This window comes from Oratosquilla oratoria, chromosome 5 (genome assembly GCF_046742065.1).
Source record: "Oratosquilla oratoria isolate Oo_2021 chromosome 5, ASM4674206v1, whole genome shotgun sequence".
Taxonomy (NCBI): domain Eukaryota; kingdom Metazoa; phylum Arthropoda; class Malacostraca; order Stomatopoda; family Squillidae; genus Oratosquilla; species Oratosquilla oratoria.
This window is the reverse complement of record NC_134781.1, coordinates 23,738,627-23,882,805: the sequence shown is the minus strand read 5'-3', so window position 1 is coordinate 23,882,805 and position 144,179 is coordinate 23,738,627. Positions and strand designations below refer to the sequence as shown.

Below are 144,179 nucleotides of genomic sequence, written 5' to 3'. Positions count from 1 at the left end.
AATGGGCAGCCTTGCTGTTCATCTTTCAGTTCCATCACAAGCCATACATACATATATACATGCAAAGCAAAGTAGACCCCTTGGAAAAAGAAACTAACAAAGCAGAGCGCTTTCATATATTACATCTTCAGTGCAAAATGTTCTTTTTGCACTGAAGATGTAATATACGAAAGTGCTCTGCTTTGTTAGTTTCTTTTTCCATGTAGTCTACTTTGCATAAGTGAACACATGTACCAGTGTTCTTATTAGCATACATATATACATAGGTACAGCTCGACAGTGCAGTGGTAGTGTTCGCAACTGTTACTCTAGCATTTCAAGTTTGAATCCTGCCCAGGGCTGAAATAATTTCAGCATCACTGTGCTGCCAGCTGTTACTCTTGCAATGCAGCAAGGAGGAAGTTTGAGGAAAGTTTGAGCAAACATGTATTTGGAAACAACTGTTTATTATACATCTATAAATAAGAAGGCAATGACTTCATGCCATTTGTAATCTAGCCTTCTCTGTTTGTCTTCAACTCATTACAATATTGTGTTAACAGTGAACCTTACATATTGTCTTTTACTCAGCAATAGAGAAAAAATGCTAAAATTGAAAACCTTGGGTACTTAATGGTGTGAATTAATCACTTTAATCAAATATAAACATTTTCTTATGAAGTTCACATTGCAAATAAATGAGAAAAAAATCCCAATAGACATCAGTTAAAAAATAATATAAATTGGCACACAATAGCCTTCTTTAACACCCTGAGGATAGTGAATGTAAATAATTAGTCTTTGAGACTCAGCCAAGCTACGGCTCATGCTGTACTACCTTGTGCAGGCCTTTGGAATTCAAAGAACTACTAGATATGTTGGTTCTTTTCTCCTGTTCAGCAATAAAGACTGAAGCAAGTAGGGGAGGGGGAAGGAATCCGGATTCTGTCTGTAGGAAATACTGCTGCATAACCCAAACAGAGTGGGAGCTGTCTGTGTAGACGTTCAATGTAGAGAAATAATAATTGTTGCCCCAAAGTTTCATTGACAAGAAACCCACAGCCCCATGCTGCCTGGCAACAGTCCTTGGGCCCTTCCTCTCTGGAACAAAACTTTGGACAGTTTCTGTGTCACCTGCTTGCAGTAGAAGGGAGGGAGGGAGCAGTTGCCTCTTGTCTACTCTCGGTATGTGAAAAGGTGGAAGAATTGCATCTCAATCTGATAGAGAGAACTTGGTTCCAGTCAACACCCTCAGCCTCCATGATCCTAATGAGAAAAATGAGGGAACAATGGGAGAGAGTCCTGTTGAATGATCTTAGTTTGTATTTGTTTTTTTGATATGATGGAGTAACCTGGGGGCAAGGGTATGTGTTGTGAGTGGAATGACACTCGTATACATAGCAAGTCAGCCATTCTCATGCCAATGCATGGGCAGACATCTGTTAAATCCCAGAAGGGCTGGAGAGTATGAAAAACTGGAGTAGAGGGGAGCTCTTGATGCACAAGAGATATTTTAGTGATATCAAAGAACAGTGAAGTCTAAAGGCAGGGAGGGTATCCACTTTCTGCATATAAACTTTACATGGATGGAATGGGTGGAAATGATTTTATGCCTTTCCTTTTTTGGCTACCTCCCTTGTAAGGGGGAAAAAGCCTTGGTATATGTATGTATATGTATGTACAGGAAGGCACATGTAAACCAAGAAAATGTATTGTATTTAATATTCAAAGGGATGTGGGTGAGGCAGTGGAATAAGTTTGGCATCCTTAATAAATTTTGTTTTGTGCCCTTCATCTATGACAGGCAATAATGGCTCTCGATGGGTGAATGTAAGCTTTGACTTGACCATTCCTCTTTACATGGGGTAAAAAACACTTTGATGTATGTGGGTTTAGTAGACTCCAAAGGGATGGTCTGTTGGCTTTCCAATTTGTGTAGAATAGACAACACAATACTTTTTCTTTAAATGGACTCCTCCTTCCATCACCAAGGAAGGTGATGGAAGGAGAAGTAGGGGGCAGACAACCATTAGGGAGGCCCAGGTACACATGGATGGATGGAGTAAGGAGGTACTTGGAGAGGGTGGCACCAAGAGAGGACTGGAAAGAATTGGCAGAAGATAGAACCATCTGGAGAGGCATAGTGATTGTGGTGAAGGGCCGTCTGGCCTGACAACCAACAGAGTTACTCTAAGAGAGAGAGAAGAATATAGCCTTGCCTGGTGACCATTACTGATTAATTATTTGGGAGCCATGGGTCTCCTGTAAGACACTTGGGGCAATGGATTAATTGTATGATAGTGCTTTTAATAGATCACAGATGTGAAGGCAGGGAATCTCCTGATGTTTAAGTTGAAGGATCCAAGAGAGGCAACAGCTAGGATTCAAACCTATGAACAGTCTATCCAACAACTGGAAGGAGGGTATTGATGGAGTGTCTGCAGCAGCAGTAGCAGCATCTACAGAAAGGCATGGTAACGGATTTTGAGATGGAGAAACAGAATCCATGGTCTTTGACCCACTGGATTTTAAGGGATACTTCTCCTCAGAGAAGGTAGTTAGAAAGGACAGGGTGGGTTCCGACACAGAATGCAAGACAGTAATGTGCCTGGAATCTTTTATATTATATATTGCCACATGACACGGTATGAGAATCATGTGCATTCAGCCATTCTAAAACAAACGTGATAAACATTTTACTGGTAATCAAGTTAAATTATATATAAAACAGATACAGTACATATTTCTATAAAGTTAAATCAACAAGACTTAAACAATTCTAAAATATAATAGTTCACATATCTCTCTAGGTATAGAAACATGAGATAATGCTTTCCAGTTGAACTACAATCATAAATGACCATGTCGTTGACCATTTATACAAAATCTTTATCATCAGTATGCTGCCAAGAAAGCATTACTATGTTAAAATGATATGCATTTCAACATATATACATATACATATGTGTATATATATATATATATATACACATATATATATGTATGTATATATATATATATAAAGGCCTTCATTTCCCTTACAAAGGGGCAGAGTCAAAGCATGTTCATTTGCAGACTTTACATGGGAGAAAAATATAAATTAAAGGAGGTCCCTACTCCCCTCATTCAGCCTCATTTTGTTACTTTTTATAACATACAGGAAACATAGTGATGATATTCTTGTCTCTTATCACAGGGTGCCAAGAAAAAATGAAGAGCTGTACAAATTAGGAAAGCATTCAAAACCCATTTCATATAATTACAACTATTAATGTTTCTATAACAACAGCTAGCCTATGCAGGCAATGCCCTACTGCATTCAAGCATATGACCACTTTCATCAGGCCCTTTGTTGATTACCTTTGTCTTCTTGTTACATTATTTATCTAAGACACAGGGTGAAAGGTTCAGGTTTGCAAGCTTGCAGAAGCAAACTCCACGAACCTAATCAACACTATGATACAACAGACTATACTTGTAACTAGTATAATGTGTACACTAACAGCAGTACATTACCGTAATTCTGAAGTGGTTTGGAAGCCCTGAAAATGAGAAGTTATATTAAGAGGGGACCCCTGACTCTTCCCCAGGAACTGTGCCACTATTATATAGTGGCTTTAAACCCTGTTGAAACTAACCATGAGGAAAGCCTGGTATCGTTATAGTATGAAATGACACCAGTCACGTCTCCAAAAAATACTTTGACCACCACGTCATATCTGCCTATGGGACCAATGACGGGTATTTGCAAGTTGTGGTCCTACAAGATGGACATCAAAGAGAATCGCCTCCCTACTGCCCATCTTCTAAACCCCAAAGGGTCTGACACTTGGCTTCAGGCTCAATATCTTTCTCTTATCAACTTCAACTGTGTGGAGATGAATTTTGTAAGTAAATATATATATATATAACAGGTCATTTCCCACTTGTGAGGGGAGTGGCCGAGTCAACCCCCCCCCCACTTCATACATATACCAAAAGGCCCCCTCTTCCATATAAGGGAAATGGGTAAACTAGCTTCAACTGTCAGGCCTTCCCATGGAGGTACTGTGTCTTGCTGTGTTGCTTCTAGCCCAAGCCATGGGTGGGGGACAGGGTTGGTGTTTTATCCACAAGGAACTAAGATAAGAAAGACATCAAATGGGTGTGGATGCATATCTTGGCTGGGAATCCCTGAACACCCGCATCAAACACAAATAAAACCCATTGCACCACCCCTCCTATCTTAGCACCTCAGGGACAAAGGGTTACTCCGTTCTCCGTCACAGTGCTGAGGTCAGAGGCAATACAACAGAGCATAGTTCTTCCACAGCAGGATCTGACAGCAACAGTTGGTTTACTCCCAATGCTTCGTCATGTGGCCACCCCCTCCTCATCCTCTCAGAATAATTTATGAAGCAGATCAGAAGAACATCCCTTTGAGCTGTGTCATCCTTTTATCCATTCGCAATCCATTTATTCCTCTCATCTTTATTCTCTTAAGTAATGCATAATGTACCAATTTCTTACAAACCATCATAATTGAATACACAATTATCTGTTTATGATGACAATAAAAAACAAAAAAGAATCCTAACATGTCTTCATATATTTCATGCCAATGGAAATAACTTCAAATAATAAAAAAAATTGCCAATGTATTTCCCATTCAAGCAACTATCTTAGCACCATCTTGCTGCTTGATATGTATCTAAGCTACAAATATTATGCATTATACTGTCATCCAGATTATTTCCTTCTCTTTTGTTTAAAGTTATGTTGACAGATCCCTCCTCATTCAGACAAATTAACGTCTTCTCAAAGCAGAAAATAATTTGTCCTTTCCTATATCTGACCCAACAATGTAACCTGAGCACTGAGATCATATTTTTGGGGGTTCAGTGAATCAAACCATCAGAACAAAACAAGAACAATGCATCTTACAATTTTCTGACATCTTGAATGAAAACATTTAAGTTGAAAACAATACAAGACCAAAAAGAAGTTTCTATATCCTCAAATTTCATAATGTGACTATTGATTTGTCAAGTCCCACATCCTAGCACTTAAGAACCATTTCATCTGATGATGAACAGTCAGAAAAACATGTGTACCCTGGCATTTTATATGATGCAAGGAGAGGCATGAAATTTAAACTTAAGTGCATTATAGGAATACCTCAGTATACGACTGAGTGCTATAAAGTAGGTAAAACAAATGTTGGGTGTATGTGAAAGCCCCAGGAGGCAAAGATTGAGGGGGAGGGAGTTGACAGGGTCCATGAACACAACCCCCCTATTTACGTACAGTACCTATAAACCCACCTCAATATACAAATTTTTACATTGCGACCAGTCAGCTGGGAACACAACTCGGTTGTATAGGGAGGTATTCCTGTAACGTTATTAGTGCTTACATGTTGATGAAAGCCCTCTATGTAGTTGCATACATCATTAGTAACAGCCATGCAATGATTATAATATTTGACAATTTCTTCTCCAGTCTGGTATCCATGTTTCCAGTATTACCATATCCCATATTATTGCACCTCTAATAATTTAAACTTATCCAATAGCAGTACTAGATCAGAACTGTGTTTTATCAGCTGCATAGTATTTAGTCTTTAAGTACAGCAGATGGCGTAACTGATTACGAATTATGTGCAAAATAACGTAACATGGCTAAAATTGCACAAATGTTAATGCAGCCAAAACAGCTACACAAAGACATGTACTAAATGATTGTACTTCCTTATAGTGGAAAAAAATAACAACAATAATAATAATAACAAACACAACTATATCAACAACTTACAATTAAATGTATGCTTGCACTTATTGGGTTAAGACATTAACGACTACATGCACCAGCCACATCATCCAGCACCTAATGTGAACATACTCCCTTTCAGCTTTAATTTGCTAACTTTGATCATACGCATGTTGCCAAGAGATAATCTTCGTGTGTGGAGGGAAATGATGTGACAAAGTACCATAATGACACCTGGAATCATAAATTTTCTTTTCTTAAATACAATAAAAGACAAAATAAAATTACTTGTGTGGAACACAATAATTACATAATTAAATTATACATATATCTATGTATACTAAAAGCCCTTCCCACCTTACAAGGTGGGTGGTTATGTTGAAACACATGCCCACATTATATACAAATAAAACTTTCTCAACCACATCTCCCAGTTCAGTACCTCGGAGATGAAGAGCTCTCCTATCCCCTTCACACTGTTTGGGTTAAAATCAAGACAGCGAGGCAAAGCTCTCCCCACAGCAAGGCCAAAAATATGGAGCTGGTTTTCTCTCACTAATCTTTTGTATGGGGAGCCTCCTCCTTATACACTCAAAAATTGTTAGCGCTGATGAGATGAACATCCCTTCCAGGCATGCCACCCCCCTCATCTATTCACAACCTCAACCCATTTGTTTCTATATTTTGCACTCAGTCACCATCTGCTTCAGTCTATTCTCAGAATCAGCCACAAAAGCAGTCTCATCCTCAAATATTAGATGAAACTACACATACATACATACATATACCAAAGGCTTTTTTCCCCCTTACACGGGGGGTAGCCAAAAAGAAAAAGGCATAGAAATCCCTCCCACCCATTTCATATCCCATATACTCCACTCCACACCAAAGCTCCTTTCTCCCTTACAAGGTGGGTGGTCAAGCTAAAATATACATGAATTCATGATTTAACAACCTTAGCCACAATTTTCCCTATTAACTGATCAATTTTAATTTTCCATAAAGCATGCCTCCTCATTTGCAAGGGTTTGGAGGTTAGCCTCATCGTAAAGATACATTTTGCTCGATGCGATTATTAGCTTACCACAGCCAATAGCAGGTGACACACATCATACCTGGCACCATATTTGGGTAAAAATGTTGGAAGGTTAGGTTAAAATGATCAGCCTCATACTATGCAGCCCCAAAAACAATGAATCGGTGCTCTAGATAATCATTTGACATTCATCATTGAGATCACTGTTGGGTAATAATTACACCAAGCAAAACATACTTTAAATTACAAATTTTTTAGTAACTTGGTACCCCATCTTCCACAACAAGAACCCAACACATAATGCTCTTCTGCATTTATATAACACTACACACATGATTGTATACATTTCGCTGTATCTCACCACAGAAACCCTTTTTCTATGATGTCAATCTTGTAGGACACAGCCCATCAAAGGCAACATAAAAACCCCATCAATATTCTCAGACAACTACAATGTCCTACTTCCAGTACTCCACAATACATCCACAAAAATATGTACACATTCATATCACAAAACAAGTACTCCACAATAGACTGCCAGATTCTATATTTCATCATACACACAGAAATCGGCCAATTAGGAGAAAAACAAAAAAATTAAAACGAGCAAGAATAGGACTGGTGTGCCTAAATTTAGATCACCACCTTACATTAAAACAATACCAACACAGAATCAGTTTGGCAATAGACTAATTGCCTAAGATACAATCACCACACACAGAAGACACAGAACACCTTACATTACACTGTTCTACATTCAAGTTTTCCACAGTTACACAAAATCTTTTAGCCACATGACATGGGTTAGACCAGTAGCCATAGAAGGTTTCCTCGGAGAAATGTGTCCCCTGCAAGAGAGAACCAGGACAATGGACTGATTGATGGATATCGGTGTTATCTTTATAATTTTAATTAATATTTTTTCTCAAATGTAAAAGCTTTAGACCCACTGGGCACTCAGTACCCCACCTCCCATACCCCTCCCCTTCCGCTATTTGTACATCATCTGTCACTTAGTATCACTATTACTACCAGTGGGCAGAGATAGTAATTGTCATTATTTAGCTTCAAAATTTGCACCAATTACTCTATATATATTTTAATTTATTTTTACTCTGGTAACTTGCAAACCAGCAAATTTATAAACCATAAATTCATCAATAAGGAGGAGCCAATTGTACTACCTGTAGCAGGCTCATTATAATGTAACCCATTGATGAAACATAACAATCTCTTTATCATTCCAAGGTCTAAATAAAGATAACTAAATTCACCACATACAGTTGACTCTTATACAATGTGACTTTAATTAACATGTCTGTATTTTAACATGGGGTAATATTTAAGGAGATATGTTTACTAACATAATTTTCTCAAGTTAGCATAATGACATGTAAACATTGTTTTCAAATCAGCCATGTGCTGGAGTCCCAAGACCATCCTGAACAGTGTCCATAAAGTGATGTCAGAAACATATACCAATTATACTAAGTGTCAATTTAAGTGAGACCATGCTGTGATCAGAGCATCCATAATAATTCCCATGTGCTCTTTAACAAATTTCTACAATAAAGTACATACATCACCAAACTACAGCAATGGCAGCCGTGCATCTTTCTTATTTGAAGAAAGTGTTACCAAGATCAGGAAGACTCTTGCAACTGAAAAGACACAAGTTTTGGAGTGCTACTTCAAGGGAGAGAAGACTTCAGTCACTGTTCACGTCATATCTCCCTTTGGACTTCGTCAGTATACATAATTCACTTTAACATCACAAAACTCCCCCTCTCAGGAAGGGATAGGGTAGTGCTTTCTTGTGGAGGACTTTTTGAAATATAGGGATTTAATATAGTATATCTTTACTATGTACTCGCCCACTGGTATGCAGCCTCAAATCATCACCACTCTAGGCCTCTTGCCTGAATAGTGATGCTTTAAGCTGCTCAACCAGTGAGCATCCCATCTGTATACACAGTGTATATAAAATAAGGATTAATATCTCCCGATAGGGGGTAGTTCGCGATGTTAAACCAAATTATCGTCAAATATCTTTATTGTTTCCATGTTTTGAGAAGTAGTACAACTCTAAGAATAGGTAGACTTTCCTAGAGTCCAACAGTATAACTCCCCAGTACCCTAGTTTCTTATGGGAAAATCATGTTTCAACTTATGCAATTTTGAATAATCTAGATTCTCGTGGAACAACTCCTCACATTATTCAAGAGTCAACTGTACATGCTTGCCAATGAATCACTTAACAAAAGCTTTAACATTATAGGACAACAGCTTTGACAATAGGCACTGGGTTACGGATGTCATCCAGACTCTGAATGAGGCGTAATTCTTTGTGTACAGCAGTTATTGGTTTATCACTAGCAAGACTCCTTGCATGGTCCAATGTTCGGTGCAGCACTTTCTGCATGGTTGCAACAGTGTTTTCAACAGATTCCTGTGAAAGAAAAAGTTGAAGAGAATTATGGGAGACAAAAGTATAATTCTATGCATAATAGTTTATTACTATAATTATCTGAGAACAGGTGAGGCACCTGGGTTAGATGGATGTCATGTGGAATGTCTGAAAAAGGGAGGTACAGTAATTGTGGACTGGCTAGTGAGGTTGTTTAATGTGTGTCTAACAGAGGGTTGAGTGGTGAGGGAGTGCTTGTATAGTTCTGCTTTACAAAGGAAAAGGGGACAAACATAAGTGTAGTAGTTTCAGAGGGATCAGTTTGTTGAGTGTAGTTGGAAAGGCTTATGGGAGGGTTTTGAATGACAGGAAGGGTGAAAGCAGAAGATAGGGGTGAGTGGAGAATGGCTGTGTATAGATGATAATACTGTGATGAAAGGGAGCTAGTGGGAAGGTGGTGTTAGGGAGCAGTTATGTGTGAAAGATATTTGATGGAGCCCGAAGGGATTTCTCCCTGTCTTCAATGTTTCTGCATGAGGGGACAGATAGGGGGAGGGTCACCGATTAAATGAAGCAACTTTGCTGTAGATGTACTGTGTCTTGCTACATTGTTTCTGAGCCAGGGCAATGAGCAAGATGCAGGGATGACCCGTCATTCATGAGGAGCCAAGATGAGAGGGAGGGATGGTGGATGGAAGTGGAATGGGTGGGAGTGGAATTATGCCTTCTGACTTTGACTACTTTCCTGGAAAGGGGGAAAGATCCCTTGGTATAGGTATGTATGTAAACATTCCTATGTTGCTAGCTTATAGTGACAAGAGAGAAGCAATTGCCAGGTGTTAGCTTTCTTTATGGGAAAAGGTGGAAGAAATATCTTGGATCTTGGATCCTGTCTGATTCTCTCTGATGTCCATTTTGCATGACCACCAAAGAAGAGGGTTGTTAAGATAAACTAGAGCCCTTTGCTACCATGAAGGTGCCACACATATGTACAGATAGCAACCAAAATCAAAGAAAAAGTGTATGGAAGCAATTGCAGTTCCATATAATCTATGTTTCACATTAAAGTAGAACAAAACAGAAAACTCATGGAATATAGGAAAATATTGCTTTCTACACTACAATATTAATTACCGGTAGATTGTTGTCTGTTTTGTACATCCACCCAAGCAGTAATGCAGCAAAGAGGTCACCCGTGCCTGTAAAGGTGGCTGAAAAACGCGGAATATCAATCTCCAATCGGATCTTGTCACCTGAAAGGAAAAAGAGAAATTAATCATTCTTGTCTCAAATTCCACTGACTGCAAAGACAGTCTTACAGTAACAAAGAGCAATCCCCAGGCCCACCCATCGATCTGTCTGAGAAGAAATGCTGGACTGCTGTCTCTATTGTATAGTAAATACATACATATACCAAGGCTTTTTCCCCCTTACAAGGGAGGTAGCCAAAAAGGGAAAGGCATAAAATAATTTCCACCCATTCCATCCCTGAATACACTCCACACCCCTCCACCCTCCCTCTTATCTGAGCACCTCCTGGATGACGGGTCATCCCTGCACCTTGTCCACTGCCTATGTCAGCAAGTGACATAGAAATTTAGACCTATACTATACAATATTTCTATTGTATAGTATAGGTCTAAATTTCTATGTCACTTGCTGGTAGAAGGATAAGGAGGAGGAGAGCATTTACTAGTTGTAGGTTCTCATGGTATGTGAATAAATAAAAGATGATCCAAGGTGATTGAGAAAGATCTTGGGCCTGGTTCAAAGACTGTGTATCAGCCTCTTAGATCTGCACTTCCAGATGGAGATACATGTGCGGACAGAAAGTGAAGATACGGGTAAATGGCGAGGAGATAATTCTCTTCAATGTCTGTCTTCCAGGATCACCATTAAGCAAGTACCCACTCAAGAATAATGACCAGATAACTGGAAATACCCTATATCCTTCTTTGATTTAATAGCCTTTTTTCGAACAATGAGAAGGCTACACATAGAAAAGGAACATCCTCAACCTTTTCAGTCCCATCAAACCATACAAAGCTACATCCTTAAAATGAGAACATGGGCCTGCAGCCTTAAAAATAATAAATTATTAGATAATAAATATTATGCTAAGTAAGGTCACAAACCTTTAACTGATGATGCCATTCCCAACAAAGTAGTGTCTGATCCAAGATCAGTACTGGAAAGGACAACAGTCTGAACACTCTTGGAATGGAACCAGTCCATCACTTCAATAACATCTGCTTTGCTGCTGATTTTCCTCTCACTCAGTAGCCTGTTCAAAAGAGAGAATTTTTTCAATGTAAATTTGGGTATAAGCCTTGCTAATTAGTGTTGCAATTAAGACAAGTAAAGTTTGGAAGAACCATGCAACCAGACATACTTATGATTTTTACTTCATTTGTAATTGATAAATGAAAGCAACAGATCTATGCAGGTGTATCAGCAGCTTTTGCTAAACTGCACATCATTCACCATATTTGGTAATGTACACCTGATTTCTTTTTGGCTACCCCCCCATGTAAGGGGGAAAAAGTCTTTGGTATATGTATGTATGTACACCTGATCTATGTGTATACATGCATATATACCAAAAGGCCTTTTCCCTCATATAAGGGGTGGCCAAGCTGAAGCATACACCCATCCAAACCCATTTGTCATTCTTCCCAGTTTTGCACCTTGCAAATGATGGGTCATCCCTGTTCCTTACTACACCATTCATGTTTAAGGCAATGTATAGATTTTTTTTTCTGATGCACACCATTTTCCCCCTAAAGCAAAGGTTGCTACCTCCACCCTATCTGAAATCAAGGTTCAAGGAGGAGGATGCCTCTCATCCTAAACAAGCAACATAAAAACACACACACAAAACTATAAAGTTGACAAAACAAACAACATCAGACCAAATCTCGTCAATATAACTACATTTTTCTCTCCCTCCACATACTCCCATCTCACATTCCTCCTTAACATACATACATATATATATATATATATATATTCATTTTTTTTTAGGTCCTCCCCATATCTAATTCAAAATTGAAAATTATTTTGGAGTCCCTCATTTCTTGAAGCTATGACCACTATTCCTGATTAAGTGAGAGGGAAAGATAACCACAAACAGCTTTCAATTAAATAATCATACAAGTATTATTGAATTTTTATGAATATTAAACATACATATTAGGCCATATCCCTTGTGATATATAATATATACTCACTCTGCCTCAAACTGATTGGGTGTGACAATGTCTGCCAATGGAATAATCTTCTCCCGGTAAATGGGTAACAGACTCTTTGGGACGTACATTTTCCCTTCATCACCCATGACAGGATCACAGACTGAAACCAATACAACCGTAAAAATCTTTTGCCTGCACAGGGTAAATATCAGTACGAAAAGCAATCTACTTTAATTGAAAGTATTCATTTTTGAAAGAAAGTGGTTAAATCCTGTTGTAATAGAGTAGTGGTTCTTAATCAGAGATGCTAAACACGACAACTTGGAGGTGTTATGACTGACTGGCAGATTTAGCTGTTTCAGTATTGTTTTATCATCAAATTTTTAACTTAAAAATAAAAACTATATTTAGTCAGAAAGCCTGGGGTTGAGACTTGTTTTGGTATTAGGCATAAGGAAACACATTGTATACATATATTTGTTTTTTTTGGGGGGGGGAGAGGGGAGCACCGGAAAAGGATCAAAACTACTTTGACTGAGCAAAAAGGTAACTCACCATATATAAGCTTTGGGTTAACTTCTTTGAGGTGCTTCACAACCTCTTGCACAACTTCAAGGAAAGAATCCGAGCCAATGTATCCAGTGAGGAGGTGAGTGTAGCGATCCAGTCCATTCAACTTCAAACCGCTGATTAAGTCCCCTGCAAGCCACACCACATTGCATGGTTTGAAGAGGGAAGGATGGGAAAGGGAGAGGATTGAAAGATATGTATGAGATGGCAAAACAGAGAGAGAGAGAGAGAGAGAGAGAGAGAGAGAGAGAGAGAGAGAGAGAGAGAGAGGAGAGAGAGAGGAGAGAGAGAGGAGAGAGAGAGGAGAGAGAGAGAGAGAGGAGAGAGAGAGGAGAGAGAGAGAGAGAGAGAGAGAGAGAGAGAGAGAGAGAGAGAGAGAGAGATGGGGAAAAGGGGGGAAAGGAGATATGGGAGAGGAGGAAGGAAAGAAAACAGAAAAGAGAAAATATGGGAGAAATGAAGAGATAAAAAGTGGATCAACAGAGGGAGAAAAAAAGAAAGTAATGTCATATTCTATTCCAAAATCATCCTGAACTATTGTAAATTACGAAAATATAATTTGCCAATCAATAAACACATATACAAGATTTTATGGTGATACATAAACTGATGACAATTATAACTGTGGCATGTTACATCATGGACAAAGATGATGAAAAAACCCATAAGAACCTGATCTGACCCAAATTGGAACATGCAGCAACATTGAGGTCTTTCCACAAAAAGGATATAAATAAGATTAAGGGAATGCAAGTAATAACAATCAAAATAGAGATAGTCCCTGGCCTGGCAGATACTGTACAAGGAAAAGTTAGAAAAACTGGGTTCTTCCTCATTACATAAAAGTAGAGAGGTTGCATAACATGTTCAGCATAATGAAAGGTGTGGACAAATTTGATAGACAGACAGACAGACAGAGAGAGATAGAAACATAAGAGTGTGTGTGATTCACCGTGGTCTTGGATCATGTGTTGGACTCATGATCGGCAGCTATTACCCTCCCGGATGAGAGCTCAGAGCTCATATATGAACAATCTATGGGTAAAGCTGTGACCTTACATGCACACACACACCCAAGCTCAAACAATACATGAGTTCAAATCTAAATATGATAATTGGAAATCAAGGATATGGATTAAGTTGGAACTGTAGATGAATTTGAATCTAGGCATGTTAGAAAATTAGAGAATAGAAGATGGAACCCAACGAGCAATGTTCCTTTCCTTTATAATTAGGTAAATACCCAAATAACCAAACAAGCCCTTCCAGAAAGACCACCAAACTCAATATTCCAATAACAATCACCAGATATAAGTCCCACAGAGAAAACACCAGACAAGAACTAGACTAGGATGCCTACGCTCAGAACACCATCCACCATTTAAACAGTATCAACAAAGAATAGGCCTGTCCACATATTCAAACAGCCCCAGATGAAACCATCACCACAGAAGACATACAACACTTCATGCCCTACACTAACAATCCCCAGACAACAACACAATATATCCACTCTAGGTGACTTATTCTCCAAGTGACTTGTGGACCTGGAGGCTGTTGCCAGTTTTCTGAAGGCCACAGGGCTTCTGGAAGAGAGATCAGGGGCAGCGGATTGTTCGACTGCAATCTGTCAATCCTTTGCCCCAGTTCTCTCTGGCAGAAGACCAAGAGTCCCAAGGAGACTGATCACGGCCACTGATTCAGCTCGTAAGTTACTCATTGAAGAGATTTTGTGGTGCCGTCTGGGGAGGGTAAATGTGGGGGAATGTGGTACAACGTGCTGTGTCTTATGTGTGGAGGTTACGTCTGGGGTAAATGAAGTCCGTTGCCAGGCTAATTCTTAGTTGGTATTGCTTTAATTGATACATTCATTATACATACAGAGAGCAAGGGCTCCTTCCCCCTTATCAGTGAGGTACCCAAGTCAAAAAGCATAATTCCACTCTCATCCATCACCCCTCCCTCCCTCTCATCTTGGCTCCTCCTGGATGATGGGTCATCCTTGCATCAAGCCCAACCCCCTGAGTCAGAAGCAACGTAGCAAGACACAGCAAGGCCGCTTCATTTATTCCATGACCCCCCCCACCCTCTGTCCCCTCATGGAGAAACACTGAAGACAGGGAGAAATCCTAATACATACATATGTATACCAAAAGGCTCAATCTCCCTTATATGGGGGTGGTTCATATATTACATCTTCATATATATATATATATATATATATATATATATATATATATATATATATATATATATATATATATATATATATATATAAAGAGAGAGAGTATTATAATTTAATTTAAAAAAATTATCTATTTATATACTACGAGCTTTTCCCCCCTTATATGGGAGGTAGCCAAATCAAAGGCTTGTACCTACTCCCACCCATTCCACTCCCATCCACCAACACCCTTTCCTCCTTCTCATCTTAGCTCTTTGTGGATGACGGGTCATCCCCGTATCCCACCCACTGCCTTGGGTCAGAAGCAATGCAGCAAGACACAGCACATCCACAGCATAACCATTTCACTTAATTGGTGACACCCTCTCTGTTCCCTCATGTAGAAAGAGAGAGGATGGGGAGAAATCCCTTCAGGCTGTGTCAAAATATCATTCACATATAAGCACTCCCTAATCCCCATTCCCTGCCCATCCCTTCCTTGCATAATATTATCATCCAAACACAGCCACTCTCCACTCATCCCTATCTCCTGCCCTCTCCCTTCCTTGCTCAACAGACATTCCCCTCTTGTTCAATGCCCCCTTCACCCCAACCATCCATCTCATCCTCAGTCATCCCCTCAAGTTCACTCCCTCCACTTCTGTCTTCCACACCTCTTTTACTAATTTTTTATCACTTATTCTTTCCGTGTGTCCAAACCATACCATCTGAGGTATTGGCTGCATGTTATTGTACAGTAGCATGTAATCGATACTTTGGGGACTACATGGGGTGCCCCTACAGATCAGAGCCTCACATCATTTTGTCTGTGGTAGAGGAAATCTCTAATCACAGAGAATTGGTGCAACTTCATTGTACTGTGACTGTCCTTCTGTTATGCTGTCACACCTCCTCTTAATATTTTCTTGTATATATTTACATTTTCGCCTTTCCCCTGTGGTAGTGGGAAGAAAGAATATTGCCGCTGAGTCTTCCCCCCTTGGATTGTAAAGGCAGCTAAAATGGGATGAAGTGTAGGATGGGACTAGGCATCCTGCTCACTGTAATCCTATGGGTACATTCCTGTGAGAACAATAATGATAGTGGAAAAAATGGATGTCTAGGCCAGTTTTGGTTAAGAAAGAAGATCTTACTATCCAAAATGCTCAACAACAATTAACCTGTAAAACACACACACATGCACACATGACAGTAAACTGATACACACTTAATAACTCACGTAACTCTGTAGCATTGAGAACTTGACCCTTGAAGTGAGAGTAACCAGTATGGTTTGAGAACTGGACAGAATTGATAGTGTCCACTTCAAAACCAAGAACCTGTAGAAGAAACAATTTTAATTAATAGTTTCTTTACAAAAATTAAAAGTTGTCTACTGTCTAAAAAATGCACTAGCACTGAAGATGTATACAAAAGCACTCTACTTCATTAGTTTATTTTTCCTGGTGGTTACTCTAGCATACTATATATATATATATATATATATATTCTCTCTTCTTTTCTTTTGAGTTCCTTCAATACTGTACCATGGTACACTTGATAGACTTTGATAAATATTGAATGCTTTTACTAAACCAAGAGGTGGGCTCCAACATGAAACAGGTTTTAACTGACCAAAGCCCAATTCCAGACAAAGTCCATTTACTAAATAAAAAACCTAGACACTGAACACAATTAACTCTAGGCAGTGCACCATGGTATTGATGGAGTTCAAATAAAGAACTGAGGATGTGGAGCTATTTTCAAACACAACATCAACCGGCCATGAATCCATTGATATGTGTGGCCTTACTGCAATGAGGAAATAGCAATCATATCTGTGATACTGTCCCAGTTTGGTTAAGTCATTTACAAATGAGAATGTTTTAATGTCATGTTCTGGGTTTGGATTAGTTAGTTCATGCATCAAGAATGTGAACACTGTGGCAACTGAAGGCACCTGTCAACTGCTGTGTGAGAAGTGCAAAGTGTACCTGATATCTCCCAGAAGACAAAGCTTCTACCTTCACCCAAACTTGTGTGTCATGAATACAATTTCTATATGTTACATAAATAAGTAAATTAATTAAATGCATGAATAAAAGAGGAACTTATCACTTATGATATAATTTTTACATAAGACTAAAATGTGAAGTACAAATGTTTCAACAGATTATGGTACCTGGAGAGGGAAACAAGCACTTTTGTTTCCAACATAGCCGCTCACCACATGACTTTGAATGGATAGCACACGGACAGTGTTGCTTGCCATTTTAAGGCTGAAATTTTGAGAGAGAAAAAAATTATTGGAAAGAGTAAAAAGTTGGATAATTCAATGAATCTCATCAAAATAAATACCCATACTACATTCCATTTTTGTCTTCTAAACCCATCCCCATGAATGTATTCACTTCTAAGGTGCAACCCCATAGGGCTGGTGCTTGGTCTATAGACTGGACGCAAGATCTCTGTCAACTATGGCTCTTTCTCTTCCACCTTTTCAGAGATTGGTTGTCAGTTGTCAGCTCTCCATATGTGAAAGTGTAGGAAATACAGTTAAGTTGATAAAGAGATATCCTGGGCCCAATCCAGTGACCAAATGCTAGCCTCTTAAGGCTTCACTTCCTAATGGATGTGAGGAGGTTGGCAAGTTTTGAAAATGGGTAGATTTGTTGTCCATCTTGCAGGACCACCACATGTAACTACCCATATTTGGTCCCTTAACCAGTAATTTTTCTCTTACTCCTCCTATTAGTTAGAGACACACTAATACCACACATACTATTGTTTCTCCTCTGAGAGATCTATGGAAGAACCCAGTGAGTAAAGCTACCAATTGTAAGGTCATAGATTTCTATTCCATGAAACTCAAGACAATATTATATCTTTATGAACTTTCATTATCTTATCACAGTACTTATTTAACCCCACCAATATAAACATACTTTACATGTTCTACTTCTATTGAGGATAAAATCAGATGAATTTATTATATGGAGCATCAGTAATGATGTGTTTTGTAGACCTTGGGAGCTGTGGGTTTCCTGCAAGAGTCCAGGGGGCAAGAGACTGATTGAATGAAGGGTCACAACCATGCCAAACTATTCCATTCAGCTGAGGATCATTCCCATAATTGGAGGGATTAAGACTATCTCAATTAATCAATTCACTACAATGTTGTCTTTGATTTTATCCAATCTAACACTAAGCAAGTATATTCAATTTAAAAAATAACCCTAATGTAAAGGAGTCACAATCAAGCTATGGAAAGTGCCAACAACAGAAAGCTTAGTAGACTTTATTCTGGGTGAAACTAAATGTTAATAAGGTAAGTGAAAAGTCTAGGACTGAGTGATATAATTTGTATATAAACCTATATACTAGGAGCTAATATAGTATATACTCTTATTCAGTACCTGGGCCTTTTCCAATATAACTAACACTACATATTATCTGATTGAAAATAAACAGGCCACTTGGAAACTAACAGGCTGATTACCTGTTATTTATTTCATTAATCTCCCATGTGGCAGTGTTGGAAGTTTATCTAAATCAATAGAACAGCAAGTGGGATCACAGGTACAGGTACACATTCTCTACAGTAATGATGACATTACACTTTTGTCTAGAGTTGCTTAGTCATGATGCTACAGCATGACACCCAGACTCTTACTTCCCCATAGGAAGTTGAGTCATGACTTCTTCACCAGAATTCAAACCACAGCCAAAACCTTAGACAATAATATAACTACAGTCTTGGCTCTGAATGCACCTATACAAGCAAAAGATCAACATATGAGGTGTATTAATGTATTGCTATATACACCAAAGCTAGGCACAAGAATAATATAATTCTGAAATAGTTTAAATCATTCTGACTTTTCCTTTACCAAAATTGAAGCAAATGTGTTATTCATGAGATAGGGTATGTGGAGGAGGTGTCTGTAGGCATAATCTCAAGCCAGGATCTCCAGGTTGGACAATGTGGGATCAAATAATCTGGTGATAGCTATGATGTCAGAGCAAATCCTGGTATGAAAAGGTATAGCCAAAATTGGTTTAACTCCTGTATTAGTGATGGGATCATATACAGCTTGTTGGCAATTATAATTGAAGGGTATGTGTCATTTTTTCCATCCAGTTATGTTCTATTTTATGCTATGATAAAAAGAATATGGGAGATAAGTGGGAGTGGGATTTGATTTGATTTGACTTTTTATTACTGTATAAAATAATTTTGCAAGCATTGCAAGCCAATACCAAAACAAATGCCTTGGCTGAATATCTTCCTCATAAGGGGAAGATAGGTAGATAGACTGATACAAATTCTATTCAGTTTGTACTATTTTCTCAGGGTGTCTAGTTAAATAGAAAATCCCAGTGGAAAATAAGATCTCACAAATAATGCATCTGTCCTTATTTTCATGAAGGCATCAGAATAATCTCAAACTACTCAAAAATGACAATGTTAATTTCAGATTCAAATTGTGTGTAGATACACAACTTTGCTTAATCATAAAAACAGGCTCTTATCTTAATCTCCTCATATGACTTTTGCTAAAGATAGCCTACTTAAATGAAAGAAAACTTTAAGCATAGCAAATAATCAATACCCTGTCTAAAAATACAGTTGCTTATTATGTAAAAGTACCATAATATAACTATAATATCATAAATACTGAGACTTATTGCATTAGGGAATCCTTCATGATCATGGTTAAAAAATGAGTACCCTTGTAAATTCAGTCCACAAATTTGATTAATCAATATTCTGATTTACATATTTATCAGATGGTAGTAATAAGAAAAGAAGACACTATCATCACAACAGAAAGTGTAGAACATACTTGTTTACCTAGCTTGAGTGGATGTTTAATGTGCAACAATTGAGAGAAGAAAAATTAAAAAAAAAAAAAAAATAGACAAAGACACATGTAATGAAAGCATGCTATAATCTATCCTTGGGGAAAAACTAATACCCTAAAAATCTAATCTATGGCTTGGAATGTTGGGCAATAAACTTCAATTAAATATATTTATGACATTTATTTATGTGCTACACCTGATAAAAAAAATTACTAAGAGGGATAAACTAAGAAACAGTGACATAATTAGATGTCCTTCCTATACTATCATACATGGAAAGAAATCAACAGCGATGGGATGAGACTTGAGCTGTAGTGAATAACAGAAGTATCCCCCATAAATACTGCACCTGGATGCCACAAATTAAAAAGAGCAGCAAATACCAAGGAAGAGATGGAGGGATGTAGTTTGAAGTATCTTAGAAAAAAATAATAATCCTGAGCCAAGAATCAGAGCAAAAACACTGTGACTATGTTCGTAAAGCCTGGAAGCTGCACTTCTTCGATTACATGCTCTATCGAGCAGGAAAAATGGCACTAAATTCAGAAGATACTTATCAGAGCCAATGTTATCTCTTGTCAGATCTACATGTACACCTTTGGGGTACTGCAGCTTATAAGCCACATCCCCTATTTAGCACAGAATAAAAAACTGAAAATAATAAATGTATTTCATCTTGTAAATTATATTACAATCCGTATGACTGAACCCGCTTACTCAGATATTATTCAACTTTGCAAAATATCTAAATTCCGTTTACCATGCAGATGCAAAGCATGTAATTATACAGCATTGAATAGGGTCTTTACTGTGTTTTTTTCTGCGTGAGTAATATAAATTAATCACAGAGACTTACAATATTAATTCAAAGAAATGTCTAAAAGAGTAACAGATATTCGGTCTTAGCTCTAACAGGTAACTCTTACGGAATGAAAGATCGTCTGCTGCAGTTTGCATCAAATGTCGACAACAATATTTTTACCTTTATGTAAATAAGTATATATATTAGGCTTTTGCTAAATATATTATTTCTACTCAATTGATGTAACTATCTAATCTTTCTGTTGTCTTATATCTTGTAACATTTTCTCCTGAATCAGCTGTGTTGCCACGGGCGACCGCAAAATCAACAAACATTCATTGCAACACTAGGGCAATTATTAAAGTAACAGGTACAGTAGGATGACCATTGTATGTATATCCCATCAGTATATAGTTTTGCCTAATATACGCGATCAGCATTCATTTACCAGTGAAAAAATAAATCAAGTTTATTTTTTCCATTACGTCTGTAAGAGTTAGACTCGCAATAACTTGACGCTTGTTCTATATAATATTATACTTAGATTAATTTAATGGGTCAGAGTTGCCCTTGTACTTTGTGCCCCTTCGATCGCAAGGAAGCAGTTCGTTATGAAATTTGATATGAATAAGATGGGTTTGTATTTTATATTTCTTCATTGAGTTCCTATTCCGGATCCATTCATCAGCTGAGCCTGAGGTTAATCATCCCATTTTGACCAACTGAGTGAGAAAGGGAACAAAAATTACTTACTTAGTTTATTTAGTGAAGTTCCGAGGTCGATCCTCACAGCCATAGTGGACTACCGCTGCTGCCAGTCCTGTTGTCCCTCCTTGGCCTTGCAATGGCCAGTTGGTCTGGTATTGAGTTTGGAGAAAACCTACCGATGGCAGTGTAGCCTGGCACTGGAGGCTCGTCTGGCACCTTCCGCAGAAACCTGTCCAGTGCATGTTTGAAGCTGTCCACCGAGCATTTGGTTTTCTCTCTCACCTCTTTTGGGAGGGCGTTGAAGATTTTTGGACCCTCATGGCCTAGGCTGGTTGCTAGTAGGGTCTTAATCCTTTCCGGGGCTCTTGGTGGGAGAGTTTGTCTCTCACACTTACGCCCATGCCTTACACTGTGGTATGGCTTGATTGTTGAGGGTGTGGGGTCCGGAACAAGTCCCTCTAGGATTTTCCATGTGTAAATGGCCCTATATCTTTCTCTCCTCCTTTGTTGGGAGTAGAGACCTAGTGCTCCCAGGCGATCCCAATAGTTGAGATCTTGCATCCCTCTGATATGCCTGGTGTAATTCCTTTGGACAGCTTCAAGCATCTGGATGTCTCCGCGTTTGTGTGGCGACCAGAGTTGGCTACAGTAGTCCAGGATCGGTTGGGTAAGCGCCTTCCAGAGGGTAAGCATCACTTGAACCTCTCTTGAGGAGAAAGTCCTTAGTACCCAGCTGGCCATCCCTCTTGCTCTTTTCACTGACTGCATGATGTGGTGCTGGAAAGTGGCATCATCACTTAAGTGAATGCCCAGGCTTTTTACATGGGCTTTGGGTGTGATTTTCATACCTCTTTCCATGTGCAGTTCAGTGTTGTCTTTAATGCCTTGGTTTGTGCCATATCTCAAGACCTCAAACTTCTCTTCGTTGAATTGCATGTTGCTGTCCTTGGCCCATGCATAAACTGAGTTGAGATTGTCTTGTAGATGTTGCACGTCCCCACTTTCCCGCACTGCATGGCTGATGTGGGTATTGTTGGCAAAAGACAGGAGGGTTGAGTCCACACTCCTATTTATGTCATTCATATGAATTAGGAATAGGAGGGGGCCGAGTACAGATCCTTGTGGTACTCTGCTTATTACCTTGGATTCAATGGACTTCACACCATCAATGACGACTGTTTGTGTACGGTCTGTCAGGAAGTTGTGAAGCCAGACTCCTAGCTTCCCTGAGATTCCTAGATCCCTTGCCTTGTGGAGGAGGACACCGTGGTCCACCTTGTCTAGGGCTTTGGCAAAGTCTAGGACTACTACGTCAACATTTCTCCCTTCTGACAGGTTCCGTAGTAGCCAGTCGTAGTGTGCCAGTAGCTTTGAGAGGCATGACCGACCTTTCCTGAAACCATGCTGGTTCTCTTTTATGAGTTTATTCACTTCAAGGTGTGTGAACAGCTTGTCCCTTACACATTTCTCAATTACTTTGACAATGTGGGACGTGAGGGCGACAGGTCGGTAGTTCTTTGGCAAGGTCCGATCTCCTCTTTTGTATATTGGGCTTATGATGGCTTGTTTTAGTAGTGCCGGGATCTCTCCTTTGTCTAGGGAGGCTAGCCACAACATATGGATTGGGACTGCCAAGACCTCGCTGCATTGTAGGAATAGGATTGCTGGAACGCCATCTAGTCCAGTGGCCGAGTTAATCCTGAGCTCCTTTATTGCCATTTTGATGTCCCCTACTGTCACTTGAATGTTGGTAAGCTGGTTCAGGTTCGTAGTCACCTGGTTGAAAAAGGTTGTGGGATCGAGGATTTCCATCTGTGTCTTTGGTATGCTGAACACACTGTTGTATTGGTGTGCCAACATCTGGCAGGTTTCCTGCGTGTCATCTGTTATGGTTCCTTGTTCAGTCACTAGGGGCCCAATCTGTGACTTGGTTTTCAGGAATTTCTTACAGTAGCTGTAGAAGAATTTCGGATTGTGCCTTATATTTTCTATAGCTTGGTATTCCTACGAGTTTCTCTGCTCCTCATGTGAGTGTTTGATTTTCTGCTCTATGTCCTCTATTTTTGTGGAGATTGAGAGCCTTTGGGTCTCATTGCTACTTTTGATTTTCTATGTTAGATTTTTTGAAGTGTACACCATGACAAAGCATTAGAAAATTAAATGTTAATTTTGTGAATTATACATTTTTCTTGGTGGAAATCAATTCAACAACAGAAAAAGTGGTAAATTTTTAGAAGTGTACACATATGCAATATATCAATAGAAAATTATTTGTTTTGTAAATTATAATACATCAATCAAATACAGTATGTGATTTTCTTGGCAGAAACCAATAAAAAAAAAGTTGCTAAAACCGATTTATTAACTAAAAAGTCATGGCAGTTGAATGATATACCATGTTTGTTTTGATAGATGCTGAGGTCAAAAAAATGAAAGGATGATAAATTCGTCTATTCTAACCTAACCTAACTAATCTGCGTAACCTAACCTATATTTAGTAATTCAGTACCTCAAATTCTAAAGATCATCTAGGTCATTGTTGTCATGGATACTGATGACCTGATTATTATTGTACCTGGGGCAATTAACAGATGACGGCAGAACCCCATGTTCTCTCATTAAGTCCAAGAAAGCCCTATTGTCTTTGTAACAGTGCCTATTAACACCACCTGGAGTTGGAGAACACCCAGTCCACAATGTGAAAGCCATTGTCTAACTGATAGTGACTGTATTGGACAGACGACAACATGGCGTCTGGACCATATCCTATAAGCTTTGTTTGTTAGTAAATTTGCTTTTAGCAAGATTTTTTGTTATATACTTCCTCTAAGAAAATTGCATATTATGTTTATGTATTATAATTTACAAAATTAATATTTAATTTTCTAATGTTATATTGTATAGTATGTACAACTAAAAAATACCAAAAAAATTGCTAAAAGCAACATACAGTACTAACAAATGGAGCCATGGCAACTGCTTGAGATGCCATCTTTGAAAGATGCAGAGGTCAAAGAAATTAAAGTATAAATTTATCTATTGTAACCTAACCTAACTTGCATTTAGTTATCAAGGTCATTTTCTATGAAAACAAAGATGGCATCTCAAGCAGTCACCATGGCTTCATTCAAGGAAAGCATATGTATAATAGAAGAAGTTGCTAAAAGTAATACACATGAATGAAGCTGCCACAACTGCTTGAGATGCCATCTTTGTTTTAATAGATACAGAGGTTGAAGAAATCAAAATAAGACAAAGTTGTATATTCCAGCCTAATCTAACCTTTATATAGTAATGTGGTACCTGTAATTCTAGAAGTCATCAGGGTCATCTATCAAAACAAAGATGGTGTCTCAAGCAGTTGATACGGCCCCATTTGTTAGTGTATTGGTTTTAGCAGCTTTTTCTATAATTGATTTCCACCACAAAAAGCATATACAGTATTACTTTGATGTATTATAATTTACAAAATTAGTATTTAATTTTCTATTGCAATATTGTGTAGGTGTGCACTTCTAAAAAAATACCCTATATTTTTGCAATAGGAATACTAGAGCCATCAGATTAAAACAAAATCCAAAATATGATATTTTTGTAGCTCTGGACTGTAATGAGGTTCAGTATCATATTTATTATTATTGTTATCATTGTTATTGTTGTTGTTATTAATATTATTATTATTATTATTATTATTATTATTATTATTTCATCATGTCCTTATACATGCTATGAAATGCTATTCTCATGTTCATCAGCAAGCGTAATAATTGCTTCTTTCCTGTATACTGCAATTACATAAGTACTCTCTCTCTCTCTCTCTCTCTCTCTCTCTCTCTCTCTCTCTCTCTCTCTCTCTCTCTCTCTCTCTCTCTCTCTCTCTCTCTCTTTCTTTCATTATCTCTCTCTCTCTCACTCCCTCACTCTCTCACTCTCTCACTCACTCACTTTCATTAATAACAGTGTTAGTCTGTTACATTTTTTCTTAGATGCATGCAGTAGATTTTCCAAGGCCAAAAGTATCATGCTGATATTAGATTTTCTCTTCCAGAATGAACATTTGTAGAAAGGCAGGAATTCTTAGAACCTCCATCATTACACTAGCCAAGTATAATGCATCATCACTGAAATCTAGAACCATCCCAGTTGCTTATTATCCAAGTTCATCCAAGTGGCTGCAGAGATGTGAACCAAGATACTGCACTTCACTATCTAATGGGTAAAACATTCTTGCGTAACTGCGTTTCTATAGTAATCTGTGCTGAACAAAAGTACTGACTGCTAATCTTCAAACAAAAGTATTGATATTTAATACTCATTGATAAGTGTTTTCATGAGCTAGTATTTTGTGTATAACTGTGGACATAAATGATATATCTCTCAGCTCTTTTTTGACCTGGATGAACATTACATGTTTGTAAAATAACTTAACTGTTGCCGCAGTGTCCCTATCAAAAGGCAAGTCTTCACTACAACTTTATATCACAAAATTTCCAAATTTCACTTCAGTAATTTTCATCTAAATCTTAGTTTCAAGAAGAACCAGCACATGTGAGTGTTTCAACTGAAGTTTTAATGCCCTGAGAGCTATGTGGGACTAGATTGAAATTGACAAATTTAAATTATTTTGACCCCATCTCAATGTAACTGTGGCTGTCTTACATATTCTATAAGACTACATTGGTTTTATGATTTGTTCTGCTTGTATACGTGTACACATAGACTTTTTTTATCACTAGCGTGTACACTTAGATAAGTCATGCACTATACAGCACAAAATGGCACTGGGTGGGGTTGAAGACCATTTGCACGACACCTCTTTTTAATGTTTTTCTGAAGCACGTATACAGGTAAGGTCTATCACACTGGGCACACAGGCAAGCTAAAAGGCATATCTGGCAACCGCAAATATACAAATAAGCTAACAAAATGCTTGTGCTTCATAATTAGGTGATTTTCTTTTTTTTTATTATTATTATGAATACATGAATTCTGGAACATTACACTTGCATGGATGGTCCTCTCATGAAGCATATCACAATGTAGAGGTTAAATGTAAAAGAAGAATGAGAGATTGGGATGCAATGTAGGAAATGTGTATTTGTAAGATATCTATTATACTGTCTATATTAAAGAAGATGGGTGTGAATTTGCAAAATAAAAGAAAAATGCAAGGAAATAAATAGCATTACCTTTGACCCATGCAGTGTGATAGGGGACAAGGCTGATCCTTCATCTGTAGGGTCCTAAGATGCTTAACAACAAGATGGACAACAAATGGGTTTATGAATAGGTGTGTGATAGGTGTAGAGTGAGCATATGCTTTGACTTGGCCACCCTTCTTGTATGGGAGAAAGGTCAGGAGTTAAACCCTTCAATATGGGCCAAAATCTCGCGGGCAGCATTAGCTGCCAGACGTGCAATGTTGCGTCATAATACTCACATTATAAAAAATAAAGTTACCGCTGTATTGCTCGTTCTCTTTCACCTGTGAATTTTGATAACCATAGAAAATATGATGAAGCCAGTTTACAGAGTATGGGGGTCACGCAGGTACAACTACAATATATATAATGAAGATGCCGACATCGGCATCTTCGCGTACCCACTTGCTCCTCACGACGCCTACGTAGGTGTCATCGTATCGAAGGGGTTAAGATGAGAGGGAGGCAAGGGTGGTGGAGGGGAGTGGAATGGGTGGGAGTGGGTACATGCCTTTGATTTAGCTGCTTCCCTTATAAGGGGGAAAAAGCTCTTAGTGTATATATATATGTATGTGTATATATATGAGAGGTACAAAGAAAAGAAAAGAGAAGTAAAGCAAAAGGTAAAGGAGGCAAAGAGGAGAGCAGATGTGAAATGGGGTAGGAGTATGACAGAAAATTTTGAAAGTAATAAAAAGATGTTTTGGAAAGAAATTAAGAGAGGAAGAGGAGGCGAATCAAGTAGGGAAGAAAAGGTAAAAGGTACAGATGGAGAGTTGATAATGGAAGAGATGGCAGTGAGGGGAAGATGGGCAGAATATTTTAGGGAGTTGCTAAATGTGAAGGAGGATAGGGAAGGAAAGATAGCTGCAGTGGGAAATACGAAGAAAATGAGAGTGATGAGTGAGGAGAACGGAGGAGAAATAAGGAAGGATGAGGTGAAGGCAGTTGTAAAGATGATGAAAGCAGGTAAGGCACCTGGTCTGGATGGATGTCATGCAGAATGTCTGAAAAAGGGAGGTTCAGTGATGGTGGACTGGTTGGTGAGATTATTTAATGTTTGCTGGAGAGAGGGTAAAGTACCGGAGGACTGGAGTAGTGCCTGTATAGTTCCTCTTTACAAGGGAAAAGGGGACAAGTGTGAATGTAGTAATTTCAGAGGGATTAGCCTGTTGAGTGTAGTAGGGAAGGCTTATGGGAGAATCTTAATTGAGAGGATTAGGAGAGGAACAGAAGGAGTAATTGGTGAGGAACAGTGTGGATTTAGGACGGGTAGAGGTTGTGTAGATCAGATCTTTGTGGTAAGACAGATATGTGAGAAAGCTATAGGAAAGGGGAAGGATATTTTTTGGGCTTTTATGGATCTGGAAAAGGCTTATGATAGGGTAGACAGAAAGGCACTGTGGGAGGTTATGCAGATTTATGGGATAGGAGGAAAGCTTTTGGGAGCTGTCAAGAGTTTTTATGTGAGTAGTAGAGCATGTGTTAGGATTGGAAATGGAGAGAGTGAGTGGTTTGAAGTAAAGGTGGGACTTCGTCAAGGATGCGTTATGTCGCCCTGGCTGTTCAACTTATACATGGATGGGGTGGTGCGAGAGGTGAATGCTAGGGTAGTGAGTCAGGGATTGGAGATGGTTAAAGAAAATGGAGAAAAGTGGGAGGTGAGCCAGCTGTTGTTTGCGGACGACACTGCGCTTGTGGCAGGGTCAGAGGAGGGATTGAGGAAGCTGGTGGCAGAGTTTGGGAGAGTATGTGATAGAAGAAAGCTAAAGATAAATGTGGGTAAAAGTAAGGTGATGAGATGTACAAGGGGTGAAAGTGGCAGTAGACTGGAAGTGAACATTAAGGGAGAGCGACTGGAGGAAGTGGATAGTTTTAGATACTTGGGTGCAAGTGTAGCAGGAAAAGGTGGAGTGAAGGTGGAGGTAGAATGTAGATTGAGAGAAGCGAGTAAATGCCTTGGTGGTTTAAAGAGTGTAATGAGAAATAGACATTTGGGAATGGATGCGAAGAGGAGACTGTATGAAGGAGTGATTGTGCCAACAGCACTGTATGGGGCAGAAACGTGGAACATAAGAGAAGAAGAGAGAAGGAGTTTGAATGTGTTTGAGATGAGGTGTCTGAGAAGTATGGTGGGGGTTACTAGGCTAGATAGAGTGAGAAATGAGGAGGTGAGGAGGAGAACAGGGGTGAAAAAGGATTTGGGAGAGAGGGTTGATGAAAGAATATTAGGATGGTTTGGACACATGGAAAGAATGAGTGACGAAAGACTAGTAAAAGAGGTATGGAAGGCAGATGTGGAGGGAGTGAACATGAGGGGACATCCTAGGATGAGGTGGATGGATGGGGTGAAGGGGGCTTTGGGGAAGAGGGGAATGTCTGTTGAGGAAGGAAGGGAGAGGACGGAAGACAGAGGTGAGTGGAGAATGGTTGTATATGGATGATGTTGTGACGACATGAGGAGGAATAGGCGGGGGGGTGGGGTAGTATGTGTGAGTAAATTTTGACGCAGCCCGAAGGGATTTCTCCCCGTCCTCTCCTTATATGCAAAGGGGGACGGAGAGGGGGGGTCGCCGATTAAATGAAGCGGCCTTGCTGTGGATGTACTGTGTCTTGCGACACTGCTTCTGACCCAGGGCGGTGGGCAGGGTTCAGGGATGACCCGTCATCCAGGAGGTGCTCAGATGAGAGGAAGGGTGGGAGGGGTGTGGAGTGTATTTAGGGATGAAATGGGTGGGAGTGTTTTTATGCCTTTCCTTTTGTGGCTACCTCCCTTGGATGGGGGAAAAAGCCTTGGTATATGTATGTATGTATGTATATATATATATATATATATATATATATATATATATATATACATATATGTATATATATATATATATATATATATATAGATAAATATAGATATATATATATATATAAAATAATCACAATAACGCGTGACGAAAAGATATTGCAGAAACCACAGGGAAAATTAAAGTCGGAATACTGAACGTTTTCGTCTATTACGACATCCTCAGAGTAGGAAAACGTTCAGTATTCCGACTTTAATTTTCCCTGTGGTTTCTGCAATATATATATATATATATATATATATATATATATATATATATATATATATATATATATATATATATATATATATATATATATATATGTATATATATATATATATATATATATATATATATATATTTAATAGAGTCAAAGAGGAGAGCAGATGTGAAACGAGGTAAGAGTATGACAGAAAATCTTGAAAGTAATAGAAAGATGTTTTGGAAAGAAATTAAGAGAAAAAGAGGAGGCAAGTCAAGTAGAGAAGAAAAGGTTGTTGTTTTTGTTGTTGTCGTTCCCTAGACTGTCTGTCCGAGCAGTCCTGTCTCCCCAAGGAATGCTACTGCCAAAACTGGGTTTTCCCACAAATCCCTTATAGAGTGTATGTTGTGTTGTGTGCGTGCATGATTGTGTATAATGCAGTCTTTCATTATGTGTTGTATGGTATGGGGTGAAGTGTTACATCCTGGGCAGCTGTTCAGAATGCGGTCATCCAGCCTCTTTTGGTAGCTTAGAAGTGCTGGGTGGTGGCCACACCGCAGTCTGGCCAAGTGGACTCTGTCCTTTCGTGGGAGAGAGGATTCAGAAGGGTGGATATCAGGGGGTCTGGCATGCAGCAGTGTGTTGTCTTTCAGTGTGTTAATGGAGCAGTGTGTGATATGATTATGAATATGTTTCCGGAGAAGAAAAGGTAAAAGGTGCAGGTGGAGAGAGATGATAATGAAAGAGAAGGCAGTAAGAGGAAGATAGGCAGAATATTTTAGGGAGTTGCTAAATATGAAGAAGGATAGGAAGGGAAAGGTAGTTGAAACCAGGAGCTCCCTGTCAACCCTTGACCAGACGAAAACAACAACCAAACTGTATGACCTCTCCCACCATATTGGCACCATGCCCTGCCTCCAGCATTGCCACTCACCAAAAAATATCTTTATTCTATCTAAAATTCACCAAAAGTGCCCAACACCAATGAAACTGCACACCAAATTACACCACAGGGGATTTATGTGTTGAATTAATTTGTTTTTGTTTATCTTTTGATTTATTTTTCAGTGTAATGTTTTTATTCTTTCAGATTAGATGATCTTCAGTATGAAAAAATAAGTGAGGATACATTGGAATCTTTATGTGAGCATCTAGAAATATTATTAGAGGAAGATTTTGTACCTGCAGATGGAGATGTAACTTATGCCGTAAGTGACGTTTCTTACTTCTGTTCTTGGTTTCCTTTTCATGTATATTTTTTTTTCTATCTGATTTTCCCTTTTCTTTAAAGTTTATTTGCTCTCTCTTTCTCTTCCTGCTGCTTTCTTTCATGGGAGGGCCAAACAACTGAAGATGGTTTACCCCCACTGATTCATCATATGGTGACACCTCACCCTATCTTCATCTGCTCACAAAGATTTATGAAACAGATGGGAAAAACACTCCTTTGGGCCATATGTCATTCACTCCTTATCTCCCTCCACTTGCTCTTATCTTTTGAATTCTCTCATCCCTGCTCAACAGATACTCCATCCACCCCATCCATCCATCCATCCATCCATCTTAGTCTCAGTCTTCTCAAGCTTACTTCATCCACTTCTGTCTTCCACACTTTATAAGTCTTTCCTCATTCATTCTTTCCATTTGCCCAAACCCTTTCAGCACTCTGATCTACCTTATCCAACAGCTCCTTTCCCTTCCCCATTCTTTGCATCACTTTTACATTTCTTATCCACTCCATTCTTATACACCTAGGAGCTCTCTTGATCCAGTACTCACTAACTGCCACTTGTGTGGATGTTTGGGCCCAGGAGGTCATAAACCCACTTTGGGAACTGGCTCAGGAGGACATAAAACCCCACCAATTCCTGAAGTGGGTTTATATCCTCCTGGGCACAAACATCAGCACAAGTGGCGGTTGGCAAGTGTTGGAATAAGGACATCCTAGGTGTAACGTATTTCTCAAATACTTCATCTCAGAAACATTCAGTCTCTTCCTTTCTGCTCCCATATATCCCAAGCCTCTACTCCAGTGGTCCCCAAACTTTTGTAAACTGCAGGCCTCTTCCTTTGTTGTGAATACAATGGCAGGCACCAAAAATATGTCTGTGTACAGGACAGTACACATACTACACAACAGACCAAGCCAACCAACTCTCTTTCTCTAATGAACCCTTGTGGGTGCCATGATAGAGTCCTGAAGGTGCCATGATGCCCATAAGCTACACTTTGGAGGCCAATGCTCTACTTCATACAGAATTGTGGGTAATCGCTTCTTCATATGAACTTCTCTTTGCATTTGTCCCCATATACTTATTTCTCACAATTCCCTCTTTTCCACCCAGACGTTTACTTGCTTCCTTTACTCTATAATTCACCCACACATCCACTCCTTCATCCAACACCACGTATGACCCAAAACACTTGAAACTCTCCACTTCCTTAACCCCTTTCATTCTTCAACCTGCCATCATCATTCCTTATACAGAAATCAACAAAGGCATTTTTTATCTGTAGCAGGAATTGATAAAAAAGGGATGGAGGACTATTGAATATAAAAGAAATGGACATAGTAGTATATATCATGTGGATACTTACAATAGCTTTAACAGTTCCATAAACCAAAGCAATTATAATTCAAGATGACAAATAACATTGTTTTAAATTTCTTTTCAGTCAGGTGTCATAACTCTTCAATTAGGAGAGGTTGGGACATATGTAATCAACAAACAAACACCAAATAAACAAATTTGGCTGTCGTCACCCTTCAGTGGACCTAAGCGATATGACTTTGATACTGAAACTAATATTTGGGTGTATAAACATGATGGCATATCATTACATGAACTCTTAAGTCAAGAACTCTCTGAAGTCTTAAAATCTGAAATTAATTTAAAAGACTGTGAATATGGGAGAGCAAATTGAAAAGAATGTAAGATTTATGACTCACATTTATTGAAATATACATGGAAGCTGTGTTGTACATAATATGAAATACAAATGTCCTCAATAAATTTACAGCTTTGTTGATGTGTTATTATTCTGATAGTAGTGCATATAAATTACCATGTCCAAGCTATGTTAATTATATAAATAACCCATTAATCAGTAGTGAAATAGGTATACAAAAGTCATAATAGAAATGGCTTTGTAATAGGCTTGAAAGATGTAGGATTCATTATTTCGGTATTTGGTTTTATGTTGAAGAATGACTTACAGGAATTCCCTGACTTCATGTCAGTGATATACAGTTGAACAACAGATCTGCAGTTTAAATCTCAAGTGTTCTTGCACTGTCACATATATACCTCAACAATGGCAACTCTTGAGTCCTCTGAAATTATTGTGGCTTGCAAGAACCATCTACAAAGTGAATGGGAGGTCTACAAAAAGACCAATTCAGTTGGAAGCAAAGTCGTTTGTCCTTACGCAATTGGAGGGCAAACAGATGCTCCAGTGTCTGCATTGTGTGGAGTTGCTGGCGGAGTTTGTGAATGGGATAAGTATTTCAAGATTGCAGTTGATACCACAGTAGGGACCGACAGAACCCTTTTGGTGAGTGAGATGATGGTAGGTGGTGATGGCCACGTAACTTTTTTTCCTGAAAGAAAATCAAAACCAAAAACTAATGGCACTGCAGCTCTGCCTGGAGGCATTGGACCTCCTATGCCTGGAAACCAAATGCCTCCGTCACGGGCAGTTCCGCACCATTCGGCAGGACCTCAGACTTCAGCCAACCACGCAGCTCCTCGAGGAAAAGATGCCCACCAAGTGAGAGGGGGCGTCAATAAAGTACCCCAAACTAATGACATGGTATTTGTGACGGCTGTGGAGCAAATTGCCAACTATATGGTTGACCACATGAAGAGAGTGAGTCATAAGGCCATGCAGGATGGCAACATTAAGGCAGTGTACCACATCCTGGGGTCAGCCATCCTTGTCAGGAGTCGCTTGAACACCTACAGAGAAATCTTCAACCTGCATGACTCCAAGTAAGTTCTCTTCTTAGCTTATATTTGTTTTGATGATGACTGGGTTATTTTTATAGTGCCCGCACAAGAACATCTTTGAACTCTTGATATGTACTTCTGGTGATCATACAATTGATATCCAGGATAGGGACCATTGACAAGCACCTGTGTGGTGGTCTTATAAGATGGAGAGTGAAGCTGCCCATTTTCAAAAACTTGTCAACAGAGCCTTCACATGCTTAAATGCTGCCCCGAGGCAAAGTTCGCAGTGACCCTCCCACCTCCCCCATCACCACTTCCCATCAACACCATCTCATACAAAGGGAAAAATATTTCATATTCTGTTGATTCTAATGCAAAACTTGTATATTACGGTAAAATATTCATGGCTCATCTGACATTTTTTTATCATAATCATTTTGTCAGCCTTGTGGGTGGCATGTCAAGACTAGAATTGCTGCTCCCCTAAATGTGCTGCCCCAGGGCATATGCACTCCCCACCCCCATATTAGGGCCATCTTGTCAATCCCCTCACCTCCATCAAGAGATAGAGCCACAAGAGGCTGGTACTCCGTCACTGGACTGGGCCCAAAATCTCTCTTTATCAACTTCAAATGTATTTCTTACATTTTTTCACATATGGAGAGCTGACCACCAGCAACTGCTCTCCACTCCCTACAACTTTGAGGCAGTGACATGATTTTTTTTTTTTTTTTTTTTTTTTAAGTGACCTCTGGGCCAACCCATTAGCTGTAGTTGAATTCTTGATTGACCTATCCTGCAGGATCACCATGTAGATTCCTATCATTGGTCTTTAGTGGAGATTAGAAGGATTAAAGATGAAGTATAGTCACTACAGCCATTTTACAAGATATACATAAAAACTAATCAGGAGAAGGAAGTATCTTGTCAGCTAAGATTAAGAACACTGTTTGAGAATGGTGATGAAAAGAAGGTAGAGGTAGTATAAAATGATTGATCTTTTTCAGAAATATCACAGAAACACTTGGGAGGTGTGGCGAGGTTGTGGAGATCTGTACACAAAACATCTTGAGCTACCACTGTGACCTCCTCCACTCATGCCTTCTCCATGATGCCAACAGCAGTGACTGGAACAACCCCAAGTCCTATCAAGAAAATGAAAGGTTCTCATTGTCAATACAGATGTGGAGCTTCTACCTTCAATGTAAGGATATGTATAGTGCATAATCATGAATATCTTGTGTATATACTAAAGTCAGGGCCTTGTTTTGTTGACAAAAGCAAAGGTAGGAGGGAGACAGAATCTGAATGAAATTGATATGCATGTACCAGGGGTAATTTGCATCTGTGATTAGACCTACGTTGTGTTGGTATTGCTTTAAAGTTGAAAGTAAATGTGCTAGTATGGTGTGTGTGGTTTTTAGGACTGGAATGATATACATTTGTCTCCATATTGTCAATATGTTATTAATCAATTAAACATGAATCCAATTTTCCAGGCATTCGTAATGACCTCTGGAGGTATACTTCCCCAAGGGTTGCTGAGAGCATCATGGCAAGCATCTTCACAGACTCCCTAAGTCTCCTTGTTACACGCTATGCACACGTAAGTTTTTAGGGGTTTGTAGGGCTTGTAGTACTCATGCTTTGCTGTTGTAGCTGTACCCACTGTCATTAACAGTTTTTCATGCCACTAATAACTATCACTCCATTTGTCAGGGACAACTCTTCAGATGAATAAAAGCTTTTGGTATATTTACCTAATTTTATTTAACTAATTGTAGTATACAGGAAAGGAGCAATGCTCAGTGGGTTCCATCTACTCGGCAACTTATCACACCTAACCACAAATACATGTACAGTTCCAGCTTAATCTATATCCTTGATTTCCAATTATCGTATTAAGATTTGAATTCTTTGCGAGGGAGGGAGAGGAGGGGTGGTAAGTGGTAGTGGAGTATGTGGGGATGGAATGGATGGGAGTGGATTTATGCCTTTGACTTTTGGCTACCTCCCTTGGAAGGGGGAAAAAGCCATTGGTATATATATGTACGTAGATTTGAATTCATGTATTATTCAAGCATGGGTTATATCACTTTCTAATTTATTTCGTCACATTCTTTAGACACGTAGTCTTCCTTTACTTGTTCCCATGACGTCTTAAAATCGCTCCCATTATGAATCAAGGGATCTCTAGTGTGAACCAGAATATGTGTATGGCAGTGGCCATCCATCCCCTGAGTCAAAGCATACATCCACATCATGCACAATTAAAACACACTTTAACACTACTTCCATCTCAATGCCTTGTGGACAAAGGATCACCTATTTACCACAGATGCTTAATCCACGCATGCTTTTCGTCTCCCAAGCCCACACTGCTCTTCAGCAATCACTCCTGGTGTTCCTTTTCTAAACTTTTCAATTAATACACACCCGTATGTCATACCAACCACATTCAAAAGGTCTCTGTCTATATATCAAAGGCTTCTTCCCCCTCATAAGTGGGGTAGCCAAGTCAAAGGCAAAGGGATCTTTTTCAAAAGATTGATCTCTTTAAGACTGTTTATTTTTGCCTCACTTCCCTTTTTAAAGGTGAACTGAATGTTTCACTCCTCCAATACACCTTGAAGTAAATGGTAAATTGTTCCTCCAAATTGAGGATGAAGCCCCTTCATTCTGGGGGCTACTTCTCAGCTATATATGATTGTGGATACCATCTTTGTACATTTTAACACTTCCTCCTTGAAACTTACCAATTCTTCTCTTAGTTTCTCCTTTATCCTGTGCTACATTCCATACCTGTCTCAGTTTTGCCTGTTATTGTTTCTCTTTCTCCTTCTCATTAATTTTGTTCACCTTCAACACCCTTCTGATCTTCTCACTTTTCTTCCGTCTCTGCTTAACCACCACTCTCATTTTCTCTTTCACAAGATAACTCAGTGAAGAGATTTTTTTGTCACTATCTGAAGAGAGTGAGAGTAGGATAATTTAACATAAGGTACTTCTTTGTATTTACCTAGTATCTTATAGGAAGGGGAGCTATGCTCATGGTGTCCTGTCTTCTGTGTGGTGGTGGCATTTAGGGCAATTGATGTCTGTTGTCAGGCTGATTATGTGTTGGTACTGCTTTAGTATGGGATCAATAAATCAATGACTGTTAATCAATTAGTGTGGGATGGTGACCTTAACATGGGCATACTAATGCAGTTCTTCCTTGTCATGGGAATGATTTATCTGCAGAGTGGAATTCTAGAGGAGTTATTTAGGAATAGAACATTAATGAAAAAAGAATAATAACAAGTTCCAATTTAACATTATTCCACAAGAATTTTGCTAAGCTGAACAAACTTTCAGATTCAACCAAGTGAGTTCCGCTTAACCCAGTACCGAGCAGACATTGTGGCCATCCTGGGGATCGTTGCCTCCATGCTCCCATCGTTGATCACCTCCCCAAGTTTGCTGTTCAAGGTCAGGCTGCATGAATCTGTGGCTCTGCCCATCCACCATCGTGCAAACATACTGCTTAATGTGGCTGCCCTCAAAGCTGCACCAATTGAGTGTGTTGCCAAGGTACAGTATTGTATGAGTGTTGTACATTTTCCAGTTTTGCAAAATGTGGGTAAAAGTAAGGGGGATGAGATGTACAAGGGGAGAAGTGGCAGCAGACTGGAAGTGAGTATTAAGGGAGAGAGACTGGAAGAAGTGGATAGTTTTAGATACTTGTATGTGAATGTGGCGGGAAAGGGAGGAGTGGAGGTGGAGGTAGAATGTAGATTGAGAGAAGCAAGTAAATGCCTTGCGGGATTGAAAAGTGTAATGAGAAATAGACATTTGGGAATGGATACTAAGAGGAGATTATAGGAAGAAGTGATTGTGCCAACAGCACTGTGTGGGGCGGAAACATGGAACATAAGAGAGGAGTTTGAATGTGTTTGAGATGAGGTGCCTGAGAAGTATGATAGGGGCTAGGCTGGATAGAGTGAGAAATGAGGAGGAGGAGAATAGGGGTGGAAAGGAAGTTGGGAGATAGGGTTGATGAAAGACTATTGGGATGGTTTGGACACATGGAAAGAATGAGTGAAAAAAGATTAGCAAAAGAGGTGTTGGAAGCAGAGGTGGAAGGAGTAAACATGAGAGGGCAACCAAGGATGAGATGGATGGATGGAGTAAAATGGGCATTGGGAAAGAGGGAAATATCTGTTGAGGAAGGAAGGGAGAACACAGAAGATAGGGGAAGATGGAGATTAATTGTGTGTGGATGATGCTGTGATGCATGAAAGGAAGTGGATGAGGGGTGAGGACGTATGTGTGAAAAATAAATTGATGCAGCCCAAAGGGATTTCTTCCCATCTTCTCTATTTCTGCAGGAGGGGACAGAGAAGTGGGTTCACTGATTTAATGAAACAGCCTTGCTATGGATGTGCTGTGTCTTGCGACACTACTTCTGACCCAGGGCAGTGGGTGAGATGCAGGGATGACCTGTCATCCAGGAGGAGCATTAGAGGGAGGGAGGGGATGGATGGGAGTGGAGTATGTGGGGATGGAATGGGTGTGAGTGGATTTTATGCCTTTGTGTTTTGGCTACCTCCCTTGTAAGGGGGAAAAAGCCTTTGGTATATGTATTTATTTAGATATAATTAAATAGAGGATATGATTTTTATTTTATTTTATTGAGAATAAGGATGAAAGTGTTGAATTTTGAGTTAACATTTGCTCTGATTATTTGTCAACAAGTTAAGAAAGTGAAGATGAGTTATGTTGTTTGTGTGCAGATACTTCCTAAGTATTTATGATTCATAGTTCTGATAGGAAACAGCCTTCACTGTAAATGCAGATTTTGCATGTATAAATCTAGGATACTGTCATAAATATTGTCCTTTAAATGTTATTTTACTAGAAAGTACTAAAACTAATATATTTGTTTTTTCTTTAAGATGTTTCCAAAGAAGATAATTCTTTTTCTCTTAATCTTTGTAAAGGTATTTCAAAAGAATTTTACAAACCAAAGTCCCCAAAAAGGCCCCACAGAGATAGAAAGCACACCAGAGTGGCTGACCTTCCTGAACCCAACCATGTTCCCACCAAACACGTCCTCACTCACATCGCTGCCACCAGATGTGAATATCTACCTCACTCTGCTTACTGCTGCCAGCCGGCCTCAACCTACCTGGCACCTCATTATTAGGGTATGTCTGTTGGTGTGCAAAAAATTTATGAACTTTTATAAACAGTACTCCTTGACCCTCATATCCCTTTACTTTTTGGCTACCTCCCTTGTAAGGGGGAAAAGGCCTTTGGTGTGTATATATATATGTATATATATATATATATAAACACTGCAGTAGAAGATGAGAAGGGAGGGTTGCCATGTAAATCAATTGGTCCTGCTATGGATGTACTGTGTCTTGCTCCATTGCTTCTGACCCAGGCAGTGGGCAGGAGACAGGGATGACCCTTCATCCATGAGGAGCTAAGATGAGAGGGAGACAGTTGGTGGTGGATGGGAGTGGAATGGGTGGGTGTGGGTGCATCCCCTGACTGGCTACCTTGGTATATAGATAAACATCTTTGATTAACTGGGGGGAAAGTGGTCAGACTACTAAAATGAAACCGAGTAGGAACTTATTTAGTTATCGTAAGTCTTTCTCACATTCAAAACAGCTCCCTGGAAATGTCCTAAGAGAGGATATGCAGATAATGTATACCATATGCAATATCTAAATACATATATACACCAAGGGTTTTTTACCCCCTTACAAGGGAGGTAGCCAAAGTCAGAGGCAGAAATCCACTCACACCCAATTCATCCCCATATACTCCACTCCCATTCATCACCCCTCCCTCCCTTCCTCTTTTCTTGGCTCCTCCTGGATGACGGGTCATCCCTGCATCTCGCCCACTGCCCTGGGTCAGAAGCAATGCAGCAAGACACATCACATCCACAGAATGCTGCTTCATTTAATCAATGATCCCCCCCTTTCCACCCCCTCATGCTGAAATAGAGAAGATGAGGAGAAATCCCTTTGGGAAAAATGTATGTAAAAATATTTCTTAGTTCTTCAATTCTCTTAATCGTTGTAAATTATTGTAAACTCTTTTCTTGCAGGGTATGATGATGAGCAGGTTCAAAGTTTGCAAGATGCTGATGACACAGATGCAGGAGATGCCCGGTCATATGTCCAGAGGGGTGCCATGTGGTGGAGCTGTGTGTATGCCTCACCTCTGCTCTCCACCACTCTGTCCTCAAACTGTTTATGCAGCAATAGTGCAGGTGATTATTTAAAAAAAATTATATAAAATAGAAGAAAAAGTAATAAAAGAATATCTCTTTTAACATCATATGGAAGAGATTAGCATGTTGAATTTGTTGCTATTGTATTTGAAAAACATGCAATTAAACATGGATGTTATGATGCTGTGATAGCAATGTTGTGGTGGTGGACTAGTAAGTATACAGGTCTTGCATCTTCATAGTGGGTTCTGCACTTCTCTGGGATTCCCAGCAGTGACTGTTGATACTTGCCCCAACAGTCCTAGTGCATAGGGCAAAGGTGATGGTTGTTGGCCATAACCATGCACCTCCTGGTGTATGCTCCTCACCATCTTGCAGGACCACTACTTGTAGATTCCCATCATTTGGATATGGTTTAATATCCAGTGAAGTTCCTTATAAACCATGTGATTATAATTATAATGTTATTTCAGAATTTAGTGCGAGAGGGGTAAAGATTTTTTTATATGGGTAGTTTATATATTCTTATATATTTTGTATATGTATTATATTTATATTTGGTAAAAGGATGAGGAGTGAGGGTTGCCATGTAAATGAAGTGGTGGGAGTAAACTGACTTTGTTGGGTCCTGAAGTAGAGGTGCTGTGTCTTCTTGCATTGCTTCTGACCCAGGTATTGGGCAGGGGCCAGGGATGGTCCTTCATCCACAAGAAAATAAGAGATTTTTAAAAGAAATAAATGGATGTTAGATAGGTGAAGGGTGGGTGCATGCCTTGGATGGCTACCTCCCTTCTGAAAGATAAAGAAGCCTTTTGGTATGTAGATAGATCTTTTTTTTTTATGACATCAGTGATAAATGGCAACAGAAGAAAAAAATATATATATTAGTATATTTATTGATTCATAATTGTTGCTTACAGTTGATCATATGCTGTTCGGACTGTACTCCTCTTCTAAACCAGCTAGTCAGTGCCAATATACGGCAGACTAGTCAGTGGGACTCGCTGGACCGATCACAAGTAAGTAATTTTCTTATTTTTCTATATCTGTTTATTTTATTTTATACATACATACATATACCAAGGCTTTTTCCCCCTTCCAAGGGAGGTAGCCAAAAAGGGAAAGGCATAAAAACACTCCCACCCATTTCACCCCCAAATACACTCCACACCCCTCCCACCCTTCCTCTCATCTGAGCACCTCCTGGATGACGGGTCATCCCTGCACCCCGCCCACCGCCCTGGGTCAGAAGCAGTGTCGCAAGACACAGTACATCCACAGCAAGGCCGCTTCATTTAATCGGCGACCCCCCCTCTCCGTCCCCCTTTGCATATAAGGAGAGGACGGGGAGAAATCCCTTCGGGCTGCGTCAAAATTTACTCACACATACTACCCCACCCCCCACCCCCCCGCCCATTCCTCCTCATGCAATCACAACATCATCCATATACAACCATTCTCCACTCACCTCTGTCTTCCGTCCTCTCCCTTCCTTCCTCAACAGACATTCCCCTCTTCCCCAAAGCCCCCCTTCACCCCATCCATCCACCTCATCCTAGGACGTCCCCTCATGTTCACTCCCTCCACATCTGCCTTCCATACCTCTTTTACTAGTCTTTCTTCACTCATTCTTTCCATGTGTCCAAACCATCCTAATATTCTTTCATCAACCCTCTCTCCCAAATCCTTTTTCACCCCTGTTCTCCTCCTCACCTCCTCATTTCTCACTCTATCTAGCCTAGTAACCCCCGCCATACTTCTCAGACACCTCATCTCAAACACATTCAAACTCCTTCTCTCTTCTTCTCTTATGTTCCACGTTTCTGCCCCATATTTTATTTTATACATACATCAAACCCAGCAGAAAAAGAATGTCTAGGGGGAGAGGGAGTTCCAAAGAATTAGAAAAGTTGCATTACTAACATTTCAATCTGTAAGGGTAAAGAAGTAGGAGTAGGGGAGCAGTTGCTGTTTGTTAACTATGTGTTTAAAAAAGTAAAGAATGTACAGTAAAAGATGACAGACAGATATCTTGGGCCTGGAAAAGGATACACTTCATTGGTATCCCATTTACTCCTTTCTATTTAAGCTCAATCTCCTTTGGCCTGGAATCCTTTCCTCATCTGAAAGAAAATATTGATTATTATTTATATTTTTAATTATAAAATATCTACATATACCAATGGCTATTTACCCCTTACAAGGGAGGTAGCTAAAAAACAAAGGCATAAAATCCACTCCCACCTATTCCATCCCCACATACTCCAGTCCCAGTCATCACCTCTCCCTCCCTCTTTTCTTGACTCCTACTGGATGACAGGTCATTCCTGCATCTTGCTCATTGCCCTGGTCTAAAAAAGTTATATAAGACATGTAACATCAAATTCCTCTCCACAGGTATGGAACCATCAACGACCAGCATGGTTCCATGCTGTGGTGCAGCTTGTCACCCCAGCCATTGTGAGGGTTGTGAAGAAGGTGGTCGCCTCGTTGCCCGCCCAACAGAGCAACCAGCAGTCTTCTTTCTGCATGCCCCAGCAGGCCAATGCTTCCTTCAACCCCCACCATCTGGGGGCCTGGGCGATGCAGCTCTTGACAGGAGTTGAGGAGGTGATCTCCCTGGTTCCTGTGTGTGCGGTGCAGGTGGCACATTCTGTCAACTCGGTTGTGCCACCAACAATCAAGCCTGCTGGTGGACATGTAAGTCTATCCTTAACATTGACATTTGAATTGTCTCTCAATCTTGTTTACCCTGTCATCATGTTATTCTAATCCTCAGTGATTTGTTCCTGTTAACTAGGATTGATGGATTTTTGAGTGAGAGGAATTAAATTTTTGGGAAAGTGGACGAAAGAAGGAAGTTGAAGATAAATGTGGGTAAAAGTAAGGTGATGAGATGTACAAGGGGAGAGGATGGCAGCAAAGTGGAAGTGAGTGTTAAGGGAGAGAGACTGGAGGAAATGAATAGTTTTAGATACTTGGATGCAAATGTGGCGGGAAAGGGAGGAGTGGAGGTAGAATGTAGATTGTGAGAAGCAAGTAAATGCCTTGGGGGATTGGAAAGTGTAATGAGAAATAGACATTTAGTAATGGATGCTAAGAGGAGATTGTATGAAGGAGTGATTGTGCCAACACATTGTATAGGGCAGAAACATGGAATATAAGAGAAGAAGAGTTTAAATGTGTTTGAGATGAGGTGCCTGAGAAGTATGGTAGGGATTGCTAGGCTGGATAGAGTGAGAAATGAGGAGGTGAAGAGGAGGAGGAAGAGGGCAGGGGTAGAAAGGGAGTTGGGAGATAGGGTTGATGAAAGAGTGTTGGGATGGTCTAGACACATGGAAAGAATGAGTGGAGAAAGATTAGTAAAAGAGCTGTGGAAGGCAGAGGTGGAAGGAGTGAACATAAGAGAAACCAAGGATGAGATGGTTCACCAGGCCCATGAAGGAGTGTAGATCGGTCAAGTTGGTGGGTGTGTGGAAGTCCCATATGGCCCTGACCTTGTCCTCGTCAGCGGAGAGGTAGTAGCCACAGAAGCTGATGCTGGGGTTGGCGACTGTGAATTTTTCCTTGCCGAGTCGCAGGGAAGGTGCAGGGAGGGGGTGGGATTGCTGAGGCTGGGGTGCATGCGCCTGGCAGGGGTCACTGGGTCGCGAGGAAGGTGCTGGCAGCTGCTGAGGCAGGGGTGCATGCACCTGGCATTGAGTCCTTTTATATGTAGACACGGTGCACACATGTGGGTCATCCCAGACGTCCGAAACTGTCACCCTCACCGACTCGTGTGACAGTTGGTCACTACCTCCTGCAATGGATCTGCAGTGAGGGAGCTGATGCGTTGTACAAGTTCCTCATCCCTTACGCCCATGAGTATCACCATTTTCAACTGGGCCTCTGCACAAGTGACGGGGTTCTTGGTACACACATTTACCTCCCTGGTCTTGTCCTTTACACGGCCGTAGAAGTCATTGAAGAACTCACCCTGCACCTGTCTGCATCTGAACAGGTCGTGGCTGCGGAGGTGGGCTTGCAGTCGGTCAAGCACCTCATCAGCCGAGAGCGAGGTATTGTGAGGGATGTCCAGCCCAGTATAAGTATGAGATGGGGCCTTGTTGGTTGTATGAAAAGGCCTTTGTATGGGTCAGGGCATGCCACAACACTATGGTACCATACACCATGCCACAGCACACTATGCCACACCCTTGTACATCTCATCACCGTACTTTTACCCACATTCATCTTCAACTTTCATTTTCTAGCTATATGAAACTGTTGATGATTCATTTTGAGGAAAAGTGTGTTGGTTGGAGGGAAGCTTCACTCACAAAGTCGACTAAAGGAAGGTGCAGTGCCAGTGTCAAAGAGCTTGAGAACCATCTATCTAGAATGGGTGGGAATGGCCTGAGTGTGTTGCAGTTTTAAGTGATTTAGTCTTTGTTTCACTTTTTTTTTTTTTCAGATAATATCACAAGCAGTTGTGGGTGCTCTGTACTCCGTTGTCAACTCTCGCCAGTCCTTGGACCAGTTGGCAGATGCTCCCTTGTCAAATACACAGTGGGACATAATGATTGCCATTGGTGAGCGTCTTTGCTCCCTGCATGAGACTGGCTATCAAACACAACTTGAGAAAATTACTCAGCTACTTTTAAGTAGGTAAGTATAGGGAGCAAGGGGGAGGGGGAGGTGAGAAACCAAGGAGCAGCAAGCCAGACTCAGGTATAATGCTCCAAAGCGATCTGCTTGTGAGGGAGCAGGGGGGGGGGAGTTGAGAAAACAGGAGCAGCAAGCCAGGCTCACGTATGATGCTCCGAGGCAATCTGAATCTTCGGAGTTGGTCAATCTTTTATATACACAGGCAGGTCATGACCCGTGCTCCTAATTGGCATGAGGTCATGTGTGCTGCATGGGAAGTTTGAGGCAAAACGTTTGATGCTGGTGACTCATGAAGACAGAGGGTATGCATTCCTCAAGAAATCCAGTGTTCTTGTGTAACATGGCTGGCCGAGGTGCAGGCCAGCCATGACTGGCCAATGTTGGCATTGCACGTGTTTCCTCAAGGAGGTTTTGTTGTGTTTCACATGGTAGGGGACACAAGTGTGTCCCATGGGATCACTTGTGGGTCAGTAAGGTCATGGGACGGCCAAGAAGTGAGGACTACTCCTAACAATAGACAAATGATGTTTGGCTTTGTTTCCTAGGGTCACCCTCAGAACAATCCCTGAAGAAATGACTGCATGTCACCCTGCAGTTAATATCCAAGTACAGGTTAAATTTGAGTCAGAAGAGACTGAAGCAATTAGTGACAGAGTTCAGGAAAATGCCTGAGAGGAGGAAGCTGAAAGTAAATGTAGGTAAAAACAAGGTGATGAGATGTACAAGGGTGAGGGTGGCAGTGGGTTGGAGATGAATTCAAAGGACAAGAGGCTGGAGGAAATGGTGAGTTTTAGATATTTGGGATCACTGGGAAAGGAGGAGCAGAGGTGGAAGTGAATTTTAGTTTGATGAATATAATAAATTCAGTATATTTACTGTAATATTATATTAGACTTACCAGGTATTGTGAAGACGAGTTCTTGATATTCAGTGATTGTATAGTGGGGGACTCAAAAATTTATTCAAAGTTACTGAATTTTGTCTGTTGCCTTCAAAATCCATTAAATGGGGATGAGTGTATTTTATATAGATGATTATACATTCATAATTTGAAATCTTTTATTCCCTACAGGTTAAATGAGGAAGAAGGTGAGGATGAGGAAGAGGAAGACCTACTTGAGGACTACACAGATGAAGAGCTCATCCAGAGCATCTGCACCAGCTTAGCCAACAAGCTCCTCTCTAGTGTTCAAGGCCAGCATGCCCTACAGGTGGGAGAAGGAGGATAATACTTTTCATTCATCATTAATTTGAAAAACACTTTATTTTAGTTATTCACTATTGGCACTACCAACATGAAGGGCCAATGATGGGTACCTGAATCTGGTGGTCCTACAAGATGGATACTAAAACTGCATATTTTCATAACTTGTCAACCTCCATCACCTCCTCTGGAGATGCAACTCTGAGTGAATGATGGCTGTGAAAGGAGCGGTGGATGGATGGGCAATATCTGTCAAGTAAGGAAGATTACAAAAGATAGGAAGGAATTGAATATGACTGTAATGGGATAAGGAAAAATGCGACCCAAAGAGATATTTTTGTCTCTGTAAATTTCTTGAGTGGATAGGGGTTAGGGGAAGGGGCACCTTATAATGAATCAGTGGAGGTAAACCAGCTTCAGCTACCAGGGCCTACTGCAGAAGTGCTGTGTCTTACTGCATTGCCTTTGACATCAGCAGTGTGGAGAACTAGGAGGACTCCTCATCCTTGAGGTACTTGAATGGGAGGGGCATTGGATGGGTATGGAATGTGCAGGATGCTTTTAAGTGGCCATCCCCTTTACAAGGGGGGAATAGGCCTTTTAGTATGTATATTGCAGTCAGTGGGCAAGAGGCAGGGATAACCCTTCATCCATGAGGAGCTAAGATGAGAAGAAAACAAAGGGTAGTGGATGGGAGTGGAATGGGTGAGGGTGGTTGTGTGCCTTGACTGGCTACCTCGCTTATAAGGGGGATAATGATAACATTCCTGGACTGTCTGGCCGAGCAGTCCCATCTCCCTGAGGAACACCATGGCTAGAACGGGTTTTTCCCATAAATCCCTTTAGAGTATATGTTGTGTTGTTGGCTTGTGTAATTGTGTACAGTCTAGTCTTCCATAACATGTTGAACAGTATGGGGTGAAGTGTGAGAAATTCGCTAGTGGACAGCGACATCAATCAGATCATTTTTATGGCACCGTCTCAGTAGCCTCTTGGCCTCAGAGCAGTAGGTTCGAGTCCTATGCACAGTGGCCATAAAAATTATCTGACAGGGTGAAGTGTTACATCCAGGACAAATATCTGCGATGCATTCATCCATCTGCCCCTGGTAATTCAGAAAGGCTGGATGGTGGCTGGTGGATTCTGTCCTTTCAGGGGAGAGGAGATTCAGAGGGATGGATGTCAGGGGGTCTGGCATGCAGCAGTGTATATAGATAATCAATCATTACTCAAAATTAAATATGTTAATTATAATGCCATCTTGAAAGGGTTGAAGGGATGTTCAAGGCTCAGATGTAAAAGTAGGTTTTATAAATGCATAATCAATCAGTTAACCTCTTCTATATGATGATGCCTATGTAAGCATCATGAGGTACAAGCGGGTATATGAGGATGCCGGCATCAGCATCTTGATCATATTTATTTTGTAGTTATAACTGAGTAACCCTCAAATTCTGCTGGCTTGATCATGTTTTCTGTGGTTATTATTACTCAGAGTGAAAGAGAACAAGTAATAAAGCATTGACTTTATATTTTAATATTGGAGTATTGTGATGCGTCACACAAGAATTTGACTCATATTGAAGAGGTTAATCACATAACTGTTGCTTCAATTTTCACCTAGTGGAAGATGCACAGCCCCATAGTGGACTAACAATGGTCCTCAGGCCCTGCCAAGATCTCTTAGGAAGGAAATTTTGGACTGTTGTCTGTGTTGCATTAGTGTGGGACTATTTTTATGTCACTGGATGAAAGTGGTAGGGGAAGGGGAATGGTCACAGGTTGTTAGCTCACCATGTGTGAAAAGTGTAAGAAATAGAGTTCATAGAGGGAGGTCTTGGGCCCAGTCCAAAGACGGAGTGTCAGCCCCTCAAGGCTGGACATCACAGTGGAGATGAGGGAGTTGACAGATTTTGAAAATGGGCTGCTTCACTCTCCATCTTGCAGGATTACCAGATACAATTATCCATCATTGGTCCCATTTAAGCATAAAGATTTGATTAGTGTTTAAATGTTTGATAGCATTGTTGGTGCCTTTATTGCATTATTTGTATTTTTTTTTTTTTTTTACACTAACGTCTTGTGTTATTGTATCATACCTTTTCCCAGATTATCAACCCCTTTTTTCTTTGTTCCTTTTACTGATTATCTTGAATTGTGTCTTATGTCTTTATCTTTGCTGTTTGCAGGTGATATGGGAGTGTCTTAAACGCAATATGGAATGGATTCGGGAAAGCTTGGAAGTTCCTTCAATTTTCCCAACCCAAAGCCAACCTAACACTGACACTGACGGACAACACCTTACCCCTGTTCAGCCTTATATTCCACCTCCTTCACAAACCAAGCCTCGAGAATGGTTCTCTCTGCCTCCAGAACCACATCAAATGAATCCTCTGTATTTTTGGGATCGTATCTTTTACACAAAAATTGATCATGTAAGTATAGTAAAAATGTTTGTTTTGCCACTTAGATACTACTTCTGAGAAAACACAAAGCTTTAAGAAAAATAATGGGATGTACTAAACCCACACACTACCTGAATCCTCTTCATAGAACAGCACATGAAAATTATAGTCATGCAGGTGCAAGAGCCTTCAAAGACACCTATTCTTCTCACCACATTACTGAAGCATATACAACTGAACAGAAAAAATGTCAAACTACTCACACATCCTCAGCAACCTACCACTTGTACCTAACAACCCTTACAAAAACACATACACATTCAGATCACAAAACAAACACAGACTGACCCCCAAATGTCATTCTCCATTTGACTCCCCCAGATATCAAACCTTCTGAGAAATCTCTCCAAAGACAAGAACTACATCAGTATGACTGCATTCAGACCAACTGAAAATTGAAATGGTACCATCCCAATGTAGGCTTGGACACATACTTGGATTACCCCAGAAGTAATCACCACTTAAAGACACACAACACTTCATTCTACACCATCCCACTCTCACTCTACTGAGACAACTCACCATCCCATTCCCACACATTGGGAAGTGAGAAACCCTTGATAGAGGTAGCCATGTTAGTTGGGGTTAGCCAGTTGGTTTTTTGGGCCGACGTTGGGTCGCCTCCCTGCCTGGCCAGAGCTGTCAGGAACCAAAGCATCAAGCACACGGCAGGTCCTGGGAATCAATCTCATGACCACCTGCTCATGAGTTGGACATGGTATTCATTGGGCTACCTTGTGGCCTCACAACAACACCATATTCATTCCTTGAGTGGGTGGGGGACAGGTATGACCCTTCACCCAGAAGGAACTAAGATATAAAGGAAATTAAATGGGTGTTGGATGGTTGAAGGGTGATTGCATGCCTTGACTGGCCACCTCTCCATTCACCACCACATGTGACCCCAAATACTCAAAAACATTTTTTTTTTCTTTTTTTCTATTTTTACACCACCAATGGAATTTATTCTTTGTTTATTGATTTACTTTTTTCACTTACAGGCAAACTTAATGGAGTTCAAGGGAGACTGGGAAAGAGTGCTTAGAGGTGAACTGGGTCTACCAGAAGATTACATAACAAAGATCATGAAGACTCGACCAGAATTTGAACCTGAAGCGAAAATTCAGCCAGCGCAAACGAAGGCTGTTCAATCCCTGAAAGTGCTCATGAAATAGACAGCTATTTCTGTGTGGTAGGAATGCCCAGGAAACAACATGAGAATGACCCATTAGCCTCTTCTATATGAGTAAAATTCTCGCACTCAGCATCGGATGCGTGAGATATGATGATTGATGCATCACAATACTCGCATTATAAAATATAAAGTCACCGCTGTATTACTCATTCTCATTCACTGAGTAATGAGAAACACAGAAAATGTGATCAAGCCAGTTCACACAATTCAGGGGTCACTCAGCTACAACTACAAAATAAATGTAATCAAAATGCCGACACCAGCATAATCGTATACCCACTCGCACCTCATGATGCCTACAAAGAAGAGGCTAGACTCATTAGTCATTACTTTACAGTATTGAAGCTGATAAGTAAACTAGGTCATCATTAGCCCCTTCTGAACTCTTAAGAGCATGATAATACGTATTATGGCTAACACAAGGGGGTTTTATTCAGCTGTATGGTACCTATCAAAGTGTCTTCTGTGCCTAGTGGTACTTGCTATTTTATTTTGGGTTTGTTCTTATATACTAATTATGGGAAAGGTGGAGGGGGAAACACGGGTCTTTATCTGATTATCGAGTTTATTCCTGACCGGTTTCGCTTACAATAGCTTCTTCAGAGGAGTGTTACTCTGGGTCGAAGTTGGCGGTGTATATAGTGAGTCAGGCCCACGTTCCCTCCTTGTGGAGTGGTTGGTGGCTGGTTCCAGTACATGTCAAACAGCACCGGTACAATTTAATACAATAATAGTAATATAATACAACACAACACGATCTATGATACAATATACAATATAAATTATAATATACAATATAATATACCAAATCATATCATGGCATATCACATTATAATACAACATAATAATTAGCATCGATACATAATCAATAATAATAAGAATAAATATACGAGTTTTGAAAAATGGAAATACATATGAAAATAAATGTCACCGTGATATTTTGTCACCGTGTTATGTCTGAGTTGTCCTGGGCGTCTTTCATTCCGTCCACTCCATTTCTCCCATCTCCCGGCCCGTGCTGTGTCCGGCAGTCATGTGTGATGTTTCAACTGTTCCAGTATGACACCTCAAACAGCATCGGTATAACATATGATAATAATAATAATAGTACTAATAATAATAATAATAATAATAATAATAATACTGTAAAAATAATAACATACAATATAATATATAATAATGCAATATAATTATATTACAGTATAATAACATAACATAATACTAATAATTAGTATCGATACAGAATGCATAATAAAATAATGAGAATAAAACATGATTTTTGATCAACGAAATGTCACCGTGATGTTTTGTCCTTGTATATAATCCCCGCGTTACGTCGGAGCTGTCCTGGGGCATCTTTCTATATTTGCATATTTCGCCGTGTATTCTGTCCACTTAATACTTCCTACTTTTTGGTTTATGTTGGGTTTAGTGGCTATGTGTAATGCTTCAACCGTTTTTCTTCTTCTTTTTGTTAATCCTTTTTCCATCACTTCTGATTGTAGCCAATCGGGCATATGACCTTCTTGTTCTATATGACCCACCATCGCGTTGGAAAGCCTGTGGTATTTTAAGTCTGCTTTGTGCTCTTTGATTCTGGTCATAAGCCCTCTGTGGGTCTCGCCATAGTAAGATTTATCACATTTGCTGCATGGTATCCTATATACAACACTTAGGTCGTTAATTGTTTGTGTAGTTGTTGTTGTTACTAGATTTTTAAGTTTCTTTCCTGCCTCGCTGATTATTTCTAGACCTAATGGTCGTATTGCATCCCCCAGTGTTTGTGAAAAATCGGAGCCTGGTACGAGAAGGTATTTAGTTTCTTTCTTGACCACTTTCTCTTTTCGTTGCCTGATACTTTTTGCTTTTCTCAAAGATGTGGATATTAGCGCCTCTGGATATTGTAGCGCTCTGAAGGTATTCGTAATATGTAGAATTTCTTCGCTTAGAAATTCATTACTGCATATCCTTAGTGCTCTGAGAAAAAACCCAATTATTATTCCTATTTTGGTCCGTTCGTTGTGTGCGCTGTAGAAGTGTATTAAATCGTCTTTGTTTGTGGGTTTTCTGTAAACTTTGAAGAGTACTTTGTTTTCTTGTCTGTGTATTTCTGTGTCTAGAAATGGTAGGCGACCTAGAGACTCATTCTCCATGGTGAATTGAATATTATCGACTACCTCATTGAGTTTAGACAAAATATCACTGGTGTTATTTTCCGCTGGAAAAATGAGTAGGCAGTCATCCACGTATCGAAACCAATGTGCATCTTTAGGGATAATTTTGAGATAATGGTCTCTTTCTAGCATCTCTAAATATAGAGATGCAGCCACTGCACTTAATGGTGACCCCATAGGGAGGCCGTCCAAAAGGTGATATTCCTGGTCTTTGTATCTAAATGAACGGAACCTAATGCATTTTTCTACTAGCTGCATGTAATCCCTTTTGCAAATTGGTAATTTGTCATCATCAATGGTTTTTAAAGATTCTTTTATTGCGCTGATGGCGCCTGTTACGGATACATTAGTGAATAAGGATGTTATATCATAGCTTACTAACCTTTTTCCTGAGAAGTCTACGTTGTCAAGTTTATCAATTAGGTCTGCTGAATTACGGAGACCTAGTAACAACAACAACTACACAAACAATTAACGACCTAAGTGTTGTATATAGGATACCATGCAGCAAATGTGATAAATCTTACTATGGCGAGACCCACAGAGGGCTTATGACCAGAATCAAAGAGCACAAAGCAGACTTAAAATACCACAGGCTTTCCAACGCGATGGTGGGTCATATAGAACAAGAAGGTCATATGCCCGATTGGCTACAATCAGAAGTGATGGAAAAAGGATTAACAAAAAGAAGAAGAAAAACGGTTGAAGCATTACACATAGCCACTAAACCCAACATAAACCAAAAAGTAGGAAGTATTAAGTGGACAGAATACACGGCGAAATATGCAAATATAGAAAGACGCCCCAGGACAGCTCCGACGTAACGCGGGGATTATATACAAGGACAAAACATCACGGTGACATTTCGTTGATCAAAAATCATGTTTTATTCTCATTATTTTATTATGCATTCTGTATCGATACTAATTATTAGTATTATGTTATGTTATTATACTGTAATATAATTATATTGCATTATTATATATTATATTGTATGTTATTATTTTTACAGTATTATTATTATTATTATTATTATTATTATTATTATTATTAGTACTATTATTATTATTATCATATGTTATACCGATGCTGTTTGAGGTGTCATACTGGAACAGTTGAAACATCACACATGACTGCCGGACACAGCACGGGCCGGGAGATGGGAGAAATGGAGTGGACGGAATGAAAGACGCCCAGGACAACTCAGACATAACACGGTGACAAAATATCACGGTGACATTTATTTTCATATGTATTTCCATTTTTCAAAACTCGTATATTTATTCTTATTATTATTGATTATGTATCGATGCTAATTATTATGTTGTATTATAATGTGATATGCCATGATATGATTTGGTATATTATATTGTATATTATAATTTATATTGTATATTGTATCATAGATCGTGTTGTGTTGTATTATATTACTATTATTGTATTAAATTGTACCGGTGCTGTTTGACATGTACTGGAACCAGCCACCAACCACTCCACAAGGAGGGAACGTGGGCCTGACTCACTATATACACCGCCAACTTCGACCCAGAGTAACACTCCTCTGAAGAAGCTATTGTAAGCGAAACCGGTCAGGAATAAACTCGATAATCAGATAAAGACCCGTGTTTCCCCCTCCACCTTTCCCATAATTTGTCCCAATGTCTCTACATTTGTATCAAGGTGGAATGGGTGGACATGGCGTCTCTGAGGACGAGTTTAATCTCAGGAAGAAGTTGAAGAGTATACAGAACAGAGACAGGTTCCTAAAGGACTGCATCGAAGAACAAGTACTACCCCGATCAGCGCCAAAACACCTTCATCACCCACACAAACCTTTCAGCAACACAGCCAGGGAATATCTCAAAGAAGCCAGAGAGACCCTCCGAAACGAAGCAGAAGAAACCAGAAGCCTTATGAAGAACATTCACATGCCACACAGCCTTGTCCTTAGACTCACAGACGAAGACCAACTCCAGAAGATGAGGCTCCAAGAAGAACTGACACGCCTATGCAACAACAGTCGGTGGAAAGAAGTAGGGAGACGCGAGCTGATTACAAACCTCTCATCGTTCAGTTTAACACAGACACAGGAAGAGGCCCTCTCTCTCGGATTGAAATTCAGCACGGGCATCAACCACAAGTCCACAATTGATTATGTAGAAAAGAACTACAATTGGAAAGACAGCGAGTTAGAAAACGGGTTCAAACAGGGTATAATATTATGCTGCTCACTGGCCGCCCAAAAACGCGAGTCAACCATCCCTAGAAGATACACGCGGGCACTACGAGAACTTCAAGACAACGATGACATTCTGATCACATCGGCAGACAAAGGAGGGGGAATAGTCATCATGGATAAATCAGACTACACCCGGAAAATGGAAGAACTCTTGTCCGACACACACACATATAACAAGCAACGCGACGGCACAGCGAAGAAAGAAGCAGAATACTTCAATAAATCTACGAGAAATATTTTAAAGAGAACCGAAAAAGGCAAGAAACTATTTCACCTTTTAGAAGAAAACCCCAAGATACCATCTATGAAAGGTTTACCCAAGATCCATAAACCAGAAATTCCACTGAGGCCCATCACTTCAGGCATTGGAAGCGCCCCGCATAAGTTGGCGAAGATTCTAGCAAAACCACTATCATCTGCCCTTGGTAGCATAAGCAGTACAAACCTCCGTAATTCAGCAGACCTAATTGATAAACTTGACAACGTAGACTTCTCAGGAAAAAGGTTAGTAAGCTATGATATAACATCCTTATTCACTAATGTATCCGTAACAGGCGCCATCAGCGCAATAAAAGAATCTTTAAAAACCATTGATGATGACAAATTACCAATTTGCAAAAGGGATTACATGCAGCTAGTAGAAAAATGCATTAGGTTCCGTTCATTTAGATACAAAGACCAGGAATATCACCTTTTGGACGGCCTCCCTATGGGGTCACCATTAAGTGCAGTGGCTGCATCTCTATATTTAGAGATGCTAGAAAGAGACCATTATCTCAAAATTATCCCTAAAGATGCACATTGGTTTCGATACGTGGATGACTGCCTACTCATTTTTCCAGCGGAAAATAACACCAGTGATATTTTGTCTAAACTCAATGAGGTAGTCGATAATATTCAATTCACCATGGAGAATGAGTCTCTAGGTCGCCTACCATTTCTAGACACAGAAATACACAGACAAGAAAACAAAGTACTCTTCAAAGTTTACAGAAAACCCACAAAGACGATTTAATACACTTCTACAGCGCACACAACGAACGGACCAAAATAGGAATAATAATTGGGTTTTTTCTCAGAGCACTAAGGATATGCAGTAATGAATTTCTAAGCGAAGAAATTCTACATATTACGAATACCTTCAGAGCGCTACAATATCCAGAGGCGCTAATATCCACATCTTTGAGAAAAGCAAAAAGTATCAGGCAACGAAAAGAGAAAGTGGTCAAGAAAGAAACTAAATACCTTCTCGTACCAGGCTCCGATTTTTCACAAACACTGGGGGATGCAATACGACCATTAGGTCTAGAAATAATCAGCGAGGCAGGAAAGAAACTTAAAAATCTAGTAACAACAACAACTACACAAACAATTAACGACCTAAGTGTTGTATATAGGATACCATGCAGCAAATGTGATAAATCTTACTATGGCGAGACCCACAGAGGGCTTATGACCAGAATCAAAGAGCACAAAGCAGACTTAAAATACCACAGGCTTTCCAACGCGATGGTGGGTCATATAGAACAAGAAGGTCATATGCCCGATTGGCTACAATCAGAAGTGGTGGAAAAAGGATTAACAAAGAGAAGAAAAACGGTTGAAGCATTACACATAGCCACTAAACCCAACATAAACCAAAAAGTAGGAAGTATTAAGTGGACAGAATACACGGCGAAATATGCAACTATAGAAAGACGCCCCAGGACAGCTCCGACGTAACGCGGGGATTATATACAAGGACAAAACATCACGGTGACATTTCGTTGATCAAAAATCATGTTTTATTCTCATTATTTTATTATGCATTCTGTATCGATACTAATTATTAGTATTATGTTATGTTATTATACTGTAATATAATTATATTGCATTATTATATATTATATTGTATGTTATTATTTTTACAGTATTATTATTATTATTATTATTATTATTATTATTAGTACTATTATTATTATTATCATATGTTATACCGATGCTGTTTGAGGTGTCATACTGGAACAGTTGAAACATCACACATGACTGCCGGACACAGCACGGGCCGGGAGATGGGAGAAATGGAGTGGACGGAATGAAAGACGCCCAGGACAACTCAGACATAACACGGTGACAAAATATCACGGTGACATTTATTTTCATATGTATTTCCATTTTTCAAAACTCGTATATTTATTCTTATTATTATTGATTATGTATCGATGCTAATTATTATGTTGTATTATAATGTGATATACCATGATATGATTTGGTATATTATATTTTATATTATAATTTATATTGTATCATAGATCGTGTTGTGTTGTATTATATTACTATTATTGTATTAAATTGTACCGGTGCTGTTTGACATGTACTGGAACCAGCCACCAACCACTCCACAAGGAGGGAACGTGGGCCTGACTCACTATATACACCGCCAACTTCGACCCAGAGTAACACTCCTCTGAAGAAGCTATTGTAAGCGAAACCGGTCAGGAATAAACTCGATAATCAGATAAAGACCCGTGTTTCCCCCTCCACCTTTCCCATAATTTGTCCCAATGTCTCTACTTTATATACTAATGTTTAATGTTAAGCAGCCTAGTGTCAGTTAAATCAGGCAAGAGTGAGCAGTTGTGCAGAATGTGGACAATGTTTTGCAACCTTTCATTGCACTTTCAAGGAATTTGATGTAAGAATAAGGAGTTATGGCATGAAAATATAGAGAAAATAATTGGAGTAGACAACAGGAAATTTCCAATTCAGTATTTGAATGCAGACCTACACAAGTTCATTTGTAATCACAGTAGCAAAACACTTATGGTGTCTGTGTGATTATGGAAATGCTGTGTATGTACTCATAGTTCTTGACAGGCCGTTTTTAAAATTGTTTCTTATCAGTTTCATAAGCATTGGCTAATTACAAGGCTTGTGTTCAGATATGATTTTAGTCTTTATTGAAATGTTAGTAAAATTACATATACCGGTGACTATTTCCCCCTTACAAGGCAGGTAGCCCCAAAACAAAGGCATAAATTCCACTCCCACCCATTCCATCCCCACATACTCCACTCCCATTCACCCCCTCCCTCCCTCTTATCTTGGCTCCTCCTAGATAACAGGTCATCTCTGCATCTTGCCCACTACCCTGGATCAGAACCAATGTAGCAAGACAGCATATCCATAGCAAGGTCACTTCATTTAATCGGCGACCCCTCCCTCTCCTCTCCATCCCCTCATGCAGAAAAAGAGAAGACGGGGAGAAATCCATTTGGGCTGCGTCAAAATATCATTCACACATACTCCCTCCCCACCATCCCCCACCCACTCCCATGCATCACAGCATCATCCGTAAACAAACATTCTCCAATCACCCTTATCTTCTGTCTTCTCCCTTCCTCCCTCAACAGACATTCCCCTCTTTCCTAATGCCCCTTTTACCCCATCCATCCATCTTGTCCTTGGTTGCCCCCTGTTCACTCCTTCCACCTCTGTCCTCCACACTTCTTTTACTAATCTTTCTTACTCATTCTTTCCATGTGCCCAAACCATCCCAATACTTTTTCATCAACCCTATCTCCCAACACTCTTTCCACCACCACTGTCCTCCTCATCTCCTCATTTCTCACTCTATCCAGCTTAGTAACCCCTACCATACTTCTCAGGCATTTCATCTCAAACACATTTAAAAATCTTTCTTCCTCTCTTATGTTTCATGGAACAAAATGGGAGCTACTTAATGTATTATATTTATTAAATGTACACTTGAGTGCAGCTCATCAGTAATTTGTTCTGTCAGTCAGGAGGAAATTAAATCATCCTGACCCATAACTACATTTTTTATTTCCTTTTAACCTACTTTACTTTCACTGATAAAATAACCATATATAAAGACAAGCTCATGAAATACAGTGATTGTTTTACGTACCTCACTTCCTGTTACCTAAGAGAGAGAAATGTGTCAGAGGATTGGAGGAGTGCATGATAGTTCCATTGTACAAAGGAAGATGGGACAAGTATAAATTTAACTTTAGAAAGATCAGTATGTTATATGTAGTTGGAAAGGTATATGAGAGGCGTGTCATCAATGTGTTGCCCCAAGTCTCTCATGTGTTCTTTTTTTACTTGATTTGCTCAGTTAGTACCCATTCATCTCTTGTAGTTGTTGTTGTTGTGGATTGTAGTTTACAAGTGGTTCTCTCTTCATCTCTCATAGGAGAACCACAGCTCCCAAGTACCCAGCTATAGCCACCAGGCAAGCCCACACATCACCTAGAAAACAAATACTGTGTTGCTGCCTAGAGATAGTGTTAGGCATTTTGGGAGGATTAGGAAGGGAACAGGAAGTACTCTGGGGAAGAACAGTGTGGGTTTAGAAAAGGATGAGGATACATGAATCGAATTTTTGCAGTAAAGCAGATATGCAATTAATTTTTGGCAAAAGGTCTATCTACTGATATGTATACAGTTGGTGCCAAAGGTATTGGTATGGTGCCTTTCTCTCCTGCAACACAAAAAAAAAAATCATCAACAAAAATATTTGGGGGTACTTACCAAGCCTCTTATATTTTGTGGGGAGTCCTCTCCTTTTCAGACAGCTCTCCAGGCATTGAGGAATGGATTCAGAAAGTCTTTGGAACATGTGGGGTTCCAAGTTGTCCTAGATGTTCTGAATCTCCTTTACAAGTTTTGGAACAGTTGCAGTGTTATGTCCTTGTAGCCATCGCTTAATGAGTCCATTAGAATGGGTTTACATTGTGGCACCCAATGCTCATAACCAAGGTCATCCCTGAATTGGCATTGGATAGTCCTAACAGACATCTGTTTTGGGAGTTGTAGGTTCTTTTCTTTCAATACCTTTGCTATGATTCTATGTTCAGCTTCCACCTGTTGCTGAACCACCTTAGCCCATTCATGTTATATGGCATCTATTCTTACCATGGGAAATAGTGCCCTCTTAACATTTAGAATCTATTCTTGCCATGGGAAAGAGTACCCTGGGGACATTTGGCATGTATTCTTGCCATAGCATGCAGGAGCCCCCAGCAAGTTTGGTATGTCTTCTTGCCATGGCATATTATAACAGAATGACTGTTTTATTTCCCAATAAATGGCACTTGATACTTTCACTGTCCCCAACTCTCTCTATCTGGTGTTAAAGTTTGAAATAACTCAATGGAAGTTAGCACAAGGGACTGTACAAAATGCTTGTGTAAGTGCATGTGTTACTTTACAACGTCAGACTACTGAAACACTTTTTTTTAACATAATTTCATACTGCTTACTGTATAAATAATGACACAAAGTGATCATAAATGTGAGTGGTTGTAAATTGCATATACAAATGACCTGATGATAACAGGCCAACATAAGTACAAAATAACTGCTAAGTATTCCCAAGAAGACAAATTAAAACGATGGCTCATAAATAATAGAATGGAGCCCTGGTCTCACAAATCAAACATGACATTGCTCACTCCAGGCAACCATGAATCAGAGAAAAACCCAATTTCCATTTTCCATTGGAAAAGATTCTGGGCATCACTGAAAAAAAAAAAAAAAAAAAGGTAGCAAGCAAATACTTTGAACAGCAAAAGGGCATTAGTCACATCTTACAAATTACAAACACTTATGAAGAACTGTCTACAAAAACAAAAAAATCCTTCCCTCAGAACATCACATAAAAATGATAGACACCCAGGTCTATGGTACAAGACCCTAATTACCCATCATCCATTTCATCACATCACACAAGCACAATCGTGTGCATGTGAGAGACAAAAATAGAGAAAAAGAGAGATTAAGACCCATATCACAAAACACTCTTCAAGACAGACCACCAAACTCAATACTCCACAAACTTTCTCCCACCCCTTCATAATCAGCCTTACAGAAAAGATCCCTCTCAATAGAAGCAAGAGCTGTATTAGCATACTTGTGTTCAGGACACCATCCAGCTTGAGTACCAGCACAGAATAGGTTTGGCCAAAAAATCAAATTGGATGTAGCAACATCACACAATGGAAACTGAACACCTCATCCTAAACTGCCCTACACTATTCCTATACAATACTATACTTCTACCTTGCATGACCTATGGGCCCATATGGTGGCCATTGCTAGTTACTTGGAAACTGTAGGTCTTCTGAAAGAGAAACCTGGAACAATGGATGGACTGATTCCTGACCATTTGTTAAGCAGATTATGAAGTCCTTTAAGACCAAAAATCCCTCAAATCAAGGTTTAAATGTACTGAGGTAAAAAATCAGGGTAATATTTCTTCAATTTATTACATTTTTGTACCATTACATGAATAATATTGCATACAAATAAGTTGTATTCAATCTGTTCAATAAGTTAAGACATGTGTTGTACATAGTTTCTTCACTATAGAAGAAAGTAAATGCTGCACTCATCAATATAGGTTTATTCCTACATTTCAAACCCTGTCTGGGGTTCCAAATATTTAAACTTATATTGACGAGTCCAGCGTTTACTTCCTCAATGGTTCCTGGACTCCAGCTGTTCACAAATATAGTTTCTTTAATAAATAAGGCAGCACAATTTCAGTTTAGTCACCATTATTTTGAGTAGTCACCAAAAGTTTATCACAAGCAATGACTTTTGCACAACAACCCCAATGTAATGCTTTTCATATGGCAACCTCACACTATAGCCACCTTCCACTAACTTGGCATAAGTTTTCCTTTTTGATACTCTTGAAGAGTTGGTTTAATTTTCACACATTTCAATAACTGCTCCAAAATACCCTATTTTTCTTTTGTTGACACGCATATTTCACCCAGAATGTCAGTCATTTCAACTGATTTTCGAGTTTTAATAAATCTCTGCCAAGTTAATGTAATGTGGCTGTAACATTCATTCTATGCATAATAATTTCATTCATCTGTAGGGTTGACTCCAAATTGAAGGTCAGATTTGATTAGCACCCCTTTAGTATGAGATCCTACCAACAAATGAATAAAATCACTTGGTGATGACAAAATATAAATCATACATTACATCACTACTTCTCTGTACTGTGTAGTCTGGCATTATAATGGCATAAAAGAAAAATATACAGTTAAAAAATATATATTTCAAAAGATAAGTTAACAAAGTAAAATGATGGCTGGAACATTCTAAAAATCCTGGAATAATCACCTCTAAATAAATCCCAAATAATTTATTCTACATAGCTGAAGGTCAAATAATGAAAATAATTACAAGGCTATTAGGACCAGCAATTTACCAGCACTTCTATCATTGTGGGCAATACTCTGCTACCATTGTATGTTATCTTATATTTCACATATTAGTCTAATTGTGGCAACACGCCACAGCTGCTGCAGTGTCCCCTAATTGCACATATCTTAACTGTACATAAAATTGTTAATCTTTATCAAATCATTATATATGTCTATTATAAACAATACAGTATGTTCCAAATATTGTATCTCATATGAGATGACTGTTGTATTGTTAAATGTATTTGTATATAGTTTTATTTGCATACGTTTTACAAAGCGTTCATATATTTATTGTGTTTTATGTATATCATGGCAGATGGGCAAATGGAATATAAGTCCCAATCAGTATCAGACTTTGAGTTACTCCTTCCTACAAATAGGATGATAACCTTCTACTACCTTGATGAGGTAACCAATCTCATCATAATTATTTGAGGAGGAGATCATATGGAGATGAAATCTTCCTTGGTTGTGGGGGTGTTGTCATGTATCAGAGAAATTTATTCTGTGGAGTATTCATGTCACATTCATGTCACATTTCTTGTAGGAAGTTGTGGAGGATGATTAGGATATTGGTGCTGCATCACCCAAAATTTAGTGCAATGTGAGTGTTGATTCAGGGGGCAAATGAGAGTAGGTGATTGCTCCAGAGAATTGTGTAAATCAGGAAATCTAGTCGTATATGGCACTATAATGGGAGGCTCTGCAGATGAGAGGCTTGTTTCCTGTTAGGTGTGAGGCAAGAATGTCTTAATCTTAGGCAGATTAGTGTCATTAAAAAATATTGGTTGATGTGAGAACATTCACAGATGTATGTGATGATCAGCTGTCTTGATGTGGTTTGTTAGATGTTCTTCTCAAATGCCTTTGTTACATTTAATGAGATACTAGGTAAGGGATCTATTGGAAGAATGTTGTTTATATACAGAAATTAGTGTTCATGTTGTTAGAAGTAATGAATGTGTGCTTAGAATGAAATATGGCTACCAACCATGAAATCTTGCAGCAGTAGATCATGTCTTTGCCATGAGCTAACAACTTACAGCAGTAGGCTACTTCCAGGTATGCAGCTATAAGGATTTGAGTACTAAATATGATCAACTAGCAGCAACTAGAATATAAATATATATATATATATATATGATGAAGGTGGAAAAAGAAGTCACGGGTCTAGTTCCGAGTTCCTGAGTTTATTCCTGACCGGTTTCGCTCTATGCTTCTTCAGAGGAATGTGATGATCTGAAGAAGCATAGAGCGAAACCGGTCAGGAATAAACTCAGGCACTCGGAACTAGACCCGTGACTTCTTTTTCCACCTTCATCAACTTGTCACAATGTACCAACATATATATATATATATATATATGGCCTAAATTGCAGTGAACATGATCCAGGTACATTAGAGTTTAACTCAGCTGAATAAAATCAACTGGTAGCTGCCAGGATCAAATGTACGTGACACTAATGATACAAAAATAAATAATTTCTTATGAGTGCAGGCACCAAAATCATATCTAATATGGTCACAAAGTGTTGTCAAAGAATACTTAGGAAATGATATGAGCATTCAAATGGAAGGGAACTATTCATGAAAGGGAAAAAGTAAATGCATAAATAGAATAAGATAAAATAAAATAGAACTTGCAATTTTCTTGCAACAGGAAACTAGACGAAAATGCATATCAATCTGAATGTAATATAGTAACTGCAAGCAAAATAATTAAATGCAAGGAAATAATGTGAATGCAAAGAATAAATGCCATATTATCGAGTAAATAATATCAAACATTAATTTGAGAAAAACCGATATACACACATACATACCAATGGCCTTCTCCCCCTTACAAGGGAGGTAGCCAAAAAACAAAGGCACAACATCCACTCCATTCCATCCCCATTACATCCATTCCATCCCCACATACTTCACTCCCATTCACCATCCCTCCCTCCCTCTTATCTTGGTTCCTCCTGGATGATGGGTCATCCCTGCATCTCACCCACTGCCCTGGGTCAGAAGCAATGTAGCAAGACACAGCACATCCACAGCAAAGCCACTTCATTTAATCGGTGATCCTGCCTCTCCATCCCTTATGCAGAAAATGAGAAGACAGGGAGAAATCCTTTTGGGCTGCATCAAAATATCATTCACACATACTCCTTCACCCCCCCATGCCCCACCCACTCCTTTCCATGCATCACAGCATCATCCATACATAACCATTCTCCACTCACCCCTATCTTCTGTCTTCTACCTTTTACCCCATCACTCTATCTCATCCTTGGTCTCCCCCTCATGTTCACTCCTTCCACCTCTGCCTTTCACACCTCTTTTACTAATCTTTCTTTACTCATTCTTTCCACATGTCCAAAACATCCCAATAATCTTTTATCAACCCTATCTCCCAACTTCCTTTCCACCCCCGCTTTTTTCCTCACCTCGTTTCTCTCTCTATCCAGCCTAGTAACCCCTACCATACTTCTCAGGCATTTCATCTCAACCCCAATCAAACTCCTCCTCTCTTCCTCTTTTATGTTCCATGTTTCTGCCCTATACAATACTGTCGGCACAATCATGTGCTTTTGTATCTGTTGTGAGCTGCAGGTGGTACATTGTTGTACATATTTGAATAGTAAGCTGCCAGTATTTTTTTTTTTAAACATCCAGTTAGCTGTGCTTGTGTTATGTGATGGGATGAGGGTTGATGGCTCTTGCAATGCTGTGTGTGCCTCTAATGAGAGGATTTTAGTTTCAGTGTTTAGATGTTCTACTATGGGTGATTTTAGTGCATCCTATTATTGTTTTTAATACTTTATTTGCTTAGTATATAGGAAGTCTATGTTTTCTTGATTGTAGGGAATCATGCCAGCAAGGCATAGTCAAGTGTTGGTTTTATGAGCTGTTTGTAAACTGTAATTTCTTTCTACAGAAAATTATTTGACACCAGCATAAAAAATGTAAACAAATAAAAGTAACTGATTAATGATTTGGTTTTACATCAAAAACTCCTGTCAGGAGATTAGGATGGTGCTCCTTACAGGGGACTTTATAGTGGGAAATTCAAGGAACCATGATCTTGGTCCAACTCGCTAGCAGCAAGATTCGAGCTGCCATCCCCTTGACCACCCACCGCAGGTAGCAGTGCTCTAACCTGCAGGTTATTTAGTACATATACCAATGGCTTTTTCCCCCTTACAAGGGAGAAAAAGACATTGGTATACGTACTAAATAACCTGCAGGCCAAGCAGGTTTGAGCACTGCTACCTGCTATGGGGGGTCAAGGTGATGGCAGCTTGAATCCTGCTGCTAGCGAGTTGGACCAAGATCATGGTTCATTGAATTTCACGCTATTAAGTCCCCTGTAAGGAGCACCGTCCTAACCTCCTGATAGGAGGAGTTTTTTATGTAAAACCATATCATTAATCACTTACTTTTATCTATTTACTTTTTTATGCTGGTATCAAATACAGTCAAACCTCGGTTTTCGAACATAATCCGTTCCAGAAGGCTGTTCGAAAAGCGATTTGTTCGAAAACCGAAACAATTTTTCTCATTATAATCAATGTAAATAATTTTAATCCGTTCCAAGTCTAAAAAACAACTTTTTCTAATTTTTTTTTACTATTTTACACCATAAACTGCACTGTATACTGTTTACCATAAATAAGTGTATCCCGCTTCTTTTCTTAAACTTTTCAAACCACCCTCTGCTTGCTTATCAAACCCTTCCGGAATAATGCTAGGATCTTTTTTTATCAAATCTTCATACAATTGTCTTGCTTTGGCACAAATTGCATCTTCACTAAGAGTATCACCTGCTAACTGTTTCTCATTTACGAAAATCAGCAAAAGTTTTTCCACTTCCTCCAATACCTGTGGCCTTTGTTTGCTAAAAACACTTGATCTTTTAGCCACATCACTTGCTTTAACCTGGTCTTTATTTTTTAGGATGGTGCTTATCGTCGATTTCGCATTCCCAAACTCCTTAGCCAACGCAGACACACGAACGCCAGATTCATATTTCGCTATTAATTCTTTTTTAAATTCAATAGTTTTGCGCACTACTTTCCTCTTTTCTTCACCACTTGAACTTGCTTTCTTTGGACCCATGATTAGGGGCTAATACACGATGCAAAGATGAAAAAAAGTCAGATTTACGTAAATAAGAACGAACACGTCTGCTCGGAATGAACTTTGATCGCAAATGCGCTACAGAGGAAGCGTCCTTAGCGTTCGAGTTCTCTCGGCTCGCGAGTGAGCCGCGTTCGGGTACGCTCGGCTTCTTTCGGTTTGTTCGAGAGCCGAAATTTGGTCGAGTTCTGAGACGTAAAATTCTCGAAATTTTTGGTCGAAAACCGATTTGGTCGAGAACAGAAGCGTTCGATAACCGAGGTTTGACTGTAGTTTCTGTAGAAAGAAACTAATTACAGTTTACAAACAGCTCATAAAGCCAACACTTGACTATGCCTTGCTGGCATAGTTCCCTACAATCAAGAAAACATAAATTTCCTATATACTAAGCAAATAAAATAAATAAAATTTCTATCCAATCCGATAAGTAAAATTTGCACCTTGCTGAAGAGATTACTTATATGTTAAATAGTTTTTCAGTATCTACTTATAAGGCATCTGTTACTTACATATATTCTAATTTTCTACAAATATTGGTAATTTCTTGCTTAACACTTGTGCAACTGACATGACTCATTTCTAAGCAATTCAAAATTTCACTATACTATAAAAACATAAAAATATCAAATTACAAGAAATTGCATTATGCCACTTCATGCACTTCTAGCATTGTCTTAATTACCATTTTTCACTTAAAAAATAGATTTCTGGAATAATCCTACAGTATATATTTTCAGGATAGTATGCTGTTTGGAAGCACATTCCATTCATCTACGACTAATCTCAAACCAAACCTAAAACATACAAGAATTCAATCTAATCAAATAAAAATATGTATCTAAATTACTAATTGTTTATCTTATGAACACACTTTTGTAATTCCTATGTTTATCCAGTCAACAGGGACCAAGGACAAGAGTTTGCAGGTGATGGTCCTGTGAAATGAATACTAAAGAGAATCATCTCTTAACCACTCATTTTCATATCTCATTAACACCCTCGCCATTACCTGAAGGTGCAAGACACTTCTCTAGACCAGACTCTAGGTTTCTATCACTTCTGACTATCATTCCTCGTGCTACCCTCTGATGACACGAAGGAAGGGGGGTGAATGGGAGTGGAGTATGTGGGGACAGAATTGGGAGTGGATTTTATGCCTTTGTTTTTTGGCTACCTCCCTTGTAAGGGGGTAAAAAGCCATTGGTATATGTATGTACCGACTGATGACAATGACAGACCTATAGCAATGAAAAACAGGCAACTGTCCAGAGTTTCTTCCCAATGAAACCTACAGAAGGGCCTGAGGGCCATTGCAGACTACTGTAGGTTTGTGGGCTTCTGGCCTGTGAAACTTGAAACAACAACAATTATTATTAGTTATTCATTTTTAAGAATTATCATCATTATCCACTTAAGTGATATTAATTCCCACTGAAAATCCTCTTGAACCCCACAACCTATACAATATTTTTTCCAACCTACTTTTATATGGTTTCCACATTTTCATTACATTTGCTTTCTCATCCACATAATGATAATTGTTATTTCAAGGTTCAATGAATGGAAGCCTGTAGTCCCTGGTACCCACCAACAGTCTTTGGACCTTCAACCAGATCTCTGGAAAGGACTGGAATGTTGTCTGTGCCTTTTTAATGTGAACCAATTTCTGTCATTCATTAGTAGGAGTAGGAAGAGAAAAGAAGTTGACAGTTCTTAGTTCTCCTTATGAGAGAAAGTGGAAGAAGACAAAGAAAAATGAAAATTTTTTGCTAGAGATTCTGGACTCAATTTGGGGAACAAGTGCCAACCTATTGGGGCTACACCTCCTCATTGAGGCGAGGTTGTTCATGGGTTTTGAGGACAGGTGGTGGAAAGATGGCTACCAGTCTCACAGAGCCACAATATGCAGATATCTTTCACTGGCCCCTCTGTGAAGAATATTCTTTCAATAGTATTTAAAATCTATACACACAGAGTGAACAATAAATATCAAAATGCAACTGAATAAAAACTTAGATCAAAGATGACAATTAACATCTTCAACGCCATGAAATACTTCACAGATCTTGTTATGGATAATGTCAAACAATTCTATTAAGCTGGAGATATGAAATCTGGTCTTCGCTGGGGATTCTAATTGACTGAAATGCTATTCATGCCCATTCTCCATTCAATGCAACAGTATCATCCCCACTTAAATTGAATAAAATCTGTAAGGTTTATCAACGTGAAGAAAGGATTAATGCTGTATTATTTCTAACATACCTGTCTAAAGCTTCCTGAGCTGTACATACATATACCAAGGCTTTTTCCCCCTTACAAGGGAGGTAGCCAAAAAGGGAAAGGCATAAAAACACTCCCACCCATTTCATCCCTACATACACTCCACACCCCTCCCACCCTCCCTATCATCTGAGCACCTCCTGGATGACGGGTCATCCCTGCACCCTGCCCACCGCCCTGGGTCAGAAGCAGTGTCGCAAGACACAGCACATCCACAGCAAGGCCGCTTCATTTAATCGGCGACCCCCCCCTCTCCGTCCCCCCTTGCATATAAGGAGAGGACGGGGAGAAAATCCCTTCGGGCTGCGTCATAATTTACTCACACATACTACCCCACCCCCCTGCCCATTCCTCCTGAGCTGTGAACTTCATTAGTACTATGAATCTCCACTTTGCTGATTCGAAGAGCCTGACACTGTTTCTACACCAAAAAAGCATACATACATATACCAAAGGCTTTTTCCCCTTACAAGGGAGGTAGACAAAAAGCACTTTTACTAATTTGTACTATATGATATGACACTGGGAAATATTTGAGGGAAAAAAAAAAAATAATAATAACATATCAATGGATAGCATAAAATATAAAAGGAGCTTCATTATTATAAGCAAATGCATAATCATGCTCACCAACCTTACTGAAGTACCAAGTCAGTGTTAATTTTTATATACACTTGATAACTTTGAAGTTAATTTATGATGAAAATGTGCTTCAGCAAATGAGATCATATTATGGCCACTTTTTAGATACCTATTACTTCACTGGAAAACTCAAATGGTACTGCTACATAATTTTCTTCTTATCTAATACTACTGTATACTTTTGTTTATGCTTGAATGGCACCAACACAGCCTCAACCAATATGTGAAGCGATGTTTTCCTTGTACTAAAACTCATAAAAATTCATGTTCTACTTCTAAAAACAAATATTGCAATGACACAGCTATTTACAGTATTTTGACTCAAAGCTACACAAGAAGTCCATTTGCCTCTTCCTATTCCTTAGCAAAGATCGCACCAATGTGACTAGAACGATAAAAGAATATAAAAAACATGGCACTAAATCTACCCTTAATATATAAAATATCGTTGATGGCAAAATTAATCAAAATAATTCTAAACAGGACGGATGGAAATCTGGAAGCCTTTACAAAGCATTTCGATCAACCAATCTGGGGACTCAGTCCTTTCGCAATTTGACATATATTAAGCACCATACACTCTCCCACAGTGTGGTGGGTAACAGGGATGACCCTTCATCCATGGGGTGCTAAGATGGGAAGGGGGACTGAATACGTTTTGGATAGATATGAGATGGATGAATGCTTTGATGCACATACATATTACAATTCAGTTCAGTTTAATGTCGCAAAAGTCCCCCTATTATGAGGCTATGACGGTTCCCCTTTACAGAGGAATTTGTTGCATAGAATTTAATTGACCATGTCATTGGTCCAACTCGCTGGTGGTAGGGTTTGAACTGCCATCACCTCAACCTCTGCCATGAGTATCGACATTCTAACCCGCTCAGTCAGTGAGCATCCAATAATAATAGATAAATACATATCAAAGGGTCTTTCCTCCCTACAAGGGGAGTGAACGAGTCAAAGCATACACCCGCCCAAAACCCACTCATTCCCTCTTCCATCTTAGCACACCATGGATGAAAGGTTATCCCTATTCCTGTCACACCACTCAGGTCAAAGGCAATGTAACAAGATTTAGTAAACAAAATAAATAAAAATGTAACAAAAGAGAGAGAAAAAATAATAATCTATGCTATGTAGAAAAAAAAATAATAGAAAAAATTCAAATCAATTTCTAGCTGAAATAGTGTAGATGCTCCACAACCTTTTCTACAGCCAATTTTCACCATATTATATGAAAAGCATTTTTATCTCTTTGGAAGTGGGTGAAAGGACTATTTTCTCACCAAGACACAAGGTCTGGGGCAGGATTCAAACCCTCGTCACACTGACGACAGAAATTTGAATCCCAGCCTATAGCAACCATGATAACATTGCACTTTTTATAATAGAAATACTGTGTACAGTAATCCTTTAATATAATAAACTCTTTGGGAGGAAGGGTCTGACATTATATCCAAAAGTTTAGTACATCTGGTGGTGTCTTGCTGACACACCACTGTTGTACATATACATATATAGGAATAAAATATGATGTATTACAAGGTATTTTTATAGAGCTATACTGTATTATGACAGGAAGTGAAGCTTTAGTCACTCAAAGACTGCATCACTGTTTGTGATCTTCATCTTGTTTATTGAATTAAGTTCATTATATCAGTAGGTAATTCAGGAGTATGCCATTTGTTATATCCAAAATTTACTATAAAAGGGTTTCCTATATCAAAGGTTTACTGTGTATATTTCATCACAAATTATTGTTTTCATAACACGAGGTTTCTTGTAGAATCTCTATATATACTAGTGCACATCCACTTAAATGCAGAGAAAGGTAATTCAAAATCAACACAGACAGCTTATAAAGAAGATCATACATATGAACAAGCCTTTCTTCTCCCATCTTCAAATTCCATCAACACCATTTCCATCTGGGTGGCATTTAATCTCTAAATCAAAGTCCATGATATCTTTATCAGTTTAAACGATCTTTTCTCCACTTTTGTACACAAGAACTAACAACCAACACCTGCTCTCCTCTTTTGCTAGTCAGTGACAAAGAAACGGATAACAGTCCACCATCTTTCTATCACCTGCTAAGAGAGGAAGACAGGAGCAGTTGACAGCTGTCAATGTCAAAATGTGGAGGCAACTTATCAAATTGATATAGAGATCCTGGGCCTGAACCAAGTGCCAGTCCCCAAGGCTGCTTCCCTAGACAGGTTCTGAAGACAGTTTTACTCTAGATCACTTATTTCTAGATCATCTTCAGAGTCCCACGACGACACCAACTTGTTTCTCGATTTCTTCCCCGTGTATGTTCCTGCTTGCACTTTGCTCTCGGTTGACTCTGCAGTTTCTGCCGAGCCCCAGAGGCTTGTGCGAACCGAATCACTTACTGTTGATAATTGTTGCTGGCTACCATGAGGAGAGCCAATAACCTCATTGATGATGTCATCATTCTCTTCATATATTCTTGTGCTGCTTGCTATGGGTGAAGAACTCAGCCCCATCACGTCAACGGCTCCTGCCATTTTTGATGCATGCCTTCCTGAAAGCTGTTTTTCAATTGTTTTTGAGAGCGAGCTCACCATTTCGCCCACAGGTTTCTTAACTTTAATTGGCTTGTAATCACTGTCATCTGCTTGCCACCCATTCCTGACAACTTCAATGGGGCCGCTTCTACTTCCGTGGAGGTCCAAGCTATCTACCCGCATGGGTGGCTCTGTTTTCTTTACGTTAACATACTCATGGTCTGAATCTGAATCCCATTCAGAGTCCTCGTGTCTGCCATTCTCTTGTTCGTTCTGTCCATACATCTTGTTATCAAAGTAACTACCTCGCCGCAGAAACCCGCTACTACCAGGCACTGGTTTCACTGTGTCATCATCACCAAACAGGTTCCTTGCAACACTTTTCGCTGTCACATCTTTTATGTCTTCGTCAGAACTGTCATCTTCACTTTCGCTGGATTCCTCACTTGAAGATTTTGTGTGGATTTCGTCTGAAACATCTACTTTTGTCTTTTCCACAGAAATCACCTCGGCGTCCTGGGAAGACCTGGAACTCCTGCGGGAAGTGTGGAACATGCCCTTGAGACCCAAAGAGACCGTTTCCCCTTTGCGAGTGACGGATGATGACAGAGCCTTTGACCCTTCTTTTACCTTTGATCTTACATTCTTGACCATTTTGGAAAACATACCCCGATCTTTCCTTCCATATGAACTGTCATTGGTTGTGTCTAACTTCTCTATTCCAGAAATATCCATCTCTTTCAACTTCTTTTCACTAACTTTCAAGTCCAATTCACTAGAGATTCTCTTTCTAAGGTCCAAGAAGTTATCATACTTTCTCTGTAGCAATGACCTGTCTTTTCTCAACCTGGCCATGCAAGAACTATACACAACTTTCTTTATTCCTTTGGCTTCTGGTTCTATCCCCAGTCCATTCAGTCTTGTAGCCAAAACCTCACTTGTGGCTTTATGCATCTGCTTCCACAAATGTGGGTTCTCCTCAAGAAGAGTTTCTAAATCATATATTCCAGACGTTTCTTCGGGTGACGTATCATTAGTAGTGTCTTCCTCAGCTTCTGATAAGCTCTTTTCAACTTCTTCAACCTTATCGTTCTCTTGCCCAACAACTTTTGTGATTATGGTATTTTCGTAAGTCCCATTAGCGGGTTTCTCCTCCTCTTCACTTGAATCTGTATCGGTGTCTGAGGCACCATCATAGGTTCTGCTCACTGGTGTCTTCAAGACTGGAGATTTGCTAGAATCTGTGAGGGTCTTCGAGACTGGAGATTTGCCAGAGTCTGTGACTGACTCTACAGAATGAACCAGTTTGGGTTTAGTGAATTTGCTTGGTGTCTGAGGACTTGGCATAGCCTTCGGCGAAGGTGGAGGCTTCTTCTTAGTAAATGGTATTTGCGTATCATTATTACTAGCTAACTCTTTGATGCGCAACTCAAGCTTCTCCTTCTCATTGGCTAGAGCCTCTTCGTATTCTTTCCTCAATGCAGACTTCATTTGTTTTAGAGCATGTTTGTGACTTTTCTTTTCCTCACCGATCATTTCTTTTAAAGCTGCAATTTCCTGGGCTACAGTATCTTCATCTTTTGAACAGGGCTCTACAGGAGTTTGTTCTGGATTTTCAACTGTTTGACGTAGAAATTGAATTTCTTTGTCCTGCTGGGCAATCAACTGCAAGAGTTCCTCATTCTGATTTTGATGCTCCTCCTTTTCATTATTTTGAAAATTTTTCTTTAATTCCTCCAACTGATTATTAATGTCATCTATTTCATCTCTGTATTTTCTTTCAATCTCATTCTTTTCTACCCAAGCTTGCTTGACCTCTTCGGTCTTTTTCGTATTTTCCGCCTGAAGGGCCGATTTTTGCTCTTCCATCTCTTTCATCACTTTGGAGAAGTTCTCATTCATTGTGTCTAACTTCTCCTCCATCATCATGAGACGTTCAGACTTTTCATCTGGCTGAGGTGGATTCTCTCTCTCGGGTTTATCTGGCATGACCTCTTCATTGACATCAGCAGCACTAAAATATTTCTTACCTCCTGCGGGTTTGGGGATGGTGATAGCATCTGCCTGCTCAGGATGTTTTCGCCACAAGTGTGACCTCAAGAAATCTTCTCCTCGGAAAGTCTTCGGGCACAGAGGACACTTGTACTGCAAAACCAAGCCCTTTGCTGCTGCCACTGAATTGATATACTTCACAGTTTCTCTCATACTTCGGTTGCTTTCCTTCATCTTCTTTGCCTCTCCCACTTGCTGAATCAGTTTGTTCTTTACCTGAAAACAGAGTCCGACTGTAATCATCCACCCATAAGGGAATCTAATACTGTATGCTAATGCCATACACTCACTCTTTCCAAACAGCAATACAAATAATTTAAGCTCTACATATCTTCCATCCTCTCGTCCTTTAAATTTACGTTCAACCAACTACCACCCTCACCCCTTATACACCTTATCTTCTTATTTTTCTACACATTTACTTTCTTCCTCCTCTCACATACCTCCCAAACTCCATCACTAATTGTTTCATCCTACCCTGAAACTAAGCTATGAGTGCAGCGTATGCATGAACAACAACTGGCTCATTTCTTACCTTTCTCCTCTCACTTATTAGCTCCAAACCTCTGCCTAACACTCCTGTTTTTTTTTTGTGGATTGACCACTCTGTTCCTATATGTCTCTCTTTTTTTTTATAATAATAATAATAATAAATAAGAAAATAAATTTTGACTCCCTTTAATCAACTTTTTTTAGTTTAAACTTGTGATCTCTTTGACACACAGGAAACCCACAGTCAGAGAAAATAAACTTCGAATAAAGAAGAATCTTTATTTCGGCTATCAACTGTAGCCCTCTTCAGGAAAGTACATAAGACAGAGGACAGAGGGGACTTATAAGCTACAGAAAAGAGAAGGAATGTGGACAGATGGCATCATTCAGGCGCGGGACAAAAAAGGGTGGCGGAGGAGGGAGAGGGTGAGGTGAGGGGGGGTTGTAAGCTCCGTACCAGCCTGCTAACCGCCGCGCATGAAATAATGTCAGGAGTCCACTGCCCTTTAGATATATTAATATTGGGGCATTCCTCAATTAATGCTGATTCAACTATTTTTTCTCCTGAAACCGCAGTGGGACTTGAACAGTAATCTGGCCTTAACCCAGTCGAAAGAATGATTCTTATTTTTGACATGAAGAAATACAGCCGAATTTTCTTGCCCATACCTAATTGACCTTTTATGTTCTGCCAATCTAGTGTTCTCCGAATGTGGATTTCCTGTGTGTCATTTACAAATGTGCTACTACATTTCTGTTTAGAAATTGTGATCTCTTTGTTTATTTCCTGACCAATGACTTTAATTTTGAAAATATACACCCCCATCCTCTAACATCAATACCATACAACTTCCATTAAAACCCATTTATCATTCTGCCCATTTCAGCACTTCATGGATGAAGGGTTGTCCTTATCCCTACCACACTGAATCAAAGGCAATGAAATGACACAGCACCTCTGCAGCAAGGCCTAACAGCTGGAGCTGTTTTAACACCCATTGCTGCATCATATGATGACCCTCATCATTTCACTGTTCATGCAGTGCTGTAATTTCTTCTCTCTATCATTATCAATTCAACTTCATAGTACCCAATCATTCTTTATAGTGTATTACTGACTCAGGCAATTACATAGTGAAACATGTTTGAGTCATAAGTAACTTATGATTATACTGCAAACTAGTGTGTGAATAATTCAAAAGAAGTGAGCTCTCTTTTTTAACATTTTAGTTATCTATTCTGAGGTAGTCAAGCACTGATGCCTTTGTTAGAGCTTGGGGTCTAATACCATATGCCCTATCATTGCTAATTCTAGCAGATCTGAACCATCTAACATTGGGTTCTCATCTTCAAATGCTGGTGTTCCAGTCCATTCAGTACCACACTCAGCAAATGCATACAAAAAAATTACATGCCATAAACTCACCTCAGTGTACTTTTCCTTTGTCTGTTGCCATTCTTGATACACTTCTTGAAGTTGATTTTCAATGTATTCTTGAGACAAGAACAGGTACTGTATGATCAGCTGCCCTAACCTAAACATCTTCAGCAAATTCTTCTGACCAGAGACAGTGTCCAGATCGAATTCAGATGTGGCATCACAAAACGTCACGTGGGAGAGGTTCTCCTGAAGCACCTCCATGTCACAGGAAGACTGAAGATCATGCAGGTCAATGGAGGCCAACTTCTGCCAGTCCACTCTCTCTCTCCTATGTGCAGGGAACTCTGCCATGGAGGGCACCATAGCCCCTCCTGCTGGGGACACTGCCCCCAAGTGGGTCCTCATGGTTTTTGGCGTGTCCTCCCCGCACTCCTACAGGTCATCACATCATCTGTAATTAATTAAATAAGTAAATACATCAATAAATACTGAAGGAACATAGAAATTAAGCCCAACTCTTTTCATAGGAATGGGGGTCTGCAGAAATAATTATCACAAATTATTTGCTATGGAAAATAGTTAACAAATATCCTTAGAATTTATTTTAAAAAGGCAAGTTGTTGCCATCTCTAACCTTTTTCACTTGACCTTATACTTTTATTTTTTTCAGTTAATACCACTTTTACACAAATGTGCCAACAAGGGGTACTATTATATTTCAATAAGAGAGAGAGATGGTAGAGCATTTCAATATCTTATTAAATGCTGAGGTCAGGAAGGCTTTGACTGTAACAGAGAAAGATGCTACAAGAATGACTGATAGGCAAAGAGAACAATAAAGCTCCAGCAAATATGGAGGTACAAATTACAATAAAACAAATGAAAGTTGTAAAGGCACCTAGACTGGATGGATGCCATGTGGATTGTCTGACAATGGGAAGAGTAGTAATAGTGCCTGGCTACCTGATGAAACCACCATACAGAAGACACAGAACACAAATCAGTCATATATGAGATCTGAGGTCTCATCCAGTAGGGTAATAGATGTCGATCACGAGTTCAACACATGATCTAAGACCATGGTGAACCACATCCTACACTGCCACACCTTTATCCTATCTACAGTACACAATACATATTCCTTGAATGTGACTTTTTACACCAATTCATAGGCCATTACGGGTCCACCTGATACCCCATCTTCAAAGCAAAATTCAGGCCTGATTTTTTCCTCTCTCACAATATGTCCAAAAAGTTGGGAAATGCCTCTGTACAAAATACAAGAACTATAAGCAAATGCAAACTCAACTAATTCTGGATTGATTTTTACATTTAAAAAATCTTTGTTACTCAATGAAGGTCTATGGCCCGCAGGTTGCAGCATCGCAAAGAAACACAATTATTGTATGGAGCTAGCTTGGTTCAACCACTTCATCATGGTGACGTACTTAGAGGATTTTATTCAGGTTAAGGGCATGTGGATTTATACAACTGAGAGGTGGACTTCAACCACAATGGATACTGGTAGAGTGAGACTCTTTCAGGGTGGAATGTATCCCTTCAAAGCCACGACACCACAAAATAAATATCCCTAATCGCTCAGTGGCAGAAGCCCTCTTTTATACACAACTATATTTTCATTTTCATACAGACATCTCTTCCCCTCCTACAACTACCGATCCCATGCAAGCGGGTGGTCTATCCTAGCTAGTCCACTAGTCCACTATCCCTTCAATTCATGAAATCAAATGACCTTAACAGCAACAAATTCCAGAAAGATCTGGCCATGAGTTGAAGGAGTGTTTCATTGCAATACCATGGGCCATAGCATCACAAAGAAACATAACTTCCATGAGGAGCTTGCTCAGTTGAGATCTACAGCCAAACAAACAAACAAATGTGGTACGGACACAGATAGGTCAGGATTCAGTGGAGCACTGATCTTGCTATGGCTGCTGTACCCCAACAATCCATCATACCATCATATGTATCTGTTGTTTGTTGAGGGACAAGCATAGGTGGCCCTGGCCTGAAGTGTGAAGAAATAAATAAATCAATTGATAAAACAAAAATAAATATATAATAATAATAGCTTTTATCTAGTTTTCTATGACTAGAGCAACCTCCCTTGTCAGGGGGAAAAATCCCTTGGTATATGTATGTATGTTTATATACATACATATATTAATGACTTTTTCCCTTTACAAGGGGGGTACCCAAAGTCAAAGGCAGAAATCCACTTCCACCCATTTCATCCCAACATACTCCAGTCCCATTCACAATCCCTCTTCCCTCTTTTCATGGTTCCTCCTGGATGACAGGTTATCCCTGCATCATACATACATATATATATATATACATATATATATATATATACATATATATATATATATATATATATATACATATACCAAGGCTTTCTCCCCCATACCAGGGAGGTAGCCAAAAAGGACAAGGCATAAAATCATTCCCACCCATTCCATCCCCGAAAACACTCCACACCCCCCCATCTTAGCACCTCCTATATTATATATATACATACATACATATACCAAAGGCTCCCTCCCCCTTACACGGGGGGTAGCCAAAAAGAAAAAGGCATAGAAACCAGTCCCACCTATTCCATTCCCTATATATTCCACTCCCCTCCACCCTCATCCCTCCCTCTTATCTTGGCACCTCCTGGATGACAGGTCATCCCTGCATCCTGTCCACTGCCCTGGGTCAGGAGCAGTGTATTTGTATCTATGTTCTAAAGTCTGAGGCGAGGAGTATTTTGAACAATTCTATCAAGAGATGGGCTCTTTTTATGTCAGTATATGAACCTGTCATAGGTTATGTGAGCATTTGTCTGAGCACCTCTCATAACAGCTTTATGCCACGCCTATTAATGAAATGCTACATTGACTAACAATCCGCTCAACTTTAAGCATGTCAGGTCACATTATTCTAGCCTTTTACAGGGCTTACTTCTTCCATTAATTAAAGCATGTTCCAAATTACCTAATAGTTTATATCTAGATATTTCTATAATCAGCCTTGTTGCAAAAATATTGCTTGAAGAATATATTTCTATCATCAATATACTGAATAAAGTGTTCCTCTCATTATCTTTTATTTTCATCTTATATGTATGCCATTTTTTTTTAACTTAATAACAAAGTGAAAAATGTGTTTGTGTGATGCTGGAATAATACTGCCACCTTTGTCAGTGGAGGACAGAGTTTACTTGTCAGCAGAGAAAAGACAGAGGTAAAATTGCATTTCCGTACAATATAACTCACGGCCTCCAGAAATATTTTTCCTGTTGATTTTTACATGTTTCCAACAATTCTAGTATTCATTATTGCCAGAAATTACTCATTTTTATACAGCTCTTATCTTTTCTAAGATAATAAAAATGCACAAAAACAAGTAATTACTAACAACCACGCACATCTGAATTATTGAAAACACAGAATCAACCCATCAATCAGTGAAGTTGCTACAAAGTGGAAATTTGCTATTTTTTATAAAGTGCTATTAGCCTAACCTACTATTTTTGATAAAGTGCTATTAACTTAACCCAACCTAACCTAGTATTTGTTCAGTTGTGCACAACTACACAATATAGCATTAAAAAATTAAATATTAATTTTGTAAATTATAATATATCAACGTAATATGCAATTTTCTTGGTGGAAATAAAAATAAAAAATACCTTGGTACAAGCAAATATATTAACAAATGAAGTCATTAGCATAGGATCGGGACGCTATCTTGTCATTTGTCAAGTGTTTGTTTTCTACCTGATCCGGTTGAGGCCTGGTGTACGCCCTTAGTACTTCCAACAGTACCTTGCGAGGTATATATTCTTGAAGGAATGCTATGGAACTGAAATCTATGCATTCCTTCAAGCTATGAAAAACCTATATACCTCGCAATCAGAAAGAATGATTGAACAGGCCGCCAACATCCGTGATGATGATGACAATGACGATCCAGATGACCTTAAATTACAGGTACTGATTTACTAAATACAATCTAGGTTAGGTTAGGTTAGTGTTGGATGGTGTTGTTTATAACATATGGCAGCATTCGAGTGGAGCGGCTTCTCTGGAGGCATGGAAAACAAGCCTTGTTTCTTGTCTTTATTCGAGTGAATATCTCCCCCTCTCCGAAGAGGAATGGTTCATTATATACATCAATCCGGCAAGGTTGCCGACAAGGGAAAAATATTTACATGGTCACTGTTTCCAGTGTTTCAGGGGCAACAAGAAATGATGATACATCACTTTGTATCATTTATAGATATGTGTCCGAATGTGGACTGGTGAAACTAACAACCTTTTGGAAATTTATTGTCAAAATGGCAATATCTTCATTAGCAGGAACCAAGGGTTTGGTGACAGCTGTGTGCGTCCGAGGTCATGACCCCAATAATTTGGAGTCTCAGGACAATAGACTTGACTACGATGCTTGACCCTTGGTGTACGTCAGGTCTTGCCTACCATCTTACACCCGTGGTGATACAATGCATGTGCATGCATATGCATGTACTCGTCTTGTGGGTGAGAGCTGGTAGATGTAGGTAGAAAGGAGACTGCATCATTCTAGAAGTTCTCTAACATTAGGTTAGCATAGACAAATTTATCATCCTTTCATTTCTTTGACGTCGACATCTATCAAAATAAACATGGCGTACCATTACTTATGAAATGTTTTAGCAACTTTTTTGTTTTTCATTTCCGCCAAGAAAATTACATATTTGGTGACATTTTACAAAATTAATAATTAATTTTCTATTGCTATATTGCGTAGTTGTGCACAACTGAACATTTACCCCTTACCCCCTACTGGGAAGTTCCCCAGGCAGCCTCCACAGTTAGGGTGGTCAGCTGATATAGTTGAAAAGGGTCTCACTAATTGCTGAACAAACCGAACAAAACTGAGAAAAGCTGAACAAAACAACAAAACCCAAACAAGGATGGGTTTTGCTCAAATGTACACTTCTATATATATATGGTTGCATTATTTGAACTATTTTCTTTAAAATGTGTGATTTCCATGTAATATGATCAAAGAGAACTTACGTTTTTATCCTCTGTAATTTTACCGACCCCAGCTACGATTCGTCCAGCCCGCCGTCTACGATCACTGGTGGTATGGATCAAACTACACTCTTTTAAGTTTCTTACTGTTGTGTTATTAGTGTAATAGACTGCATATAGTTGAATTATTTAAACTCTTTTCTTTAAAATGTGTGATTTTCATGTAATTTAACACAACAGTAAGAAACTTAAAAGAGTGTAGTTTGATCCATACCACAAGTGATCATAGACGGCGGGCTGGACGAATCGTAGCTGTGTTCGGTAATTTAGCAGAGGATAAAAACGTAACTTCTTTTTGATCATATTACATGGAAATCACACATTTTAAAGAAAATAGTTCAAATAATGCAACCATATATATATAGAAGTATGCATTTGAGCAAAACCCGTCCTTGTTTGGGTTTTGTTGTTTTGTTCGGCTTTTCTCGGTTTTGTTCGGTTTGTTCGGCAATTAGTGAGACCGGTTGAAAACAGGGTTCAAAACATCCTATCGCATTGTACAGAAATGCAATCAAAGACAATTTAGGGCATAATAATCTGTAAATAAATAATTTAAGTGATGCATAATTGTTTGAAGAGGACTACAAAACATTTAAAAACATACAAAATAAGCATATATCACTGTTGTACTTCAGTGGTGCGGCTAAACAAAACAGGTTACCTATCTGCAGTTTGGGAGAGGGTTTACTAATTACTTGATGGCAGAAAAAAAAATTATTTCTTTGGTGAGTGCCAATAACTTTCATATACGATGTAGCAGAAATAACTGTCACCCTAAAAACAACCATCATGTCCTTTGAACCTTTCATATACTCAACCGGTCTCACTAATTGCCGAACAAACCGAACAAAACCGAGAAAAGCCGAACAAAACAACAAAACCCAAACAAGGACGGGTTTTGCTCAAATGCATACTTCTATATATATATGATTACATTATTTGAACTATTTTCTTTAAAATGTGTGATTTCCATGTAATATGATCAAAGAGAACTTACGTTTTTATCCTCTGCAAAAATACTGAACACAGCTACGATTCGTCCAGCCCGCCGTCTATGATCACTGGTGGTATGGATCAAACTACACTCTTAAGTTTCTTACTGTTGTGTTAAATTACATGAAAATCACACATTTAAAAAAGAAGTTTAAATAATTCAACTATATGCAGTCTATTGCACTAATAACACAACAGTAAGAAACTTAAAAGAGTGTAGTTTGATCCATAGACGGCGGGCTGGACGAATCGTAGCTGGGGTCAAAATTGCAGAGGATAAAAACGTAAGTTCTCTTTGATCATATTACATGGAAATCACACATTTTAAAGAAAATAGTTCAAATAATATAATGCAACCATATATATATAGAAGTGTGCATTTGAGCAAAACCCGTCCTTGTTTGGGTTTTGTTGTTTTGTTCGGCTTTTCTCGGTTTGTTCGGCAATTAGTGAGACCCTACTCAACTGCCTGTAGGTAATTTTTTTTAGTTACTTGTCTGTCCTTGTATTATTACCGACCTCAATGGCATCTACCTCGTCAAACATGCTACTTTAAAGACTTGCATGACAACCAAATGACATTTAAGTTTTAACAGACATTTCAACAAATATGTAACAAAATATTCTCTTGACAAAGAATTATCAACATGTAAAATAACATTAACGACGACAAAGATTTTCTATCGGTTGTACAAACTATCAAACTTCAAGATAAAATCATAAATTAAACAACCAATATGAAATATAAACAATTTAAACAAGTGGCATGAAATGTTCTGTTCGGAATACATTAAAATCAAAATACCACACGTTTGTATGTTATCTCAATCAAGCCTAGAAGTCAATTACTTTGCAGTTATTACCTTGCATCACGATTACATGGCAGCTGTGTTTACAAGCGTTGTTTTGAATTGAAGAATTCGATGAAGTGACGTTTCGATGACGACAGAAGCGATGATTTTATTCGGAGGGAATAGTAGCATTATTATTGGGAAAGTGTATCAGGCAGTTACTGTTGTCGGTAAAGTGTTGAAAATCTACTTTAGGGAAAGTAATGGAGACTATACTTGGCAGTTTGATAAATGAGTGGTAACTTGTTTAATTAAAAATTGGAGTGGGGGACAGAAATAAACACTGTACAAAAGGTGGATTGAAAAACATCCTGTTTTTCAGTTGGCACAAAAGAAGGTAGGCCAAAAAAACGACGTGTTTTCTACCTGTTCAACATGTGCTGGTATATAATATACTTCCACAAGTTTCAACATTTAACCTAGTGGTACAGGTGAGTCGGGAAATTGTTCCAATCAACCACATAGCTGGTCATTATATGATTATTATATACAGGTGATTTCAGTAGTTGACATGAGCAATTTTTATATTATATTATTCCAGTATCATACAAGCACAGTTTTCACTCGTTTTTGCATTTCAAACATCTATTTTTGCAATGGAATGGTTAGGTTAGGATATATATATTACATTAGGAGCTATTAATTGGTAAATTTCCTGTTGAATATTATATGTTTAATGTTATGTGTTTGCATGATTCTGGATTTTTATAGGGGGAATATAAATAATGTTAAGAATACAATTCTTTCAGTTCACTCCATTTTTTAGTAAGATTCCTAACACAAAAATTAAAACCTTCACTGGATTTCTGGTGCCCAAAGGTAATTTATAGTTCTTCATATTATGTCATCGTACTTTTTTAGTTATATTAGGAACTATTGGACAGTCACAATGTAAGGTTCATGTTAAGTATTCATGTTTGTGTGATTCTGGACTTTTAATTATCATTACAATTCAAAATTCCAGTATATAACATTTATCAGTAAATTTTTACAATTGCACACCATGGTATATCAATAGAAAATAAAATAATAATTTGATAAATTATAATACATCATTGTAATATATGTTATTCTTGGTAGAAATCAATAGCAGAAAAAGTGCAAAAGTTGCTAAAAGCTATACACAAACAAATGTAGCCGTGTCGACTGCTTGAGATGTCATCTTTGTTTTGGTAGATGCAGAGGTTGAAGAAATTGAATTATGGTAAATTGAAATTCACCTAATTTAACATAACCTACCTAACCTATCTACCTACCTACCAACCTACCTACCTACCTGCCTACCTACCTACCTGCCTACCTACCTACTTACCTAACCTAACCTACATTTAGTAATGCAGTACCTGTAATTTTAGAGGTCATCAGGGTTGTCATTGTTGTCTTTGACCTCCAAATCTATTGAAATAAAGTTGGCATGTAAAGGAGTCAACATGACTTTGTTTGTGTGTAGCTTTTAGCAATGTTTTCTGTTATCAATTTCTACCAAGAAAAATATTTATTATATTGATGTATTATAATTCACAAAATTTATATTTAATTTTGTAATGCTATATCGCATAGGTGTGCATTTCTAAAAAAATATACATTTATCAAATAGAAATGTCTTTTTGATTTCTTTTTCAAAGGTTGATGCACAGTTGTTCCTCTGATACTTCCAGTTTTGGTTGGTAAATGAAGACAACAATATCACCATCATTGCTGGAGCACCTAAGGTGTTTAGTCAAAATCCATAGAAGAAAAATTAATCAGCACATCAGATAATCTGAAAGCAGGTAATTATTTAGAATGTAACCACATTATATATTAAAAGGACACCAAAAGGTAGAGTGTGGGTGTTTTTTGGCCAAGTGAGGCAATGCTATTTTTTCTGGTAGATAGATAGCTTGGCATTAGCATCATCTAGTTAGGTTATGAAGCTAATTTTTTTCTTGAATTCCAAGTACTGTACTGGAAACCCACAGCTCCATAGTGGCTGTCAGTGGTCTTGGGGTCTTCCATAAACCTCCCTAGGAATAAACGTTGGAATGTTGTCTCTGTTGTATTGGTGTGGGACTGTTCATTATCAGCAAAAAGGAATGGAAGGAGGGGAACAGCTATCCATGGACATTAAAAGATCCATGAGGAGCTGAGGTGAGAGGGAGGAGGTGGTGGTGGATGGGAATGGAGTGGGTGTATGCCTTTTGACTTGGCTACCTTCCTGGTAAGGGGGAAAAATGGCCCTGGTATATAAATAGCTGTCCATGTATGAAGAGGTATAAGAAACAGTTGAAGTTGATAGAGACCTTGGGTCCATTCTGGAGGTGGGGCTGTACATCCTGATGGAGGATTCTCATTTATTATTAGTTATATGTCAGTTTATAATTATTTACTATTTACCTGTTTGTTTATTATTTAACTATACCTATGCATTTATTTATGTATTTTATTTATGATTTACATTATTATAGTTTTTATTAATTTATTTATTTATTTATTTATCATTATAATGATTTTTTTTTCTGACCTAGATATGGACCAAAAGGTCTCCTGTCGGCATGCTCCGCCTTTGTAATTCTTTGATAGGTTTTGAAAATGAGCATCTTGAAAATGTCCATCTTGCAAGACTACTATAAGTCATTGGTCTTTTTGGAAACAAGCTTTGGATTGTAGTCTCTATTATATATGTATGGAGCTATTTCTATTTTAACAGGAGGGGAGGAGTTGCTGATTTATAGCTCTCCAATGAAAAGGTATAGAAAATGTAGTTTAAGGTTAGAGAATGAGATTTTGCACCTAATTCAGAGACCAAGTGTTTTTTATCTCCAGATGAAGGATGGGTGATAACAGAGAGACCTGGTACAACATATTAATTGATCAATTGAACATTGGGTATTGTTTACACAGTGACTGATACTGTTGTCTCTGTTTGCCTTTTATGTTGAGGGCATTTAGGTTTGACTCCAAGACCTCGGTTAGGTTAGAGGGAGAACATCTATGGTCAGGGATCACAAAATCCATGAAGATCTGGACTATAGTTACCCATACAGGTAGGGCTGGTCTGGTCTGGAGACTGCCTCTTGAGGTTGCACCTTTAGACATAGGTGTGGGGGTGCTGACAGGTGGCAGGAAGAAGACAACTTTTGATATTTGTCTCGCAGGACTACCACATGCAGGTACCATTGTTGGTCCCTATAACTACCATGGAACCATGGTAAAGAGCAGCACCTTAACTTTCAGTGAAATAAAGTGACACATTGCAGTCAAACATACATACATACATACATACATACATACATATACCAAGGCTTTTTCCCCCTTCCAAGGGAGGTAGCCAAAAAGGGAAAGGCATAAAAACACTCCCACCCATTTCATCCCTAAATACACTCCACACCCCTCCCACCCTCCCTCTCATCTGAGCATCTCCTGGATGACGGGTCATCCCTGCACCCTGCCCACCGCCCTGGGTCAGAAGCAGTGTCGCAAGACACAGCACATCCACAGCAAGGCCGCTTCATTTAATTGGCGACCCCCCCTCTCCGTCCCCCCTTGCATATAAGGAGAGGACGGGGAGAAATCCCTTCGTGCTGCGTCAAAATTTACTCACACACACTACCCCACCCCCCGCCCATTCCTCCTCATGCAATCACAATATCATCCATATACAACCATTCTCCACTCACCTCTGTATTCCGTCCTCTCCCTTCCTTCCTTCCTTCCTCAACAGTCAAACATACCATTCATTTACTTTTATTGTATTTCTAATTGGTAAAATGATATCTAACCAATTGTACTAATAATTCCGATATCTAGCTGTACCTGCAATACCTCTGTACATGTACTGCCCAACAGTAACAATCTGGGTTAACCCAGGGGCTTTTGTCAGATACCTTAGGTATGTAGGTCTCCTGAAAGAGACTAGATGTAATTGATCTAATTAATTGGTTGTATATTATTACTTCTGTAGACCAGGATTTACTATCCCAAATATTTCACTTTGTGATATATCTTTACAGGAGAAGATGCCTTGTTTGAAGCAGCCCAGGCAGTTGTTGCATTTATGTATCAAAGCAAGCTGTGATTTTATTATTGAAGGATGCAAACATGAATTTCAACCTTTACAGGTAAGGAGTAGAAATATTTACCAGTCTCTTTCATATCTTTCAACCCCCATTTCTGAGGGGTATGTGGCAAATTTACAGACAACAATTCATCAACACAATCAATTTATTGATATACACAATTTATAAAATATTATTACTTACATGATAGGAAGAGTTAAGGATGTACATGTGCTAAGGGGAGAGGGTGGGGGAATATCAGATCATTTTTTGGTGGAAGGTAAGTTGAGAGTGGAGGATAGATGGAGAAGGAGGAAAGGGACAAAAGGTAGGGAGGTTCTTAGAGTGAACTCCTTGAATGAAAAGGAAAAGGAGAAGGAGTACGAAAAGAAGCTGAAGGAGGAGTGGGAGGGAGTAAAGGATAGAGCAGAGATGGGTGTGGAGGAGGAATGGGGATGGTTCAAGGAGGGAGTCTTAAAGTGTGCAAGGATGGTGTGTGGAACAAGAAGGACAGGGGGAAATAGAAGAAAGGGTAGTGAATGGTGGGATGAGGAAACAAAGAAGGCTGTAGAAGAGAAGAAGCGAGCATTCACAGATTGGTTACAAAAGAGGACAGGGGAGTCATATGAGACGTACAAAGAAAAGAAAAGAGAAGTAAAGCAAAAGGTAAAGGAGGCAAAGAGGAGAGCAGATGTGAAATGGGGTAGGAGTATGACAGAAAATTTTGAAAGTAATAAAAAGATGTTTTGGAAAGAAATTAAGAGAGGAAGAGGAGGCGAATCAAGTAGGGAAGAAAAGGTAAAAGGTACAGATGGAGAGTTGATAATGGAAGAGATGGCAGTGAGGGGAAGATGGGCAGAATATTTTAGGGAGTTGCTGAATGTGAAGGAGGATAGGGAAGGAAAGATAGCTGCAGTGGGAAATACGAAGAAAATGAGAGTGATGAGTGAGGAGAATGGAGGGGAAATAAGGAAGGATGAGGTGAAGGCAGTTGTAAAGATGATGAAAGCAGGTAAGGCACCTGGTCTGGATGGATGTCATGCAGAATGTCTGAAAAAGGGAGGTACAGTGATGGTGGACTGGTTGGTGAGATTATTTAATGTTTGCTGGAGAGAGGGTAGAGTACCGGAGGACTGGAGTAGTGCCTGTATAGTTCCTCTTTACAAGGGAAAAGGGGACAAGTGTGAATGTAGTAATTTCAGAGGGATTAGCCTGTTGAGTGTAGTAGGGAAGGCTTATGGGAGAATCCTAATTGAGAGGATTAGGAGAGGAACAGAAGGAGTAATTGGTGAGGAACAGTGTGGATTTAGGACGGGTAGAGGTTGTGTAGATCAGATCTTTGTGGTAAGACAGATATGTGAGAAAGCTATAGGAAAGGGGAAGGATGTTTTTTGGGCTTTTATGGATCTGGAAAAGGCTTATGATAGGGTAGACAGAAAGGCACTGTGGGAGGTTATGCAGATTTATGGGATAGGAGGAAAGCTTTTGGGAGCTGTCAAGAGTTTTTATGAGAGTAGAGCATGTGTTAGGATTGGAAATGGAGAGAGTGAGTGGTTTGAAGTAAAGGTGGGACTTCGTCAAGGATGCGTTATGTCGCCCTGGCTGTTCAACTTATACATGGATGGGGTGGTGCGAGAGGTGAATGCTAGGGTAGTGAGTCAGGGATTAAAGATGGTTAAAGAAAATGGAGAAAAGTGGGAGGTGAGCCAGCTGTTGTTTGCGGACGACACTGCGCTTGTGGCAGGGTCAGAGGAGGGATTGAGGAAGCTGGTGGCAGAGTTTGGGAGAGTATGTGATAGAAGAAAGCTAAAGATAAATGTGGGTAAAAGTAAGGTGATGAGATGTACAAGGGGTGAAAGTGGCAGTAGACTGGAAGTGAACATTAAGGGAGAGCGACTGGAGGAAGTGGATAGTTTTAGATACTTGGGTGCAAGTGTAGCAGGAAAAGGTGGAGTGAAGGTGGAGGTAGAATGTAGATTGAGAGAAGCGAGTAAATGCCTTGGTGGTTTAAAGAGTGTAATGAGAAATAGACATTTGGGAATGGATGCGAAGAGGAGACTGTATGAAGGAGTGATTGTGCCAACAGCACTGTATGGGGCAGAAACGTGGAACATAAGAGAAGAAGAGAGAAGGAGTTTGAATGTGTTTGAGATGAGGTGTCTGAGAAGTATGGTGGGGGTTACTAGGCTAGATAGAGTGAGAAATGAGGAGGTGAGGAGGAGAACAGGGGTGAAAAAGGATTTGGGAGAGAGGGTTGATGAAAGAATATTAGGATGGTTTGGACACATGGAAAGAATGAGTGAAGAAAGACTAGTAAAAGAGGTATGGAAGGCAGATGTGGAGGAGTGAACATGAGGGGACGTCCTAGGATGAGGTGGATGGATGGGGTGAAGGGGGCTTTGGGGAAGAGGGGAATGTCTGTTGAGGAAGGAAGGGAGAGGACGGAAGACAGAGGTGAGTGGAGATTGGTTGTATATGGATGATGTGACTGCATGAGGAGGAATGGGCGGGGGGGTGGGGGGTGGGGTAGTATGTGTGAGTAAATTTTGACGCAGCCCGAAGGGATTTCTCCCCGTCCTCTCCTTATATGCAAAGGGGGACGGAGAGGGGGGGTCGCCGATTAAATGAAGCGGCCTTGCTGTGGATGTGCTGTGTCTTGCGACACTGCTTCTGACCCAGGGCGGTGGGCAGGGTGCAGGGATGACCCGTCATCCAGGAGGTGCTCAGATGAGAGGAAGGGTGGGAGGGGTGTGGAGTGTATTTAGGGATGAAATGGGTGGGAGTGTTTTTATGCCTTTCCCTTTTTGGCTACCTCCCTTGGAAGGGGGAAAAAGCCTTGGTATATGTATGTATGTATTACTTACATAGCCTTTATTTAGGATATTACAAAAACAAGTAATAAAAAGATGTTTTGGAAGGAAATTAAGAGGAAGGGGAGTCGAATCAAGTAGAGAAGAAAAGGTAAAAGGTGCAAATGTAGAGATGGTAATGGAAGAGATGGCAATAAAAGGAAGATGGGCAGAACATTTTAGGGAATTGCTAAATATGAAGAAAGATAGGGACGGAAAGGTAGTTGCAGTGGGAGGTGCTAAGAAAATGACAATGATGAATGAGGAAAATGGAGGAGAAATAAGAATAGATGAGGTGAAAGCATTTATTAAAATTATGAGAGCAGGTAAGGCACCTGGGTTAAATGGGTGTCATGCAAAGTGTCTAAAAAAGGGAGGTTCAGTGATGATGGACTGGCTGGTGAGGTTGGTTAATGTTTGTCTAAAAGAGGGTAGAGTACTGGAGTACCTGTGTAGTTCCATTTTACAAGGGAAAAGGGGACAAGTGTGAGTGTAGTTGTTCCAGAGGGATTAGTTTAAGTGTAGTTAGGAGGGTTTTGTTTTAGGGGATTAGGAGAGGAAGAGAGAGAGTAATTGGTGAGGAACAGTATGGGTTTAGGAAAGTTAGGGGTTGCATTGATCAGATTTTTGTGGTAAGGCATATATGTGAGAAAGCTATAGGAAAAGTTAAGGATGTTTTTTGGGCCTTGATGGATTTGGGAAAGGTTTATGACAAGGTAGACAGGAAGGCACTGTGGGAGGTATTGCAGATATATGGGGTAGGAGGAAAGCTTTTACAAGCAGTCAGAGTTTTTACAAGAGTAGTAGAACCTGCATTAGAAATGAAGAGAGCAAGTGGTTTGAAGTAAAGGTAGGACTTTGCCAGGGATGTGTCATGTCACCATGGCTGTTCAATTTATATATGGATGGAGTGGTGTGAGAGGTAAATGCAAGGGTAATGGGCTGGGAATTGGAGGTGGTTAAAGAAAATGGAGGAAAATGGGAGATTTTAATTCTGCCACCGGCGAAGTTGAACCAAGGGGATGGTTCATTAAATTCCACGCTACAAAATCCTCTGTGAGGGGCACGGTCCTAGCCTTCCGATAGAGGGGAGTTTGTGTCATTAAACCATATCATCATCACTTATTACCATGTTCTTAACTATTTACCTCAGCCACCAATTTTGCAATCCAAGCTAATTTGGTGATGTATTGCTTTGGCACTTTCACAGAGACTTACTGTTTTTTTTTTTTTTTTTTTTCTGAATTGTGTATACTGATAAATTGATTGTGTCAATGAATTGTTGTAAGTAAATTTGTCTAGACCCTTGCTGAGGTGGTATCAATCAGTCAATCTGTTGCTCTTAGTCTCTCTTGTCGAAAATTAGTGGTGACATTTCCTAAGCTGGAGTAACATTCAGTAAATTACATCATCATAGCAAATGGGATAATTAAGCCAGTTTTTTGTATTGTTATGGGGTAGAGAAACCCAGAATATATATACACAATGAACAGCCATAATGACATGCTAAATTCTGGAAAGACACTATATAGGATGAGAAGGGTGGGAGGGAACAGAAGAGGGAGTGAATGGCAGGAGGATGAAAAGGTGAGGGCAGAAAAAAAAAAGAGAGCGTATGAAGAAGAGTTGTAAAGAAGAAATGGGGAAGCTTATAAGTGGTAAAGAATAAAGAGGGAAGAGGCAAAATAAGGAAGAGTGAGCAAAAGGATAGTGATTGTGAATGGATAAAGAAATGATGTAGTCTTGGGACCAGGGCCTAGATCACTCTCTTTCAACTTTGACTACTTTTTCTTTACCTTTTGACATAAGTAGATCTAATAACCAGTGACTGCTCTCCTCCTCATACTTCTCAAGTTGGTGAGTTAGGAACAGTCCTGTACTAATACAACACAGTCAAAAGACCAATGTTTATTCCGAGAGATCTGTGGGAAGGCCTGAGAACCATTGCCATTCATTGTGGGGTTGTGGGTTTCCAGTCAGTAAAATTTGATTTGGTAATTATTATCATTATTACTATGTGTAATTGTAGATAATCTAAAGAGAAATGTAAAAATCAGTTTGATGTGACAGGATCTTTTCTTTGCTCTTAATTGTAGGGTGATGCATTGCGAGAGATGGTGCAAGAGGCCATCCCTCCATTTGTTATGCAGGAAGTCATTAAATCTGCTATGAAGAGGTTAGCTGTGTCCTATCAAGAACCCACATATCATCAAGTGATTAAACGAGTCCTGAACACCGTTCTGTCGTGCAGGTTAGGGATATATGAATATGTATTTACAGTACTACCTCTCATTAACGGACTAAAAGGGGGGTTAACGGTGTCCGTTGGTGTGAATAATCCGTTGATTTGGAGTGGTTTTTGGGTGGCATAGTGATTGCACGCTCTAAACAACAGCACCAGAAACAGCGAAAACACCACAAACACAGCTAATTAATGTCCATTAATGAGAGGCCTCACTGTATATTTAGATTAGAATTTGTATTGCTCTTTGATATTGTGATATATTTAATTCTCATTTTTATTCTTGTTGTGTTTTTGGCTGAAGCATTTATTATTTGGTCTTGTGAATATTTCATAATTCTTCACAGGAGGTGCCAAGATAAGAGGGAGGGAGGAGGGTGGAGGGGAGTGAAATATATAGGAAATGGAATGGGTGGGAGTGGTTTCTGTGCCTTTTTCTTTTTGGCTACCTCCCATGTAAGGGGGAAAAAGCCTTTGGTGTATCTATGTATGTATACTTTACATGTTGGGACCAGTGATACTTGCATATAATGGTCTAGCAAGACAGATGTCAAAGAGAATGTATCGTTGCTGCCTATCTTCAGAACTTGCACCTACATACATACATACATATACCAAGGCTTTTTCCCCCTTACTAGGGAGGTAGCCAAAAAAGGAAAAGGCATAAAATCATTCCCACCCATTCCATCCCTGAAAACACTCCACACCCCTCCACCCTCCCTCCCATCTTAGCACCTCCTAGATGACGGGTCATCCCTGCACCTTGTCCACTGCCCTGGGTCAGAAGCAGTGTTGCAAGACACAGCACATCCACAGCAAGGCCGCTTCATTAAATCGGCGACCCCCCCTCTCCGTCCCCCCATACAAAGGAGAAGACGGGGAGAAATCCCTTCGGGCTGCACCTAAGGGGCAGAAATTCAGTTTCAGGCTGGGCCCGCGAGCTTTCTGTCAACTTTCGATTGTAATTCCCCAACCTTTTCACAAAAGGAGGGATTACAGCTGGTTACTGCATGCCTCATAATGCCACTACTGTATAAGTCAGGGACAGAAATAGTCTCATTTTAATAAATATGTACATGTACCAAAGGGTTTTTCCCCTGACAAGGAGGGTAGCCAAAGTCAAAAGGCATAATTCCCCTCCCACCCATTTCATTCCACATACTCCACTCCCATTCACCACCCCCTCCCTCCCTCCCTCCCTCTCTCCCTCCCTCTCTCCCTCTTTTCTCTGCTCCTCCTGGATATTTTGATGCAGCCTGAAGGGATTTCTCCGTCTTCTCTTTTTCTGCATGAAGAGACAGAGAGGGGGGGGGTCGCCAACTAAATAAAGTGGCCTTGCTCTGGATGTGCTGTGTCTTGCTGCATTGCTTGTGACCCGGGTAATGGGCAAAATGCAGGGATGACCTGTCATCCAGGAGGAGCCAAGAAAAGAAGGAGGGAGGGGTAGTGAATGGGAATGGATTATGTGGGGATGAAATGGGTGAGAGTGGGTTTGGCTACCTCTCTTGTTAGGGGAAAAAAACCTTGGTATATGTATGTATCATTATTATTATATTTTAAAATTTATTTATTTATTTTTATTTTATTTTATTTTATTTTTTATTTTTTGCCAAAAATTACGTATATTTTTTGACTCAAATTTTTACTTTAATCTTTTAGGTTGACCGAAGTGGATCTTTCCAACTTGGCCTACGGTGGACAAGTTAGTCTGGAAGTGCTGGACTTGATTGAAAAAACCTTAACCACACTTATCCCCAACATGACTCAGCTCATACACCTCGATCTCTCCACGAATCACAACTCAAGCACTCTACCCTCGTGTTCCGTCATGGTCATGGAGCACCTCGGGAGGTCCTGTCCAAATTTGAAGGTATTGGGCGTGATGAACAATAACAGAGTAACAAGCGAAGGTCTCCTTCATCTCTACTCTTCGGATACGCAAGCTGGCTGCATGAACTTGGAAAAGATCTTTCTTCATGGCTGCAGCATTGAACCGGAGGATATAGCCATGTTGCTTCATTTCTTTCCCAAACTGAAACTTGTTGGGTATAGAGAGCTTGGCGCATCTCTCGGTATGCTAAAAGCGCAGCCCAAAAAGTTTAGTCGTAGAAAACTACAACATCCATATGTGTTTAGATTAACTCATTTGGACAACACTCTGTCCAGAGTGTACCGGTGTGATGGCGAGATTTTAGATTTTGTGTCTGAAACCTGTCCAGATTTACAGAACCTGAAGGTTCGTGTATGTGATGAGGATGTGGGAGAGATGCATAAGCTGCCGAACCTCCAACACCTAGAGTTACGGTTCTTTACTGGCGTCCACCATCCGATTGCAGCTACTACCACAAATTTCTTAAAGCAGCAAGGCTACCAACTTACGTCACTCACCATTTTCTGCAACAAATTATTCTCTCGACATGTGATGATCATTGCCAAGCATTGCACCAACCTAACTAAGCTTTATCTCCATTCAAACTCAGTTGTGCTGGATGAGCAACTACCTCCAGCGTCAAACTGTTTAGACAAGCTCCAGGTATGTCCCCTTCATTGTTGTGTTTTATTCTTTACTAATATAATTTTATTACATGCATACATACATAACAAAAGGCCTTTTTCCCCTTGTAGGAAAGATAGTCAAGTCAAAACAAACAAACACTCTGTAACCAACCCACTTCTTCAGTCCAGATCCCACTCATCGATCCTCCTATATTAACACCACATGAATGAAGAGATCCTGTTCCCAACCACACCACTCAGGTTAGAGGTAATTCAGCAAGATAGCACTTTCACACAAAGGCCTGACATCTGAAGATGACCCCCTCCACTTTCTTACATGGTAGACCACCACAACCACAACCATATGAAAAATAAATGTTCAACAGACAGGAAGAACATTGTTATCATCTGTGATTAACTTAAAGGAAGATAGTATTATGTAGATGCCACAATGTATGTATGTATATATATATGGGTGGGAGTGGTTTTATGCCTTTTTCTTTTTGGCTACCTCCCTTGTAAGGGGGAAAAAGCCTTGGCAAATCAAATAGAGGAGAAAAGGTAAAAGGTGCAGATGGAGAGATGATAATGGAAGAGAAGGTAGTGAGAGGAAGATGAGCAGAGTATTTTAGGGAGTTGCTAAATGTGAAGGAGGATAGGAAGGGAAAGGTAGTTGCAGTGGGAAGTGCTAAGAAAATGAATGTGATGAGTGAGGAAAATGGGGGAGAAATAAGGAAGGATGAAGTGAAGGCAGTTGTTAAGGTGATGAGAACAGGTAAGGCACTTGGTCTGGATGGCTGTCATGCAGAATGTCTGAAAAAAGGAGGTACATTGATGGGATTTCTCCCCGTCCTCTCCTTTATATGGGGGGACGGAGAGGGGGGGTTGCCGATTTGATGAAGCAGCCTTGCTGTGGATGTGCTGTGTCTTGCGACACTGCTTCTGACCCAGGGCAGTGGACAGGGTGCAGGGATGACCCGTCATCTAGGAGGTGCTAATATGGGAGGGAGGGTGGAGGGGTGTGGAATGTTTTCAGGGATGGAATGGGTGGGAATGATTTTATGCCTTTTCCTTTTTGGCTACCTCCCTAGTAAGGGGGAAAAAGCCTTGGTATATGTATGTCTGTATGTATGTACATTGATGGTGGACTGGCTGGTGAAGTTAATGTTTGTTTAAGTGAGGGTAGAGTGCCAGAAGACTGGAGGAGTGCCTGCATAGTTCCACTTTACAAAGGAAAAGGGGACAAGTGTGAGTGTAGTAGTTTCAGAGGGATCAGTTTGTTGAGTGTAGTAGTTTCAGAGGGATCGGCTTGTTGGGTGTAGTTGGGAAGACTTATGGGAGGATCTTGATTGAGGATTAAGAGAGGAACAGAGGGAGTAATTGGCAAGGAACAGTGTGGATTTAGGACAGGTAGAGGTTGCATAGATCAGATTTTTGTGGTAAGACATGTGAGAAAGCTATAGGTAAAGGGAAGGATTTTTTTGGGCTTTTATGGATTTGGAAAAGGCTTATGACAGGGTAGACAGGAAGGCACTGTGGGAGGTATTGCAGATATACGGGATAGGAGGAAAGCTTTTAGGAGCTGTCAAGAGTTTTTACGAGAGTAGTAGAGTATGTGCTAGGAGGTGACAAGATAAGAGGGTGGAGGGAAGTGGAGTGTGATAGGGATGGAATGGGTGAGAGTGGTTTTATGACTGTCTTTTGGCTACCTCCCTTATAAGGGGGAAAAGGCCTTTGGTATATGTATGTATGTAAGTTTTGTTTATCTTATTATTATTATTATTATTATATATATATATATATATATATATATATATATATATTTTTTTTTTTAATCTTCAAGGTGCTTAAATGGGAGGGTTTGTTGGATAGGTTTTCATTATGAAGTAGGTGTATATTTTGACTTGATCACTCTTCTTATGAATGAGAGAGGGTGTTTGGTATATATATATATATATATATATATATATATATATATATATATATATATACGGTATACAATAATTTTTATAATAGATAAGTTCTTACAAAATAAATATCCTACAGCAGTGGTAGCATAGATAAGGTTGGATGGTAATTCTTCAAAACATTGCATGGGTTGTAAAGCTTCTGCTTAGAGGCAGACTGAAAGTGATATCTATTAACCTATTAGATACGTCTGCACAATGAGTGCATAGAGGGTTTAGGGAGAAGTGTAAATGTAATAGTACTGGGAGACCTTAATGCTAGGGTAGGAAAGGAGCCAATTGATGGAGTGGTAGGGAAATGTGGTGTTCCAGGAAAGAATCGTAGTGGAGAGTTGATGGTGGAAATGTGTCTAGAAAGAGAGTTGATGATAGCAAATACAGTGTTTCGGAAGAAAGTCAAGCATAAGTACACATGGGAGAGGGTGGTGGAGGGAAAGGTGGTAGAGCTTTAATGGACTATGTAGTGGTAAATAGGATTATGATAGGAAGAGTTAGGGATGTACATGTGCTAAGGGGAGAGGGTGGGGGAATATCAGATCATTTTCTGGTGGAAGGTAAGTTGAGAGTGGAAGACAGATGGAGGAAGAGGAAAGGGACAAAAGGTAGGGAGGTGCTTAGAGTGAACTCTCTAAACGAAGAGGAAAAGGAGAGGGAGTACAAGAGGAAGCTGAAGGAGGAGTGGGAGGGAGTGAAGGATAGAGTGGAGGTAGTTGTGGAGTAGGAATGGGGATGGTTCAAGGAGGGAGTCACAACGTGTGCAAGGATGGTGTGTGGAACAAGAAGGCCAGGAGGAAATAGAAGGAAGGGTAGTGAATGGTGGGATGAGGAAATGAAGAAGGTTGTAGAAGAGAAGAAGCGAGCTTTCACAGATTGGTTACAAAGTAGGATGAGGGAGTCATATGAGACGTACAGGGAAAAGAAAAGAGAAGTAAAGAAAAAGGTAAGGGAGTGGAGGTAGGTGTGGAGGAGGAATGGGGATGGTTCAAGGAGGGAGTCACAAAGTGTGCAAGGATGGTGTGTGGAACAAGAAGGTCAGGAGGAAATAGAAGGAAGGGTAGTGAATGGTGGGATGAGGAAATGAAGAAGGTTGTAGAAGAGAAGAAGCGAACTTTCACAGATTGGTTACAAAGTAGGACGAGGGAGTCATATGAGACGTACAGGGAAAAGAAAAGAGAAGTAAAGAAAAAGGTAGAGGAGAGCAGATGTAAAATGGGGTAAGAGTATGACAGAAAATTTTGAAAGTAATAAAAAGATGTTTTGGAAAGAAATTAAGAGAGGAAGAGGAGGCGAATCAAGTAGAGAAAAGGTAAAAGGTGCAGATGGAGAGATGATAATGGAGGAGAAGGCAGTAAGGGGAAGATGGGCAGAATATTTTAGGGAGTTGCTTAATGTGAAGGAGGATAGGGAGGGAAAGATAGCTGCAGTGGGAAATGCTAAGAAAATGAGAGTGATGAGTGAGGAAAATGGAGGAGAAATAAGGAAGGATGAAGTGAAGGCAGCAGTTAAGATGATGAAAGCAGGTAAGGCACCTGGTCTGGATGGATGCCATGCAGAATGTCTTAAAAAAGGAGGTATAGTGATGGTGGACTGGTTGGTGAGGTTATTTAATGTTTGCTGGAGAGAGGGTAGAGTGCCAGAGGATTGGAGGAGTGCCTTTATAGTTCCACTTTACAGGGGAAAAGGGGACAAGAGTGAGTAGTAGTAATTTCAGAGGGATCAGTTTGTTAAGTGTAGTTGGGAAGCCTTGTGGGAGGGTCTTGATTGGAAGAAAAACAGAGGGAGTAATTGGTGAGGAATAGTGTGCGTTAAGGACAGGTAGGAGTTGCGCAGATCAGATTTTTGTGGTAAGACAGATATGTGAGAAAGCTATAGGAAAGGGGAAGGATGTTTTCTGGGCCTTTATGGATCTGGAAAAGGCTTACGACAGGGTAGACAGAAAGGCACTGTGGGAGGTTATGCGGATATACGGGATAGGAGGAAAGCTTTTGGGAGCTGTCAAGAGTTTTTATGAGAGTAGTAGAGCTTGTGTCAGGATTAGAAATGGAGAGAGTGAGTGGTTTGAGGTAAAGGTGGGACTTCGTCAGGGATGCGTTATGTCACCCTGGCTGTTCAACTTATACATGGATGGGGTGGTGCGAGAGGTGAATGCAAGGGTAGTGGGTCAGGGATTGGAGATGGTTAAGGAAAATGGAGAAAAGTGGGAGGTGAGCCAGCTGTTGTTTGCAGACGACACTGTGCTTGTGGCAGGATCGGAGGAGGGATTGAGGAAGCTGGTGACAGAGTTTGGGAGAGTGTGTGATAGAAGAAAGCTGAAGATAAATGTGGGTAAAAGTAAGGTGATGAGATGTACAAGGGGTGAAAGTGGCAGTAATCTGGAAGTGAGCATTAAGGGAGAGCAACTGGAGGAAGTGGATAGTTTTATATATTTGGGTGCAAATGTGGCAGGAAAGGGTGGAGTGAAGGTGGAGGTAGAATGTAGATTGAGAGAAGCGAGTAAATGCCTTGGTGGTTTAAAAAGTGTAATGAGGAATAGGAATCTGGGAATGGATGCTAAGAGGAGACTGTATGAAGGAGTGATTGTGTCAACAGCACTGTATGGAGCAGAAACGTGGAACATGAGAGAGGAAGAGAGAAGGAACTTGAATGTGTTTGAGATGAAGTGTCTGAGAAGTATGATGGGGGTTACTAGGCTAGATAGAGTGAGAAATGAGGAAGTGAGGAGGAGAACAGGGGTGGAAAGGGAGCTGGGAGATAGGGTGGATGAAAGAGTATTAGGATGGTTTGGACATATGGAAAGAATGAGTGAAGAAAGACTAGTAAAGGAGGTATGGAAGGCAGATGTGGAGGGAGTGAACATGAGGGGACGTCCTAGGATGAGATGGATGGATGGGGTGAAGGGGGCTTTGGGGAAGAGGGGAATGTCGGTTGAGGAAGGACGGGAGAGGACAGAAGACAGGGGTGAATGGAGAATGGTTGTATATGGAAAATGTTGTGATGCATGAGGTGGATTGGACGGGGGAATGGGGGTGAGGTAGTGTGTGTGAGCAAAAATTTTGACGCAGCCCGAAAGGATTTCTCCCTGTCCTCTCCTTTATATGGGGGAACGGAGAGGGGGGGTCGCCGATTTAATGAAGCGGCCTTGCTGTGGATGTGCTGTGTCCTGTGACACTGCTTCTGACTTAGGGCAGTGGACAGGGTGCAGGGATGACCCGTCATCTAGGAGGTGCTAATATGGGAGGGAGGGTGGAGGGGTGTGGAGTGTTTTCGGGGATGAAGTGGGTGGGAATGTTTTTGTGCCTTGTCCTTTTTGGCTACCCCCTGGTAAGGGGGGAAAAAGCCTTGGTATATGTATGTATGTATGTATGCACAATTGACTAAAGTTAGAGTCCTGAAAAAGTGAGACATCTTTCAAGCGCAGGATCCACCCTGTATTTGGATAGAATTTCAATGTGTGATCAAGAAAATTGTGTATTAGATATATCATAGCAAATGTTAGTCATCCTTTGAAAGGTTTTTATAGATGGCATATTTATGTCTTAGATGATTTAGAAAATATGAGTCATTGGTAATGTCGGGCAGAAAGTAGACAGTTTTGCTAAATTATTTCTGCTAACAAATAGAAATATGCTCATAGGTTACGGGGGGCTCCAAAATAGATCACAGTATATCACTTAAACATTCTGTCATCTTTGTATACTAAAAGGGTTCCTCTCTTCATAAGGGAGGTAGCCAGCCAGAGCATGCACCCTTCACCCATCTATTTTCTCTTTTATCTTTGCCCCTTGTAGATGAAGAGCAATTCTTTTAACTCATTTATGTAATCAACCATGCCTAGAATACAACTTAAGAATAGACCAGTTTGTATTGTTTGCCCCCAAAATATTTTATTTGCTCAAAACATAGGTATTCACTGTTTATATTTCTTCCTTAAGGTACTCAGTTTGCGTGTTGGTCACGATGAGTTGACTTTTGCTCCAGAGGCAGGTCACTACATCAGATTCCTGGTCCAGAGATGTACAAAGCTGGAGGAGGTGTTCCTCATCATGCGCACAGAAGCTTTGTGTCATGATTTCCTGGTGGAAATAATGCGGCACAATCCCCTTCACCATTTAAAGGTAGGTATCTAGAAAACTCAACTACTCCCAGCCCTCTCTTCTTTCTCAACTAAATCCCCACTCTTGGTTTCCCCTCCAATAGATAATGATCAGACAGTTTACTACCCTTTCTAATGAACAATATCCAAAATTCTTCCAGTTCTCCTTTTGGGGTTCACTACCATCATACTGGGTGATTTTGACTGATTGTGTAAAGTTGACTGTCAACAATTTTTAGAAGAAAACACTTTGATACCAAAAAGTTGTGATTAACTTTACACCACCAGTCAAAAGTACCCTGTGTGACAGTACATTATTGAGCCCCTCTCAGCTACCCTTCCACTAGCCGCTCTGGCCCATGTATACTTTTCATCTTTCTTCTTGAACACTGATTGCTATCATTCTTTCTCTTTCAATATAATCTCAAACATCTCCTCCTCCTCCTCCCTAACATCTCTACATTCACATTTTACTGAAAACTCTCCATACTCATTGAAATCACTCTCCTCACTTCTGTCACTATCAGGTCACATATAATAGTGTGTGCAGAGTTGATGGTGGAAATGTGTCTAGAAAGAGAGTTGATGATAGCAAATACAGTGTTTCGGAAGAAAGTCAAGCATAAGTACACATGGGAGAGGGTGGTGGAGGGAAAGGTGGTAGATAGAGCTTTAATGGACTATGTAGTGGTAAATAGGATTATGATAGGAAGAGTTAGGGATGTACATGTGCTAAGGGGAGAGGGTGGGGGAATATCAGATAATTTTCTGGTGGAAGGTAAGTTGAGAGTGGAGGACAGATGGAGGAAGAGGAAAGGGACAAAAGGTAGGGAGGTGCTTAGAGTGAACTCTCTAAACGAAGAGGAAAAGGAGAAGGAGTACAAGAGGAAGCTGAAGGAGGAGTGGGAGGGAGTGAAGGATAGAGTGGAGGTAGGTGTGGAGGAGGAATGGGGATGGTTCAAGGAGGGAGTCACAAAGTGTGCAAGGATGGTGTGTGGAACAAGAAGGTCAGGAGGAAATAGAAGGAAGGGTAGTGAATGGTGGGATGAGGAAACAAAGAAGGTTGTAGAAGAGAAGAAGCGAGCTTTCACAGATTGGTTACAAAGTAGGACGAGGGAGTCATATGAGATGTACAGGGAAAAGAAAAGAGAAGTAAAGAAAAAGGTAAAGGAGGCAAAGAGGAGAGCAGATGTAAAATGGGGTAAGAGTATGACAGAAAATTTTGAAAGTAATAAAAAGATGTTTTGGAAAGAAATTAAGAGAGGAAGAGGAGGCAAATCAAGTAGAGAAGAAAAGGTAAAAGGTGCAGATGGAGAGATGATAATGGAGGAGAAGGCAGTAAGGGGAAGATGGGCAGAATATTTTAGGGAGTTGCTAAATGTGAAGGAGGATAGGGAGGGAAAGATAGCTGCAGTGGGAAATGCTAAGAAAATGAGAGTGATGAGTGAGGAAAATGGAGGAGAAATAAGGAAGGATGAAGTGAAGGCAGCAGTTAAGATGATGAAAGCAGGTAAGGCACCTGGTCTGGATGGATGCCATGCAGAATGTCTTAAAAAAGGAGGTATAGTGATGGTGGACTGGTTGGTGAGGTTATTAAATGTTTGCTGGAGAGAAGGTAGAGTGCCAGAGGACTGGAGGAGTGCGTGTATAGTTCCACTTTACAAGGGAAAAGGGGACAAGTGTGAATGTAGTAGTTTCAGAGGGATTAGCTTGTTAAGTGTAGTTGGGAAGGCTTATGGGAGGATCTTGATTGAGAGGATTAGGAGAGGAACAGAGGGAGTAATTGGTGAGGAACAGTGTGGGTTTAGGACAGGTAGAGGTTGTGTAGATCAGATTTTTGTGGTAAGACAGATATGTGAGAAAGCTATAGGAAAGGGGAAGGATGTTTTCTGGGCCTTTATGGATCTGGAAAAGGCTTACGACAGGGTAGACAGAAAGGCACTGTGGGAGGTTATGCGGATATACAGGATAAGAGGAAAGCTTCTGGGAGCTGTCAAGAGTTTTTATAAGAGTAGTAGAGCTTGTGTCAGAATTAGAAATGGAGAGAGTGAGTGGTTTGAGGTAAAGGTGGGACTTCGTCAGGGATGCGTTATGTCACCCTGGCTGTTCAACTTATACATGGATGGGGTGGTGCGAGAGGTGAATGCAAGGGTAGTGGGTCAGGGATTGGAGATGGTTAAGGAAAATGGAGAAAAGTGGGAGGTGAGCCAGCTGTTGTTTACGGACGACACTGCGCTTGTGGCAGGATCGGAGGAGGGATTGAGGAAGCTGGTGACAGAGTTTGGGAGAGTGTGTGATAGAAGAAAGCTGAAGATAAATGTGGGTAAAAGTAAGGTGATGAGATGTACAAGGGGTGAAAGTGGCAGTAATCTGGAAGTGAGCATTAATTAAGGGAGAGCAACTGGAGGAAGTGGATAGTTTTAGATATTTGGGTGCAAATGTGGCAGGAAAGGGTGGAGTGAAGGTGGAGGTAGAATGTAGATTGAGAGAAGCGAGTAAATGCCTTGGTGGTTTAAAAAGTGTAATGAGGAATAGGAATCTGGGAATGGATGCTAAGAGGAGACTGTATGAAGGAGTGATTGTGCCAACAGCACTGTATGGAGCAGAAACATGGAACATGAGAGAGGAAGAGAGAAGGAACTTGAATGTGTTTGAGATGAAGTGTCTGAGAAGTATGATGGGGGTTACTAGGCTAGATAGAGTGAGAAATGAGGAAGTGAGGAGGAGAACAGGGGTGGAAAGGGAGCTGGGAGATAGGGTGGATGAAAGAGTATTAGGATGGTTTGGACATATGGAAAGAATGAGTGAAGAAAGACTAGTAAAGGAGGTATGGAAGGCAGATGTGGAGGGAGTGAACATGAGGGGACGTCCTAGGATGAGATGGATGGATGGGGTGAAGGGGGCTTTGGGGAAGAGGGGAATGTCAGTTGAGGAAGGACGGGAGAGGACAGAAGACGGGTGAATGGAGAATGGTTGTATATGGAAAATGTTGTGATGCATGAGGTGGATTGGACGGGGGAATGGGGGTGAGGTAGTGTGTGAGCAAAAATTTTGACGCAGCCCGAAGGGATTTCTCCCCGTCCTCTCCTTTATATGGGGGGACGGAGAGGGGGGGTCGCCGATTTAATGAAGCGGCCTTGCTGTGGATGTACTGTGTCCTGCGTCACTGCTTCTGACCCAGGGCAGTGGACAGGGTGCAGGGATGACCCGTCATCTAGGAGGTGCTAAGATGGGAGGGAGGATGGAGGGGTGTGGAGTGTTTTCGGGGATGAAGTGGGTGGGAATGTTTTTGTGCCTTGTCCTTTTTGGCTACCCCCCTGGTAAGGGGGAAAAAAGCCTTGGTATATGTATGTATGTATGCAAACACAATACAAGAATTTAAGAACAAACTTTATCTTGCCAGATACAAAAACGGGTCACCACGAGCATAGCTCCCCTTCCTGTATAATACAACTAGATAAATACAACTAGGTAAATACATCTCCCATCCCAGTCATACCTTCGTCCACAACATCCTCAGTGACGCTTCTTTCCACTCCACCACACACTTATGCATATGTGTGTGTATATATAATATACACTGAAGGCCCTTTTTCCCCCATAAGAAAGGGTTGCCAGGTCAAAGCATTTGTACATACATACACCAAAGGCTTTTTCCCCCTTACAAGGGAGGTTGCCAATTCAAAGCATTCATATTCAATTAAAACCCTCTAACACCTTTATGGTCTCAGTACCAGTTGTACTCAAATTCACTAAACACATATTATGGGAATAACTTAACAGTGCGATTCTTTGATATTTTGTCAAGTTTGGGCTTTTCCTAAATAATTATCTTCTCAGGTCTTTGTTTGTGACGTGCCAAGACGAACACTTTGTGCCCCCATGATCTACCTGACAATTAGGACCGTCCACTACTTGATCCAGGAGTGTAGCAGTCTGTGGTTCTTGGGAAACCTGATCTCATGGCAGACGACAGCACAAGAGGTGAGGTGGGATAATCACAGAGCAGGATTTACAAACTGAAGTTCATAAAATTTGACCATAACCTCTGCCATGCAATTTTTATTCAGAAATTGGTACTACTGATGATGGTTTTCCAAGTTAACTCAGTCTTTTCCATAACTGACAAGTTAAACATCATATTAGGATGGAGCCTTTATTTGTACAACGCTTCACTTATTACAGCTTTTTCAAGTACACGGCTCTGTCCTCATATGGTGTTTAACTCGTCAGTCTTGTCAGCAACTGCTACTTTTCCATAACCCTTTATTTGCACTGGTGCTGTAATTGGAAGTTTGTAGGTCTTGCATTTGCTTTGTTGTGGGTTTGAATTCCACACACCTCTCAGCCGTAACTTACCTGCACCAAGTGCATAGTGTAAAGGTGTGCCGTCAGCCACATCCATACACTCTCTGGTGTAGGCTCTTCACCTGTATTCCTGATACTGCTTTGTAAACATGTTTGACGAGTATCATTGGTATGGGGGTGTTCTATAAATCCCAGTCAGTATTGATAATACCTATCATCCAACTTAACTGAAGGCATCAGAAAACTGTATAGTGATTGAGATGTAATTTTCTTAGTGGAGATGTTGACGGTAATAGTGATTGAATGCATTTCATTTGTAAAGTGATAGCAGTACTTGCTTTAATTTACAGTTTTTATTTATTCTTAATTTACTTATTTCTTATTACCAAAATTTTTTCTAAGAAATATTAAAAGAAATGCACATAACATACAAGTGGTTGAAGGAATAGAAAAATAATGCAAGAGTATATTTAACCAGGTGAATATTGGTACTGATTGTTATCTTGGATACCCAACCCTATGAATAATGTGGGTGAACTGTGTAGGTATGGTATGAATAATTAACATGTTTGATTATCGGTTCTTATGTAAGCTTTTACTCATAATTGACTCATATTTTCTTTGGCCTCAGCATAATTTCTTTCCATTTTCTTTCCAGGTTGCCAGTGTTCGTGAGGAAATTAATGATAATAATTATGCCGTTACAATTATATATAATGAATGCACCAAGCTGAGAAGAAAATACTTCTGATGATATACCTGGGTGATATTTTAAATATACTCGTACTTTAAAATGTCAAGATTTTATAAAATCAGAGTATATATATATATATATTCCTGTTTTTCACATAAGTCCAATACATCAATTCCTGCCCTCCCACATCTTCTATTAGCTGGCAACATAGAAAACAACCCAGGATATTACACCCCACATTCCATTGCTTTGAATCCACAAACTATACACACACATCCATCAAGTGCAACATCTACCCACATTTGTTCCACTTAACATGTACAACACTGACGAACATGAACCAGTACACAAAGAACTGAACCAGGAACCAACATTTGACAACACACCATAACACCCTAAACATATTACATGCTTTTTCCCACTCTGTAATCACATCTGCTGAAGAGGATCACAGATAGTGATCAAAATATACGGATCTTTTTACTTTTGCCTATTCTTCTCCGAAAATGGGTCATTAGTATAATTTTACCAATGTGCTACGACATTAATTTGTGATATTACTCAGCGTTGCTCCACTTCCTTCACAAACACAACTTACATGTAACATTTATACAAGGAACAAAATTTACACCAGAAATAATAATACCCTCCATAGCATGGTACCCAACAATCAGTAAGATGAACACAATTTACAAACTTGACAGAGAGTAATACCAGGATTGACCAAAACCATCCCCATTGGAAACCTGCATACAGAAACTAACCTCCAAATATCACACTAAAATGACAGGAATAATTATATGCCAGACCCCTAAACATCACATTCTTCTTGCCCCATTTCACACACACACCACCAACAGAATGCAACAGTCTATACCAGTAGCATACTACTCAATCATTTACAACAGCCTACCAAGACGTACCACCACACTCAGTACTCCAACAACCACACTGAAACATAAGCCCCCACAGAAAAAAGAAAAAGAAGGAAAAAAAAAAAAAGACACCAGATGATAATCACACTGGCACATCTGTGCTTAGGACACTGTCCAGCATTAAAACAGTACAAACACAGAATAGGTCTGGCCATAGATTCAGACTGCCCCAAATGCAACCACCAAACAGAGGACACGGAATACTTCGTTCTATAATGCCCCACACTAATAATCCCTAGAGGACAACACATCTTCACTGAGTGACTTATGGTCATGCCCATAGGCTGTTGCCAGGTACCTGGAGGCTACAGGTCTTCTGCAGGAGAGACCAGTAGCAATAGATTGATATGTAGTATTTTAAGATATATTGTTAATGACAATTATATATTATATATTTATATCTGGGTTTGTTTTTCCTTTTCCATTAGATTTATGGAAAATGTGTATAACACCAGTAGTCATGTTTAGTGGCAGTTTGTGGGAGGATAAAGTGGGAGGATTGTACATGTCTGTGGTAGTCGTGGCTTATAGAAAATGGAAATTGAGGAAGGCTTACACAATGGTATTATGATAATACATACTGTATATATATATATATCTTTTTTAATATATACATATATATATATATATATACATATATATATATATATATATATATGTATATATATATATATATATATATATATATACATACATACATATACCAAGGCTTTTTCCCCCTTACTAGGGAGGTAGCCAAAAAGGGAAAGGCACAAAATCATTTCCACTCATTCCATCCCTGAATACACTCCACACCCCTCCACCCTCCCTCTTATCTGAGCACCTCCTGGATGACGGGTCATCCCTGCACCTTGTCCACTGCCCTGGGTCAGAAGCAGTGTCGCAAGACACAGCACATCCACAGCAAGGCCGCTTCATTAAATCGGCGACCCACCCTCTCCGTCCCCCCATTGCATAAAAGGAGATGGGGAGAAAACCCTTCGGGCTGCGTCAAATTTTTATATACACACACATATATATATATATATACGCATATATATACCAAGGGCTTTTCCCCCCTTACCAGGGAGGTAGCCAAAGTCAAAAGGCATAATTCCACTCCCATCCACCACCTCTCCATCCCTCTCATCTTGGCTCCTCATGGATGACAGGTCATCTTTGCTATGATAATAATAATAATCAAAATCATAATTAAATGTGGAGGGAGTGAGCATGAAGGGGTAACCAGGGACGAGATGGATGGATGGGGTAAAAGGGGCATTGGGAAAGAATGGAATGTCTGTTGAAGGAAAGGAGTAGACAGAAGATAGGAGTGAGTGGAGAATGGTTGTGTATGGATGATGCTGGGATTCATGGAAAGGGATGTGGGGGGTGAGGGAGATGTGTGAATGGTATTTTGATGCAACCGAAAGGGATTTCTTCAATTCTTCTCTTTTTCTGCATGAGGGAATGGAGAGGTTGGGTTGTCAATTAAATGAAGTGGCATTGCTGTGTCTTGCTATACAGACGCTCCTCAACTTATGTTTTAGTTACGTTCCGAACGGCTGAACGTAAGTTGAAAATGAACATGAGTTGTTACTGTACGTTCTAGTAATGTATGACCGTTCATACTGTACTATACATCCGTAAATTCTATTACCGTATCTTATAAAACACCCCTAAATCATTAATTATACACATAACTTTGTAAAATACAGTAAACTTCCACTTATACGAACTCCAAGGAGGATTAGAAATGTCCGATTAACCGAAATGTTCGGTTAATCCAATTTTGTGTTTCATTCCCGTAGAGTTTTATGGTGTAATGTCCTCTGCAATATTCGTACCTGTAAACTTAACATACGCATGGAAATACTTATAACATTTGTGCCATGTAAACAATGGACACAGCGTCATGCGTAAGTATCGTTTGAACTACGGAGAGCGCGCTAAACTAAGAAATTCACAAAAAGAAAAAAAAAATTATAGTCAGTTCAAACGTAAAATCGAAAAAACATAAAACGAATGAACGTAAGTAGAGGAGCGTCTGTATTGCTTGTGATCCAGGGCAGTGGGTGAGATGCAAGAATGGCCCATCATCCAGGGGGAGCCAAGAAAAGAGGGAGGGAGGGGGGGTCAATGGGAGTGGTTGGAGAAGAAATGGGTGGGAGTGGATTTATGCCTTTGACTTTGGCTACCTCCCTTGTAAGGGGGGAAAACCTGTTGGTATATGTAAATAAACACGCAATGGATGTTCACTGGCTGAGCAGGTTAGAAGGTCACGTACTTGTAATGGGGGTCGAGGTGATGACAGACCAAATAATGCCACCATCAAGTTGGACCAAGGGCCACCAATGCCATTTTATGGGAATTTTCCACAAATTTATAGGAGAAATTTACTCAAATGGGATGTTTTGTGAGCAAATTATATGTTGCAATGAACTTATTTGTGTATACAATAATTCCTTTTTGTGGGAAAAAATGTGAAAAACCAGATTTCCTTGAGGGAATTTTGTGGTAAAACTCTCACTCATTTGTGGGAACTGGCATAGATTACAGTGGCAGCACTACCAAGGGCATGGTTCATTAAATTCCATGCTACAAAGTCCTCTGTAAGGGGGACCATCCTAGTCTCCTGATAGGGGGAATTCGCAAAGTTAAACAGAATCAATCACCAATCAATAATCATGCAGCACCTATTAATATGGACAATGAGACAGTAATTGTTGTAACCTTCCTCCTGTAGTAGTTCACCACCTGAGGCTGGCTCTACACATCTTTATTTAGATAAGACAGTTAACTAGCATTTCTTATACAAAGTAAAAACATGAACCTAATTTTAGAACAAGTAGGCAGTGTCTTGGTGACTTCTGTTAAAACAGGGTGAAAGTATTTTGAGATGTGAAAAGGCAGTAAGATTTAGGAAAGAATAATGACACAGTAGAAAAAATAGTTTAAAGCAGTATGTTGGCGAACAACAAAGATGAAGAACTTGATAAAGTGGATGGGTTATGATAATGTTGACAACAAATGTAGTTGCTGACCGTAATACCTGGAAGAAAAAAAGGCCAAACAGTTGAACCAGTTTTGTGTTGACAGTGGTTTGATTATTCCATAATAATGTACATAGAATACTTAACAGTTTGAGCAAGATAACATAGACTTTAAAGATAGTAATTTAACATTGCTTCAAAGTGCTCCTGCTTCCCTGATGTGTGTGAGGGATCTCCTTTCTGCATAATGTACTTCTCACAATCCTCAAGAGTGGCTTCTCCCTTCTTTATACGAGCTCCAAGCCCTGAGCCCCAACTTGTGTAGCGGTTCTGGGGAAAAATAAGTAAACAAATGAATATATACATACATCACATTAAAACCACTGTTGGAGTAGAAAGACTGGAGACGGGGAATCTATATATTTCGATTGCAAACTGCAACTGAAGAGGATTGCAGTTTGCAATCGAAATATATAGATTCCCCGTCTCCAGTCTTTCTACTCCAACAGTGGTTTTAACATGATTGACAAATGTGTGATTACATTTTTCACCTGTAATATACATACATACTTCCTAACATTTGTCAATGAACTTTTGAAAAGGGTATCATTGCCAGGTGCAAGGATGAATGAAATCTGTTCTTTAGGTGTACTATTAGTGAATAGAAGCACAGGGGAAGAATCTCCTAGCTAATAGTGGATGGTGAAGTTTTTGAGGAAGCAATGCAAGTTTCCAATCTTTTCAATGAGGAAGGTGATTTTGTTGAGGAAGGAAATGAGTGCAGCAATAGTGGATTAGAGGATATATTGTTGAATTATTCTATGGGTAGTAAGTCAATTATAAAGACAAAAGAGATCAAAGATCTAGAAGTCCCAATGAGGGACATTTGGCAAATATATCGGAAAAAGTGTGACAGATTTTCGGACTTGAAAAACAAAGGTGTTTGTTCACTACATGGATGAAGAGATGAAATTGATAGATCTTGGACCAGTCTGAGTCTGGAAACTGAGAAGCCTTTTGGGGCTATACTTCCAGACAGAAGTGAGGGTGATAGGTTTTGAAGATGAGCAGCTTGGAGAGAATTCCATCTTGGAAGACCACTATTAGCAGGTACCCATCCTTGGTCCATGTGACAAACAGTCACACTAATCCAACACAGGGAACTATCAGATGTTTTTTCCCAGAGAATTTTATGTGAGGACCAATATTGGCTGTTATGGAGATGAGGTTTCCAATCAGTGAAACTCATGGAAGGAAATGGAAACAGATATTATAGCATTACCTCTAGTGCAGTTTTCATGTGACCATCACTAATGATGTTGGCAGCATTCCTCAATCCCCTGGCAAAAGCATCCATGGCTCCTATATGGGCAATAAACAAATCCTCGACTGCAACGGATTCGCGGCGCACCTTAGCATCAAAGTTGAGACCACCAGGTGACAGACCACCCTGAATGACATAAAGCATAGTTCTTAAGTTAGCAGGTTGCTGTCAGATACAAATGAAAGTAAATATAAGAGAGAATATTGGAGTGTGGAGAAAAGGCAGACTTCAGAGTGTGAGAAAATCAAACAATTAGAAAAAAATTCTTGTTATTATGTTAAAGTGAACATTTTGCACAACAGAAAAAAGATCTTGAGACATTATCATATACCAATGGCCTTGTATATGGGGAAAAAGCCTTTTGGTGTATATTACATATGTATATATATATATATATATATATATATATATATATATATATATATATATATATGAAATGGGTGGGAGTGGATTCATGCCTTTGACTTTGGCTACCTCCTTTGCAAGTGGGAAAAAGCCCTTGGTATATGTATGTATATATATATTTGTATGCAAGTACAAAGGAAGTTCTAAACATAACATACCTGTTCCATAATGATTTTCATAACAACAGTACAATTGCGGATGTCCATTGGGAACTGGTCTGTGTCCCATCCCAAGTCTGGGGAACCTGTGTTGGCATCCACACTGCCTAAGAACCCATACCTGAAAATATATTCTTATTTTATTCACTTTCTTAAAAAAATTTCAGTATGTGCTATTGTTATGCCCTTATGTCCTTGACTATAAGATTTTACTTTTTTTTCTGAAGGTTATTTTTGTTCGAATAAGCACAACTCCAGTCACTAATATTGCATATTTAAGGAATAATTCTATATGACCACATGTTTTAAATAAGTACATAATATTTGGTTCTATGATATGAAGTATTATGAACTTAGGAGCAAACAGAGTGACAGCAATGAGCCACACTCACCCTCCTCTTCCAATCCTGGGGGATATCCATGGCAACTTCCCAGTCAGACACCAAGTACTAAGATATTTATATATCCTCACCATCACTGCTGCTTTTACATTCAGCAGCATTACTCTAACTTACGCTGAAGCCAGCTGGATGTCGTGTTCATAAGGGTGTCCGGCAAGAGTTGTATGGTTGGGTTCCACATTGATCTTGAAATGCTGGCTGAGATCATACTGGTGAAGGAAGGACATGACCGTCTGGACATCGTAGTCATACTGATGGCGGGTGGGTTCTTTAGCCTTAGGTTCAATCAGCAGTTGACCCTTGAAGCCAATCTTGTGCTTGTAGGCTAATGGATATGAAAATGAAAGTCTGTAAGAAATTTATTCCAAAACAATGCATGTAATTTCTCATCACTATCCCATCAATATTACATCATTCATACACCAACAGTTTCAAGAGTAAATCTGTGATTACCTAGTAGCGATCACAGAATTACCAGGATCTATCTAATCTGTATACCAAGGGATTTTTCCCCTTTACAAGGGAGGTAGCTAAGTCAGAAGGCATATACCTACTCCCACCCATTCCAATCCCATCCATCACCCTCTCCTCTCTCTCATCTTAGCTCCTTAACCCCTTCCATACGGTGCCGCACACGTAGGCGTCATGGACTTAGATCTCGGTGGCAGCAGCCAATGCCAGCCGTACGACGTGTCGTAATAATACTCGCATCATAAAATATAGTCACCGCTTATATCGATCGTTCTCTCTTCACCCGTGAATTTTGATAACCATAGAAAATGCGATTACAAAAGAATTAGAAAGAATGTCATTATGGAGGGGCGACTACAATAAATATAATCAAGACGCCGATATGGCAGCCTCGCGAATACACTCGCTCCCCATGACGCCTACGTGTGCGGCACCGTATGGAAGGGGTTAAGAATGATGGGTCATCTCTGGGTCAGAAGCAATGCAGCAAGACACAGCACATGCACAGGAAGGCCGCTTTACTTAATCAGCAAGCCCCCCTCTCCATCCCCTCATGCAGAAAAAAGAGAAGATGATGAGAAATCCCTTCAGGCTCTCCTTAACCACCACTATGACTCCATCTCTTCAGCATGTTATTGTCTCCAGTGTTAAAAGTACTGGTTATTTGTGATGAAACACAAATTTGAACTGCATCTCCTTACCAACAACCATCCTGAAGAAGGCAGCCATGTGGTCTAACTCTGCACGAATGTCAGTGTTCAATAGGGACTGATAACCTTCACGGCCACCCCAGAAAACAAAGTTCTCTGCACCAAGTCTGTGGGCAATCTCAAGGCCCTTTTTCACTTGTGCAGCTGCATAAATGGAAACATGCGCATCTGGGTTGGTTGCTGCACCATTCATATATCTGTGGACAGATGAAATCAATGAGGTTTCTTGTAGTTGAATAAAATCATGTGGGGGGTTTCCCTAAGCTGAATGAAATTATCTGACATTTACCAGGATAAAATTCTTATGGGCAATGGCACTAACCAAGGAGTTACTAAGATATTCTTGAAACCTTTGAAGACTGGAAGTTCCTCACAGTTGAATAAAAGCACTTGACAACACCAAAAACCCTTTCCCCTTTTAAAGAAGGGTTACTGACATCAGTGAAAGTAAAATCCTTCAAGGTGGTATCACTCCTCAGTGAGTTAACCATATACTAAGTTTGATAAGTAGAGACAGAGATAGAACCTTACAAACACAACTCCTTTTTTGTACATTACAAATAAGTACATATGATACATTTGTTCATGACAGATTGAGGTGATGTCCAATGATACATATTTTTTCATAACTTCTTGATGTATGAATTCTTTACAAGATAATAATAATAATACCAATTATTGCCTTGAGTTTCAATGACTGGAAACCCACAGCCCCACACCAGCTGGCAACAGTCCTTGGACCCTACTTTATATAAGGAAACTTGTCTGTGTTGTGGGACTTGTTTCTATGTCACTGGGTGAAAATAACAGGAGGGGAGAAGTCACCAGTTCTTAGTTCTCCATATATGAAAAGGTGGAAGATATAATGTTGAAGTTTATATAATGATATCTTGGGCCCAGTCCAGAGACAGAGTGTCTGCCTCTTGGGGCTGCACCTCCCAATGGGCAGCAGGTTCTTTGCTATCCAGCTTGCAGAACCACCACAAACCATTACCCATCACTGGTCCCTCTTTACAAAAGAATAAAGGAAATAATTTGCCTACCTAGAATGAGCAAATAAGTTGCAAGTTACCCAAAGCAACTTGACACCTTTTTGACGTTGCAAATCATATGCTAGGTCAACCATTTCATCCAAATTAGCATTGCTCTCTGCCAAAGTGCTTCCCTCTGGTGCTATATCACGATCATGGAATGTCCAGTATTTGTTCCCTGAAGTGAAAACACTAATAAATCAATCCATTACCCCTGGTCTCTCTTGCAGAAGACCCATGGCCTTTTGTGAAAATGCCAAATTATATTAGTCACTTTCCTTACCACACAAAAACATACTGTTAGTTCATAGGCAAATGTCTAAAGTGAAATAATCAAAATCAAAAGACAGGCTAAAACAAGACTGTGTCAGTCTTCATTGTTTACAACCAATGCACCTCCAGTATTTAAAAAATATATATTACTCTAATTATCTATGCAAATCAATAAGACTTCACACTTGACTATAAGATTTTATGAGACAATATATACAGCTTGTACAAATTTAGAATATTAAATTAGAAGACAATCTTAAAATGTTATAGGGGGTCACATAAATTAATAAAAATAGTTTGGCAGTAGCCAGATTTAATGGGGGAAATTCCACCCAGTATAGATGGGGTTGCATAAGAGGCAGTAGCCCCTTTGACACTGATGGGGCACCACACAGAGGAATAAAATAGTCTGGTGGCAGTCAAAATTGGGTTAAAGTCATGGAAGTCTTACCAAGTCTGGCAAAGAATTCAAAGGCTGCACGAAGTCTCCTCTTGGCATTTTCCATGCTGTGGGTCCCATCATCCCAAGGCCGGTCGATAGTGGGGAAACCAAAGGCATCGGCTCCTGAGAAAAGTGGAAAACAATATGCATAACATCATCTCTAATGTTGCACTTATTTCTTCTACAAATGATGACATGTTATCTTTAAATTGAAATTTTAGTTGAAGTTGTATTACTGTTTACATATATATATGTGTGTATATATATATATATATATATTTCAGGCGAGTAGAATCATGTAAACACAAGGTAGTTGTGTAGCAGTCACAGCATACATACATATACCAAAGGCTTTTTCCCCTTACACGGGGGGTAGCTAAAAAGAAAAAGGCATAGAAACCACTCCCACCCATTCCATTTCCTATATATTCCACTCCCCTCCACCCTCCCTCTTATCTTGGCACCTCCTGGATGATGGGTCATCCCTGCATCCTGTCCACTGCCCTGGGTCAGAAGCAGTGTTGCAAGACACAGCACATCCACAGCAAGGCCGCTTCATAAATTCGGCGACCCCCCTCTCCATCCCCCCCATGCAGAAAAGGAGAAGACAGGGAGAAATCCCTTCGGGCTGCATCAATTTTTTTCTCATACATACTTCCTCACCCCCCATCCCCCACCCACTCCCCCTCATGCATCACAGCATCATCTATACACAACCCCTCTCCATTCACCCCTATCTTCTGTCCTCTCTCGTCCTTCCTCCACAGACATTCCTCTCTTTTGTAATGCCCCTTTCACCCCATCCATCCATCTCATCCTAGGACGCCCCCTCATATTCTCTCCTTCCACCTCTGCCTTCCACACTTCTTTTACTAATCTTTCTTCACTCATTCTTTCCATATGTCCAAACCATCCTAATACTCTTTCATCAATAGCTTCACAATGACAATGTTGTCCATATATTTGAAGTCAGACCTGTAAAATATGTCATGTGAGTATGCAAGTGGGTAATTATGTGATTATCAATAACTCTTAATATTACATGAGCACAGCACTTATACTTTTTATATATATTAATAATGATAATAATAATAACAGACCCAGACAAGAAGAACTCACCAGTGCCTCTAAAGGAGTGCCAGAAACAGACTGAGAATCGGAGCCAGTCCTCCATTGTCCTGCCCATGACCACTTCCTTCGCATTGTAGTGCTTGAACACCAGAGTTTGCTCAGGTCCTGCATCTGGCTTGTATTCGATCTTGCCTATATCTGAAAAAAACAGAAATAATACAATATAAAACATAATTTGACTTATCACTTCATGAAAAATGTCAACTTTCCCCTTTGCACTTGGACTGTTGGGTGAGGTAACAACTACTGAAAAATGGCAAGAAGTGTGGGGCTTGAACTCGCGTATAGGAAGATGGGTTTTTTCGTGAACTAATCACTAGCATGCCTAGAAGGGTCCTTGCATTGAAAAAAGCAAAGGGGATGTCAACCAAGTATTAGTTATTCACATTGTGACCATTTATAAACACTTTAATTGTATCAATTGCTTGTTTAATAAATTAAACGATTTCTCTTTGGTGTCTGTTTAACTGCCATGTCTGTGTACATACAATATATATATATATATATATATATATATATATATATATATATATATATATATATATATATATATATATATATATATTGAGACATTCTGACAGGTTGATGTAAGCGGAATAGGAAACACAGGAGTCTTAGTCTTGAGTTTATTCCTGACTAGTTTCGCAGGTATGCTTTTTCAAAGGAATATGTGTACAAACGGGCTGTGGGCATTATATACATAGGGTGGACCTCACCACCTATTAATAATTTTTATTTCTTGGTTATTAGTATTATCATTCTTATTATATTTTTATTTTTATTTTTATTATTATTACTTTTATTTTATTGTTATTATTTTCATTATTATTATTATTACTTCTACTGTATTGCAATTATCATTTTTGTTATTATTGTTAATATTATTATTTAAATATTTATCTTCATTGTTATCATTACTATTGTTACATTTTCTATTAATAATTTCTTTGTTATTAGTGTTATCATATTTAATTGTAAAAATTTCTTCATTGTTACGTTAGCCACAATGTGATGTTCACATTCGTCACCAACTATGGTAACTCGGAGAGGTGGTGAGGTCCACCCTATGTATATAATGCCCACAGCCCGTTTGTACACATATTCCTTTGAAAAAGCATACCTGCGAAACTAGTCAGGAATAAACTCAAGACTAAGACTCCTGTGTTTCCTATTCCGCTTACATCATATATATATATATATATATATATATATATATATATATATATATATATATATATATATATATCATATATATATACACACATATACATGTGTGTGTGTGTGTGTGCGCGCGCGCGAATACCACAGGGAAAGAAAAAAACGGAGCCCGAGCGCTTTCGTGATATTTTTACACACACACACACATATATATATAATATATGTCAACCTACGAACAAAAATGGGTATTTTCCACGAATCTCTTGTTTTCGTATGCAGACGTAACTACTTTGATTAACGTAACTATGCAGTTACCGGGACGACTGGTTATTCTGCACGTCTACCGAGAATTAATCTACTTTCAAGGTTAGTAGAAATACATGAATAAAATCATTGCATATACTTTGTTGTTGTCGCACAGAACTAAAAAGGAAGAGGTAGGCTATCACTAGTTGTTGTTTCATGAAAGTCGACGCCTCCGGTAGCAAAGGAAGTCAACGGCCAATCACGTTCGTGCATGACACAATTACGGCGTTCTCATTGGTCAGAAAGTCGTTGCCGGGGACACCATGACTCACTTGTCTTTCCTTTTTTTTTTCGAAATTTACTCATTTGGGCGTCAATTGTTGCCAAGTGCGGAACCGAAGTTTCATTTCGATCGTGGTCAAAAGTCTTCGCGGAAATTCTGTTTTGTGATACATCGCCTTGCGCTCGATTGTTTGTGTGTGGTTGTGACAGTGAAGATGTGACTACATTATTTTACGTTTATTTATTTTAATATTCATTCGTTTATCTATCGAGAAAATCGGGCCTAGCATTCTTCAACTCTGACGACGCGCCGCAGCGTTAAGGTAGGTGAAATGAACAACACCAACATGCACACCCCAAGCACATCTAACGCTCACCTACAAGATAAAAGTAAATCCTTTCTGAGAGGTGGCGTACCTTACATAATTTGGTCTTGCTAACGCCAGGCATATTCATCCGAGGGGAAGGCCAATAAGGACACTCGTGTTGTGACCTTAGTCCGAACAAGTTCCAGGCGCGGATACATGGGAGGGGGGGGGGGCAACGCCCCGAGTATGGTACACTCATCTCGAGTTTGATTCTCCTTGGATAAACACTTTTTAGTGCGAATTTATGATTTGAATTATGTATGTGAATTATATGATTTTTCATAAAATTACGAGCAAGCCAACAGCATTATTCTTGGGGTTAAAATATCGGCGTGTTTCAAGTATCGGTTATCGTTTATCGGTTCGGGCCCCCACCCCCAATAAAATTCCTGGATCCGCGCCTGCAAACAACACACACACACACACACACACATAGGAGGGCTTTGAAAGGTCATGGGAGTGGATCAAGAAAGACCACGTCTAAAGGATGTGGAGAAATACAATTTTCCATTTAGATGCATAAATAACTGGAATAGCTTAGCCCAAGCTCGAACAATACGCGAGTTCAAATCTAAATATGGTAACTGGAAATCAAGGGTATGGAGTAAGTTTGAACTGTACATGCATTTGAGGCTAGGTATGATAATAGATATAATAGAGAATAGGAGACGGGGCCAACGTGCGTTGCTCCCTTCCTGTATAGTGCAAATAGGTATGTGCAATTAGGTAAGCATACCCTGAGGATGTCTGAATAGACGAAAGCGCTTGGTCATCAGTTTATCTTTTTCCTTGGTGTTTTTTTCCGCATATTTAGAATCACGAGTTTATGTGATTTCTCATACAATTAGGTAAACAAACGCGCGCATACACATGCACACTCACACACGCACACACACACACACACTCACATACACACTCGGTGGCGCAGTTGGTAGAACGCTGAGCTGCCACAAAAGTGGCCCGCAGCTCCTGGTTCGAATCCTGCCCAGGGCTGAAATTATTTCGGTACTGCTGCGCTTCGGGTCGTTACTCTGACTCTCGTGGGCGGGGAGTTGGGTGTGTGTGTGTGTGTGTGTGTGTGAAAGGTCATAGCATTACCCATAGATCGGACCTACGAGCTCTGAGCTCTCTTCCGGGAGGGAAATAGCTGTCGATCACGAGTCCAACACGTGATCCAAAGACCAAGTGAATACACATATTTTCAACACTTCTAGGTACCAAGGACAATTCAGTCTACGTCAGGAGAAGAGATCCTGGGGTGAGTGTTGGCATTCATTTTGTTTCGTAAGTTTTCTTTTTCCTGGGTGAAATATGTGCTGGCCATACTGGAATTGACACTTTGGCAAGGTTTGAAATTCGTCTGTCGTTTCCATCTCACTCCTGACAGTGAATCCCACGTTTGTAATTTGTCTATAGGTTGTTCCCACTCCAGCTTTTGAATTTCACATAATTACGTCATCTTATGATTTGACGAGAGCGTTTGAAAATTTTAGCGTTTGAAAAATGTTAGCGTTGAGTAAACTGGGGAACCTATCTGAACACATTCAAACATGCAAATATTTTACATAATTACCTTCTGTATTTTACGGCGAGTTGGGTAGTTGCTTACGCTACGGTGTGTTTACACTTATTGTCAATGTAAAGACGTGTCGGCTCAGGCCCTACAAGAAGCTACGAGTATGTTTTTATTGGCTAGAACCAGTATCAACTGATGTGTGTGTAGATCGGTGATTGCAAACTCCTCAACTAAGATCATGTTTACAGTATCCGAGAAAGGCGTTTGAATATAGGTTGTAACGGACATGGTAAAATTCGAGATTAAAATTAGTCTCCATGACCTTGTAAGTTACAATGATTTTTGTGTATCCGCCGCCTGTTACAGCGAACATTAGTGACGTCAAAATAACATTCTAAACAATTTCCTTTTTACGTATAGTCATGATGATTCAACTTCATGAATTAATCTGTATAACTGCCAAATACAATTCAATGTGTAGGGATATTTCGTGAGGAACTATCGCGTTCCCAACCGGCAGCGTTTACAAACTGATTTTGGATTCTGAACTCTCTCAACTCCCGACCAGAAGGGCATATGTTCTTCAGCTTTGGGGTGGTAGGATCTGTTGATCGTGTCTGTACATGAATTTGAGGTTTGTATGATCAATTGGAGCCTGTCACCTTCTTAGCGTGAATAGAATCCTGTAGTTGTGCTGTGTCACACTCTTGTATAAAGTCTCCTGTTTGTATTTTTAATGCACGCCTTGCATGAATATGTGTAGTACATGTAATTTGTATTGTATTTCATGAAATGTATGTCATAACCCACTGCTCAATACCTGTCTGTATGGGCGAGCGTCATTACGTTCTGCCATGACGCCAAGCTCTGGAGAAACATAATTTGGTGGGAAAGATTATTCTGCTTTCCCATTGGTTGAAGGTGTTTAAACTACCTACTTCAGATGCATTTTGGCATCCCGGGAAACGTAAGCATCCATTCCCGGGCTATAAAAGGCGAAGCAGCGAGCTGAGTGAGATACGCACAGTCAATAGAGACGAGAAGTAGATAGAACAAGAACGCGAAAAGAACATAGAAGACAAGAAAAGAAACAGACGGCCAGGGCCCATCTGAATCTACGTAGAAGTCATTCTACATTCGCTGATTACGAAACTCCACCAAACAAGTTCTTAGGATTAGAACGATTGTCCCATCTCCACGCGAAGTGCAAAGTCTTCGTGTTTTTCCGAATTGTTTTGGACATCTCCAGACTGGTGCTGGACTAAATGTGACTCGACAGTTATTTCTCAACCACGAAACACCAACCAATCTTCTAACGTGTTTCCGACTACCAAAAGTTATCGTCCATCAGCCTCACCTCAAACTATCCATTTGTTCCCGAGACTGGATAATTGGCATAAACAACTTTCTGTTGGTGCGGCTTCTAACAACCAGAATCAAGACTCGTCTACACTATAATCAAGACTTCGTTTCGCCCACTTGTTCTTACGTACTGCATACAAGAACACTCCCAGCTACTCTACTTGGTAAACATTCCACTTATAATTCATGTAACATTTATTGTTATTTTTTCTTATTCTATGTCCATTTAAGTTGTATGTTTTTTCTTGTAAATAAGTAATTTTAACGAAGAATTTAATAATCCTACTTGAACTCTCGTCCGAACTGCGCGCGGCCTTTATATATATATATATATGTTGTTTTTTTTCTCCTTTTCGTGTCGTGACTAGCCTGGCCCATAGGCGAGTCGTGACAGACTACAAGCGTTGCTCCTTTTCTCTATACTACAATTACGTAAATGCGCACACACGCACTGTGCTGATAGGATGTTACCGATGATTGTAATAGTGGCAGGAAATTATATAAATCATAATTATATAAACGTAATTAAAAACCAACATATATGTAATCAGAATAATAGATACCAAATATTCAAATAAGTAGGAGTACTAGTTTCAACCCTCAAAAGTAATGTTGCAACTCTGTTGCCACAACGTTAAAAAATAATTATGGAATGAATACACGTCATTCTGTTCATCCTCATATTACAGATTAAAATGCGCCTTTGTAAAAGACTAGAAAAAAGGGGGGGCTTTTAGATATTAATGTAATGCTAATTTCAGTAGTGTACTTCTAATGGAAAAATATTATAAGGTAAAATTTGTATTTAGGGTTGGAAAAATTATGAGCGTGTCAGGTGATATTTTTCGTTGCGACTCGAATTGTTCATTTTCAGTTGTGTTTATGCCACTTGACATTATCGAGTAGATAAAAACTGTAATACGATCTGAGATAGAACAGTTTCCAATGTCGACGAATGATGATCAAGCAAAACTCGACCCAGGGAATGGTTAAAGTCAAGAATATTCAAGTGTAGGACTATTGAAAACAATTATTTATTCTAAGATTTTATAGATAAACTATATCAATTTACTGCAGGGCTCAAGCTTATCATTATGCAGACTTTTTTTTTTTAAGTTAAAATAATGCCACAATTATGATAAGTCTTCGTACGCGTAATACTGGTCACGGTCACTACTACCCAATTTGTATGAAATTCACTCCCATCGATCACATTCACGAAAGATCGATCCCCGATTTGTCTGAAATTTGAGTCAGACAAGGCCCACCACTGACAACATAACTAATGCAGTATCTAAGTTTATCCATGTCTATTTGCCTTTTAGATTATTATACTGGAATTCATATGATTATATTTAATTTATTGAGGACTGTAATGGAAATAAGCTTACATACTTTTTTGTGTTATCCTCGGCAATTGTAATTGTTATTTCGAGATGTGTTCTTTTCATTATCTGCACTTCGTGTATATTGATTCAATACGAAAAAATTATTATCATTATAGCCTTTATGTACACATACGAGGTAATATTAGAGATGTAAACGGTGCAGGCTTGACAAAAATTAACTGTCGATTGACAATCGAGTAATTGTTTCAGGAAATATCACTGTATTAACTCCTTCCGTATAGAATGTCACCTGTATTCTAAATCCGGCTGCCGCCATGTGATTTTATTCATTTTATTTTTTATGACCCAATATTGTGGCGAATGAAAACATATAGCAGAGAGCCTAGTTGGTTTAGAGAGACGGACGTCTGTTAGACTCGTTTCTCTGTCGTTTTCAAAAACCGTCAACATTTTCACTTCTATCTAGAGGTACAACCTTATTGAGGGACTAGTACTTGTTGCCCACAGGTTTTCTGGCAACCGGTGACTGCTCATTTCCTCTTATTACTAAACTGGTAATATAGAAAGTCTTATTATTATCACTATACTTATTACTGTTATCAATATAATCGCAGTAATTTATATTATCATAATTATTATCATCTTAGTTAATATCATTTTTATCATAAATTCTAATTCTATTATTTCCTTTTGAAACATGAGGACAATCGTTCAGGATAAAAAGAAAAAATTATCTGCTACGTAACTGAGTTGTAGTTCTATCTGTTATCTTCGTACGTTGGAAAACTGTTGAAATCCGACTGATAAATAGATAAATGGGACAAATATGAATATATAATTATGTCTGCTAAGCTTATTCCGTCTGTTTATCAGTGTTATCTTCTCTCTCGTGCCAACCCTGTCTCTTTTGGGTAACTGGGTAATGCTGTTACTCGGGGTAACACCGAGTTACCAGGTCTCTTTCTCATCTGATGTTATCTTCCTCCCCCAACCACTCACCCGCCCTCCGTTGACCGATGAAGGACAAACTACAATTAGGAAATTCTGTTCGCACGCACATGCACACTCGATGGTGCAGTGGTACCGTTCTCGACCGCTAATTCTGCAATCCGAGTTCGAGTCCCGCCCAGGGCTGAATGAATAAGCATCGCTGCATTGCGAACCGACACTCCAGCTCTGGTGGGCAAGGAGTTTGTGTGTGTGTGTGTGTGTGTGTGTGTGTGTGTGTGTGTGTGTGTGTGTGTGTGTGTGTGTGTAAGGTCACAGTAATGCCCATAGATCGGACATAATTATGAGCTCCGAGCTCTCGTCCTGGAAACAAATGTCGATTACGAGTCCGACACGTGTTCCAAGACCGTGGTGAATCAGACGCGCTCACACACACACACACACACACACACACACACACACACACACACACACACACACACACACACACACACACAATAGACAGTTGGAACAAGTTAGATGAGAAAGTAGTGTGTGCAAAAACAATACATGAATTTAAAAATAGTTTAGATAAAATGAGATATGAAGACGGGACACCACGAGCATAGCTTTCCTTCCCGTAAAATACAACTAGGTAAATACAACTAGGTAAACACACACACACACACACACACACACATATATATATATATATACTGTATATATATATATATACATATATATATATATATATTTAATTATCGAAAGCGATACTATTAAAAACACAAAACGCGAAACAAAATACACAATGATTACAATTGAGAGACGAATAGAATACTAATAAAAGACGAATAATCATAAACAAAGATGGCTGCTGCTGTTCCTTCCCGACGACATGCCACCCGCTTCCCATGAAGCGAAGCGAAGCCAAACGAAGCGAAGACGTCGCCGCGGTCCCATTAGACCTGTTCAACCGCCCCGGCGGGTTGGCATTTGATCCATGTGAAGAATTATAAGCCACATTCATGCACGACATCTCGGGACGTGTGAACATATGCCGGAAAATTCCGATTAACAGAGTTTACGAATTGCAGGAACAATGTGTACGTTTTCTCACCTCTAAACTCTGTGGATTAAATCCTCATTTAAACAGGATTAACTTAACCCTTTCGTCAAGGTAACGTTTATTTTCAGCTGATTAAAATTACCTGATGTTAACTTGAATAAAATTAGTGAAGACACCCAGTTAAAGTACTTTTGAAAAAACTAAATATTCAGTAAATGCACTTAACATTATTTAGCAAATGCTACTTCGATAGCTTCGTGTTGATTGCAAGCAAGGCATGCTAAAACACGGGGACATAGATTTAAAAAGGAACAAAGAAATAAAGAACATTAAAGACAATTTCGAAAGATAAGATTTATTTCCTAAATAGAACGTGTTACCAGATAGTGCAGGTCATAACTAAAGATATATATATATATATATATATATATATATATATATATATATATATATATATATATATATATATATATATATATATTGAAGGTGGAAGAGTGAGACACGGGTCGAGGGGCAAGTTTTTTACTGAACGGTTTAGCGTTTATCTTGTTCAGAGGAAGCTCCTAGCGAAACCGGATAGGAATAAACTCGGCCCTAGACCCGTGTCTTACTCTTCCACATTCCGCAAACCTGTCACAATGTCTCAACAAATATATATACAGTATATATATATATATATATATATATATATATATATATAAATGAATTATATATATATATATATATATATATATAATGTGTGTGTGTGTGTGTGTGGGAACTACACCATTGCTGCATATTCTGGTTCAGGGCGTATCAAGCTTTTTTTTTTCTGAGGCAGACAGACGACACCCGCTCACACAAGGTTAAATAAGGATTGGATACATGAAAGATAATACATTGCATTTTTGACTTGTTTAAATAAGAACACTGCTGCACACCATACACGCACACAAAAACACATACGCGCGCATACACACACACATATATATAATATATATATATATATTAACAACCACAATGCACTTTAATTCTAAGCCATCAACATCAGGAGACCCAATGGAGGCCACCTGCAGAAATTGAAATTCGGTACTGCCGAGGACTCGAACCCAGCGATCACATGACAAATGCCGTAGTAACTAACCAACTACGCTATCAATATATATATATATATATATATATATATATATATATATATATATATATATCACTGCCAAGTAATGTCGTAACACATTGGTAAATACACTAAAAACTCATTGTTGATTGGATTTAGGAAAATAAATCGTTATTTCCATATCTTAAATCCAATCAACAGTGGGTTTATAGTATATACATACATATATGTGTATATATATATATATATATATGTAATATATATATATATATATATGTATATACACTTAGGGCGCAGGTTTTCTTTTATACACACTGAATTGAACACCACAGCATTTTCACAGTTATTAATTTTCTTCTTAATATTTCCAAGTTTCCTCACTAAAGTTCTGATACTGGGAGGATGAGCGGAAACGAACTTTCCAAATTTCTCCATTTTAATCATTCGACGTTTCGACTGCAAAGAGTCATTATCAAGATATAAGAACAGTTAAGACAACACAATCTACAGATACGTTACATGGTCACAGGAAAAATTAGAATACTACACTCTTAGGTCAAGCGCGATCCTTAAACCTCCGATGACCTGACCCTGGAAGACTTTCTCAGAGCTTGAGGAGGGGGAGGGGAGGGAGAGGTGAGGGGGGGGAGAGTAGGAGTCGGAGTAAGGTGAGGTGAAGTAGCGTGTCTAGCATAGATAGGGAGGTTATGTACAACATGTCGCGAGGACGTATTAAATAAAGAAATAGCAGACAACAAATTAGCCTGTACAGGCTAATTTGTTGTCTGCTATTTCTTTATTTAATACGTATTAAACAATTAATACGTATTAAATAAAGAAATAGTAGACAACATATTAGCCTATACAGGCTAATTTGTTGTCTGCTATTTATTCAATACGTCCTCGCGACATGTTGTACATAACCTCCCTATGTATGCTAGACACGCTACTTCACCTCACCTTACTCCGACTCCTACTCTCCCCCCCCCCCTCCTCAAGCTCTGAGAAAGTCTTCCAGGGTCAGGTCATCGGAGGTTTAAAGATCGCGCTTGACCTAAGAGTGTAGCATTCTAATTTTTCCTGTGACCATGTAACGTATCTGTAGATTGTGTTGTCTTAACTGTTCTTGTATCTTGATAAATACTCTTTGCAGTCGAAACGTCGAATAATTAAAATGGAGAACTTTGGAAAGTTCGTTTCCGCTCATCCTCCCAATATCAGAACTTTAGTGAGGAAACTTGAAAATATTAAGAAGAAAATTAATAACTGTGAAAATGCTGTGGTGTTCAATTCATTGTATATATATTTTTTATTATTTTTTTTTTGTGACAAAAATGACAAAATAATAAGCTTTCAGTAAGTACAACCATCTGGCAAATAATGCATGGAAGAGATTTGTTTATTTATTTACAGTATTTATTTTACGAGAGTTTTTCTGAAGGTATTGACTGGCACAACTTAGGGAATCCTTTGGGTCTCGTAAGTTCGAAATTATGAATTTATAAATTGCCTAAAGTTTCGGTTTGTATTTTAATGTATGACACGTCTTGTGAAATGTAATTTTTACATACACACGAGCTCTGAGCTCTCTTCCGGGAGGGAAATAGCTGTCGATCACGAGTCCAACACGTGATCTAAAGACCATGGTGAATCACACACACACACATATATATATATACATATATATGTATATATATAATGTGTGTGTGTGTGTTTGTGTACACAAGCCCACTTTTTCTCGTCCGTATATGATTTACTTGATGGTTGTATGCATCAACCGAAAGCTTGTTATTATGTAACTTTGTCATACATAGTATTACACTATGGATCTCGACGTCTTGTGTTTAATATACCCTATGATAAAAAAAAGTATCGCACGACTTCGAGAAGATTGTCGACACTGTCTTTAGACATCTAAAATAATTTATTTACAAAATTATACCAATACATATATGAGTTTTTTTTTGGGGGGGGTCTGTACTATGTGTATAACGCTTATCCACATATATATTACTTCTTACTTCTTACTTCTGCTCTCAGGTAGGCTTACAGCCTGTCAGTCGGGCCAGCACACTTCTCCAGATTGTCCTCTCAAAGCTTCCCTCTTCTCTCAAATCCTCTATTTTTCCTAATCCATTTGCCTCTAGGATTTCTTGAACGCCATCTTTCCATCTTTTCTTCGGTCTACCTCTAGATCTGCTACCTTCTGGTCTCCAGTTCCATCTTTTCTTTGCAATTCTCTCTTCATCCATTCTCTCCACGTGCCCAAGCCACCTTAATTGTGCCTTTTCTATTTTGCTTCTAGTTGATTTTACTCCAATCATTTCTCTTATTTCATCATTTCTAATTCGATCTCTTTTGGTTTTATTTACTATTGCTCTCAACGTTTTCATTTCTGCCGACTGAATTCTGCTCCAGTCTCTTGATGTTAATGTCCAGCTTTCAGCAGCATACATTAAAATTGGTACCAAAACTGATTCAAAAATATTTTTCTTTGCCTCCGTAGGTACATTTATATCTTTTAGGATAGGGTACAAGGCACAGACACCTCTACTGTACTTTGATATTCTTTCAGTTATCTCTTCTCTATTCTTGCATCCATCTTTTGTAAATACGCTTCCCAGATACTTAACACAATGTGCTTCTTTAACATTTTCATTTTCAATCATTATTTCTGCAATTGTGTGATTCAAAGTGGTCTCGAATTACGTGCCAGACTCGTGAACAACAGTAAGAACTTGAGAAGTCGTGTGATTGTCTATACGTTCATTTAGGCATGTATGTTAAAAGTAAATAATAATCAAACGTACTTACCAGAGAAAAACGGGCCATCAGATTTGCTGATCGTTGTTTTTTGCTTTTTTGAAGACGGCGCAAAGGAAGACATTTCGGGTGACAGTATGGACATAACACGACTGTCGTATCTCTTTTCCGAAACTGTCGTTTGATGCCTATTTTCTTCCTTTGAGAATAAAATAAGAAATATATAGGATGAATACCAACAAATTAGTAAAATACCACAAAATAAATATTTACATTTTCACAACCGAATTCGATAAGTTAATTATTCAAGCAGTCATTTTGTTGCAAAGTTGCAAACACTTTCAGTGTTTCCTGTCTACAAGTTTGTAAATTTGTTGACGTGGACAAACTTTCCTACCACGGACATGATTTCAACCAAAACAACACCAATAGTGATAATCTACTTATTGTATTATAAATCAACATGATGTTGAGTTTCTAAAAGTGTAAATGAAACATTGAAATACAATCAACAACGCGCATGACCTACCGCTCTAGTTGCCTGGCGCCAACTAACACGTCGGGATGAGTCGACCCGTCTGAGGCAGCAGTTACTGGTTATGGCAGCAGCAGCTGGGTTCAGCCGTCTGATTGTTGCAGGTGTGTGTGCGTGTGTATGTATGTATGTATTTATGTTTGTACGTAGGTATGTATGTATACATATGTTTGTATGTATGTATGTTTTATTTATGTATGTATGCATTTATATATGGATACATGTGTGTAGTTATGCATAAACTTGGTTTCATCTGTTACACGTTTCATGGCATCATCTGTTCAATCAGGTGTTCAACAGCTGTCCTCATCTATGTTCCCAATAGACTCCAAGCGAATGAAGAGAGCCCCCCTTTCGTACTGTACAGTACTTTAACTTTTCCTCTGGTTGCCGCCAGGCGATTTTATTCATATTTTTTTGAACTCTTTACCTTCCCCCTTGGAAGAGTCCTTCCCTGTAGGGTAGTACTTTCCCTTGTATCACGTCTGCCGCCAGGCAATTTTATTAATTTAAGTCACCCTATTTACGGTACCTCATGGTAATTGGTAATCATTACCTTATGGTAACTGACCCAGAAACTGATTGATTTTGTTTTATCTATTCATTTATCCTTATTATTATTATTATTATTATTATTATTATTATTATTATTATTATTATTATTATCACTCTTACCAAGAGTATTATCATTATTACTATTATCATTACTATTATCATTATTATTATTATTATTGTTGTTGTTGTTGTTGTTAGTGTACCATAACTCATTTTTTGATTATAGATGATTATTCTTTATCTATTTATCATTTATCGTTACTTATTTATCTATTCATATACCCGTGTGTTTATTTGATTATTCATTATTTTCGCATCCGTCCTAGTTATGGACCAAAAGGTCTCCTGTCGGCATGTTCCTCCTTTGTAATCCTTTGTAGTTTCGATGCAAGCAATTGAAGCCGTTAATTAGTGAGTGTTACACTAGGCTAGTATGCTTTTTGCCAATGCTACTTCGTTTGAGTAGAAACGACCTCGGTTTCAATATTCTAGACTTCCGCAAGAACATCTCAATAATTTTGTGTCTAATATTCGTATTCTAGGTTTAGCTTCTCTAGTTCGTCATTCAACTCCTCACTATATGAGGCAAGAGTAATTTGATATTTGGAAATTTTGAAGAAAAAAAAAAAGATGACTAAACTCGTTTCTACTCAAACGAAGTAGCAAAAGTGAGTAGCATGCTAGCGAGAAATGCTAAGTGTGCTGCCACTTTTGTCAGATATATACAGACACCTGCGTTGAACTAGACGTTGAATCTCCATACCATATACAGCCACGAAAATTCTTCTCAGGTTATGGTCGTGTGCACCTTTTCGGTACGCATTGGGGTTATATGTAGCTTGCCGTGGTCACGCCAGGTCAGTCTAGGTCGCCACTGTGATCAGTTAGGTCAGTCCTCTCGTGATAACGGGTTTGCATATTTTTATTTGGCTACCATCTGGCGATTCCATTCAGCTAAAGGAGAGGACACTCACTTCTGTAGCGTCTGTCGTTACACGAACGTCAGGTATACTTCACTCTACTCTACATCCTCTCATGACGCCATATTTCCAAACTGCGTTCCATAGATACTATTTGAATACTCCTCATGTAACCGATACTGGACGCTGCAACACGCAAGAGGGTAACACTTGACACCAGACCTAGGAAAAACCGCTTGGAACAACCTTAGTTACGTTATCATCAAGTGAAACCAGAAACCAGTAGGCAGCAGCGTTTGAAAGAACATTCAACACCACTAACCTTCACCAAGCGTGTTTACATGCAACCCCATTCATTTGAAAACTACGCTAGTCAACGCCACAGCAGAAGTGTCATATTATCAAAACACATTTATGGTAACTGTGAGGAGTTATATTTAGTTTCCCAGAGAAAAAATATAATCGTTTCATTTGAAAATTGGTTTGTGGTTCCTTCTAACGGGATTGGGGATGTTTCCCGCCAAGTTCGGATCAACGACCCTGGCCACGTCGGAGAGGTTAGGAATGGCTTCATCCACTCTGAACAATGGCTGCTTACCTTGGACCTGAGGTGACTGGACATCACTGTGAGATATATCAGTTCCTTCCGGGTATCGTCACTACAGTGGTATACCGTGGGCACCGTCTCTTGCGTTCATATATGAGCGGTTCCGGACTATCGACAAGATTGAGGTCCGAGCGTGTATTAGCCTCGCAAATCACAAAAAGTAAGTAAATAAGTAAATAAATAAACAAATAAATGAAAATAAATAAATAAATAGATAAGATAAATAAAATAGATAAAATAAATAAAATATAATTAGATAAATACTACTACTAAATAAAGTGGATAGTGAAAAAGATCTCGGCGTCATCAGTAACGATCTCAAATCATCTAAACAGTGTAGCCTATTTCAGCCTCAGAAAACAAATAAGATTCTAGGACCGATTGTGTGATTTTCTTTTACTTCAAAAGTCCATCTCTCATTAACAAGCAATATAAATCGTTAGTTCGTCCACATTTGGAATATGACATTGGAAAAAGTACAACGGCGAGCCACAAAATGGATTCTAAATATATAAATAAATCATACGAAAATCGACTAAAACATATGAATCTATTTTCCCTTAAAAAACGTAGACTCAGAGGTGACTTGATACAGGTCTTTAAAATTCTAAAGGGAATTGGCAACACCAAAAGACAAATAACGGTCTCAAACTGTCAGGAAATAGATTTAATTTGGAAGTGGGTAGAAATAATTTAGCCAACCGTGTAGTTAATGAATGGAATAAACTTCCTGCAGAGGCAGTGCAACGTAGTTCAGTTCGAAGCTTTAAGATTCGTTTATATAAACACGTAAGCAAGATACTGTAATGCTTGTCATTTATTTTATATAAATTGTTTGATATTATTTGTCTATTATTATTTATTTTATTACATGTATTTATTATTATTCATCCATATATTATCTACTATTTACTTGTTTGTAATTTTGCCTATTTATTTATTTTATTTATTATTATTCAGGGTGTTATTATCTTTATTCATTATAATTTTTTCGCATCCAACCTAGTTATGGACCAAAAGGTCTCCTGTCGACCAACGACATTTAGTGGCCGTGAAACCAAACCGTTTGATTTGTTATCAGCTGCACGCGTCTTATCGGTAGTACATCTTTTTTAATATTATATATATCTTTGCTGATAATAATTGACTAACGTTTCCAGGGCACAGGTAGAAGAAATAATAAATGGAGTGGTGAGTGCACAATAATTCATCGTCCATTAATTCGTATGTTAGCCTCGTAAAGTCTTAAAGTATATGAGTATAGAAGGCAATCTAATCATAATTTCGTATTTCTAATTTATCTAGGCACTAAATTAAACAAGTATTCGACATGAAAGATTCCCAATAATTTCTCAAACACGTAGCACTCAAACTATCAAATATTATTAGACAGAGTCACGACATCTCGGTAATATATGTCGTTCAGTCTGATTGTCACGTGACGTAGAAGTTTCATTTTATTTTTGCAACGAATGGCGTTTGGTGACGCATTTGCTGTATAAAATAGTCTGATACTAACCAGGATAAACTCTCTAGAGCAGTGGTTTCCTAAATGGGCGATACCACCCCCTTGGTGGGGGTGGAAATATTGGGGGAGGGGGCGATGAGGAAATAGGGCCCTAGGGGGCTACAGGATGGCATTAGGAACAGTTCATATATATATATGTATATGTATATCTCTATATATATATATGCATATATATATATATATATATATATATATACATATATATATATATATATATATATATATATATATATATATATATATATATATATATATAGTCACGAATCACCTATGGGTCAGGCTAGTCGCGACACGAAAAAAAAAAGTTAAGGACGTGTGCAGTTCGGACGAAGGACAGAGTTCAGCAATATAATTAAACTCTTCGTTATAATTAAATATTATTACAAGAACAAAAATAACACATAATACATAAATGTTTATAGAATAATAATATATCAAAGTATATCGCGGGAAATAGATCAGATTAATTGCCAAGTAATTTTTGTGTGCGTTTATGTTTGCAACACGGAAGACCAAGTGGGCGAAACAAAGTCTTGATTATGGTGTAGACGAGTCATGATACCGGTTGCTGAGGTCGCACCAATGGTCTCGGGGGATGAGTAAATAGTTTGAGGGGAAGATTATGGAAAATAACTTCTGGTAGGGGAAACTTCTGGTAGTTCTTGTGGTAGTCGGGAACAAGAAAGATGGTGGATGATGTTTCGTAGAGAAAATAACAGTGTCAAGTCGCTTGTAGTTAAGTAGCAATCTGGAGAATGTCCGGTACTATTCGAGAAATACACGAAGGCTTTGCACTTCGTTTGGAGACGGACAGTAGTTGTGGTCCAAAGGACTTGTTTAGCGGAATTGTCGTAATCGACTAAGGTAGAAGAAAATCTACGTAGATTCAGCTGGGCCCTGGGCTTCAGCTTCTTTTCTTTACTTCTCGGTTCTTTTCTCGTTCTGAAGCTGTATTTGCTTCTCTCTCTGTCTGGTCTCTCTCTGGGTCGCTTTCTGTGAATGGGAGCCGACGTTTCAAAATATGGCAAAACGTTACGTGGAGTGATAGTTTAAAGATCTCCAGCCAATGGGAAAGCAGAGTGAGCTTTTCTCGCCAAATTATGATACGTTTCTGAGCTTGGCATTACCTGATAATACGTAACGAGCGCGCTCCAACAGACGGGTATTGCGCAATTCATAATATTTCAAGAACTATGTATGTATATATATATATATCTATATATATATACAAAATATAAAATACAATACAATATAAAACATACATTACATATATTCACGGAAGACGTGCCTTAAAATTACAAACAGGAGACTATATTCTCACAATGGCGTGACACAGCACAACCACAGGATTCTACTCACGTTAAGGATGTGACACACACACACACACACACACACACACACACACACATATAAACGTTTTTTTTTTTAATTTGAATGACAAAATATGTGTTCTAAACATGAAGGTAAAGGAACACGTGTGCAGTTTATAGAGGATAAAACTGACATAAGAATTGTAAACGAATACACAGTTTTGTTATATAGTCCGAAGTCGGAGTAAAAGAAAAATAAAGTTCGTGTTGGCATGTGTGTATGAGGTGCCAGGGTGGAGGGGAGCTTTAGGAATACGCCTGGAAGCCAAGGAACCGCCACGATGGTAAAAGTTTGGTACAGTACTCTGGACGAGTTAAACACCACATGAGGACGGAGCCTTTATTTGTACGACGTTTCGCTTATTACAGCTTTTTCAAGTACTCTTCCTCGTTTCAACCCCCCCACCCCTCCAAATCCCCGGCCCCCTCCCAGTCCTTGGCCGTGACTCATACAAGTTCTCTTCCCTCTGGTTTTTCAAGTTCCTCAGATTCCATTCTCTCCTGTCGGCGACGTCGGCGAAGAGGATTTCTTAGTCACAGCGAGACTGGTGGCTTCGTTCCTCCTCCTCAGGCTTACGGAAGGTTTCTGAATAATTCCTCTTCTTTTTTTTTTCTTTTCTTTCTTCTTACTTTTATTTATTTTCTTTATTTTTTCTTCCTTTTTCTTTCTTCTTCTTTTGTTATCATTATCACAGGATCCTGATGGAGCCGTCCTTCATTCCGTCAGTCAGAAAATAAAGGAATAGATAGATAAATAATTAAATGAACAAACAAATAGGTAAATAGACCAATAAATATGTAAATAAATAGAAGTGCTTCCGTGTCGCCTCTTCTCTGATATTTAGTTAACAAAATATTTCGTCTCTGCCTTTGACATCTTCCATCTCATAACACACTTCACAAGGACAAAAGCGCTGGTAAACTGTAATCTATAACTCCATTCTTACCGTGGATGTACCTCCAATAATTCTATTACAATTAGTAAGATTTTTCAACTATCACTATAAATTAAACACAGTAAAAATAACAATCGCGTTTAGATATTTCATTCTGGTTAATACCCGAGGAATTCATTCAGGTAGAAGAGAATTATTGAAAGATTTTGATTTACATGTCTAACCTGTAACCTGACACCTGTTACCTTACACTGGTTCACACATTCCCTTTCCCCCATCTCTCTCATAACTCTCTCACCATAGATGGCGTGTCCCTGCCATTACCCTGGATAAATATGTAAAGATCAAAGTACTATTTGTTACCATTTACCTCTTTCATACATATATTTCGTATATGTGCCAAAAGATCCTTTACACTCATCCAACATCCATTTGCTGTTCCATTTTGTTTTCTTGTGGGCGAAGGGTCACCTCTGTTTCCCGGCCCATCGTCCGGGTCAAAAGCAATGCAGCAAGACACAACACCACTTCTCCCGTTCCTGACCGACAGACATTCCCCTTGTACCCAAGTCCCACTTCACCCCATCCATCCCAATCTCGGTCTTCCCCACAAGTTCACTCCTTCCGCCTCTGTCTTCTACACATTTTTTGCTAGTCTTTCTTCTCTCATTCTTTCCATATGCCCAAACCATCTCGGTATCATTTGGTCGGCTCTATCAGATATTTTTTTCTCGCACTCTCTCATCCTCTGATTTTTTTCTTTAAATGCTGTTATTCAGTAAAGTAGGATAATTACAGACCAGTAGTCAGTATAAAATTATAAAATATGCGCCTCATCTGGAGAACCATAGGGTATTTGTAGGATATTTCCATAAGAGGTCATTCATGACTCATATAAGTTTGAATGAAAATAAGAATGATAAAAGATAAAATAAGACAAAATAAAAAGAAAAATATACAATTAAATAGATAAGTAAATAAATAAAGAAAGAAATAGAATAAAAGAAGAAGAAGAAATTGATGCCAAGTTTACACTTGCGTTGTGAGAACTCAAAATGTCGTCACGCAGATCAAGTCGTCTCCAAAACCCGCCTTGTCCCAACTCATGCACGCTTTTGGCTTAGGTTACAAATCGTGGCGCAAGAGGATAGACATAGGGTCAGGTTTCCAGCAGAATGACTGCATTCGCATACATGCATGCAATCGTGGTGGATGGAATCTTTACCAAAAGCACAAGACGTGAATAACACCCTTATTTTCCTCTTATCATAAAGGCGAATCTCCCTTGTATATTTACATTGAAAATATGTCGTCACTGTGACATGGTAAAGATCAAAGTATATTTGAATAATAATCTTATTTTCAAACATGAGCGTAAGCGCATGTAGATTATCATAATTAATGAACGCAGTAAACAATTAGAAAATAGATGATCAAGCTACTAAGAAAAAAAAATAGTTTACAATGAACTGTAGATCATAGCCTCTCAAGGGTATATGACAGTTACATATCCACTACAAGAGAAAAAATAAAGACTAGTGTATATTTAGGTGAAGATAATGTCAGAACTGTTCAACATTACTTTTATTATGCGCTAATGTAATCTATGTAAATAAAGACAAATATGTGTATGTTCATTTGTGTTAGAAAAATAGACCAATCAATCATTCAGTAAGATAAATCTACTGCAAGAGAAAAAATAATGACTAGTGTATGTTTAGGTGAAGGTAATGTCAGAACTATTCGCATATAATTCAACATTACTTTTATTATGCGCTAACATGATCTATGTAAATAAAGACAAATATGTGTATGTTCATTTGTGTTTGAAAAATAGACCAATCAATCATTCAGTAAGATAAATCAATAGAGAAATAGATGAAGGGGTATAAACAGATTGATAGAATAAAATGGTAACAAAATAATCAAAAGTCTTGAACTGTGGTTGATATCACATTGAATGACAGTGTAACTGGGACCGTGATATCTGTGATAACAGAAAAGGTACTTGGCAACTTTCAGCAAAATTGCCATAAGGACAGATTTTCTTTTGTTATTTCTTTTATTGGATTTTTGCAAACCCAGAGGTTAAAAGTAAAGAATCCTGGAATTTGTCTAAATACCGGTAAAATACCGGGTGTTGCCATAGGTATACGATACTCAACGATGCCCCTCCCTCCTATCCAAGTTCATGAACTAAAAGTGATTTTCGATAACGGCCCGATATTGGTCATAAGCAGAGTTCCCTCTAATATTTTTGCTTGTGTGCAAACTTTGCCTTATCTGGCAAAGTCTTTTCATTTGTAATGGAAACGCTAGAGTTAGAAGACAGAGAGAGAGAGAGAGAGAGAGAGAGAGAGAGAGAGAGAGAGAGAGAGAGAGAGAGAGAGAGAGAGAGAGAGAGAAGCAATTATTGGTTTGACGTTTGGCAAGTTACCATATTTTTTAGAGAATTTATAAGTTGATGTTTGGGTGAAACTTCTTTATTGAATGGATTTTAATATAATTTGAAAACCTTGTTTGGGCACAATTTTTCTTTATGTGCGCTAGGTCGTGTGCACGCACACATGCGCACAGTTTAGAGGCAACGTTAGTCATACGGATAGAATCGCTTATGAAATTGTGTGTGTGTGTGTGTGTGTGTGTGTATTTACCTAGTTGTATTTTACGGGAAGGGGAGCTATGCTCGTGGTGTCCCGTCTTCGTATCTCATTTCATCTTGACTGTTTTTAAATTCGTGTATTGTTTTTGCACACACCACTTTCTCATCTAACTTGTTCCAAATGTCTATTACTCTGTGAGGAAAGCTGTTCTTTTTCAGATCTCATCTATAGCTATCTTTCTTGATTCTCTTTCCGTGTCCTCTTGTATTTCTACTATCAAGTTTCTATGCCTTTCATGATTCTATAAATAGTTATCAAATCCCCTCTCTCTCTTCTTTGCTCAAGTGTCTGTAGCTCAAATTTTGTTAGTCTCTCTTCATATGATAGTTTTGAGAGTGTTGGTGCCAATTTTGTAATTGCTCTTTGTATTCTTTCAAGTTTTGTTATATATATTTTTTGTACTTGGTGACCACGTCGTCGCTGCATATTCCAATCTTGGTCTTATCAAAGTGATTAGTATTTTCTTCACCATTTCTTCATCCAGGTATGTAAATGCCACTTTGATTGTTCTTGTTAAATTATAAGTTTCTCCAAAAATCTTGTTTATGTGTTTCTCAGGGGACATATTATTCATAATAATGACTCCTAGTTCTTTCTCGTTTTCTATTTTTTTTATTTCCTCTTCTCCCAATTTATATGATCCCACTATTCTTTTTTTGCTTCTTCCTAATTCCATTATACTACGCTTCTTGATATTGAATTCCATCTCCCACTTCCTACTCCATTCCCATACTTTATTGAAATCACTCTGTAGCGACTCACAATCTTCTTCAGTGTTCACTTTTTAAACAATTTTGCATCATCCGCAAAGAAGCTCATATAACTTTCAATTCCTTTATACATATCATTGATATATATAGCAAACATTATTGGGGGCAAGAACTGTTCCTTGTGGAACACCCCATATCACTTCATCCCAATTTGAGTGTTTGTCTCTTATCACTACTCTCATTTTTCTTTCATACAAGAAGTCTTCCATCCACTTCAGCAGTTTGTCCTGTATTCCTCCTGCAGTTTCTAATTTCTTAAGCAACTTCTTATGTGGCACCTTATCAAAAGCTTTTTTCAGGCCTATGTGTGTGTGTGTGTGTGTGTGTGTGTGTGTGTGTGCTTCCCCATGACGTCACACTTAGATCACGTGTATTATCCATCAGTGGTGGGCAGCAATCAATTTTGCGATAAAGCGATAATGATAAAGCGATAAATTAGTCCTATAACGATAAAGCTATAAATTTCCAAGATACCTTAAAGCGATAAGCGATAAGCGATAAATCCTGCGATAAATCTAAAAATACTCTATTTTTGCTACTTATGCATTTAAAAACCTCTTTTTTACACTTAAAACACCATATCTATGTGCCGCGTAACAATGAGCCTGTAACCTCCCGCCGTAACGGTTTTTCGTCTTCTATTTTATCGCTGGATTTATCGCGGGAAATTTGAAAGCGATAAACGATAAGCAATAAATTTTCGGTTAAAGCGATATTATCGCTTTACTTATCGCAACGCCCACGACTGTTATCCATGATGTCACAATTGCGTCACGTGTAACGTCCATGACGCTACACTTTGGTTACGTGCAGTACGATACGTGTAAATCTAAGTCAGTAGGAGACTGCCTTAGCTTCATAATTAATCACGAAATTTAACTATCACTGTGGGATTAAGTTTAAATCCTTTTTTTCTGGGTGCAAACGTTTAACGCTGTTAATCCCAAAGTATTGGCTGTAGGAGTGAGACATATAAATACACACGCAGTAGTTGGGTCTATCGGCTAGATCTAACGACAGAGAGGGTTGAAGGGAGACGAAATAGTAAGGATAAGAATATCGTGGTAGTGTCCTACAGGGTTGAGAACGTGTCCGGTCCTAGACAGGGAGGAACTCAATCCTGTAGGACCCTGGGAAAACGGAAGAATCCAACACCGCCAACTCAGGTTCTGAGCAAAGAGGCCAAACTGCAGCCGACATGACGTCATGTCGCCTGAATTCGCGACGACTCGAACGCGCATGCGCAAGTATGCGCGCTGATCTTTGTTTACGTGAGGAGCGGATGTTGGCGTCCTTCAAGAATTATAGTAGGTGTACATGCATGCTGGGATTTGTGTACAAGGGAGTGCGTACGCAAACGTAATTACTCATGTGTGGCATAGTGACGGAAACGCTTCTGGAATTATATAATTTTGATATGCACGGGTGTTTGTGTTAGTCTACATACGTTTACACAACCGTCTGCCTATCTGTTGGTTATCCACATTTTTCTGTCATCAAATTATTCTATCAATTTGTAGAGATGCCATCAAAGAAAATAAAATATGGTTCATCCTTAAATTGGACAGAACAGATTTCGTTATTTTCTATAGGTAAGATAATTGGTTTTCTTTATTCAATCATTTATGAACATATTTGTTCATTTGTGTATGATTGATCTTCTATGTATCTATCAAATTATTCATCTATTATTTTCTTATTCATTCCATATCAGTTTCTATTTCATAATCATATATATAATCATAATATATCATATATAATCATATATATATATATATATATATATATATATATATATATATATATATATATATATATATATAAATATATATATATATATATATTTATGAGAAAGGTGGAAGAAGAATTCTGAGCTGTGAATTTAATCTTGAGCTGTTTCGTTTTATGTTTCTTCAGAGGACTCGTGTCCTCCACATATCTGAACTTGTCACAATAATTCAACACACACACACACACACACACACACACACACACACACACACACACACACACACACACACACACACACACACACACACACACACACCTGTTCACCTAGCAGCGAGTAGGTACGGGACGTTAGTCAAGGAGTTGTGACCTTGCTGTCCCAGTGTGTGGTGTGTGAGTGGTCTCAGACCTACCCAGAGATCGGCTAATAAGGAGCTCTGAGCTCACTGCCGTAGGGTGGTGTCTGGCTGTCTCGACAGAGACTGCAGCAGATCCGAGGTGAATACACACACACACACACACACACACACACACACACACACACACACACACACACACACACACACACACACACACACACACACACACATATATATATATACAGTATATATATATATAATATATATATATATATATATTCACACACACACTCACACATACACATATATGTGTGTGTGTATGTATATATTTTATTTTTGTTTTTGTGGGGTGGGGGGTTCTGTATAACGTGATATCCGTGCGTGAGGACTCGTCCGTGGGCGTGTCAGGTCGGAAGGCGGAACAGAAGTCACCGAGATCAAATGTCGTTCCTCCCATACCCTTTAACGCGGCGACGTCCTCAATCAAACCCCATTGCGGCTGCCGCCAGGCGATTTCAATCACCCAGTGGGGCGTCACAGCACTGGCAGGGGCTAAGCGTCTTGATGAACTCGTGATGGTCTATGTCTGTTTTGCTCTGACTGCCGTCAGGCGATTTTATTCCTTAATCCGTGTGGAGGGGCGATGCCGTATTGAATGCGGTTGGAGGGCGTTTCTGGGCGTGTCGTTTACACAGCGCTGCGTACGCGTTAGGAGCGTGTCGATGGAAGGGTTACACGACAGGGTATGGTTAAGCTCTTTTTCTCCTTTTTTTCTCTCTTTTTCTCTTTTTTTTTCGTTTCCTGTTTCTCTTTCCATCTCTGTCTCTTCATTTTCTGATTACTCATGGCTTTCTTGTATGCTCCCTCAGTGTAAGCCCCCGTCGCGAAATCAGTGTTTCATCATTGTCAATGTGGGTTGTGCACTTCGCGAATGTGGGTTGCGTACTTCGCGATTGTGGGTTGCGCACTTTGCGAATGCGGGTTGGGCAGTTGCAGGTCGTCCTCCGTTTTCTGTTTCAACCCCTTCACTTCGGTGACTCGTTGGCCAGAATAAAATCATTAGATGATAGTTGCCTACATTTGTTTTACTTTCATTACTCCGTTTTTTTTTTCTTATTTTCATCCGTTACCTTTCATTACTTGTCATTACCCCACTGTAACTCCTCAATACCAAGGTTTCTTTGTAATTTCCATTTCAGCAAATAATTAGAAATGTAAAATTTGGTAATAAATGATGTGGTCATTAAAAGGAGGTATTAGTTAGAGTAATTTATTTTGGTAATTAATTTGCGTGAAGAAATATACAGTTTTAGTCACGGGTCTTTGAATTTTATGACTGAGAATTCTAAAATTAACTTTAATGGAAAATTATCATATATATATATATATATATATATATATATATACTGTATATATATATATATATATATATATATATATATATATATGCAGAAACCACTGGGAAAATTTGAACAACTAGTGACCGAACATTTTCTTCCATTTCGTTCAAAGGTGCAAAGAAACCACAAAGCGTGTGACATAAATAAACAGAAGAGCACAAAGTAATTAGGAGAGGTCCCTCGTTATTGTCACGAAACCATCCCCTTAACTACCGTACATGTGTACTTCAATTAAAACCTCTGAAGCTAATGATCCTTTCAGACCCAATTGGGTCGCGCACTTACAAGTTATCTAAATGGCTAGTGTCACTTTAAAGTCCACTTTTCGGGAGCATTTCCCAATCAAATATCAAGGATAATGTTGATCTCATTGAGAAGTTGCTTGGGCAAAAGATCACTTTTGATTTTAAGCTTGTTAGTTTCAACATCACTAGCCTATTCACTCGAGTTCCAAATTTCGATTTATTAGGATTTTTAAGAGAAGAATTAAGGAAATATGATCTGAGACTCCTTGTCCACACAATCATTAATCTAATCAAATTATTTGCAATAGATTTAGAGTTTGAATTTAATGGAGATCTTTGTATTCAGACATTTGGTATGGCTATGGGGGGACACTGTTAAATAATTTGGTGTCGGTCATTAAATTTACAATTGAGACTACAAAGCAATAGATTGCCCTTTTTAGATGTGATTATGTAGATATGTGGATAGAAATTTAAATAAGATTTTTTTTTTGGAAACCAAGCAATGTCCTTTCATTTTTATTCTGATCATCATCAAAAAACATAATGTCAGTTTTTTCTTCTATGTTTCTGAGATTTTTTTTTTAGATTTTGCTGCCCTGAGTTTTAGACAATGAATTGAAAATTATTTATGCCATTGGAAGTAATTTGAAATGCCCAAAGCCTCTGATAGGGAAGTCACAAAATATAGCGAGGAAATAATTTTATGGTATAACTCAAGGTAAACAATTTAGTAACAAGAATGTTTCAGCCATTCCTTACCATGAAAATTTAATCAGTCTTCACATTTTCAGTACTTTTGGTATCTAAGTTGTATTTATGTATAATGACAGAGTCGAGAGCCTATTAATTAAAATTTCCCAAAAGAAAGAGAAGGTTGTGTATACAGCATTCCAAGTAAAAAAATTAATTTTAAGTACATAGACCAAATTGATAAAGAATTGAAAAAGAGGATAAGCCAACATATAACACTAGACCAGGCCAAATGTGAGGTGGGTTGTTTTTACATGTGAGAGATTATGATCATAACCTTAATTGGAATAACTCCATAGTCCATACAATTGTTTTAAATAATAAGTTCCCAGTATAAAGAAACATTTTCTAATGTGTCGACATATTTTCGAAAAGAATCGCGAATACTGGAAACTTTAAAATTTTAGAGATTTCCAATAGAGAAAGAGAAGTATTTGTAATAATGAGGCAATATGGAGGATTTGTTATGTAAAATCTGTACTAAGTTATGGAGCTTCTATAGAAATAAACAAATAAGTCACATATTTTGTGGATATGCCTAAATATTTTGTTTTCTATGATGGTCTACTGGCACTATAGAACGTTTTCTTTGATTGAATTGAATTGAATTGAATTTTATTCGGATACAATCATACATACAATAAGTACAATACATATAAGACTCAATATTATACATAGTACATATAATTGTACATCCGAGGATGGCACAGAAAGTCAAAAGACTTATTTCCACTGTGGTCCTCATATAAAAACTAGGAAAAGATTGTCATAGTAAAAGCTAGGTTATAAGAAGTGTAAATTAGGATTATAAGAAGTGTAAATTAAACATATAAAATATTTTCTTCAGAAAGAACCGTGTCTAAAAGATAACATTTAACTGATTTTTTTAAAACTACTTTTAGATGCAATTGATTGAATGTTGATCGGTAAGGAGTTCCAAGCAATAGCACCAGTGTATTTGAACGTACTTTTCCCTAACGAACTATTAAACCTAGGTACAATCAAGGTCTAAACAAACAGGTCAGACCGTTTGAATTATTGTGCGCAGCTTCTGACGTCATTAGGCTGGGTCCGTTTTCTCTTTGTGAAACACTGAAGAAAACTGTGAAACGCCAAGGAAGACAGGAACTATAATATTTTATATATTATGTATATATATATTATATATCATATATATTATATATTCATATATATAGACAGGAACTATAATATTTTATATATATATATTTTATATAATATTTGTCAGAATATAACTAATTGCGTGGAGCGGTGCGAGCGAAGGCAACAACATACCCGAACGACGCACCAGCTTCAACTGACAGCTATAGGACCCGCGAACCCCACTTTGAACAGCCAGGTGACGTTCACGGGCCCGCTGCGCCAACTCCCTCGAAATTCGGTCGGAAGTGGTTAGACCTGTTATTCCTTAGATCTTGGGTACAATAACAGATGACCTACTAGAACGAGTTCTCAGGGAACGAGCATTTCTAACAAGTGTAAAGGTATCTGACAAATAACTGGGACAAGAGTCGTTTACAATTTGGTGAACATGATTAAGCTTTAACTGAACAACACGTTTCTCAACAGGTAACCAATTTAACAGTTTAAAATGCGTATAATCTACAGTAGATGAGTACGCGGATGGAGTTTCAAAACAGTCTTGATTAGTTTGTTTTGACATATTTGAAGATTACTCTTAGATTTTTTAGATAGGTTGCTATACCAGGAAGAACAAGCATAGTCAATATGACACTGTACCAGGGCCGAAGATAGTAACTTCATTGTCTCTACATCTAAGTATTTTTGTATTCTTGCCAAAATTTTTGTTCTGGAGCTGACTCTTTAAATTATTTTTTGTGCCATAACTTCTCCCGACACATTTTGATCAATTTCTGTTCCAAGATATTTCACAACAGGCTTAGGTTGAATACTAGTATCATTACATTGGATATTTAAGTTGGGAGCATTTTTTAGTTATTCATCTAACATATTTTCACCATACCTTCCTTTGTATAAATTATGTGTTATACAATTTTTATCTTCAGTCCTACATGTACATTCATAATGCTGTAAAACTTGCGTACGCGACAACCCTATCCCTCGGCATGTAATTGTAATTTCGAACTGTGTTTAGTGACTAAACACCGTTCGAAATTACAATTATCTGTATTTGATTTATTGCCAAGTAAACTTATTATTATTTTTTCTATTATTATTGTTATCATCATCATCATCATCATCATCATCATCATCATCATCATCATCATCATCATCATCATCATCATCATCATCTTCATCATCTTCATCATCTTCATCATCATCATCATCATCATCATCATCATCATCATCATCATCATCATCATCATCATCATCATCATCATCATCATCATCATCATTGTTGTTGTTGTTGTTGTTGTTATTGTTGTATTTGTTGTCGTTGTTGTCGTTGTTACAACAACATAGGAGATACAGTATGTCACAACTTGGGCGTTGTTGTTGTTATCATTATTGTTATTGTTGTTATTGCTATTATTATTATTATTGTTATTAACATTATTATCATTATTATTATTGCTATTGTTATTATTATTGTTATTATTATTATTGTTATTGTTATTGTTATCATTATTCTGCATGAGGGTGGGGTCACCAAATTAATGAAGCGGCCTTGCTGTGGATGTACTGTGTTTTGCGACACTGCTTCTGACCCGTCATCCAGGAGGTGCCGAGATGAGAGGGAGGGAGGAGGGTGGAGGGGAGTGGAATATGTAGGGGATGGAATGGGTGTGAGTAGTTTCTATGCCTTTTTCTTTTTGGCTACCCCCGTGTACGGGGGAAAAAGCCTTTGGTATATGTATGTATTATTATAATAATTATTATCATTATCATGATCATTATCATTATTATTATTATTATTATTATTATTATTATTATTATTATTACAACAACAACATAGGATATACAGTATGTCACAACTTGGCGTTGTGACACACTGGCTAGTGCTTCCCATTTTCTTTGGTGTCTTTTCAGCCTCTTCGGCTATTACTTTTCCTTCGCTCTATGGAAGCGCTGGAAGTCTTAAAGCCTCCAGTAACTACTTGGTATTTTTGCTCCCACCCCCCTTCTCCCCAGCAACTGTTGTGAGAGTTTAGCGCTAATTGGTTGCAGTGCCTTATCGAGTCTAAGTATCTTCTATTTTAGTCAGGAATCTCCCCACCGCCCTTGTCTTCCAGGAAGTCTTCGTAGGCTTGTGGGCGAAGTCATCACAAGTGCTATAATG

The 144,179-nt window shown here is 39.2% G+C and overlaps 6 protein-coding genes across 17 annotated transcripts; 3 read left to right on the top strand and 3 right to left on the bottom strand.

The window, feature by feature from the left end:
- Positions 1-4,730: 4,730 nt before the first annotated feature.
- Pdxk (pyridoxal kinase) lies at positions 4,731-20,910 on the bottom strand. 4 transcript variants are annotated; one of them, XM_076185055.1, is made up of 8 exons: positions 20,888-20,910; positions 17,278-17,374; positions 16,336-16,435; positions 12,917-13,060; positions 12,401-12,521; positions 11,306-11,454; positions 10,305-10,423; positions 4,731-9,212 (listed from the first exon to the last, which is right to left on the bottom strand). In XM_076185055.1, exons 2-8 carry the CDS (start codon positions 17,365-17,367, stop codon positions 9,036-9,038), a joined length of 900 nt encoding a protein of 299 aa, XP_076041170.1. In that variant the 5' UTR covers positions 17,368-17,374; positions 20,888-20,910; the 3' UTR covers positions 4,731-9,035. The 4 variants fall into 4 exon arrangements, with proteins under 4 accessions (XP_076041170.1, XP_076041167.1, XP_076041168.1 ...); XM_076185052.1 differs by having other exon boundaries at positions 20,818-20,895; XM_076185053.1 differs by lacking the exon at positions 20,888-20,910 and adding an exon at positions 20,345-20,496.
- Positions 20,911-21,045: 135 nt separating this feature from the next.
- fh (frataxin) lies at positions 21,046-32,733 on the top strand. Of its 4 annotated transcripts, none has more exons than XM_076185056.1 (4): positions 21,046-21,133; positions 25,520-25,687; positions 30,799-30,916; positions 32,385-32,733. In XM_076185056.1, the coding sequence occupies exons 2-4, from the start codon at positions 25,521-25,523 to the stop codon at positions 32,631-32,633; spliced, it is 534 nt and encodes a 177-aa protein (XP_076041171.1). In that variant the 5' UTR covers positions 21,046-21,133; position 25,520; the 3' UTR covers positions 32,634-32,733. The 4 variants fall into 4 exon arrangements, with proteins under 4 accessions (XP_076041171.1, XP_076041175.1, XP_076041174.1 ...); XM_076185060.1 differs by having other exon boundaries at positions 21,102-21,152; XM_076185059.1 differs by lacking the exon at positions 21,046-21,133 and adding an exon at positions 21,140-21,252.
- Positions 32,528-49,459, top strand: LOC143025411 (uncharacterized). Its single transcript, XM_076185051.1, has 13 exons — positions 32,528-32,640; positions 32,916-33,700; positions 34,669-34,865; positions 35,161-35,267; positions 37,019-37,234; positions 38,644-38,850; positions 39,771-39,935; positions 40,817-40,915; positions 42,294-42,596; positions 44,350-44,543; positions 45,616-45,754; positions 47,937-48,182; positions 49,214-49,459. Exons 2-13 carry the CDS (start codon positions 33,024-33,026, stop codon positions 49,385-49,387), a joined length of 2,724 nt encoding a protein of 907 aa, XP_076041166.1. The 5' UTR covers positions 32,528-32,640; positions 32,916-33,023; the 3' UTR covers positions 49,388-49,459.
- Positions 49,460-67,610: 18,151 nt separating this feature from the next.
- Positions 67,611-81,612, bottom strand: DZIP1 (DAZ interacting zinc finger protein 1). Its single transcript, XM_076185043.1, has 3 exons — positions 81,514-81,612; positions 74,613-75,018; positions 67,611-72,910 (listed from the first exon to the last, which is right to left on the bottom strand). Exons 2-3 carry the CDS (start codon positions 74,970-74,972, stop codon positions 70,346-70,348), a joined length of 2,925 nt encoding a protein of 974 aa, XP_076041158.1. The 5' UTR covers positions 74,973-75,018; positions 81,514-81,612; the 3' UTR covers positions 67,611-70,345.
- LOC143025410 (uncharacterized) lies at positions 81,602-105,520 on the top strand. 6 transcript variants are annotated; one of them, XM_076185046.1, is made up of 9 exons: positions 81,603-81,932; positions 83,127-83,273; positions 84,433-84,527; positions 85,494-85,601; positions 90,484-90,638; positions 92,289-93,162; positions 99,025-99,207; positions 103,026-103,169; positions 104,152-105,520. In XM_076185046.1, the coding sequence occupies exons 4-9, from the start codon at positions 85,500-85,502 to the stop codon at positions 104,242-104,244; spliced, it is 1,551 nt and encodes a 516-aa protein (XP_076041161.1). In that variant the 5' UTR covers positions 81,603-81,932; positions 83,127-83,273; positions 84,433-84,527; positions 85,494-85,499; the 3' UTR covers positions 104,245-105,520. The 6 variants fall into 6 exon arrangements, with proteins under 6 accessions (XP_076041165.1, XP_076041161.1, XP_076041164.1 ...); XM_076185049.1 differs by lacking the exon at positions 84,433-84,527 and having other exon boundaries at positions 81,604-81,838; positions 83,160-83,273; XM_076185047.1 differs by lacking the exon at positions 84,433-84,527 and having other exon boundaries at positions 81,604-81,838.
- Positions 105,521-107,824: 2,304 nt separating this feature from the next.
- LOC143025408 (xylose isomerase-like) lies at positions 107,825-127,181 on the bottom strand. Its single transcript, XM_076185042.1, has 10 exons — positions 127,100-127,181; positions 126,622-126,769; positions 114,429-114,578; positions 113,319-113,432; positions 112,607-112,772; positions 111,555-111,760; positions 110,497-110,707; positions 109,982-110,102; positions 109,377-109,544; positions 107,825-108,424 (listed from the first exon to the last, which is right to left on the bottom strand). Exons 2-10 carry the CDS (start codon positions 126,713-126,715, stop codon positions 108,266-108,268), a joined length of 1,389 nt encoding a protein of 462 aa, XP_076041157.1. The 5' UTR covers positions 126,716-126,769; positions 127,100-127,181; the 3' UTR covers positions 107,825-108,265.
- Positions 127,182-144,179: the final 16,998 nt, after the last annotated feature.

What these genes read in the sequence shown, in the direction of transcription:
- Pdxk (XM_076185055.1), bottom strand. Translation starts at nt 17,367, where the DNA reads ATGGCAAGCAACACTGTCCGTGTGCTATCCATTCAAAGTCATGTGGTG. An exon ending in GTGCTTGTTTCCCTCTCCAG is followed by an intron (nt 16,436 to 17,277) that starts GTACCATAATCT and finishes TTTCTTCTACAG; the next exon opens with GTTCTTGGTTTTGAAGTGGA. An exon ending in TCTCAATGCTACAGAGTTAC is followed by an intron (nt 13,061 to 16,335) that starts GTGAGTTATTAA and finishes TGTGGCTTGCAG; the next exon opens with GGGACTTAATCAGCGGTTTG.
- fh (XM_076185056.1), top strand. Translation starts at nt 25,521, where the DNA reads ATGAACATTTGTAGAAAGGCAGGAATTCTTAGAACCTCCATCATTACA. An exon ending in TGCACTTCACTATCTAATGG is followed by an intron (nt 25,688 to 30,798) that starts GTAAAACATTCT and finishes TTATTCTTTCAG; the next exon opens with ATTAGATGATCTTCAGTATG. An exon ending in ATGGAGATGTAACTTATGCC is followed by an intron (nt 30,917 to 32,384) that starts GTAAGTGACGTT and finishes ATTTCTTTTCAG; the next exon opens with TCAGGTGTCATAACTCTTCA.
- LOC143025411 (XM_076185051.1), top strand. Translation starts at nt 33,024, where the DNA reads ATGGCAACTCTTGAGTCCTCTGAAATTATTGTGGCTTGCAAGAACCAT. An exon ending in TTCAACCTGCATGACTCCAA is followed by an intron (nt 33,701 to 34,668) that starts GTAAGTTCTCTT and finishes GATCTTTTTCAG; the next exon opens with AAATATCACAGAAACACTTG. An exon ending in ACTCGCTGGACCGATCACAA is followed by an intron (nt 40,916 to 42,293) that starts GTAAGTAATTTT and finishes TCCTCTCCACAG; the next exon opens with GTATGGAACCATCAACGACC.
- DZIP1 (XM_076185043.1), bottom strand. Translation starts at nt 74,972, where the DNA reads ATGAGGACCCACTTGGGGGCAGTGTCCCCAGCAGGAGGGGCTATGGTG. An exon ending in CAAAGGAAAAGTACACTGAG is followed by an intron (nt 72,911 to 74,612) that starts GTGAGTTTATGG and finishes CTCTGTTTTCAG; the next exon opens with GTAAAGAACAAACTGATTCA.
- LOC143025410 (XM_076185046.1), top strand. Translation starts at nt 85,500, where the DNA reads ATGCCTTGTTTGAAGCAGCCCAGGCAGTTGTTGCATTTATGTATCAAA. An exon ending in ATGAATTTCAACCTTTACAG is followed by an intron (nt 85,602 to 90,483) that starts GTAAGGAGTAGA and finishes TCTTAATTGTAG; the next exon opens with GGTGATGCATTGCGAGAGAT. An exon ending in GGCAGACGACAGCACAAGAG is followed by an intron (nt 103,170 to 104,151) that starts GTGAGGTGGGAT and finishes TTTTCTTTCCAG; the next exon opens with GTTGCCAGTGTTCGTGAGGA.
- LOC143025408 (XM_076185042.1), bottom strand. Translation starts at nt 126,715, where the DNA reads ATGTCCATACTGTCACCCGAAATGTCTTCCTTTGCGCCGTCTTCAAAA. An exon ending in AACTTATTTGCTCATTCTAG is followed by an intron (nt 111,761 to 112,606) that starts GTAGGCAAATTA and finishes ATCTGTCCACAG; the next exon opens with ATATATGAATGGTGCAGCAA. An exon ending in CTTCTTCAGGATGGTTGTTG is followed by an intron (nt 110,708 to 111,554) that starts GTAAGGAGATGC and finishes CATATCCATTAG; the next exon opens with CCTACAAGCACAAGATTGGC.